The sequence below is a fragment of the Magnolia sinica genome, chromosome 4 (assembly GCF_029962835.1).
Source record: "Magnolia sinica isolate HGM2019 chromosome 4, MsV1, whole genome shotgun sequence".
Lineage (NCBI taxonomy): Eukaryota > Viridiplantae > Streptophyta > Magnoliopsida > Magnoliales > Magnoliaceae > Magnolia > Magnolia sinica.
In genome coordinates, this window is record NC_080576.1 from 57,292,258 (window position 1) to 57,436,436 (window position 144,179).

Genomic DNA, 144,179 nt, shown 5'->3' on the forward strand with positions numbered 1-144,179 from the left:
CCTCACACAGGGGCTATTAGCGTTCACTAACAAATAGGTTTTCCCAGGTTCACGCAAAACCTTTATTTGTGGGCTTACACAATTAAAAAACCCCACTTCTGAGTTTTCCTGGCTCTCCTCAGATAACCAATACAACAAGATTTTTCTGGCAAATCTTGAAAAAAAACCAAAACAGAAAGGAATTTACAATTAAATGTAAAATACCTGATTATCTTCTTCGTTGTAGCAGCCCGGTAGAACCAAATCAGAGTAGATGATTGAATGTCCAAGTTCAATGTCCAGTACTCAATTATAATGGTTCTAATTCTAATAGATTTTAAATTAAACCAAATAGGGCTTGCCTTAATTGATTTTGATTCCAAAGAAAGGGAATAACAATTCCTCTTATCAAATCAGATTGGAATAGTAGAAACAAAATCAATTAAATAAAGTTAAGGAAAGAGAATATTAAATAAGCACACTTAGCTTAGATGGTGCACAGAATTATCTCTCAGAAGTTCGACGAAGATTGGCTTGAATGGATTAATTAATTCGATAATTTCTTCTGAGATTCGTGCACTATTTATAGGTGAGAAGATCGCGTCTTCGACTAGTATAGAGAGCTCTTCGACTAGTCAAAGCAATAACAGATATTTGAAAAATTCGGCGGGATATGCTTTGACCGTTCTACGACTGGTCGTAGGTCACCTACGACTGGTCGTAGGTTTCCTTCGACTGGTCGAAGAACCTATAAACCATCGCTGGATTTCGAGTCGAAGATGCAGTCGACACTGTTCCTACGACTGGTCGAACAAATTCCTAGACTAGTCGAAGCCTAACAGATTTCATCCAAAATTTGTAACAAACTCATGACTGATCGAGGAATTTCTTAGACTGGTCGAAGCAACTCTAGGACTAGTCGAAGAAGGCCTAGGACTAGTCGAAGAACAGACCAAACTCATGTAAAATAAACATTCGGTTTTTGTATCCGAAATGACCTACTTCTAAGGTCAACCTATGGTCAGTTAAACCTCAACCATGAAGTAAAGGACATTGAAACATTCGGAACTAGTGACCTTGAAGAATGAGCCTTGAAGTCTTGATGTAGATCAATCTTGAAATCTTGATGTAGCTCAATCTTGAAAGGTCTTAAGTTCTTTACCAACTGCCTTGTACTCTTCAGCTTGAGTCTTGTCTTGTGAGCTTTACTTGTTGTGAGCTTAGCTTGTTCATGAATGTTGATCCTTGAGAGAGCTTCACTTATGCAAGTTATATATAACATAACAGTGATTTTGGCACCACAAATTTGACAACAGACAGGGATATAAACTATAGCACTTACAATCTCCCCCTTTGTCAAATTAGTGACAAAACACATAACCAAGATAAACAAAAGTAAAACAACTGGTTAATACCTGCAAATCAATATTCAATATTCAATATTCAACATTCAACCAGTTTCATTCAACAAGATCAAACATATACTCCCCCTGACTCCCCCTGAGTAACATAACCAATGCTACTCCTCTCACAATCACATTAAGAACAAACCATTCTCCCCCTTTTTGTCACAATATGATAAAGGAGAACTAAATAAAGGAATTCATGAGAGTAAACATGAGGAGGTAAGAGAGTATAGCAAAAGAGTGATAGAGATACTCAACATAGCATCACATAGAATAAATATTCAGCATAAAACATAAATAGAATCCAACTCAAAATCAGCCAAGTACTAAGTTATAAAGTTATTACAGACCAGAAGACACAAATAAACTACTCAGAACCAGAACCAGATGAAGGAGCAGGAATAGAGGGATCAAGTTAGTGCATACCTTTGTTCAATCGCCTAAGATATTTGCGCATGTACTTGAATTGTAAATCATGAGCAATAGACATGTTTTCCATCTTTACATTTATATTCTCAACTTTCTCCTCTAATGCACTCAGACGTGCATCAATATCAAATGGTACAAAATCTTAATCATTTGTTGAGACAGAATCTAGTTCCTCAAAAATGTCATCCATATTAATGTCAACACCAGCTTCTTCATGACCACCACCACCACCACCAGCTTCTTCAAAGACCGTCTATCATTTGAAGAAAAGAAGGTTCAATGTTCATACATCATGTCCGAGGTATGGAATGTCATGCCCCAAACTCGGAAACTGGGCTCACAAAATTCTCGATTGCCGAATCCGGCGCCGACAGCCTCTGTAGAACCCCATTCTCAGCTCCCGGTACCTATTTACAGGGTTCCGATCCTGGGATCCTATAAGGAAGATTTTGAATATCAATTTGATTCGTAATGAGCATAACCATAAGCATAACCCACGAACAATAACCACAAGAACACCATTATAAAAATCCACTATGATAAAAAATATTTAGTACAATGCGTAGAAAAGAAAATTACAAAATAATGAAAGTAACAAAAACTCCAAAAGCTCGGCTGCACGCTCCAACAGTGGCGAGGCTATAGCTGCGTCTTGGCGTCACTTGTACACATCAATCGTGTATAAGCTTATAGAAAGCTTAGAGGGTTGTGTAAGTGTGTGCACAATATGAGCGTGCTCAGAATATAAGGACCGAGTAATGCAGAATCATGCTAATGAGTACACGAAAGTAATCAGTCGTACCAAGGCTATACGGTGTAAGATATGAATGCTATCGGCCATAACACGGCCATGTGATGCGAGATACAACTCAAGCATGCCAATCCTCATCATATATCAGTACAGTTCTCATTTTGGATAATCACCGGGGTCTAGTACACTCTACGCCAGCTTGCCGCTCCTATCCTGACGCACAACTAGGAGAGTGGAAGAGACCTCACTATCCCCCTGCCAATATCGGGCTCGGCTCATCGATAGCGGACCGATTCCTCAAGCTGGTCAAACTCAACCTAAAAATTGCCCCCTTACTCAGGCGGGTAAGGTCACACCCATTTCCAACTGACCACGACACAGTGGGAGACACGGCTTACTGGTATACGGCCCTCGCACGCTCATGTATCCACTCGGTCTCGACGTTGGAGCCATCCTCTGGTACCATCGGGTTTAGGGATTTTCGCCCAGGGACATTTATGGCGCCCCGATGCTAAAAATAATATTTTCGGTATCCAATTCGGCCACCCACAATGTTTCTGTGGAGGCTATGGCCCTGATGTCCACAATCACACAAATGCAATTGCATGAATCACACTACCAGTCATGCAACAATCCTGCGTGTACCACGCGCTCATGTAGGGCAACTCTGCCTATCAGGGAGCCCATAAACAATCTGCCTGAGGGCTTATGCTATGATCAGTCACTCCTCATATCAAGCATACATATGATGCGTATGATCATGGATTATGGATCTATACTAAACATGTTATATAGTGATGGACTCCATTCATAACGAAGATGGGCCTAGACAACCTACACACTACAAGTATGGGCTTATCAATGGGCCTTAGGGAGAGTGACAATGCGGACATTTAACCAGCATCATCCACATAATGTGGACGTCAAACCATCATTGCTCCCAAGGTACTGCCCGTTGTAAACATCATTATATACACCACGGAGGAATCACACATTGCAATGGACCTAAATACATCCCATTGAGCCTTAAGTACATCAAATGGGCCGTATCACATGGGCCTTATGTTCATCAAGTGGGCTGAATCACATGGGCCTTATGTTCATCAAGTGGGCCGTATCAATGAGCCGCACCAATGGGCCTTATGTACATTGCAATGGGCCATAACCCATGGGCCTTGCATACATCACAATGGGCCTTATACAATTCAAGGTGGGCCTCAACAATAGGCCTTGTGTATATCAAATGGGCCACACCCAAATATAAGTGGTGATAAGGATTTTCACCATTAAAATTTCTCAGGGTTTAATGGTGGACGTTCAAAGCTACTATTTTCTATAATGTGGTCCACCTGATCGTAGATCTGTCTTATTTTTAGTCTTAAGCCTTAAAATGATCTTTTAAAAATGGTTGGACAACTTGGATGCAACCCATGCATCATGGTGGATCCCATAGGATGGAAAGAATGGACGTCATAGATGAGGTGCATACCCCATGGTGGGGCCCACACTAATGGAAGGTGTGGATTGCAATACATACATCAGTGGGTCCCACGTGGGGCCCACCATAATGTTTATTTTCCATCCAGCCCATTGACAAGGTCACAGAAAACATGGGGCCCACTGTAACGTTTATTCTCCACCCAACTTGTGGCCAGGTCATGCGGACATGGGGCCCACCATAATGTTTATTTTACACCCAGCCTACTGGTAAGGTCCCACGGACCATGGGCTACCGTAATGTTTATTTATCATCCAATCTGTTGATGAGGCCACATAGGCATGGGGCCCACCGAAATGTTTATTTTCCACCCAACCTGCTGGTAAGGTCACATAGACCTGGGCCCACTGTAATATTTATTTTCCACCCATCCTGTTAATAACGTCACACGGACCTGCATGCAGAGGAAAAATAAATTTCATAGTAATCCAAGACCCCAAAAAGGGTTCCAATGGTAGACGTTATTCCTCACTGTTCCCTGTGATGTGGGCCACCTAAGTACCACACAACTAATTTTTGGGGGGCCCACCATCCTAAAGGGGACCTAACAAATGCATGGTGTTGATGGTCGACACACATCATGGTGGGGCCCACGGCTGGGACCCTCGTTTGGGCCAGCACGTGCATCACGGTGGGGCCTGGCGCACAGTGCAGTAGCGCTTGCTGCACGCGTCAGCGACAGCAGGTGATTCTGCTTATATTTTTTTATTTTTTTGGGGAAAGGGTTTTTCCACGCTTTTTCCTATGTGGGGCCCACATCTGAAAAATCCAACTCGATCATTAGATTCTATGCCCCTGATTGACCAAATGAGACCAATATGCGACATGTTTTTGACGAATAGAAGAATCAAGGTGGGTTTTAACAGTAATACTACTATTTCCTATGGTATGGCCTGCTTGATTATCGGATTGGCCTCATTTTTTGGCTCAACGCCTAAAATGGGCTGAGAAATGAAATGGACGGCGTGGATTATATACATACATCAAGGTAGGGCCTACATGAGTAGCCTAACCCAAAAGCTCATTTTTTTTGTTAGCTTGCAAGTACACACCCATGTCAGCACACGCACCCCATGTTAGCCACAACCTACGTCCAGCGTCCAGGGACGCTGGATGGCATGGGTAGTCACAGACATCATGGTGGGTACCATATGGACGTGGACCACCTATTGATTAACATGATATTGGTGTTTTCCTTCATCTTGGTCGTCCAATGGACCCGCTGTAAGGTGGGCCTGACGATCGGACGGTCAAGATCATCTTGCACCGAAGTGGCCACAAGATATCTCACAAAAGAAAGAGAGAGAGAGAGAGAGAGAGAGAGAGAGAAAATGAGAGAGATGGTGATGGAGGGGCCCCGCCACTATGGGCCCCACATGATACAACTCATACTTCAAAATAGGTCCCACCAACAAGTGGGCCCTAAAAATAAGAATTTAACGGTGGATCACCCACCTCTAGGCCTTCTCCTTGATCCCTTAGCCTCCTTAGCTCCTATGCTTAACCTTTGACTGTGGATGATGGAATTTTGATGGTGGGGATGAGAGATGAGAGGGTGGGCCACACTTGTTGTTTTTAGAAAAACTTGGGAATGCTTGGACGTGTGGAAATTTTTGGGTTGCTTGGAAGTGGAGAGATGGAATGAGAGAGAGAGAGAGAGAGAGAGAGGAGTGATGGGTGAAAAGGATGGGTGAGGTGTGATGGGTGATAGGTGGAGTGATGGGGTTGTAAGAAAGTAATGGGTGGAGAGAGAGAGAGAGAGAGAGAGTTGACTTTAGGAATGGGAAGGGATGGGTTGTTGTACTTGGGGTATGGCTTGTACTTGACATTGATTGATTGATTGATGAGACATGTTGTAGAGATTCCCTCGAAGTTCGCAACACGCGGCGTTTTTCTCAAAATGAACGTGGGCCTACATCTTCTACCCTGGGTATCGGTTCGGTGCATGAGTCGCGGCGACGGCGTGGTCGCCAAGGTATAGGTTTCTATTCGAGTCGACTTTGGTATGTCAGACCCAGCTTAGGATCGCGCATAAACATCGGATATGGGTCGAGAGTTACCGGAATTCGACCTGGAAAACCGCGTAAGCCTACGGGACGGTACGGAATAGGACACGGGTCTTACAACTCTCCCCTCCAAATAAAATTTTCGTCCTCAAAATTTACAATCATTGCAAGTAATCATAACTCATAATAGAAGAGGAGACAAGGTATCGTCATATAACATTGGAGACAACATACAAGATACATCATATAATCAATAATCAAAGAGATAGAGATAGCGTTCTCGGATCTCGGCCTTGCGTTCCCAAGATGCCTCATCAACAGAATGGTGACCCCACTAAACCTCTAGCGATCAAGGATACGAACTGACTGCTCAATGTAAAAAGTGTCCTCACGAACCTCTAGCGGCTGCCAATCAATAAGTGGAACGATGTCTAACCCACACTTCCTCAGCATAGAGATATGTAAAACATTGTGGACGCTAAACAACTGAGATGGTAAGGCAAGCCGATAGGCCACAGCGCCAATGCGCTCAGTGATCTCGAAAGGTCCAATGAATCTCGGGGTAAGCTTGCCCTTCGCCCCAAATCAAACTACACCCTTCATGGGCGAGACCTTGAGATACACATGGTCCCCTACAGCAAACTCCAAGGGACAACGCCGGCGATCAGCAAAACTCTTCTGCAAACTCTGAGCTGTGCGCATCCTCTGCCTGATGATGTCGATAACCTCTGATGTTTGCTGCACAAGCTCGGGACCTAGGAGATGCCGCTCTCCAACTTCGGTCCAACAACTCGGAGATCTGCACGGTCTGCCATACAATACCTCAAAAGGAGTCATGCCAATGGTCGCCTGATAGCTATTATTGTATGCGAACTCAGCCAATCGTAGATGCTTATCCCAGCTACCCCTGAAATTAATCATGCAGGCCCGAAGCATGTCCTTAAGGATCTGATTGACCCTCTCGGTCTGGCCATCGGTCTGCAGGTGATACGCGGTGCTGAACTGCAAATCAGTGCCCATCGTTCTTTAAAAACTCCTCTAAAATTGAGACGTTAACCTCGGGTCTTGGTAAAAAATTATCAAGATTGGAACGCCGTGCAGTCTCACAATCTCCTCAATAAATAACCTCGCAAGCCAGTCCAAAGGCCAAGTAGCCCGAATCACAAGAAAATGTGCCACTTCGTCAGACGGTCCACGACAACCCAAATAGCGTTATGATCTCGCTGAGTCCTCAGAAAAACTCATGATAAAATCAGTAGATACGTGCTCCCACTTCCACATCGGGACACTCAACGGCTGTAATGGACCAGGGGGTCTCTGATGATTGGCCTTGACACGCTGGCATGTGTCACACTCGGCCACAAAACTGGCGACCTGGCACTTCATCCCCGCCCAAAAACACCGTCTCCTTATATCACGATACATCTTCGTCGAGCCAGGGTGGATAGAAAACCGCGATTGATGTGCCTCAGTTATAAGATCTCTGCGCAACTCAGGAATATCTGGGACATATAATCGGCCTCTGAAGCAAAGTCCACTATCAGATCCAATCTACCAATCTGTCTGACTCTCAGATGCTACCCTTGCTTGGTAATTCTATAACGACTCATCTGTCTGTTGAGCCTCGATCACCCTTGCGACAAAAGAGGATGGAATCGACAAGCTCGATAGATGAACGATAGAAGACTGCAGACCAAAATCAAAGTCGTACTCTGCTATATCCTCGATCATCCTCCACTCCTGAATCATCATGTGTGCCACAAAGCCTTGTGGCTGACGGCTGAGGGCATCCACCACCACATTCGCCTTGCCTGGGTGGTATTAAAGGTCAAAATCATAGTCCTTCAGAAGCTCCATCCAGCGTCTCTGCCTCATGTTCAACTCAGACTGAGAGAATAGATACTTCAAGCTCTTGTGGTCAGAGAAGAGCTTGAACCTGACCCCATAGAGATAGTGCCTCCACACCTTCAGTGCGAAGACGACTGCTGCCAGCTCCAAATCATGCATGGGGTAGTTCAGCTCATGAACCTTAAGCTGACGAGACGTGAAGGTTACAGGCCTGCCATGCTGCATTAGGATAACACCTAAACCAATACGTGAGGCATCAGTAAATACAACAAATCCATCACTCCCAGAGAGAAGAGTGAGGATAGGAGCGGACGTCAAACGGTCCTTCAGCTCCACGAATGCTCGCTTACATGCGTCAGACCAAACAAAATCTGCGCCCTTCCGAGTCAACTTGGTTAACGGGGCTGCAATACGGGAGAAGCCCTCAATGAAACGCCGATAGTATTCCGGTAAACCAAGAAAACTGCGGATCTTGAACGCAGTCGTGGGTTGACCCCACTGACGCACTGCATCAACCTTCGAGGGGTCCACTACGAGACCCTCCCTCGTCACCACGTGACCAAGGAACTTCACCTCCTCCTGCCAGAACTCGCACTTCTCCAGCTTCACATATAGCTGGTGGGCATTGAGGGTCTACAAAGCGATCTCCAAATGCTGCATATGATCCTCACGGGTTCTCGAATATATCAGAATGTCATCGATGAAGACCACAACAAACTGATCAAGATATGGACAAAAGACCTCGTTCATCAACTGCATGAAGACCATGGGTGCATTGGTCAGTCCAAAGGACATGACCTGAAACTCAAAATGACCATAACGTATCCTAAAAGTTGTCTTCAGGATGTCCTCCTCTCTGACCCGAATTTGATGATAACCGGAACAGGTCAATCTTCGAAAAGAACTGTGCACCCTGCAGCTGATCAAACAAATCATCTATCCTCAGGAGTGGGTACTTATTCTTGATCGTGACCTGATTGAGCTATGGTAATCTACGCAGAGCCTCAACGAGCCATCCTTCTTCCTGACGAAGAGTACTGGCGCTCCCACGGAGAACTGCTCAGACGAATGAATCCCAACTCACGCAACTCATCCAACTGTTGTTGTAGCTCATGCAACTCCCTCGATGCCATACGGTATGGGGCCTTCGAGATAGGCGCGGTACCAGGCACTAGATCAATTTGGAACTCAATATGACGGTGTAGCGGCAATCCCAGAATCTCCTGGAATACGTCGGGGAAGTCATAGACAATCGACAACTGATCAATACATGGGTAACGGGCTCCTCGACTGCACAAGACATCAAACATTATAATGGCTCTCCTCTAGGCTCTGTGTAATGACCCAGAAAATTTCATACCAAGACCCGAGTACTACCTCTATTTTTCCTTAGAAGTTATGTGTGGGTTAATTAGCGTTAAATTCAATTGCTCATGAAATTAGTGTCTATCACTTTAAATTTGATCTGCAGGACTCAAAACCTGTAGAATCGTTAGCGTTATGTTACCCTGAAACCTAGGATTCAACATTAAATCCAGTTGCTCTCGGGAGTACTGGGAAACTTTGTATCAGACCTAGACCACGCGTCGAAAGTCCGATAGCGTCGATCTTAGACAATTTTGGTCATCTTGTTGGGCTTGACCATCACCTCAAAAATCAAGACCAGATGATGTCCTGGGTCGATTTGCTTGAGTTCGGAGTAAAGAGTGTGAGAAAGCAAAGAAATTAAATATGATTTTATGAAATCTGAGTCGTGTTGCTTGCGCGATGATTTTAAGCACTCTGGCCATTGGATTTTAACCCAATTTCACCCTTGGATCAGGGAAGATGGCCCAGGCATGTCCTAGTGCTGGTGGACCTGATCGAGTTTCGATGACCGTTGAATTGAGAGTGGTCCGCCACGGCTGATCTGTAAATTCGATCGGTACGAAAACTGAGCCTGACCTAGATCCATGGTCAGTGAGCTTAAGTCCGATCGCACGTGGAGAAAGGACCACCAGAAGTGTTCCGTTGGATCGGAATAGGCCTAATTTGGTTATAACTTAAGTATACCTTGGCCCTGGGGCTATTTTCATCTATTCTAGGCCTATATAAAGACCTTAAAACCCTCACTCTCTTTTCCATACGAATTTCCTAACCCTAGCTAAGAAAGAGAGAGAAAAAGAGAGAGAAAGTGAGAGAGAAGTTGGTGAATCATCTTTAGATTCTTTCTTATTACTCTGTGTACCTAAACCATCACTTTTGAATCGTTATTCCGGCGATTCTAAGTTCTTTCTTGGGTAAGTTAACTAAACCCTAGTCTGTTTTAGAGCTTAGACTTGTCTAAGTGTTAATGTAGCTCATTTCTATTCTTGCCTTAGGTTTTCTAGTTGCCATTGACAAAGACTCATCGTCTGAATCAAATCTATTGTGCTTTTCTAGTTTAAGGTGCGGACTATATTCGTATAGGTTATGGTTTTCAAGGCTTTCAATGTTGAGTAATGGTTTATTATTGTTATGGATGCAATTTCACATGCCAACTGTGATGTTTATTTTGCGTTCCTGATATATATGTGTTATATTGAGATTTGTGTATTTTATGTATATGTATGAAGTATCGTATATGTATAAAATATGAACATGTATTTGCCATGATTAATTGTCGTGTACTTGTGCTAGTTGTATGTGTGTTAACTCCTTGGCAAAAGGAATTATCCAAATGTGTGTTATCGCCAACATACGTCACGTATGTAGGACCACATAATCTAAGTGTTTGAAGAAATGTCTGAATGGTTAAGTGTGTAATATATTAACCTATTATGGGCGTTGAGAAGAGATTCTCAACTATCCTATTGGTGTGTATGATTTTCTACATGTAATCTACATTCTTTGTTGTTTAACTTCAAGCACTACTTAGGTGTAATTCATGCTAAGTTGATATTCATCACATGCTTCCATACGGTATGATTAGAATTGTTGCTCCATTATTGTTCTAAATTGTTATTATGGATATCTGTTATAATTGAACATGTTTGGGACTATGAAATAGTCCAAGGAATCGATAACAAACCTTGAGTTCGTGGCCGAGGATGATTTCGCCACGTAGGACGTGTTTGATGAAACCGAGTCGTATTAGGGTTGTCGGCAATGGTTTGGCCACACGGAGTGTTTGCGCACTTTATGTCGTTCAACTCAACGTGCGCTCGTGTTGGTCGAGTTCGTTAAGTAACCCAATTGTCCCGATGTATGTTCACCATGTATGGACGCTATTGTTTGAATCTGGGGTACCAAACTTACCGATGTAATCCCGTTAACCATTGTACCTTGATCCACTAAGACTCATGAGCTGGGCATGGTGGTATGGGACACCGTGGTCGAGCTGTCGGCCTACGCTGGGGTGACGAGCCTCCCCGTAGTGACCAGTGAGCACACCAGACTCGTGAGCCGATTATGGTGGTATGGGACACTAGATTCGTGCTGTCGGCCTACATTGATTGGTGACGAGCCCTTTTTAGTGACCTCGACCATACCTTGCTACTTCATTGAGGCGACGAGCCTTAGGGTAGTAACTAAGGTATGATAAGGATGCATTGATTGGTGACGAGCCCTTTGCAGTGACCTAAAACTATATGATCGTATGAGATTGTGTAGGATTGACGACCCTAGAATGGATCACTGTTTGGAAATTGATATGAGGAAGGTACCTTAGCTTCCCAATCCTGCTGTATGAAAAGGACTAATAACAACTTGGTAATCATGTTCATGCACCGCATTGCATGTGCGTAGAAGTTGTTGGCACTGCAGGAGTTTGTCATGCGTACCATAAAATGAAGACGCTGAGGGAGTGCAGGCGAGGGCATGCATCATTTCTTCATACATCCTTGCATTAACAAGAATACTTAGGACGTGTTGATTGTATTGCCTTATCATTACTGCTTAATTGATTTGATATCATGTTAACTTTTACTGTATAGTTCCACTGAGTTGATCACTCACTCCCACATTCTGGGACGGTGTTTCAATACCCACCAGACCCTGTCTTAGATGCAGATGTTGACGCGACCCCTGAGGCAGAGCAGGATTACGAGGATGATGAGGACGCGTTTTCTTTTATGCAGCTCTCAGGCGGGTTCATGTGAGCCATGTCCTGATGTGCGGGGATTCTGGGTTTTTATTTGAATAGATAATGTCCTTTTGATACTTGTATTTTTGAAAGCAACACTTGTAGTTATGACCTGGCAGGTATACGTATTTCAGGGACTTGCACATGTACACATATGTTTCTTTAAGTCTTCCACTTGCGTCTTTCACTTATCCCTGAATTATGTTTGCAGTTTGGCTTAATCTATTCCATGTTTTATGCACTCATACAAATAACATACATCTATCATTAAATATGTTGCATAAGTGATGTTTTAAAACTCGGGAGCTGAGTTATGCTCGACCCCCGAATTTCAGGGCATTACAAGTTGGTATCAGAGCATGATTTGGATTAAACCGGACCTGGGTTATAGTCACACAACGCACGCTGTCGCCACCTTAGTGTAGGAGGGTGCAAGTTTATTGTAGAATTTGTGTATGTGTTTCCATTGCTTCTATCAGCTAAAGTTTACTAAAAACGATCGTCGAGATCGAGTCTGTGCGCACTCATGATCATACACAGCGACCCAAAATCTCTTCTAGACCGTCCATTGACGAGTTTAGATGGTTTATCTTCCCATCTCAGCCCTTAAAATGTCTGTAAATTCGAATCTGTATCAGATTCTACTCTTAGTAGCCTAGTATGCGTCGAACCGGACTAAGGGCCCAATCGGGGCAATTCTAGGGGGACCCAGGGGGGACCCGCATCATTTTGGACCTTAGGGGCCAGGAGGACCTCGCCCAAATGGTGAGTCATCGCCGGAGTGTCCAAAGACCGGCGATGACCTCGCCGGTTCAGCGAGCCCTTGCCATCCAGTGGGCCAGGCCGGGCGGGCTGACTCAGGCCAACGCTCATGGGGTCTTGTGTGGCCCACTTATTTAGGGTTGCTCATTTTTAACCCTCCCTAAACCTTCATTCCTTCACAAACTCACCCTCTAAGCTTCCCTTTTCTTGAAATCTCTCTCAAAACTCCACAAAAACCTCTTTCCAAACCTTTCCCTCTTCCATTTTCGTGCATCCCCCATCCTACCATCTCAAAACCTCATCTTCATTACTATTTTCACTCCCTTTCCTTTTCATTTGAGCACTCAAATCCTTTCTTTGAGTCTCAAGTATGTGGAAGCCTCACCATTCTTCCCATTTCTCTCTTTTCTCTCATTTTCCATGGCCCTATTTGAGTTTGTCAAGACCATATTTTCTATCTCCACCTTTCTCTCTTTGATGGGGAAGAAGAGAGCGCCCGTTGATGAAGCCGGGCCTAGCTGCCCAACCCGTGTACAGAGGCCGAAAGGTGCCACCATGAGCACGACCTTCACCCGTGAGTTTCAGACGAAGCGGGACCTTAATCCTCAAGCTCCTATTGGAAGAACTCTATTGGCGGAGCTATCTCATAGAGTCTATGAAGGCCGTAGGGTCCTTTTTGAGGCTCATGTAGATCCGCGACTATTTGGCGAATTTCTCTTGTTGGAGCGCCTGGAAGGGGCCGATTGGTGCCCCCTGTTCAAGGGCGAATATCGCACCAATGTGAGTACTGTTCGAGTTTTTTATGCCCACATTCGGGAACCTTTGCTGGAGCCTCTACAGTTCAAGGTCCCTTGTGGAAGAGATCGGGAAGTCACGATCAACGTTGCTTTGATATCCCGACTCCTGAACATGCCGCTTGGCGAGGTTCATGCGAGTGAGAAGAATTTAAGCAGTGCGCGCAAGAGGGATCGCCGCACGCGGTTCCTATGTGGTCGTCTGGTCGAATAGCAGCCGAATAGAAGCCTTTTAGCTACCAACATGACGGACAACTTCCGTTTGCTTCACCACATGTGCACATTCAATGTTTATCCAAGGTGGAGCAACCGCAGCAAGTGTACGCGCCTGATGATAGATTTTCTGTATCAGGTGGGGTAAGGAGAGAAGCTATGTGTGCCAACGTACATCTTGCGTCAGATTATCCTTATCGCTCATTCGAATAGGAGGACCGAATCACTCCCATTTGGCCGACTTATTTGTAAGCTTGCACATGAGTTTGGCTATAGGCTTAGGGCAGAAAAGCCGGTACTTGTTCGATACATTAATGAGACGACCCTAAATCAGATGGACATTAGGCCTCATCGACGACAAGCCTCACCTGAAGAAAGTGAGGATGAGATAGAGAGCGATGAGGAAGAGAGTTATGGCGAAGGTAGAGCAGAGATAGAAGAAGAAGAAGAGCAAGACAAGGAAGAGGTAGAGGCTCAGGACACAAGTGAGAGTTCTCCTCCTGTGGCACCAGAGCAAAACACAGATCAAGCTGATAGGGATGCCCGTATCGCTCAGCTTGAGGAGGGTTAGGCTGTTCTACGCCAGGATATTATGGATCTTCGAGGCCTCGTGAAGCATAAGTTCGGGAAGATGTCTCGAACTCTGAAGTCTATCCTGTGTTGTTTGCAGGATAAGGGTGCCCTCCTCCATCTCCTGATTCAGACAAGTAGTTGCTGATGTAGTCGTCCCTTGCTCTGTTTTTTGTTTGTTTTTGTGTGTAGCCGTTGTTGGCATAGTAGTTTGGGAGTTGTTTGTTGTTTGAAGCTTTAGATGTTTTGGTTCACATGCTTTCTCTGTCGCGATTCATGTAATGCTGCACTTCTTGTATTGCGACAATTTTGTTAAATGAAATGCATGTTGTTATCTTTGAGTTGTGATATAAATGCTGTGTGGGTGGATTATGTGAATGTTGGATCTCACAGGTTGCATCCTCTGTTGAATGTAGGGTATGCCTCCTAAGGGATCGAAGACTTCGGCCCGTTTCTCTTTGGTCAAGCCGTTTGTCGGGGTTTCTCCCCTAGGCGATAGCCAGATGGATCCACAGTCGGGCCCGTCTCATATTGGTGTTGGGCTGAACTCTCAGTCAGCTACTGGCCCCGCTGCTGGGCCGACTCCTGTGGTACCACCTATGGCTACACCAGTCACGCCTTCGGTTCCTGAGCCGAACCGTGCATCTGCATCGACGCCTTATGCATCTTCATCCGCTCCACTTCCTGATAGGTTTGAGCAGATGATGCTGTTGATGCAGCAGCAGCAGATTCAACAGCAGCAGCACCAGCAATAGCAGCAGCACCAGCAACAGTTTCTATCTTCCATGGCTGGCATCTTTGCTCAATCGATGGGGGCGACTCTCCCTGTTTCACCTATGCACCCATCTGGGAGCACTAGTGCGAGCGGCACATTTGAGCGATTCCAGTGCTTACGACCTCCCACATTTGCAGGTTCTCATAGACCCGAGGAGGCCAAGTACTGGATTGATCGCATCTTTAAGATGCTGAGGCCGCTGCACTGTTCTGAGGTTGAGCAGGTCGAGCTTGCCTCCTTCATGTTTGAGAAGGAGGCTAGTTTATGGTGGGATAGTGTTCTCCGCACAGTTATGGAAGGGTATGAGTGGACGTAGCAGGCATTTGAGGCATGCTTCCACAAGAAGTATTTTCCGATTACGTACTGACATGAGAAGGAAAGTGAGTTCCTTCGCCTCCGTCAGGGAGGAATGCCGATGACTGAGTATGAGAACCGGTTTACTGAGCTGGGTCATTATGCTCCATTGCTTCTAGGTGATCAGCCAATGCGGACGCGACGTTTTTCTGAGCGGTTGAGGCCTGAGATCGGAGCGAAGATGTGCTGTGCTAGCATATCTTCTTATGCTGAGTTGGTGAGCATGTCTCTGCGAGCTGAGCAGGACGGGGACAAGTCGTCCCGTATACGAGCACCTACGGTTCCTCGACCGTGACTTGACTTTTCGAGCGCACCTTTTCTTGGGAAGAGGCCGCGGGCAGACTCTCCTCTAAGGCGTGCAGCGCCGCCCGCTCAGCAGATGCGTTCTGATTTATACTGTTCGTATTGTGGGAAAATGGGGCATTCGGATCGTAATTGCTTTACTCGAATGTGGGACAGTGGTTTTACTCCGCCGCAGAGGATCAGCCGTCCAATGCCGCAGGTTATATCTCCTCCACCCATTCATTCAATGCCTGCTCATCCATCCTTCAGACCTCCTGTACCTCGCTTCAGGCCACCTCAGTGGCCCATGGTTCCTCCGCCGAATCGTCCACAGCAGGCTCTAGTTCACGCGCTTACAGCTGAAGCGCCTGTGGCTGACTTGGTACCGAGATCCTTTGAGGTTACAGCACACATTCATGGTATTCCCGTTTCTTTGTTGGTGGATACAGGGTCCACTACCTCTCTTATATCGTATGCGGCAGTTAAGCGCCTGAGTTTAGGCATTGTTACTATAAAGGGAGTGACGCTCACTACCGCTACATGGATCTCCTCTGATATGACTAGGCGTTGTATGGGTTGTTTGATTGATCTAGGGAGTAGATCGATTCTGGTTGACCTGTTTGTCGCACCTTTATACCATTATGACGTCATTTTGGGTATGGATTGGCTCACGAAGATGCGAGCAGAGATTGATTGTGAAGCTAGGCTGGTGACAATCCATAGACCTGAGGGTGAGACATTTACTTTCCCTGTTCAGGTCAGTAACCCTTTCCGTTTTAGTTATTATACTTCTCTGTTGGAGAGTATTGCTAGTTCGGCGCTTGAAAGCATGCCGGTAGTTCGAAATTTTGAAGATGTGTTTGAGTCGATTCCTGGATTACCCCCTCAGCGCGAGATTGATTTTACTATCGATCTCATGCTTAGTGCGACACCCATTTCTTTGCCTACTTATCGTATGTCTCCGAGTGAAATGGAGGAATTGAGGAAGCAGATAGATGGCTTGTTGAGTCTAGGTTTTATTCGGCCTAGTGTCTCCTTGGGGAGCACCTATCCTGTTTGTTAAGAAGAAGGATGGTTCCCTGCGATTATGTATAGATTATCGCAGGTTAAATCAGGTGACCGTGAAGAACAAGTATCCCTTGCCCAGGATCGATGATCTATTTGATCAGTTGAAAGGGGCACGGTACTTTTCGAAGGTTGATCTGCAGTCAGGGTATCATCAGTTGCGCGTCAAGAATGAGGACATGCAGAATACCGCATTCAGGACTAGTTTCGGCCATTATGAGTTCCTTGTGATGTCGTTCGGTCTTACGAACGCACCGGCCGTGTTCATAGATCTGATGAACAGGGTGTTTTGGCCATTTTTATTTCGATTCGTCATTATTTTTATCGATGACATTTTGATATACTCTACGAGTCGGGAAGAGCATGAGGAACACTTGAGAGTGGTCTTGGATATTCTCAGGAAGAATCAGCTTTTTGCTTAGTTTAAGAAATATAATTTCTGGAAAGAGGAAGTCAAGTTCCTAGGACATGTGGTGTCCAAGGAAGGGATAGTTGTCGATCTCGCTAAGGTAACTGCAGTTCAGGACTGGAAGCAACCTGGTTCAGTTACTGAGGTGAGAAGCTTTCTGGGTCTAGCAGGCTATTATCGACGCTTCATACGAGACTTCTCGAAGATAGCCAGACCGTTGTCTCAGTTGACACGGAAAGATTTGAAGTTTGCTTGGAATGAAAGGGCGGAGATAGCTTTTCAAGAGCTGAAGGACAAGTTGACGTCCGCCCCTGTGCTAGTATTGCCAGAGCAAGGGGTTAAGTATACGATATATATTGACACCTCTCGCATTGGTCTGGGTTGTGTCCTTATGCAGAAGGACAGGGTGATTGCATATGCTTCGAGACAGTTGAGGAAGCACAAAGAAAATTACCCTACACATGACTTGGAGTTGGCAGCTGTCATTTTCGCATTAAAGCTCTGGAGACATTACCTCTACGGAGGGGAGTTCGAGCTCTTTTATGACCACAAGAGCCTTAAATATATTTTTACACAGCGTGACTTGAATATGAGGCAATGTCGATGGATAGAAACATTGAAAGACTTTAAGTTCGATGTTTCTTACCATCCGGGCAAGGAAAATCTTGTGGCAGACGCGTTGAGTCGCAAGAAGGCTATTGAGTTTGCGGCTCCGCTAATGATAGGAGAATGAGACATGTTAGAGTTTGTGCGAGACTTTGAGCAAAAACTTACGGTGGAAGAGTCGTATGAGGTTATCGCACACATTCGAGTACAGCCCCTCATTGACAAGAGGATCATTGCAGCTTAGGCAGATGATGAGCTATTAGTGAAGATGAAAGAGCGGGTTGGTACAGATGAGGACTTCGAGTGGAGTGTTAGTTCAGATGGGGGCCTACGATATCGTGGCCAGCTATGTGTCCCAGACATCCCTAACTTGAGACGGGAGGTTCTCGAGTTAGCCCATAATTCTAAGCTTGCAATGCATCCAGGTAGCACGAAGATGTATCAAGATATGAGAAGATCCTATTGGTGGGACAACATGAAGGTTCACATTGTTGAGTTTGTATCTCGTTGTCTCACGTGCCAGCAGGTCAAGGCAGAGCATCGCCGACCTCCTGGACTTCTTCAGCCCATACCCATAACAGAATGGAAGTGGGACTTCATCTCTATGGATTTTATTTCAGGGTTGCCGAGAACGAGGTAGGGACATAACTCTATTTGGGTGATCGTCGACCGATTGACGAAGTCGGCTCATTTCTTACCGATCAGAGTCACAAACTCTGCAGACGAGTTGGCTAGATTGTACATCAAGGAGATTGTACATCTGCATGGAGTTCCCTTGGAGATTGTGTCTAACAGAGATACGCGATTCACATCTATCTTCTGGACTCGTATCCAAGAAGCAATGGGTGTGAAATTAAAGTTCAACACCGCGTTTCATCCGCAGACAGGCGGGCAGACGAAACGTGTGAATCAGATTCTGGAAGGCATGTTGCGATCTTGTGTTTTGGATTTCAAGGATAGTTGGGATGATTGTCTCCCTTATGCAGAGTTCGTGTATAACAATAGCTTCCAGGCGAGTATTGGCATGGCTCCCTATAAGGCATTGTATGGTCGCCCGTGTAGAGCACCGCATTGCTAGGCAGAAGTTGGTGAGCGTAGTTTGATTGGCCCAGAGTTGGTACAGGCGACTTTAGAGAAAGTTTACATTATTCGACGTCGACTTCTGACAGCGCAAAGCAAGCAAAAGAGTTACGTTGATACAAGGCGGCGACCGCTTGAGTTTGAAGTTGGAGACCATGTATTTCTTAAGGTTTTCCCTATGAAGGGAGTTCTACGGTTCGGTAAGAAGGGAAAGCTCACGCCGAGATTTATTGGTCCATTTCAAATACTGGATCGAGTGGGAGCGGTAGCATACCGCCTTGCTTTGCCCACACCACTTATGGGCGTGCATAACGTATTTCATGTTTCTATGCTGAAGAAGTACCCTCTTGATCCTTCGCATATTATCAGTTGGGAGTAGGTGCAGTTGAGCGAGGATGCCACATATGTACTGCGACCGACACGTATCCTAGACAAGAAGGAGCAGGTATTGCGTAGCAAGGTTATCCCTCTTATGAAAGTACTATGGACGCATCATAGTGAAGAAGAGACTACTTAGGAGACTGAAGCTGAGGTCAGAAAGAGCTACCCTCAGATCTATGAGGAGTATGAGAAGGTACAAATTTCGAGGATGAAATTTTTCTTTAAGGGGGGTAGATTGTAATGAACCGAAAAATTTCGTGCCAAGACCCGAGTACTACCTCTATTTTTCCTTAAAAGTTATGTGTGGGTTAATTAGCGTTAAATTCAATTGCTCATGAAATTAGTATCTATCACTTTAAATTTGATCTGCATGACTCAAAACCTGTAGAATCGTTAGCGCTATGTTACCCTGAAACCTAGGATTCAACGCTAAATCCAATAGCTCTCGGGAGTACTGGAAAACTTTGTATCGGACCTGGACCACGTGTCGAAAGTCCGATAGCGTCGATCTTAGACAATTTTGGTCATCTTGTTGGGCTTGACCAATACCTCAAAAATCAAGACCAGATGATGTCTTAGGTTGATTTGCTTGAGTTCGGAGTAAAGAGTGTGAGAAAGCAGAGAAATTAAATATGATTTTATGAAATCTGAGTCGTGTCGCTTGCGCGACGATTTTAAGCACTCTGACCATTGGATTTTGACCCAATTTCACCCTCGGATCAGGGAAGATGGCCAGGCATGTCCTAGTGCCGGTGGACCTAATCGAGTTTCGATGACCGTTGAATTGAAAGTGGTCCGCCACGACTGATCTATAAATCCGATCGGTACGAAAACTCAGCCTGACCTAGATCCATGGTCAGTGAGCTTAAGTCCGACCGCACGTGGAGAAAGGACCACCAGAAGTGTTCTGTTGGATCGGAATAGGCCTGAATTGGTTATAACTTAAGTATACCTTGGCCCTGGGGCTATTTTCATCTATTCTAAGCCTATATAAAGACCTTAAAACCCTCACTCTCTTTTCCATACGAATTTCCTAACCCTATCTAAGAAAGAGAGAGGAAAAGAGAGAGAAAGTGAGAGAGAAGTTGGTGAATCATCTTTAGATTCTTTCTTGTTACTCTGTGTACCTAAACCATCACTTTTGAATCGTTATTCCGGCGATTCTAAGTTCCTTCTTGGGTAAGTTAACCAAACCCTAGTCTGTTTTAGAGCTTAGACTTGTCTAAGTGTTGATGTAGCTCATTTCTATTCTTGCCTTAGGTTTTCTAGTCGCCATTGACGAAGACTCATCGTCTGAATCAAATCTATTGTGCTTTTCTGGTTTAAGGTACAGACTATATTCGTATAGGTTATGGTTTTCAAGGCTTTCAATGTTGAGTAATGGTTTATTATTGTTATGGATGCAATTTCACATGCCAACTGTGATGTTTATTTTGCATTCCTGATATATATGTGTTATATTGAGATTTGTGTATTCTATGTATATGTAGGAAGTATCGTATACGTATAAAATATGAACATGTATTTGCCATGATTAATTGTCGTGTACTTGTGCTAGTTGTATGTGTGTTAACTCCTTGGCAAAAGGAATTATCCAAATGTGTGTTATCGCCAACATACGTCATGTATGTAGCATCACGTAATCTAAGTGTTTGTAGAAATGTCTGAATGGTTAAATGTGTAATATATTAACCTATTATGGGCGTTGAGAAGGGATTCTCAACTATCCTATTGGTGTGTATGATTTCCTACATGTAATTTACATTCTTTGCTGTTTAACTTTAAGCACTACTTAGGTGTAATTCATGCTAAGTTGATATTCATCACATGCTTCCATATGGTACGATTAGAATTGTTGCTCCACTATTGTTCTAAATTGTTATTATGGATATCTATTATAATTGAACATGTTTGGGACTATGAAATAGTCCAGGGAATCGGTAACAAACCTTGAGTTCGTGGCCGAGGATGATTTCGCCACGTAGGACGTGTTTGACGAAATCGAGTCGTATTAGGGTTGTCGGCAGTGGTTTGGCCACACGGAGTGTTTGTGCACTTTATGTCATTCAACTCAACGTGCGCTCGTGTTAGTCAAGTTCGTTAAGTAACCCAATTGTCCCGATGTATGTTCACCATGTATGGACGCTATTGTTTGAATCTAGGGTACCAAACTTACCGATGTAATCCCGTTAACCATTGTACCTTGATCCACTAAGACTCATGAGCTGGGCATGGTGGTATGGGACACCGTGGTCGAGCTGTCGGCCTACGCTGGGGTGACGAGCCTCCCCGTAGTGACCAGTGAGCACACCAGACTCGTGAGCCGATTATGGTGGTATGGGACACTATATTCGTGCTGTCGGCCTACATTGATTGGTGACGAGCCCTTTTTAGTGACCTCGACCATACCTTGCTACTTCATTGAGGCGACGAGCCTTAGGGTAGTAACTAAGGTATGATAAGGATGCATTGATTGGTGACGAGCCCTTTGCAGCGACCTATAACCATATGATCGTATGAGATTGTCTAGGACTGACGACCTTAGAATGGATCACTGTTTGGAAATTGATATGAGGAAGGTACCTTAGCTTCCCAATCCTGCTGTATGAAAAGGACTAATAACAACTTGATAATCATGTTCATGCACCGCATTGCATGTGCGTAGAAGTTGTTGGCACTGCGGGAGTTTGTCATGCGTACCGTAAGATGAAGACGATGAGGAAGTGCAGGCGAGGGCATGCATCATTTCTTCATACATTCTTGCATTAACAAGAATACTTAGGACGTGTTGATTGTATTGCCTTATCATTACTGCTTGATTGATTTGATATCATGTTAACTTTTACCGTATAGTTCCACTGAGTTGATCACTCACTCCCACATTCTGGGACGGTGTTTCAACACCCACCAGACCCTGTCTTAGATGCAGATGTTGACGCGACCCCTGAGGCTGATCAGGATTACGAGGATGATGAGGACGCATTTTCTTTTATGCAGTTCTCAGGCGGGTTCATGTAAGCCATGTCCTGATGTGTGGGGATTCTGAATTTTCATTTGAATAGATAATGTCATTTTGATACTTGTATTTTTGAAAGCAACACTTGTAATTATGACCTGGCAGGTATACGTATTTCAGGGACTTGCACATGTACACATATGTTTCTTTAAGTCTTCCGCTTGCGTCTTTCACTTATCCCTGAATTATGTTTGCAGTTTGGCTTTATCTATTCCATGTTTTATGCACTCATACAGATAACATACATCCATCATTAAATATGTTGCATAAGTGATGTTTTGAAACTCGGGAGCTGAGTTATGCTCGACCCCCGAATTTCAGGGCGTTACACCCTGTGAGGAACTAAAACTGCGGCAAGCCTAGTATGCAGAACGTGACTATCCTCGTGGAACAGTCCAAAATGGCGTGGTACTCAGCAAGTCAATCCATGCCCAAGATAATGTCGAAATCTGACATCGGCAGCACAAATAAGTCAGCAGGCAAAAAGATATCACCGACCAAAACGGGGCAAAACAAACAGAAACAGGCCAATATTGTGATCTTCCCCAAGGTGTTGATACGATCAATCCCTCACTAGCAGACTCTGTCGGTAATGCAGTCTATCGGTAAAAATCCTCAGACATGAATGAGTGCGAAGCACCAGAATCAAATAGTACTCGGGCGATGCAGGAAGAGACTGGAAGTTTACCCTCAACGACTCCTCTTGAAGTCTGCGTGTCCTGCTGAGCTGCATAGAATCTAGCCTAAGCTAGTTGGGGAGGTGCCTGTCCCCTCTGAGGTCCCTGGTGCTGCTAATGCCTTTACGGTGCCCTGTACTGCTGTCTCTCCTGCTGCTGGGGCCTCGACGGCTGAGGTGGTTGTGGTCGCTGCTGATGGGATCATTGTTGCGCTAAAAGCTATTGTGGCACTCTTGGCTGCAGCAAATGAAGTCGGGGGCACTCATGTACGCGGTGCCCTATCCCATCACATCCAAAACAAGTCCCTATAAACGGTTGCTGGGGTGGCGATGAAGGTGCCGCTGGTGCTGCTAGTACTTTTGTAGATGGGTGGCTGTTATACCTCTGTGGTCATCGATGTTGCTGGGAGCTACTGGAGGGGGCTTGCCTCTTCTGACCCCTCCTCTTATCTCGATTGCTCTGCCCGCCGGCCCACTCAGTCTCATAAATCTGAGCCCTTCATACTACCACCTAAAAGGTCGAGAGCTTATGTCCAACAACACGGCTTCGAAGACCGTAACGTAAGCCGTTCTCAAAACAGTGGGTCTTCCGCCCCTCATCATCAACCAAATATGGCATGAACCTCGATAGCGCCACAAAACGGGCCGCATACTGCGCCACGGTCATGTCCCCCTGCACCAGAGTCTCAAACTCCAGTGCTCTCTGGCGTCGAATATGGTCAGGGAAGTACTGCTCCTCTAATCGGTCGATAAAGTCCTCCCATGTCCAGACATAATTAGGTCATGCGATGCGGGTAACGGAGGTCCGCTAGTGCTTTACCTCACCCTGGAGAAGGAATACAGTCAACCGGACTCGTTGCTGGGTCGTACATGCCATAGTATCCAAAATCTTTTCCACATCAGAGCACCACCTCTCAGCTGCAGTTGGATCTGGCTCGCCCTGGAAACGCGAAGGATCGAGCTGTCTGAACTCACGAAGAAGAGCACTCACGTGCTCTTGCTCTGCTTGGGTTGGTGAAACAACTAAGCGCCGGCCCTGTCCCTAAAGTGCGGTTGTAACAACCTGTAACATCTGCTGTAACTGAGGGGCACTCACAGGTACGGTCGGATCCACATTAGTCTTAGGTGGAGGAACGACATCCTCAGGCTGTGGAGCAGGGATCTCTGGGGGTGGAACGGGAGTCGTAGGTGATAAAGAGGGAGCCTCAGGAGGTGGAGCGAGAGTCAATCGGGTCACTCTCCTACGCGTCATGTCCTATAGGAAGAATAAGGAAGCCGATCAACCTTGAGAATCACACGTTAGGAAATTCAATCGGAAGGTTATGCACTCGGAACCTAAACTCATAGCAAACATGTGATGTTGTTCTCGGTTATTCCCAAGTTATGCTCTGATACCAACTTTTGTTATGCCCCAAACTCAGAAACCGGGCTCACAAAATTTCTGATTGCTGAATCCGGCACTGACAGCCTCCGTAGAACCCCATTCTCGGCTCCCGGCACCTATTTACTAGGTTCTGATCCTGAAATCTTACAAGGAGGATTTTTAATATCAATTTGATTCGTAATGAGCATAACCATAAGCATAACCCACGAACAATAACCACAAGAACACTATCGCAAAAATTCACTATGATCAAAAACTTTGAGTACAATGCGTAGAAAAGGAAAATACAAGATAATGAAAGTAAAAAAACTCCAGAAGCTCGACTGCACTCTCCAACGGCAGCGAGGTTATGGCTGCGCCCTGGCGTCATCTGTACGCATTAATCATGCATAAGCTTATAGAAAGCTTAGAGGGTGGTGTAAGTGTGCGCGCAATATGAGCGTGCTCAGAATGCATGACAGAGTAATGCGGAATCATGCTAATGAGTACATGAATGTAATCAGTCGTACCAAGGCTATGCGGTGCAAGATATGAATGTTATTGGCCATAACACGGCCATACAATGCGAGATGCAACTCAAGCATGCCAATCCTCATCATATATTAGTACAGTTCTCATTCTGGATAATCACCGGGGTCAAGTACACTCTACGCCAGCTTGCTATTCCTATTCGGACGCACAACTGGGAGAGTGAAAGAGACCTCATTATCTGCCTGCCAATATCTAGCTCGGCTCATCGATAGCGAACCGATTCCTCAAGCTGGTCAAACTCATCCAAAAATTTGCCCCCTCACTCAGGCGGGTAAGCTCACACCCCTTTCCAACTGACCACGATATAGCATGAGACGTGGCCTACTGGTATACGGCCCACGCGAGCTCATGTATCCACCCGATCTCGACGTTAGAGTCATCCTCTGGTACCATCGGGTTCAAGGATTTTCACCCAGGAACATCTATGGCGCCCCGATGCTAGAAACAGTGTTTCCGGTATCCAATCCGGCCACCCATGATATTTTTGTGGAGGCTATGGCCCTGATGTCACTAGGGCATACAGTAACCACAATCACACAAATGTAAGTGCATGAATCACACTACCAGTCATGCAACAGTCCTGCATGTACCATGCGCTCATGTAAGGCAACTCGGCCTATCAGGGAGCCCATAAACAATCTGCCTAAGGGCATATGCTATGATCAGTCACTCCTCATATCAAGCATACATATGATGCGTATGATCATGAATTATGGATCTATACTAAACATGTTATATAGTGATGGACTCCATTCATAACGAAGATGGGCCTAGACAGCCTACACACTACAAGTATGGGCTTATCAATGGGCCTTAGGGAGAGTGACAATGCGGACATTTAACCAACATCATCCACACAATGTGGACGTCAAACCATCATTGCTCCCAAGGCACTGCCCGTTGTAAACATCATTATATACACCACGGAGGAATCACACATTGCAATGGACCTAAATACATCCCATTGGGCCTTAAGTACATCAAATGGGTTGTATCACATGGGCCTTATGTTCATCAAGTGGGCCGTATCACATGAGCCTTATGTTCATCAAGTGGGCCGTATCAATGAGCCGCACCAATGGACCTTATGTACATTGCAATGGGCCATAACCCATGGGCCTTGCATACATCACAATGGGCCTTATACAATTCAAGGTGGGCCTCAACAATGAGCCTTGTGTATATCAAATGGGCCACACCCAAATATAAGTGGTGATAAGGATTTTCACCATTAAAATTTCTCAGGGTTCAATGGTGGACGTTCAAACCCACTATTTTCTATAATGTGGTCCACTTGATCCTAGATCTGTCTTATTTTTACTCTTAAGCCTTAAAATGATCTTTTAAAAATGGTTGGATGGCTTGGATGCAACCCATGCATCATGGTGGATCCCATAGGGATGGAAAGAATGGACGTCATAGATGAGGTGCATACCCCATGGTGGGGCCCACACTGATGGAAGGTGTGGATTGCAATACATACATCAGTGGGTCCCACATGGGGCCCACCATAATGTTTATTTTCCATCCAGCCCGTTGATAAGGTCACAAAAAACATGAGCCCCACTGTAACGTTTATTCTCCACCCAACCTGTGGCCAGGTCATGCGGACCTGGGGCCCACCATAAAGTTTATTTTACACCCAGCCTGTTGATAATGTTTATTTATCATCCAATCTGTTGACGAGGCTACATAGGCATGGGGCCCATCAAAATGTTTATTTTCCACCCAACCTGCTGGTAAGGTCACATAGACCTGGGCCCACTGTAATATTTATTTTCCACCCATCCTGTTAATAAGGTCTCACAGACCTGCATGCAAAGGAAAAATAAATTTCATAGTAATCCAAGACCCCAAAAAGGGTTCCAATGGTAGACGTTATTCCTCACTGTTCCCTGTGATGTGGGCCACCTAAGCACCACACAGCTGATTTAAGGGGGGCCCACCATCCTAAAGGGGACCTAACAAATGCAGTGTTGATGGTCGACACACATCATGGTGGGGCCCACGGCTGGGACCCTCGTTTGGGCCAGCACGTGCATCACGGTGAGGCCTGGCGCACAGCGCAGCAGCGCTTGCTGCACGCGGCAGCAGGTGATGCTGCTTATATATTTTTATTTTTTTTAGGGAAAGGGTTTCCACGCTTTTTCCTATGTGGGGCCGCATCTGAAAAATTCAACCGACCATTAGATTCTACTGCCCCTGATCGACCAAATGAGACCAATATGCGACATGTTTTTAATGAATAGAAGAATTAATGTGGGTTTTAACGGTAATACCACTATTTCCTATTGTATGGCCCGCTTGATTATCGGATTGGCCTCATTTTTCGGCTCAACGTCTAAAATGGGCTGAGAAATGGAATGAACGGCGTTAATTATATACATACATCAAGGTAGGGCCTACATGAGTAGCCTAACCCAAAAGCTCATTTTTTTTGTTAGCTTGCAAGTACACACCCATGTCAGTACACGCACCCCATGTTAGCCACAACCTACGTCCAGCGTCCAGGGACGCTGGATGGCGTGGGTAGTCACAAACATCATGGTGGGTCCCACATGGACGTGGCCTACCTATTGGATCAACATGATATTGGTGTTTTCCTTCATCTTGGCCGTCCAATGGACCTGCTGCAAGGTGGGCCTCACGATCGGACGGTCAAGATCATCTTGCACCGAAGTGGCCACAAATATCTCACAAAAGAGAGAGAGAGAGAGAGAGAGAGAGAGAATGAGAGAGACAGTGATGGAGGGGTCCCGCCACTATGGGCCCCACATGATACAACTCATACATCAAAATGGGTCCCACCAATAAGTGGGCCCTAAAAATAAGAATTTAACGGTGGATCACCCACCTCTAGGCCTTCTCCTTGGTCCCTTAGCCTCCTTAGTTCCTATGCTTAACCTTTGACGGTGGATGATGGAATTTTGATGGTGGGGATGAGGGATGAGAGGGTGGGCCACACTTATTGTTTTTGGAAAAACTTGAGAATGCTTGGACGTGTGGAAATTTTTGGGTTGCTTGGAAGTAGAGAGATGGAATGAGAGAGAGAGAGAGGAGTGATGGGTGAAAAGGATGGGTGAGGTGTGATGGGTGATGGGTGGAGTGATGGGGTTGTAAGAAAGTGATGGATGGAGAGAGAGAGAGAGTTGACTTTGGGAATGGGAAGGGATGGGTTATTGTACTTGAGGTATGGCTTGTACTTGACATTGATTGATTGATGGGATATGTTGTAGAGATTCCTCGAAGTTCGCAACGCGCGGCCTTTTCCTCGAAATGAACGTGGGCCTACATCTTCTCCCCTAGGTATGTGGGACCCGACTTAGGATCGCGCGCAAACGTCGGATATGGGTCGAGAGTTGCCGGAATTCAACTTGGAGAACCGCGGAAGCATACATAACGGTACGAACTAGGACGCGGGTCTTACATGGAAGACCTTAGATTGACCTTAGGATAGGTCATTTTGAATACATAATTCAAATTGAATTACTTTATAAGTGTTTGGTCTGTTCTTCGACTAGTCCTGGACTCTTTTCGACTAGTCCTAGCATTGGCTCGACCAGTCCAAGAAATTCCACGACCAGTCCTAAGTTGTTGTAAAATTTTAAAATTTTTTTGTTAAGCTACGACCAGTCCTGGAGACTACTCGACCGGTCGTGTGAACAGTGCATGACTCGTTTATGACCAGTCCTGCAGCCACGACTTAAAGTCCAACAACTGATTCAGCCTTCTCACGACCTGTTCGTGGATAGGTCACGACTAGTCATGGAGGTCCCTCGACCGGTCTTGAAGGTCCTACGACCAGTTGTGGAACTGCTTTATCTGATCACGCTTAAAATTTCAAAAATTAGTTGGTCATACGACCAGTCGTAGTGTCCATAGGACTAGTCAAAGGTGCGACTTTTGCACTTATAAATAAAGTACGAATTTCAGAGTTTGATAACTCAATTCAAGTAAAATCAAGTCATCACTCTAAGAGATAAATTAGTATTCTTTTTAAGCTATATTGTGCTCATTTAATATTCTCTTTTATTAGCTTTTTATATTTGATTTTATATTCTGCATTCCAATTTGATTTGAAAGAGGGAATGAAGAATTCCCATTTCTTGGAATCAAAATCAAATAGAGCTAGCCTAACTTGATTTAATTTAAAATCAATTTAGAATTTAGAACCATTTCTTAAGTGAGTGTGGACATTGAACTTCTATATTCGAACTTCGACTCCGACTTGGTTCTTCCGGGCTATAACAAAAGGAGAATATCCAGGTATTTTTCATTTGTGTAAATCTTCTGTTTTTTGTTTCTTTGAGATTAAGCCAGAACAATCTCTCAGTTTTGGTTATTTGAGGTGATCCAGAAAACTCAGTGTGAGGTTTTTTGAATTGTGTAAGCCCACTTGAAAGACACAATTGTGAGGGTTTTAGGTGAACCTAGAAAATCCTATTTTCATAGTGAACGCTAATATCCACTGTGTGAGGATATTAGGAGTGGAGTAGCTATGTGGCTGTTGTTTAACAGTTGATGTACACACAGGCGAACCACTATAATTCTTTGTGTTTTGTGGATGTGTGATTTATTTTCTATATCTTTTATCATTCAAGATTGTGGGATGTATTTGTAGATGTGAATGTTGTAATATTTATATTTCAGCATTGTGGGGAATGTTGTAATAGCTTAGATTTCCTTTCTTACTATTTCCTTTTTATTCCTCTTCAGTTTGAGTTTTTGATACACAATTCGTTCTAGAAAGGTTGTCTTACCATAAATCCTTGGTTTTTATGGTGTAAGGTTGTCCTTAGAACAACATTTGTATCAACCTCTTAATACTCGAATTTTGAGGTTGCTTTACATTTCCGTATTGTGGATTGTTTATAGTATTATCTTTCCTTTAATTGTTTAAATTCCGTTGTTATCATTTTAATTTGGCATAGTTCTATTCACCCCTCCCCCTCCCCCTTCCCTCTCGGGCATATAGCTCGGCCTTTTCAGTGTTCTATTGCGTAGGCGTGCAACAAGCTGGCCTCTCACGAATACCTCCTGCTCTCATTTCCCTCTTCTCACTCTTGACACTTCTTTAAAACTTCTGATGATCTAAATGAGAGGGGAAGGGGGGTATTTATAAGCTTCCACACGCATAAGGTTTATTTATGCACAACAGGTCTTCTATGAAGTTTATTTCCATGCAACAGAGGAATCTAACGCAACAACACTCTAGGACTGAGAGTCTGTTTCTGCGCAACGGGGGAGTTTGATGCAACAACACTCTGGGATCAGGAGTTTGTTTCCACGCAACAAAGATTGAGAGGCCTGAAAATGCTGCAACAGGAACTAGGAGGTCCGGAGATGCATAATTTTTTGTGCACCAATACTAGGCTAATCAAACAAATTAAATCTATTTATCAATTATCTTTTATGTTCCTTAGTATAAACTGTGCGTTATGTTCCTTACATAACTAGTAGCCTAATCTTACATTAGGGAGTAGCTATAATTTCAGTCTAGCTCATACGCTCGACGATTTCTACCGAAATACAAGTAGTTCTCTAAGAAATGTGCTTTGTAGTTACTCCATATGGTTGACCGTAAGTAATTCATTTTTATGGTTTAGCTTTTATATCTAAAAGTCTTTATGTACGGAGGCAATGTGCGATCCATCCTTGGAGGATGAACCCCTACCTTATGATAAGTGCTGATCATCTTAAACAATATCTTGTGAGTGATTGAATATGATACCGGTATTCTCGTCTCAGTCTTATATTATCAATATTAATTTATCTACTCATGCTTAGGGTCAAAGCTGCGTAGTCGTCGTGGCACGCCCGCAAATATAATACGTGACTGAATCCGAAACTGAGAGGCAACACAACCAACCTTTTACTTGGTAACATGGACTTTTTATCCATAGTGCTTTCCACAGCTTAGTCGGTTTAGTTTGAGTTAATATCTGCTAGGTGTACAATTTATGAGTCCTAGCGTATCAGGCGTCATACGCTACTAGAGTACCAAATAACTTCCCATGAATACCTCTGACCCGTCTGGGCCACCGATATCTCTCCTTCCATTTTCCGTTTCAACTTCGATCACTCTCTCGACCGATGGCATTTTCTGTAAATATCCTCTCCCAAAACCAGACCCTAATTCCTCTCGATTTCCCCCCTCTCAAGCTCCGAAACCCTAGAATCCTCTTCAAATCTCTATCTCCTATGCGAAATGTCTGCTCTCAAAAGAGAATTTCCATCTCCGCATCTGCTACGAAGGTTGCTACTGACGTCGATGCTCAGGGAAAAATCTCGGAATCTCTTTCCAGTAATTCCCATTCTTCAAACCTGATTTGTCAGTTTCTGTGAAATTTTTGTTTTTTTATTGGTTCCGGTGCAACTTCTCTTCGAAAGTCGACTGACTTATCTTGAATGATGTGATTGATACGAGAGCTTTCAAAGAACACGTGAATATCTCAAATTCTTAGAGAAGTACAGTAGCTGTAGATACTGAAAAGCTTCTGTTTGTTTCAAATGATTTTGAAATTAATTTATCCTGATGATATTGAGATTTGAGGACTGAAGGATGAAAGTTTTGAATTATCAGAAATGAATTTTCTGCATTGAGAAATTCCATAAGGTTTCCAATGTTGAATCATTAGAAACTGCTGATACCCCCCAGCCAATGAAAACTTCAGTTACCGGATTAGGGAAAAAAAAGAGAATTTGGAGCATTTTTTAGTATTTTTTGATATCAGGTGTATTATTATAACTCTTTCTTACTCACCACCACCACCACCACCATCTAAGCCTTATCCCAACTAATTGGGGTTAGCTATGCAAAGCCTGTTCTGCCATTCCACTCTATCAAGGACCATATCCTCAATTAAACCATAGTTCATCAGGTCTTTTCTTAGTACCTCCACCCACTTCCTTTTAGCCTTCCTATTGCCCTTTCTCAACATGCTCATTTTAGCTACACTCATCCTATGACATGTTGTTCCTTGACTGCCCAACATTCTGTCCTGTTCAACATGGCTGTTCTTATAGCCATCCTAAAAAATTTCCCTTCATCTTCATTAGTACATGGAAATCACTCATCAGTATGTGGCAATCACATAACTCTAGAGGCACATCTCCACTTCTTCCACTGAACTCTAATCTATGAGCAACATCCTTCTCAATTTCTCTACTCTCCCGAATTATCAACCTAAGATGTCAGAAATGGCCATTTTGGGGTACTTCATTGTCAATGATCTTAACTAAGACCTCATTTCCACTCCTGTTGCTACTAAAATTGCATTCCATATACTTTGCTTTAGTCCGACTAATTTAAAAACCTTTACATCCTAAACCATTCCTCCATAGTTATAGTTTTGTGTTTATCCCTCCCTTGTCTCGTCAATCAAAACTAAGTCAATTGCAAACAACATAGGCCACGGGACCTCATTAGGAAATGTGGGGTTTATTTTCATCAAGAAATGAAGAGAAATATATTCTTGCTGTTTATTTGATTCTCACCAACTCAATTTATTGGTAGCAATTTTGAAATTTTAATCATTGCCTAAAAACCTATAATTGGTGGAGACCTTGTATTCTCGTTTTCAGTTCCAAATACTCGATTTACTATCTATGCGATGTTGATATCTCAAACATAGGTGCTAAACTATGTGACCTAAAGGAACAGTACATGGCACATCCAAACAGTTATAATGTGCGCGTGCATGCGCGCGCACACACACACACACTCAAAATATGTATTTATATCTCATGATTGCCTTATAAAAAATAGACCTTGTGGTGATACATCTTGTTAGACAATGGTGCATCAATAAATTGAAGGAATGTCTGGATGTTTTCGCTTTTTGAGGCAGATGATGGAATGCTTATGCAAGCAAATGACCTTTGGATGGTCATGATTAGCCCACAATCTCAAATGTCAAAACTCATAGAATAGAATTATAGTTTGATAATAGAGAACAACTAATTCATGGATAATATCTTAACTGGTGATACCATCGGACAATTTAAGCTTGATTAGCATCATAATAATTGAAGCATCACAGCTGGCATACTCATGCCATCACACTGTTTTGTGCAAACCCCAAGTGCAGGGCTGTGATGTGGTAATAACTTAGTGAAACCGAGGTCGTACCCACAAGGACTTATGATTGTGCAATTTTTGGAACACTTTAGAATTAGAACTAGAGCTAAAAATAACTTATGGAATTAGATTTAAGAAGTGGTGATGTAATTGAGAAGGAAATTAATAGAGATAAAGTACTAGAGCGCCAAGGATCCACGTTTAGCCACCCTTGTTAAAATTACTTGATTCAATCATATAACTCAACTGGAATCGAAATCATATCCTATCCAACAGGATAATGGACCGGTTAAATCATTCTTCATATATCAAAACAGATTTGAACTTCAATTGAATTGGTACCCGCATAGGGCATCAAAGTATTAATCGTAGAGAATGCAATGCATCTATCGTGCCCTTAGTCAACGATAGATCGGATTTTACAGATTAATCCCTTGCAAAATAGATAAGAAATTACTCTTAGTTTTTCTAAGCATCCATGTGCCCGGAGTTGATAATATATTAAAATAAACTAAAAATAAATCTTCATTCAAACCAAATATCAATGAATTTGTTCAACAATTAAACCAATTACTTAAATCAAAGTAAACAAAGCATTAAAAGTAACTACAAGCTTTACCTCTTAGCCCTAGCTAAGATATTAGTCAATCAAAGACATGATTGAACTAAAAGGAAAAATATAAAAGCAGAAGAAGAACCGAAGGATTGGAGAAGGAGGACTCTGAAGAAGCTCCATATCTCCTTGCTTTATCCCTTTTAACCTAATTCATTTCTAAGAAAGCCTAAAGCATCCATTTAAATAGGAATTCAAATTTACACACTTTTGTTACGCTTCGATCGCACCAATAGTGACCTTTGGTTGCAGCCGAACATACCTTTAGTCGCACCGACCTCCCTTCGGTGGTACCGAACATGGCTTCGGTCGGATCGAATGTCGAGCCAAATTAACTCCGAAAAGCACAGTTTGTTGGTGGACTGTTTTGTGCACATTTGGTTGGACCGATCAATCTGTTATTTCTGTTAACGGACTTTGTGATTTTTCTTTTCTTTCCTCTCTCCTTTGCACTTGGTTTTCTTGGATCTTTGGTACTTGAAATTTTATTAATCACCTCTAAATTTCTAATCTTCACTTGGTTATCCTTTGAACATTAAATCTTCTTTTCACCTTAGCTCTCCAAATCACCTCGCATAGGAAAAAATATATAATTAGATCAATTAAGCACATCTATGCTTATAAAATCAATGCATAATAAGGGTAAAATATATAATATTTCACACTCAACACACCCTCAACCAGCATTTTGCTAGTCCCTAGCAAAACATGCGAAAAACGAATCTTCAACACCCAAATCTCAAACCTTTCTCAGAAAAAAAAAAAAAAAACATTTTGTACGATCGTATAAATATGTAAGTAAAATTGAAAGATTATGTTAGTCTAGAACCTAATATCACTAGTAAACCATTAAACTAAGTTCCCTTCCATCAATTAATTAATAGACTACATTCAAACATCATGTTCCTAGTGTTCAGTGAATTCCAACTTATTATCTAAAAAAGTTAAATTTTTTCTCTTCGTAATGTTAACTACGATAATCACCTTAAAGTAGGCAGATCAACGCAAGCCACTAATTTCGAACCCATCTCCTTTTTCACTTATTTTTCTAGCTTTTTGATTTTTTATCAACGACTTTCACACTATCATCTCTTCTTTCTTTTTCTTTATTGTTGTCTCATTTAAGCGCATACAATAGGTAGTCATTTTCGATTGCAACTGTTGTTGTTGTTTTTTTTTTTATTATTATTTTTTTAAATTTATTTATTTTTAACTTGTACTTTTTCTTCTTTTCATTCCATGGTAGCTAAGGATCTCCATACTTGGCTCCTAACACTTTTTTAAGTAATCATCAATTTAAAACACTAAGAGTTCAAGTTAACTTCACAAAATATGAGTTAGATTTGAATTGTGAAGTAAGCTTAATTGATATTTAAATCTTTCTATTAATTAATTCATTAAAAGAACTTATTCAAAAATCTACTAATAAACTAGAGTCTAGATTTTCAAAGATTACTTTGTATCTTATCATCCCACTCTCAAATTTATTCAGATATACAGAATATCATCTTCAAAGACAATTTTAAAATATGAAAATTGAAAATTTTTAAAAATATGTTTGCTAAAAAACTAAGAAAATATTGATTAGTTTCATCTAATCTCACCCCCAACCTAAAATGTACATTGTCCTCAATATAAAAGATATGCAATGGATCATAACTTGAGACAATGAAAATAAAAGAGGAATGAGTAAGATAGAAAGTACGGAAGAAGAATAATGGCATGAATTCTTCACCATGTAAAGGGATTAGTATTAAACAAAAACGAAACTAAAACAAACCTAAACTACTCCTAACTAATCCTAAGAAAGCAGTAAATGGATAGAAAGACCTCCATCAAACTAGAAGATCAGTCCTGATAGACAGGATCATTTAGATGGATGGACATATCCTTTGAATCGATTTTCCCAACAAATGTTTAAGGCGATGACTGTTCACTTTGAAAATGTTACCATTAATTGGATTTTCTATATCGACAACCCCATGAGAATAAACCGTTTTGACTTTAAAGGGGCCAATCTAACGAGATCTTAGTTTACTGGGAAAAAGATGATTTTTCGAGTTATACAAGAGGACTTTCTGATTTGGTTCAAAAGTTTTCTGAAAAATGTTTATGTCGTGGAACACTTTCACCATGTCCTTGTATATCCGAGAGTTCTCGTAAGCATCATTTCGAATTTCTTCAAGTTCATTAAGTAGTAACTTGCCCGACGAGCTGACTTTGTCAAGAATAAAATTGAAATTCTGTATAGCCCATTACACTTTATGTTCCAACTCTACAAGCAACTGGCAAGCCTTCGCATGGACAAGTCTATAGGGTGATATACCAATAGGGGTTTTGTATGCTGTATGGTAAGCCCACAGTGCATCGGTCAGTCGAAGTGACCAATCCTTGCGATCCAGGTTAACCGTTTCTTAAGAATTTATTTAATTTCCCTATTTGATATTTCAACTTGGCCGCTCGTCTGAGGATGATAGGGGGTGCTCACTTTATGCGAAATACCATATTTTTTTCATTAATGTTTCGAATGGTCTATTGCAAAAGTGAGATCCTCTATCACTTATGATGGCTTGAGGTGTTCCAAACTTGGATAAAATATTTTCTTTTAAGAACGTAATGACCATAAGATGGTCATTATTCTGGCATGGAATTTCCTCAACCCATTTAGAGGTGATCAACAGCGAGTAAGATATGGACATTTCCAAAGGATTGGAGGAATGACCCCATGAAATCGATGCCCTAGCAATTGAGTGCTTCTATGATTAGAACGAGGTTCAGCAACATCATATTTCAACGAGATTATCCTCTCAATTTTTTACATCCTTACACACTTTGCAAAGTTCATTCGTATCTTTGAACATAGTGGGCCAATAAAAGCCACAATGCAGAATTTTCGTTGTCGTTTTTTTAAAGCAAAAAGTGGCCACCACATGCATAAGAATGATAAAATGAGATGACACTGTATTGTTTATGATCAGGCACACATCTCCTAATGATTTGATCTGAGTAATACTTAAAAAGATATGGATTACCGAGAAAGAACTTACGTGCCTCAGTAAAGAATTTCTTCTTAAGAATTTTTTCTTATCTTGCGCAGTCCAATGAATAGGAATTGTACTTGTGGTAAGATAATTGGCATTATCGGCATACCAAGGTAATTTGGAGACTTTGAAAAGTTGTTCATCAGGGAACATATCATTGATAAATATTGTCTCCATGGAATCAGATAAAACAAGCCGAGAGAGATGGTTTGCCACTACATTTTCTACTCCTTTCTTATATCGGATTTCAGGGTAAAAACTCTTGGAGTAGAAGGATACATCTTAGTAAATGAGGCTTAACATCCTTCTTAGAAAGAAGGTACTTCAGCTCCGCATGGTTAGTAAAGATGATGATCTTGGATCCTATCAAGTAGGACCTAAACTTGTCCAAAGCGAACTCTACGGCTAGGAGTTCCTTTTTCATAGTGGAGTAGTTCACTTGGGCCATATTTAGAGTTCTATTCACATAATAGATGACGCATGGCTTCTTCTCTTTTCATTGGCCTAGTACCATCCCAATTGTATAGTCGCTCGCATCGCACATGATTTCAAATGGTAAACTTCAATCAGGTGGTTATATGATGGGAGTGCTAGTCAACATGCCTTTGAGCTTGGCGAAAGCTTTTTGGCATTCTTCGCTCCATTCAAAGGGAGTTTCCTCCTGAAGAATGATGCATAAAGGACGGTAGATGAGAGTCATGAAACTGAAATCCTTTATGAACCTTTGGTAGAATCCGGCATGTCCGAGGAAGGATCTCACATCGCGTATGCTCTTGGGTGATGGTAGTTTAAAAATTAAGTCAATTTTAGCTTTATCCACCTCGATTCCATTGGACGATATAATATGTCCAACGTGTCACTTCCCAAATCCACGAACGAACGGCTTTCACAGTGCCCCAAATTCGGCACTCGGCTCCCAAACACCAAGTCCCGAGTTTGGCGCACCACAAGGAAGATTTTTGACTGAATATATATTTATTTTTTTTGGAGTGAATTTTTTTTTATTTAATTAATTTAATTTTATTTTATAATACCTAAGCATGATGATCCATGATCTCAATACCAAGCAACAGTCTCCATTATAAATCCAGACGGCTACAAGTACAATGCTTTCCAAAAGGTACATAATGTAAATATTGCAAAATCACAAATTAGATACAATGCGTTGAGAAAGCTAAGTCCTCCGAGCTACTCCTGCCCTGAAAAAAATGGGAAAAGGAAGGTTTAGGGTAGAAGCCCAGTGAGTACACTCGTGTGTGCATAGTGTACAAGCATGCAATAACAATCGAAATATTAGAGTACATAAACTGAAGCATGTTGACCAGGTAATGCTATATAAAGCCAAGAGGGCAGGATGCAATGCAAGAGATGATATGCAAAAGTATGTCGGGTGTATGCAGGCATGCAAGTCATCCTCTAAAAGTCCACATCACAATATAGTTATCATCATTGGGAATCACAGGGGCCTGGTATCCAGAGCAAGTCTGAAACTTGTTGAATAGAGGCCTCGCATACTCGCCTTGTCAGTGGGGGCCTGTAGCCATACCAATACCCACTCGGCACGCCGATAGCGGACCCATTTTAGGGGCTAGTCGAACCCAACCACATTTGCTACAACCCTTTAGCTAGGCGTGACCGAATCTCTTCTCACCCGACCGCTTTGGCGAGAGTCAGGCCTACCATGGTCTTCAGCACCAAATGACCCATGGTATCCGCCCGGTCTTGACGACGAGGCTCAAGGGTACCACTCGAGGTTTAGAGAATTTCACCCACGGGTCTGGGACCCAGTATAAAGAAAGCCAAATTTCTGGTGTCCACAAATCCAACCACGATGCCGCTATGGTGGTCTCATCAGTATAACCACGATGTTGCTATGTTGTTCAATCCATCATACAAGGATGCTATGCAAAATGCATTGATAATCCACAAGCAAGCCATGCAGTATAATGCACTCAAGCAATGCTATGCATGTAAGCCATATATGCATACAAGGCAGCCCTAATACCATTCGGGCTCCTCTGCCAACCACATTTAACCTCAATCCACACTCATCATGGAAAGAATATGTGTAAGATCTGCAATAGGATTGTAATGCAGTATCAAGTGAGCTTTAGGGACTTCAACCCAGGGACCAAGCCCAATATATTCACTTTAGGGACTTCAACCCAAGGACCAAGCCCGATATATTCACTTTAGGGACTTCAACCCAGGGACCAAGCTCGTGGTCTCTCGGACCAGATAACATCCGCACATATTCCATCATGTGTACCATGCACCAACATCCTCTACCACATGCATATGAACTCCGCATGATCACACCATGCACACCATGCACTCCTCATCTATGATGCATGTACATGTATACGTGCATGCAAATGCAATATGCACAAACATCTCGAGACTTAGCCGAATGATCATGATGTCAACTAGGCAAAACAATGGTCTGATGTGCACTCTCCCTCATGATCGTGGCGCTATGCAGGTGTCCACACCTTCCACATCACTAGTGTGCACCAACCACACAATAGCACAACTAGGATCAATCCATCACTTGGCACCAACCGCATGGCCAAAATCTCATACAGTGTCACCACAACAAACTGTATATCAAACATGTGCAAGGGATACGCACATACCATAATCTGTATCAAAGCCACACGTAAAGATCCAAGCATGTGAACATAAGCTAGCATTGTCACATACAATCATTGCATTAAACTACATGTATCACATCACACAATCACCGCACATGTGCATCACCACATGCATAGTTCGATTTCAATCCAACACCTTAACATGTCTACCTATCATCTCAAGTGGATTAAGATCCAATTCATGGCCACACTTGAATGGGCCGGTTAGTGGGTCGATACGTCCTAACCTTGTAGCTTGTTGGGTGATCCATTTGATCTCCACTATCAGTCCATTCAAGACTTCAATCATAATTCATTCATGAGGTCCAAATGCAACTTTGCATGCACATATCACAAGGAGTCTCATGCACTTACCAAGAGGCCCAAACATAGGTCCGATACGATTGGCACCAATGGACCCATAAGGGCATTTGCTTAAGATGACCCTTAAGGCTGGCGAGCCAACCATTCTACTGCTATAACGAACACATCATTAGGCACCACAAAGCAATCTCATATCATTAATAAGTTAGGTCTAGCGTCCAAATTTCAAGACATTTAAGCATAGTCGAACAATCATAGTCCGACACACCGATACAAGACTACACTACATTACACTAAGTCTTAGGCGATAACCGCCCCACACTCCATACAGCTAATAACCCAGTTCAGCATCACATGATGAAGGGGCCAAGGGCCACATTTAATCGCATCACATATAGTTTAGTGGCCCTTACTTCTGCTTTACTAATGAGCTCAATGTAAGGATTGTATTTGCATCACGTGATACTGAATTGAGCGCTATGGTATTTTCAAGATTGCATAATCTAGTCATATATTACAATTCACATGACTAAGAATATCTCCACGTACAACCTGGTTATTCATAGTTTAGGTGACCCTGCCTATGCCCATGAGCACATAGTGCCGGCATTGGATGGCCATCAATGCCACTTGATTTCATACCGTTAGGTAGCCTTTTGCATATTTCACAATCGTACGGTTGGATGGCCACGTATACACCACCTTTGTTCATGATTTGGTGGCCATACTTACCTTACATGACCTCATGATCAAGGGGTCAGGCCCAACTCACTACATCGCATTGTTCATACCCATCCACTCCATCACAGCCTCACACAAGCATTGTTCACACACAAATTATAATTGAAAATGTTCCAAAAGCTAAACACAAATCTATGACTTAGGGCCACACGCCAATCAGGATTCCACATGGTCAAGGGCCAATCATACATCATAAAACCTCATGATAACAACTCACACAATCAACACAATTTCCCTTATTTTGGGGTTATTCCCGTACCACATGGTCACTTGATGGGCGGGCCACACATTCTACATAATTTTATAAGGTCAAGAGTAAATGGTATGACATACAATTTACTTAAGCAAGGGCCGCAACTCAATCATGCACGATTAATGGCCGATTACACATAACGCGATTCCGTAGTGTAGATTGCACATACCACTCGATTTCACAGGGATTATGAACCACACATGCAGCACAATTTCACATAATTTAGTGGTTGTTGAGGCATCACATGATCATGTGGTTTGGGCTACACATACACTACAATCGCACATGTCTAAGTGGACACGCATAGATCGCAATTATAGATGATCAAGTAGCCGCAATTATAGATGATCAAGTAGCCATATGCACACTAGAATTTGGCATGATTGAGTGGCTACATCCACATAAATGATCACATGAGTTTAATGGTCACAAAACTCTCAAATTCACGTAAGTGGCAGAAATCACAAGTTCATAAAGTTTAAGTGGCCCTACAACCTCACAATTCTCCATAGGCAAGTGGGCCACTCAAAATTACAAGATCACATGGCTTGGTGGTCATTAGTACATCACACGGTCATATGACTTAGGGCGGCACCTACAATGAAAATTTTATACTATTTAGAATTATCCACCTGTCACATGATCGCATGATGGTGGCCACAAGCATAACAACAACACACATGAATAGGTAGGATCCACTATCCAATGCACAATAGGGATTAGACACATATAACTCAGTGGGCCTCATACTGGGCTTAGGAAATCAACCAACAACCAGGACAAAAGTGGGCCTTGGAATGGGCCAGATTTATGGACAACGATTTTTTTTTAATTAAAAAAATGGGTTATATATGGCCCAGAAAATGGCCCAGTCTGGGCTTGACGAGGCCCATAACCGGGCTAACCATCTTGACCATGCCCGCATCAAGGCTACGATCTAACCCTAACAATCAATTAGAATAAGCCAACCAATGGGCCAGAGATTTGGCCAGCTAACCCGGATTAACGATCCATCAGGTAGGAAGGAAAATAAACATCATAGTGGCCCCACATTGAGTTGAGTGGCAATAACCATTAATTACATAATACCCTAGGGTGCTCCCAGCGGTTGGGATCCCTGCCCCTGGCTAAGGAGATAAACGGTGTAAATATAAAACATTCACTATCGTGGGTCCTTGCCTCACCTAAAAAAAAAAAAAAAACAGAGCCGGAGGCCTTTCTAAATGAAATATGATGGTAGGTCTTGGGGACTTCAAAAGTTAGAATTCAATAATCCCAAGTATTCACTGGTGTGGCCCACCTGAGATTTAGAATGGCTTGGTTTTTCCTTTTGTGAACATTCATCATGACGGTCTGCACTTGATGAAAGGATTGGATGGTTTATGCTCCATATGGATGACCTACTGTCCCAAATGGTAGGTCCCACGTCAGTGGGTGAGGCCAACACAAGTTTAGATGGTAAATGACACCACAACATGCCTCAGGATGGTCTCAATGGTGGGCGTTCATACCCACCGTTTCCATCAATGTAGTGCAGCTGAGATTTGAATATGCATCGTGTTGGGTTCTACCCAGCGTGTGGGGCCCACTGCCATGGTAAGGCCCACACCTAGGGCTATAAAAAGGGATCAACAGTGTAGGCATACCTCATATCCATCAGGTTGGCCCTAGGAAGCTTTTAAAGGTGGACATTCAATCACAACTGCTCCTTGTAGTGTGGTCCATCTGAAATTTAGATCTGATTCATGCCCCCTTTCTTGTTTATATACATTCATATTCACACCCTTAGACTGCTACATGATGGGTTCAACTTCAATGGTGTGGCCCACATAAGACTTGGATCTGCCCTATTCCTTGGCTCATGTCTTAAAATGATCTAGAGAATGTGATGGACAGCATGGATAAAACAAATACACCACATGGTCCCACAAGAAGTTTTAAGTACAGCTCGTCTAAATTTGCATGGCCTGACTTTTGGAAGCCAGCCATAAAATGGGCTGCTAAAATGGATGGACGGTGTGGATTTATCAAGTACATCAAGGGGTATCACGGTAGGCCCCATAGTCCTTTGTTTTTCTCTCTCTATTTTCTTTTTCTTACAAATGAGACAGGGACGGGACTCCCTCTCTTTTTATTTTTACTTTAAAATACAATATGGGTGAGTATTTACACATGAATGTTGTCTACATGGGTTTAGCCAGACCAGCCAGGTCCAACATTTTGATGGTTTGGATTGCATGTAACATCACCCATGGTGGGGCCGACAACCCTGTTCAAGCTGGTATTTGTATGGTCCTTCCATCTACGTCTTCATGACCGTATGAACAAGTTGGATGGCTGATAAACATCATGGTAGGGCTCACCGTAAGTGGGTCCCACTCAAGCTTTAGATCAAATTGATTTTTGTGTTTTCCTCCCATCTAACCCATTGGACGGCATGAACGATCCAAATATCATGTAATCCTCAGAGTGGGGGCCCTCATCAGTGGGTTTCATAGCTACACTACAAGAATGAGAACAAGGAAACAAGGAGGAGGAAGGCTGAGGGGGTGTACTCACCTTGATGATCAAAATAGATGGTTGAGATGGATTGATGGAGTTGATGGTGGAAGGGATGGGGTTGATGGCCCACCAAGATCACCTTTCCTTTCTCTCTCTCTCTCTCTCTCTCTCTCTCTCTCTCTCTCTCTTATTGTAGAAAAATGGTGAAAATGTAAGGAATGGAGGGGTATTTGTAGAGAAATGGATAAAAATGTGGTTAGGTTAGATTAATGTGGTTATGATTAGCACAAGCATGATTAGGAGTTAATGGTGCATTGAAGGGACATGGGATGTCATGGTATGATGAGGTCATGCATGGGGAATGGTATGGAGAAGAGTTGACTTCGGGGTACACATGAGAGGGGTGGTATGGGAGGGTGACATGACACACATGGGTAGAGATTCTCTCACCCATGTGTGGAAGCATGTGTTGCACATATGTGTAGAAGCATGGGTTGCACATGTGTGGAATGGAACGTATTGCGCCATGCGCACATGATACCCCAACGAATCTTCGCGGCGTATCTCACTAACAGAGCGTCACACGGATGCACGGGTTGTACCTCCGCAACCGCGGTGACAGGGTGGTTGATATGGCGAGGGTTTCGAGGTCTTGGGGCTCCGGTCAGTTGGGTGTGCACTATGCACGACCAATCCAGGTCTGGCCAAGTGCGTCGATCATTGTGCGCATAGTCATAGAAAAGGTACAGAATGGACGGGGTCTTACAAACTATCCCTTTTTGAATGATGAAATGTCATTTTTCCCAATTCAGGACAAGGTTCTTTTCTTTACATCTCTTCAGTACCAATTTTAAGTGTTCAAGGCACTCACTAAAGGATGAACCGAAGACAGAGAAATTGTCCATGAAGACCTCTAAAAATTGCCCCACAATGTCAGAAAAAATACTTAACATGTATCGCTGGAATGTGACAGAAGCATTACACAGTTTAAATGGCATCCTTCAGTATGCGAAAGTGTTAAAAGGACATGTGAATGTGGTCTTTTCTTGGTCTTTAAGGGCTATCTCTATTTGTTTGTAGCCCGAATACCCTTCAAGGAAGCGGTAATAAGAATGATTTGCTAACCTTTCTAAGATCTGATCAACAAAAGGTAAATGAAAGTGGTCCTTCCTCGTGACGGTATTTAATTTTCAGTAGTCAATGCACATTCTCCAACTAGTAGTGACTCTAGTTGGCATGAGTTCATTATCCGCATTGGCTACGATGGTGATTTCAAACTTCTTGGGTACCACCTGAGTTGGACTCACCCATTGGCTATTGAATATAGGGTATATAATGCCCGCATCCAATAACTCCTCTTCCAAAACCACATCCTTAATATTCAGATTTAGACGGCGTTGTGGTTGTCTAGACATTTTCGCATTATTTTCGAGGTGAATGCGGTGAGTACAAATCAAAGGATCGATTCCCTTGAGGTCTACAATTGTCCATCTAATGGCTCCTTTATGTTCTTGGAGAGTAGAAATTAGCATATTCTCTTGATCCTCATCCAAGTGGGAAGGAATCACCACTGGAAATGTCTTGTCGTGACCTAAATAGGCATATTTAAGATAAGCCAGCAACGGTTTTAGATCAAGCATTGATGCCTTGACACTAGACGGTAGAGGTTTTAAGGCGGTTTGAGGTAATTTTTTAAATTCAAGCCTCTACCTGTTAGTTTCAAGTACCGGCGTAGCATTAAGCAAGGCATTCATCTCCCTAATCATGTCATCATCTAAATTAGTGGAGTGGGCCAAGCACATCTCTAAAGTGTCGGAGTAAAAAGTCAAAAGTGACTTATCTTCCACAAATGAATCTATCAAGTTAATCTTGTGGGCATCATCACTATCCTCCTATTGTTTGCACATGTTGAACACGTTTAGCTCAAGTGGACTCATATTCTTAAATGATAGTTTCATAATCTCATTCCTACAATTGATTATGGCGTTTGATGTGGTTAGGAATGGTCGGGCAAGGATGACAGGAATTTGAGTACTAGCATCAATGACGGGTTAAGTAATCCAAAACAATAAAATCTACTGGATGGTAGAATTTATCGACTTGGACAAGCACGTCCTCTATCATCTGTCTCGGTATACGAATCGAACAATCAACAAGTTGGAGTGTGGTCTTGGTGGGTTTTAATTCACTTAGGCCCAGCTGTTTGTAGACCGAATATGGGATCAAATTCACAATAGCCCCCAAATCAAGCAGTGCATGTTCAATCCGGTGGTCCCCAATTACACGAGATGGTTGGGCTACCAGGATCCTCGTATTTTTGGGGCACATCTTGTTTGATGATGGCGCTCACTTTCGCTGTCAAAAATATTTTTTTCTGGATGTTGTGCCGTCTCTTGGCCATATAAAGATCTTTCAAGAATTTGACATATGATGGAATTTGTTTTATGGCATCCAATAGAGGGATGCTAATTTTTACCTGTTTTAGAACCTCTATGATATCCTCAGTATTGGGTAGAGGTTTTGGTGAGATCAACATTTGTGGAAACGGAGAAACTGGCTTGTATTCCTTTTCTGTTTCTTTCCCATGTGTAGCATTGATAGGCCCATCATCTCTTTTAGATTCTTCCGAGTCCTTGTGCTTCTCAGCCCCTGTCAGGATGTTTTTGTCAATTGTTTTTTCACTTTTAAGAGTGGCGATGGACTTTGCTTGCTCTACATGCTGATTCGAAGAGCTCGGGTCACTTATCTTGCATTATGGTTTCGGGTTAGGTAGAGGTTGGGCTGGAATAGTCCCTTTCTACCTAACAATTATATGTGACTTCAATCTTTAAATGGATGTGTTAAGGTCCTAGAATGCTTACAATGTGTTTTGATTGAACAACTCTTTATTATGGATGAATTTTTTAAACGGATCCTCTTGGGTTCTTTTTTGGTTTAATAATGGACCGAAGATCGAAGGAAGAAACCCTTGAAGATTTTTGTCTGCATTAACTGTTTGCCCATTCCTCCAACTGAAGTTTGGATGGTTCCACCAGATAGAGTTGTATGTGTTCGAGATGGGAGCACTGAATAGTGGCCTTTGATAATTGTTTAAGGTATTGGATTGATAATTGTTTACGTTATTGGATTGCTCATGTAATAACTCTTAGAATGCATGAATTATAAGACACTCTTGCATCAAGTGTATATTACTAGCGCAAATACCACAAACAATTTCAACGGTCTCATCGAGTTTGACCATTTCTACTCTTTTTAGTTTCATGGCTTCGACCTTTCTTGAAAGTTTAGCCTCCCTGGCATTAATGTCGTCTTCCTCCCTTAAGACTTAGATTCCTATCTTTTCTTTGGACTGAGTTGATTAGGGGTTAGTGGGACTCACGCGTCATCGAGATCTTTGTTCATGATTTCCTTATTGCATATCATCTCTACAAATTGGTGCATGAGCAAAGTCAGTTCATCATAGAAAAAGCTTATGACCCGTCAAATTTCGTAGCCATGATATGAGCAAGCATTTAGAATTTCCTTGAATTGTTCCCAGCATTGCAAGAAGCTTTCTTCCTCTTTTTGTGAAAAAATCATGATCGCCCTTCTAAGGGTGTTGATCTTATGAACTAGGAAGAACTTTTTAAGGAACTCCCGAGTCATCTCAACCCTTGTCCCAATCGATCTCAGTCTCAAGGAGTGAAGCTATGACTTGGCATTCTCCTTCAAAAAAGAAAGGGAATAATTTAGTCTTATGGTGTCATCAGACACATTGTGAAAGTGCAAGGTCGCTACAATCTCATTAAACTCGTTAAGATGTAGGTATGGACTCTCAGAATCTAGTCCATGGAATTATGGGAGTAGTTGGATCACTCCCGGCTTGAAATCCACGTTTCCTGCATTATGTGGAAAAGCCATGCAAGAAGAAGGTGTGCTCATCCTAGCTGGTTGTAGATAATCACGTAGAGTTCTAGGTGGACCATTGTGCATGTCATTCTCATCTTGCTGTTCCTCAGCACGATGATAAGGTTGATTCTCAGCCATGTTCTCGGCCAATTCAAAGGACCTTACGTGTTGTCTAATCCAACAATGGATAGGCAAACCTTCGACTAATCCTCCTACACTTAAAAGACGTAGAGTGTTATCACGAACCCACTTGGGCATGAAACACTCTTAACCATATTTCTAAACTAAACCTACTTCTACGAAAATAAAAATTGCAGAAAAAATAAAAAATTTGGAATACTAAAGCAAAGGGTTGGAAGGATAGTACCCGATTAACGACTCTAGGTTAGTTTCTACAAAATAGAAAAAAGAATGTTAGTGTCTAAAATAAAATTCAAAAAAAATCCTAATCTAGAAACACAGTGAAAAAATAATCATAATCCTACCTAATTCTAATTCTAATGTATTTCAGAAAGACACAACCGAAGTCCTTGGCAATGGCGTCAAAAACTTGTTGTGAGCAAACCCCAAGTGCAGGGCTGCAATGCAGTAATAACTCGGTGAGACCGAGGTCGTACCCACACGGACTTATGATTGTGAGATTTCTGGAACACTTTAGAATTAATTAGAACTAGAATTAAAACTAACTCATGGAATTAGGTTTAAGAAGTAGTGATGTAATTGAGAATGAAATTAATAGAGATAAAGTACTAGAGCGCCAAGGATCCACTTATAGCCATCCTTAATGTTAAAATTACTTGATTCAATCATATAACTCAACTGAAATCGAAGTCCTATCCTATTCAGCAGGATAATAGAGCGGTTAAATCATTTTTCATATATCTAAATATATTTGAACTTCAATTGAATTGGTTCCCGCATAGAGCATCAAAGTATTAATCACAGGGAATTCAATGCATCGATCGTGCCCTTAGTCAATGATAGACAGTCTTTCCATTGTCGACGAAAAATCGATAATATCGCCGATATTATCGTTGTCGCTGGACCGGCGATACCGAAACACCAAAAATTCGTTTCTCTTCCTAATGTCGACAAAATATCAGCGATATTTTCGATTTTATCGGGAAAAAAAAAATTATCAGCGACAACTCTCCCTATTATTTTTTTTAAAAAAAACAAAATAGATATAGAAAAAATAAATCTCTTACCATTTTTTTCTCAAAATCTGCCCGCGGGAGTGGCTTTCGGATGGATTTGGTGGGCCAATCACGGTCGATAGCGTCGGATTTTCAGAGGTAAGAAATCTCTTCTTCTTTTTTTTCTTTTTTTTTTTTTCTGTGAAAAGAATAGGTTTGAAAGAAACCCAATTTTGGCGAGGTTGAAGGGGATTTGGGTTGGGATTTGAAAAAGAGAAATTTGGGGAAAGATATTCGGGATTTTTTTATTTTTTTATTTTATTATTATTATTATTATTATTATGCGGAAAAAACGATTGAAGGTTTTTCGGAGAAGATGAGACGAAAGGGAAGCGGACTGGTGTATACACCAGCGTGGGTACATGTCATGCGATGACGAGCGCTGAAGCTCCTCGAGCTCCGAGTTGTACGAACGGTTCAAAGGAGATCAAAGTTAAATGGGCCCCAAAATGATGTATTTATTACATCCATACTGTTCATCCATTTTTCAAAATCATTTTAGAGCATGAGTCAAAAAATAAATCATAGCCAAAGCTCAAATGGACCACACCAGAAATAGCAGTGGGTAATATTTTCACCATTAAAACATTCGTAGGGCTCACCATAAAGTTTTTTTTCAATCCAATTTGTTCGTAAGGTCAAAAATACCTAGATTAAGAGGAAAAACACATATAATATTGATCCAAAACTTACGTGACCCCCAAAAGGGTTTCAATGGTATACGTTCAATCCCCCACTGCTTTTTGCGGTCTGGTCCACTTGATCTTTATATCTGTCTTATTTTTCAGCTCAAGCCATAATATGAGCTCATAAAATGAATAGACGGTTTGGATATAACACACACCTCATGATGAGACCCACAGAACTTGCTAACGTCAATACACCTAGCTACTTGGTACACCAGCCAAGACGAAAGCTCCCTTTTTAGAGAGTGAACTCGGTGCAATTACGGCTTTACAAACAATGGTGCATCTCTCACGGCGGGACCCACATTGATGTATTTATTTTTTATCCACGCTGCCCATAGGTTTTTCCAGATCATTATAAGACACCAGCCCAAAATGAAGCAGATTGAAATCTAAGCTAGGCCATATTTTAAGAAAGAGTGGTGGTTGAACCTCCACCATTAAAAACTTCTTTGAGCCTACATTAATGTTTTTTATGTTTTTGTAATGTTTATTTATCATCCAACCCTTTGATAAGGTCACGTAAACCTTTATATGGAAAAGAACAAATATCAGGTTGGTCCAAAACTTTTGTAACCCACGACAAGGTTTTAATGGTCAATCACCACTGTTTCTTATGTAAAGGTCCACCAAAGATTTGAATCTGCTTCATTTTTTAGATTATACCCTAAATTGATTTTTAAAAATAGATGAACAGGATGAATATACAATAAATATATCAAGGTGGGCCCCACCATAAGTGTTGTACTGTCTTACTGAAGGCTAAGGTTGCACATAATCCACTTTATTCCCCTGCACCACTAAGTGGGTGGGAGTTAGGCCGGGGCTATTTTTTATTTATTTATTTATTTTTTATTTTTATTATTATTATTATTATTATTATTATTATTATTATTTTCAATTCATCCCAGCAGGAATGGGACCATGAACTGTTTAAATGTATATAAACATCATGGTGGACCAGGGAGGTTTATTTGTCATCCAAGTTGAAACCTTCCTAGGAGTTATGGCTCATAGTGGTATTTATTTGTCATCCAAGTTGTTCATAAGATCACACAGAGAGGGATGAAGTTAAAATACAAAAATGACATGGATCCAAAACTTTTGTGGCCCCTAATGATTTTTCAACGGTAGGCATGTTCAAATCACATTGTTTCCTGTGGTGTGGTCCATTTGAGCATTAGATATGCTTCATCTTTGGGATCAAGCCTTAAAATTATCTTGTAAAATGGATGGATGGGGTGGATAAAATACATAAATCACAATGGGCCCCACATAGTTGACTCAGTACGATAAGCATATTGATTTATACGGTGCTCATGTGTCACTTGTTTGTATCTTTGGATTGATGGGTCGATGCTCCGTGGGGCCATCATAATGTTAAATATTTTATCAATGTTGTCCATTTATTTTGATAGATAATTTTAAGGCATGAGTCCAAAATGAGACAGATTTGCATCTCAGGTAGACCACACTAAGGGAAACAGTGGTGATTGAATGCCCACCATTAAAAACAGTGGTATGGCCCACCACCAGATTTTTGGATCTGCCTAACTTTTAGAACATTGTCCTATTGTGGCCTTTCAAAACAGATGGTAGGAGTGGATTTGTGACGTACATCTCTATCATGCAAAAACCACACTGATTGGATAATCCAATCCATCCTTGATTTGGCATCTTTGAGTTCATTCACTTTTATATGTCTTAATTACTGTATGTTAGCTGCATTGGTAATATATAAACTCATTTTGGTTGTTATTAAAGTGATTTTTTATGGCATCGCATGCTTTTTTTGTCCCATTAAATGAAAACTTATTATGTAATGTATTTGTTTTTTTGCAATTTTTTTTTATTCCTGAATATATAAATATGTGTATTCATGTATGTCTTGAAGTTTCACTGAAAAATTCCACCATTTTCTCTATGTTTCTCCCTTTTTTCCTACATTTCCGGTTATCAACGATAACGATATTATATCTTTATCTCCGGCTAGTGAAACTTATAGCGATACCGACAACTCAAACACTGACTATAGATCAATGGATTTTACAGATCAATCCCTTGCAAAATAGATTAGAAATTACTCTTAGTTTTTTTAAGCATCGATGTGCCCGGAGTCGATAATGGATCAAAATAAACTAAAAATAAATCTTCATTCAAACCAAATATCAATTAATTTGTTCAACAATTAAACCAATTACTTGAATAAAAGTAAACTAAGCATTAAGAGTAACTACAAGCTTCACCTCTTAGCCCTAGCTAAGAGATTAGCCAATCAAAGACATGATTGAATTAAAACTCAAAGGAAAAATATAAAAGCAGAAGAAGAACCGAAGGATTTGAAAAGGAGGACTTTGAAGAAGCTCCACAACTCTCTCTATTCCTTCTACCCTAATTCGTCTTTAGGAAAGCCTAAAGCATCCTTTTAAATAGGAAAGATCTGCATTGACTTAAAACCAACTTCAATTTACGCACTTTTATTACACTTTGGTCACATTGATAGTGAACTTCAGTCCCAACCGAATATACCTTCGGTCGCACCGAATTTCCCCTTGGTTGCAACTGAATTTCTTCAATTTCCATCTGAAGTCTCTGTCTTCCTTAGGTCGCACCGAACCTCCCTTCGGTGGCACCCGAACATAGCTTCAGTCGAACTGAATATCGAGCCGAATTAACTCTGAAATCACAATTTGTTGTTGGATTGTTCTGTGCACATTCGGTCGGACCGAACCAACCGTAAGTGGGATCAAACAGTCTGTTATTTCTATTAATAGACTTTATGATTTTTCCTGTCTTCTCTCCCCTTTGCACTTAGTTTTCTTGAATCTTTAGTACTTGAAATCTTCATTGATCACTTCCAAATCTCCAAATCTTCACTTGGTTATTCTTTGAGCATTAAATCTTCTTTTTAATCGTTCTTTTCACCTTAGCTCTCCAAATCATCTCGCATAGGAAAATATATGTAATTAGATCAATTAAGTGCATCTATGCTTATAAAACCAATGCATAATAAGGGTGAAGTATATAATATTTTACACTCAACACACCATGTTTATTGAGCATCTCATCCAATAGGTAATGAGTAACTCGAGGAAAAAAATCACCATGTACTATCCTTTTGTTTATGGTGCAAGACCCTTCAGTGGGTCTCTTGGGATTGGGAATGACCTCATCCACGAGTTCAAATTGGCTGCCTACCTATAATGAACCCTCCTTTATGTGGGCTAGGGACTGGCTGGTACATCTCCAAGATCACCAAAATCTCAAGCTTATGGATCCTTCTTCTATGTTCCTCTTCGTCTTTCTTCCTATATCCTTTTGCAAGCTTCCATCTTCTTCTTTCTCTAACGTGCTACTGGAAAGTTGGGCTCCTCAGCAATTTTCTTCTTGGTGGCTGTTAGTTAAGAGTTGAAGTTATCTTCAACACACTTTCAATATGTGGTTTCTAAGAGAACTAACTACCCACACTAGTCTGACAGCAAACAACTGCCAACCCATTTCACCATGGACATCCAATCCAATGGCGATGTGGGGATTTTTCCTGATTGGAATGTTGATATTTTTGGACATGTAGTATCCCTGCTGCATATAATTTAATATGGTTCTCACATCTTCTTCTTTGCTTTTCATTTCAGGGTGGGAAGAATTTACTAGAAATGTATCTGGTGAGTGGGATGGGTTTGGGGCAGATTTTACTAGTGAAGGAAAGCCCATTGAACTTCCAGAGTCCATTGTTCCTGAAGAATTTAGGGAATGGGAGGTTAAGGTGTTTGATTGGCAGATTCAATGCTCCACACTCGCTGAAACTGATGAACCTGTACTTGTGTACAAACTGATAAAGCTACTACCCACTGTTGGATGTGAAGCCGATGCTGCAACACGGTATAGCATCAACGAGAGGAGCATAGGTGGCATAAACAATAAAGTTTCTGCCTTTGCATATCACCCAAGCGGATGCTATGTAGCTGTCTGGCCTGTAGAGGACCGGGAAGCATACAGATTGCTTGAGTTGGAGCATTGCTTGGTTGATCCTCAAAATCGAGAGTCTCGTGTGAGGATAATTCAAGTTTTTCGATTGGAGAATACAATGATGAAATTGCAAAACATCAAGGTCTTCTGTGAGCAGTGGTATGGGCCCTTCAGAAATGGGGAACAACTCGGTGGATGTTCTATTCGTGATTCTGGATTTGCATCTACAGAGGTTGTGAAACTATCAGAAGTTATAGGTGTGTGGCAGGGCACGAGCACTGTTGCCAGCTTTCACGGTCCCCGGAGAGTGAGTTTCATAATTCCTTTATGTTTTCTAAAATAGAATCATTCTCTTGTGTTTGTACTTTACTGTTATATTGTATTCATCAAGTTGAGGTGCTTGAGGAAACTTCTTCCAGTATATGCAAGTTTTGATGTGTGCGTGTGTGCATGCATGTGTATATTAAGGTGTCCCGTATCGATATCAGTTGGCGTAACGGTGCCCTCCGAAACCGATATGAATACGGGGGCGTAACGGATCATAACGGTGCAAATTTTTTTTTTTTTACCAAAAAAATATGATAAAATATGGATTAAATCCGGAATATTCTAAGCATTCCAAATATGCATTCATTTATAAATTGGAATATTCTAAGCATTCCAAATATGGTGGTATAACGGTCCACTCTTTGATGTGAAGTTGTATCAGACTGTCTGATGAATTTATGAACCAGATAACTTAAATTTGACTACGAAATTCATATATTTAATTTTCTAAATATCTAATTTATATACTTAACAACTTGATATCATTTCTCCCAATAGTTATTTAAAAAAATGAAATTAAATTCAGGTAGATGGCGTTGCCAATTTGGGCTGACTTGGAGGACCAATATATGCACCAAATTAGCCTCAAATTCATGCAATTTATTGTCATTATCCCACTTATGAATTGGTGGACATTTATTGGATAGTGAATCATGAAAAAAATCAAAAGGCCCTATTTTAAAAAATAGAACTCCACAAATTAACAATTAAAACTATTCAAACAATTTGATTTTGGCATTGTGAGTTAGCAATTACAGTCCATAATTTAATTGCTAAATTTTAAGTTAATATGTCTCGTGTACAAATTTTTAAGGCTCAAATTAGGCGGGACTCAGATTGTGAAGTGTAGCACATGTGTCAAAATTTTTTAGGCCCCACCCGTGATGAATGTGTTATATGCACACCGTCCATTCATTTTGCCAAATAATTTTAGCCAAAAATGAGGCACATCCAAAGCTCAGGTGGATAGCACCATAAGAAACAACAATAATTAAACGTTCACCATTAAAAATTTATGGGGGGCTACAAAAGTTTTAGATCAAGCTGACATGTGTGTTTTCTCTTCATCCACGTCAGTGTGACCTAATTAATAGGTTAGATTGAAAATAAACATTACAGTGGACCTTAAGAAATTTTTAATGGGGACCATTCTATAACCACTGCTTCCTATGGTGTGGTCCACCTTAGATTTGGATATTATTAATTTTTTAGATCCTGACTTAAAATGACGTGGCAAAATGGATGGACGACATGGATAAAATATATACATCATGGTGGGGTCCACTTGGGTCTGATCAGATTAGATTGGATGGAAAATAAACGTTACCGTGGGCCCTATGAATTGTTTAACGGTGAAAATATTATCTCCGCTGCTATTTTTGGTGTGGTCCAGATGATCTTGAGATATAATTCATTTTTTGGATAGTGCTCTAAAATGATCTCTGAAAATAGATGAACGGTGTAGATGTAATAAATACATCACTGTGGAGCCCATATAACTTTGATCTCCTTTGAACTGTTCGTACAACTCGGAGCTCGAGGAGTGTCAGCGCTCGTCTTAGCGTGACACGTACCTACAGCCAGTGTTCGAAATATCGGTATCGCACAATGTATCGCACCCTTGGGATACAGATACGTATCGGTTATCGCATGGGATATATTGTTTGTATCGCATAATTTATCGCACTTTTGGGAAACATGGGGAAACATTAAGATAATTGTTGATTTTTTCAATGAAACTTCAGGGATTATTTAAAAAGACCCTAATACACACTTTTAAATCATAAAATCTCAAAAAAGAAATGGACATAATAGGTTTCCTTTGTATATTGTACTAAGATATGCGCTGTGCAATTGAACTATGACAACTATATTCAGTATCCACCCCATCCATCCGTTTTTTCATATCATTTTAGGACATTATTAAAAAAAAATGAAGCAGATCCAATAATCAAGTGGACCATACCATAGGAAACAATGATGATTGACCATTAGTGGGCCACAAAAGGTTAGATCAAGTTGATAATTGTTTTTTCTCTTCATTCAAACTTATGTGAAGTTATCAATAAATTAAGTGCCTAATAAAATATAGGGAAAATCAAGGTGCACCCTAAAAAGTTTTTAATGGTACTGTGTTCAACCACCATTTTTTCCTTGAGTATAGTCCACTTGAGACGAAAAATAAGACAGATCTAACGATCAAGTGGACCACACTGAAAAAAGTAATGGGGGGATTAAACGTCTGCCATTGAAACCCTTTAGGGGTTCACGGAAGTTTTGGATCAATATAAAATTTGTTTTTCCTCTTAATTCATGTCTTTGTGACTTTATGAACAGATTGGATGGAAAATAAACGTTATGGTGGGCCCTACAAAATGACTCTTGCATTTAATCCCACTGACATTTAATGCTTAGTGCATTTTAATGCAACCATGCTTATTATTTCGTGTGGTCCACTTGAGCGTTGGATATGCCTCATTTTCGTACTCATACCTTAAAATAATATGAGAAAAGGGATTGACGGTTTGGATGTACAGATACATCACGGTGGGCCCGACCACAGACCTGCCCGTTCGGAGCTAGGGACGGGCGGGGGTAGTACGCAATCCGCGTCCTTATGTGGTACACCAGCCAATCCGCTTCCTTTTGGACCAGATTTAATGTTATATGGCCCCACAATAATATATTTATTATATCCACACCGTTCAACCATTTGGAGAGATTATTTTAGATCATGAGCCAAAAAATAATTAATATCCAAAGCTCAAGTGGACCACACCACAAATAGCAGTGGGACAATGATTCTCACTGTTAAAACATTCGTAGGGCCCACCGTGACTTTTATTTTCCATCCAATCTGTTCACGAGGTCACACAGAGCTGGATGAAGAGGAAAAATAAATATCATATTTATCCAAAACTTCTCTGACCTCGAAAGGGTTTCAATGGTAGACGTTCATTCTCCCACTATTGTTTGTTGTTTGCAGTGTGGTCCACTTGTTCTCTAGATCTGTCTTATTTTTCGGCTCAAGCCTTACAACGAGCTCGCCAAATGGAAGAACGGTTTGGATATAACGCATGCCTTATGATGGGACCCACAACACTTGATGACGTCAACACTCGGTGGTGTGCGGTACACCACCCAACCCAAAATCACTTAAAGAGGGCTCGGACGCTCTTGTTTTTCGACGCAGCGAGGGTTCCGGCCTTCCGGAACCCTAAAATCTCGCCCAAATCTAGGAAATTTCAGATTCACGATGATTTCTCGACATTTCGGAGAGGATTTCTCTGGATTTCGCTTGGATTTTTTCGGACATCGATAGATTTCTCTCCTGTGACCCGGAATTGTCGACCATGGCCTGATTCCTCGCCAGAATCTCCAAGAAAGGGGGAAGTTGAAGAAAAATTGCAGAAAATCCTACTTACCTGTCGAGTGGCCCACCTCCAGCTAGGTATGCTCCGATTTCTTTTCTTTTTTTTTTTCTAATTCAATTTTTTTTATTCTCCACAAGCCGGATCCGATTTTCTGTCCGTGCATTTGTCTCCGATGATAATGGAGAAGAAATCTCGCCATATCGTCGATATATCATGCGATATCGATGATATATCGGCTGATATTGGGATTTTGAATTTTTTGGTTTCTTCCGGTGGTTATCGGGGGTGTATCGTCTCGCAGTGGTGCGATACCGATAATATCGGCCGATAGTATCGATATTTCGAACATTGCCTACGACTACCTGCTAGCTGGTGCGTGGTACGCCTGAAAAAAAAAAAAAAGAGAGAGAGAGAGAGGGGGGGAAACCGAAAAGAAAAAAAGAGGGAAAGAAGAGAAGAAAAGAGAGAGAGAGAGAGAGAGAGAGAGAGAGAGAGAGAGAGGAAGAAGAAGAAGAAGAAAAGGAGGAAGAAGGCCGCAGCCACAGCTGCCTGAGAAGAAGAAGAAGAGGAAGAAGAAGAAGAAGAAAGAGAAGAAGAGGTACGGTTTTTTTTTTTTTCAAGGCCCGTAACAGCCGTTACGGGTCAGTAACGGCCGTTACGCCCGTAACGGGCCCTTATCGGCCGATACGGGTACAAAAACTGGGAACGGCCGATACAGCCCCGTATCGCGTAACGGGTACCACCGTTACCGATACGTATCGGCCGTTATGGCCAATACGTATCCGATTTGGGATACCTTGGTTGTATATGATGCACGCGCACATGTGTGCGTACATATGTATGTGATAGACAAAAGATTCTGATATTATCTATATGAATAATTCAAATATGCATTTGATTTAAGGTGTTGAAATCACAGAAAGCTATGAGAGGATTTTGGGAGGTCATGCCATGTAATTTAAGTCATATATTAATTTATATTGTCAATGTGAGTGTCGATTCATTTCTACATTTTTATGATCAATGAGATAGAAATGGAAAGCATCAGGTTAGATTGTTCATCTCATCTTGAAACTGCAATCAAGATGGAGTGAAGTGCCACATCCTTCTATGTGACATGTTTCCATCTTGCAAATCTTTTTCTCATGATTGTCATGGCACACAAGTATGTAACTTCCATCTCTCTGTATGTGATTGTGTTTCGATATGTCAACCGCACTTCTTTATGTATGCTTGTTCGCTCTCAATGATTTATATTCTCTCACACAATATTCCTTAGCTTCAAATCCTTCTATGGTATCAGAACAGGTTTTCTTTACTTCTATTATTATTATTATTATTTTATTTTGCATATTTTGCTCGGTTAAATTACATCCATGAATTGTGGATCCATTTTTCGTTTGTTCTCCATGCATTATATTAGAAATTTTATCACCACTTCAATTTTGTTGCAACTCTCTTAGCATTAACAAATTGTGGTCAGAGATTCTCTTGAAAGCTAGATGCATCGGCCCCAACGTCTTCCAGTTCCTATTGCAGTTTACCATAGTTCCGTCTCGTTCACTTTTGGTTTTACCTATACCTGTTACTAAATTGAATCAACTTTTTATCAAGACGAACTAGAACTACTGAATTTGTGTTCATGCTAAATATGTGAATGGTTCCTTTCTGCAAGTGCTTCCTAGGCATTTCCGAAACTCGAAACTTTTAGAAGCTGCCTCTTCTACACTCTTCCCTCTTGCCATATTAAGAGATGAATGGCATCGGTGCGACCTTTGATGTACTAATCTATGCCGAGAAATTTCACTAAGAGATCTCTTTTGTGAAAAGCTTGAAACAAGTTAATCTTTCAAAAAAAAAAAAAAAAAAAAAACACCTTGAAACGAGTTATGCTGAACATGCATACTGTATCTAATGCCAGCCAATCTTGAACAGCACGTTGTCATGGACGGATCATTTTCGTGCCCAGTGACGTGGACATAGTCATTTTGGCCCTCTCTGTACGTAGAGGTTTCTTCATGTAGAATATTCTAGAGAAGATTAGAGAGTTGTTGAGATCTTTGAAACATTCTAGAGTTCTCTAATCCTTTGTAGCTTTAGTTGTATAGAGAATTCTAGAAACCTTTTAGATTCTTTTTAGCTGTTGGATTGTTGCCATATGGCGCCATCCTAATTGTACATGTGTATATTCTAGTCGCTTCCTACCACTATATAAGTAGATAGCTCCAATGTTGTCAAATTGTTATCGTATCGCAAATCATAACAGGGGTTGAATCATATCGAATCATAAATAGCAAGTTTTTTTTTTTTCTGATGTACAAAAAATATCTATAAAAAGATATGAGTAAATTAGAAAAGTTTAAAAACTCAGCAATCATCCATTTACCATCAACATGTACCAAAAAAGTAATACATATCATGATATTATCAATTGAGAAAATGTACATGGTATACATAATTGTTTTCTTTTATTGTCTTTTGAAAATTTTACCTTAAAAAGCATACTAGTCTTTTTAAAATTTGGTTCTTTTGTACCTTTCTTGAGTGTAGAATCATGTTAGAAAAAATGTCATTCAATTTTTTTATTTTTTATTTTTTTGTGAATATAAAAGATATCTTGATTTCTTTGTTTTGGTTTTTTTTTTTTTTTTTTTTTTTTTTTTTGGAGGTATTTTTGTTTTGGGTTTTTGAATATCAAAATCTTCAAATCTCCTCTCCCTCCCTCTCTCAAAACAAAAAATGGTACAAAGAAAAAGAAAAAATGAATTAAAAAATTTTAAAAATGTGAATTTCAAGTATTTTTTGGGCTCGTTTACAGTTTATGATTATCATATGATTCGATAGAATTTGTATGATAATTGTACGATTATTTAGGATTTATGATTTGGGTGTACAATTCAAATTATTCACCCATATGATATGATATGAATCGTACAATTCATACCGGCTCTTCAAGTAGCTAGACTAGCAGCACTTGGGTGGTTGGCTTACTCGTTTGCGTCAGGACTGTGAGACAGGTGCCTCACGGTCTATGCTTGGGGAAGCACTTGTGCCATGAGGCCCATGAAAACGTGGTCCATGGCTACTCCAAAGAACCTTGACTTCCTTGACACATTGCACACTGGCACCATAAAGTTGTTATTAGCTTTCCTAAGAGAAGCAGTTAAACTTTCTTCAATTTTGCTACCAATCTTCTTGCTTGAAGGGAATAGTCCTGCCTAAGCATTCAAACCCTTTTCCTTTCTTGGGGGTGTGGTATCGGTTGATAATCTTATAACGTGAATGTTAACTGTAGATTGTAACCTGTTGTAATGAAACCTATCTAATTCTGATCTAATCTCTGATTGTACCAGATAATTTTCCAAGAACTGGTGGATGAAAACCCACGAAGCTTGATGAGAGATCAACATGGCCTCACATTGCTCCCAAAGCAGCTCTGGTGTTCACTAGAAGAAAGAGAGGATGGCGAATCTTGGGCGGAAGTGGGATGGTTGTTAGATAGCGGGCGTGCTCTGACATCAAGATGCATTTTCTTAAAAGATGGGAAGTTGGAGGCAAGTTAATATCTGATAGTTTATCTATGATGCTTACAAACAGAAAGCCTGTTATTTGTAAAGATCACCATGGTGCCATCCATGTTCTCTAATCCCAAACTTCATAAAATGTAAATAAAGGGATTCATATCACTGCCCAAGCAAGATTAATTTAGTCATGACATGTCTTTCTAAGGAGCATTAACTCTATTATATCATGATCAAATTACCCTTGTGAGGTTAGAAATAGGCATACCCTTGTTAAGTGAAAACTGCTGATATAAATTATGCAAAAGGTTGGACAAAGTCAGGTCAAGTGTATGCACTGTGCTATTGCTTGTACAAGTGAAATGCTATCATCTTAGGGTCTGTTTGGTTGCAACTTGAAAATAGGTTCATCCCATTTTATTTATTACCAGTTGCTATTAGTTAGAGTTCATAGTTTATATGAACTGTTGGCTATATTTTTAATACCTACCAAGAAAAGATCTTTAATACATAATTATGATTAAAATAAAATGAGATGAGATGATCTCATTTTTAAGTGGCAACTGAACAGGCATAGCCTTTCTCCAAGCAATTTGGGATTTGCTGGAACAAAAACGCTACAAAATGACAAGATTTCCTAAAGACATAATAAACGGTGCTAGTTTTTTTCACAGTTGCAAGGGCATCAGATCGCTTGAAGAAGATAGATCTCGGGGTGTTTTATACAAATGTGAAAAGTGGGTGTCTTTGTAATTCTTTCACTTGTTGAGGATACCTCCGTTATTTCAGGGAGGAGAGTGATCAGGTCCTTGCATATAAGAATAGGACTTTTGGATTTTGACATGCCTGTATTTTCTTTCTTATTTGGGTGCAGGAGATTGCAATTGGCCATGAAACTTCAACTTCAGAGGGGGTTTAGCTGCTCTGTTCCTGAACTTGTAATTTTGTAGACATATCATGTATTGTTACTCTTTTAAAGCATAAATAGAGAATTCATCACTCCTTGCATATATTGTATGATGTTGCCTTTCTTTCCTCTACCATAGATTTAAATGCTTCATTCATCACACTGGTTTGAAGATGATGGCGACTTCTGTGCAGGTGATCTGTATGTAACTGAGTGTTTTAAGGGGGTTTGTTCCATGATGTGTAGGGTAACTAGGTGATTAAGAGGGCCCAGTAGAGGACATCCCAGCGATTGAGTTTGGTAAAACTGTAATGATACAAGAACAAGGGAGTTCTTCAACCTTAAGGGCCCGTTTGGTTACCATCTTTAGCAAATCTGTTCAGCTAAGGCTTGTTTGAATAGACTATTCCATTGTATCGACTGTTGTTTGTCAAACACCCCATAAGAAGTTCTGCTTTCTTTTTCATTGCTAGTAGACATACTTGAGTTTTCTTCCCAAACTATACTTTAAAGTCTTAACATAACCGCCAGGGCTGATGCTCTTATGAGCCACATATACATACTACCAATCTGTATTTTGAAAGCGATCACAAGGATTCCACCATAGCTGTGGTGGAACTGGGCAAAAGTGAGGCTGCCATGGTCCATGTGCGCCGTCCGACTAGGCCTGACAATAGCCTGGGCTTAAAATTCAAGCCCGCTTTTCAATCAGGCCAAGTTTGGAACATGTACAACAGCCCATCAGCTCAGCCCGAATTTGGCTCCGCTTGCCCCTGTAATTAAAAAAAAAAAAGGACCCAACCCATCTCTCTCTCTCTCTCTCTCTCTCTCTCTCGGCCCAACACACGGGCCTGTGCCAGGTTTTGGCCTTCTTTGAGCAATGTAGGCTGGACTTTGACAATGCTTGGCCCAGCCCATTGATACCCTACATTCAACCCGCCAATGCCAATTCAACTATTGCATGGTCCCACCATAGAGAACACCCAGATTGGTGCTGGGTTGCCCTGAACCGGTGCGTCAGATTGCGCCATCTGATAGGAAGTCCCAAAAATCAGGCGAGAATGCCTACCATAGAAAACACCCAGATTGGCACCAGGGCCCAAACCAGCGGCATCAGGTGTGCCCTGTGATAGGAAGTGCCAAAAAGAGGCCGATCCAACCATCACTTGAATTTGTTGGTTTTGTTGGGGGTATTTTAATTAAGTTTAATTAGCCAAACAATGGCCGTAAGGGACCAGAATAACAGCCTGTTATACTTATAAACCATAGGAGCCGTTGTATTGGAGGCTGCTAGTACAATTACTTAATGTAAGAGGATGCCCTGATTGCCCTTATAGAAAGCACGTTCCAGGCAGCTCCTTAAGCATTTCTATTTTCCAACCAATACACATGCCCATCCGTTTGAACCCACATGACTGGGCATTATCCGCAACCATTTAATCAAAAGCTTTCTTGTAGTGTGAATAGAAAGGGATTAAAGAAAAAAAAAAAAAAAAAAAATCACAGTTCCATTTCATCAAATGCTTGGATAAGACATTTGGGAAAAGCTATGCACTTAAGAACCACAAAAAGGGCCATTGATAGGACCATCAAAACCATCACTAGGTAACCAATATTGGGTGTTCATACAACAGTCCGGTTTTGATTTATACTAATTATGCCTGCCACAATGGTTTTCAGGTCACCACAGGATACAAATCAGTCCATGGCGGGTCCTTGGGAGAATCGTTTTGAAAGGTGCATTTAAGATGTCAATGGGTAGTAGGTTTGGACCTGAGATCAAAGGCAGGATTACTAAGTGGGCCAGGGCCAACCTGACTGTTGGCCCAATTATTCATGCCAACTTTTGGACGTCTGGTCCAATCGATGAAGAGTTGCTGACCGAGGCGAGGCTGCCCCACCTCATTCGTAACTTGGGCTACCTCCCAAATTGCATAGTACAAATTGATTTCTCTTCACAAACTAACTGAATTGCAGTTTGGCTTTGGTTATGCATACAAATAACACCTTGAAGGTTCATCTGCTCGATCAGTAAGCCCAGCTCAAGCTGTTTTCAGAGGCACCACACGCTATCTCATCCTGATGATGTAACATTCAGATGTCCTACAAAAAATGGTATAGAAACCTATAATTCTTTCTTTGCAGTGGAAGTTGTATGTGGTGGTGTTTGGATACACCTAGGGCTGTACACGAGCCGAACCTTGTCCTTGAGCTGACTGGCCAGCTCAGCTCGGCTTGGCTCAGGCTGGCTCAAGTCGAGTTCGAGTTCAAGCTTTCGAGTTGAGCGTTTTCTTTTTAGTTTTTACACGAACATATGTTTTTTTATATTATATATAATATATAATATAATATATTAATTAAGTTATATATAATAATAATAATAATAATAAAATTATAACTTGAGTCAAGTTCAGGCCGAGCTTCGAGGTCGGGCCAGCTCGAGCTACGCTCAAAATTCTTTCAAGCTAAAAAAAATAAGCTCAGCTTGGCCCGAACCGGCTTTCAAGTCAAGCCGAATCAAGCTTATCCGAGCCGAGCTGAGCAAGTTAACCAAGCTAGCTCGGTTCGTGTCCATCTTTTGATGCACCCCACATCCGCCAACAGAGCTGCTGAATTTGGTTTTACCACTGTTTTCAGACTGAACTGAATTGAATAATGCATCATACCAGAACTGCCACGCAGGGAACGTCCAAAGTGCCCTAAACATCATTCCCCACTGTCATGGTTAGCATTCTGGATATTCAAAGTGCAGTCTCCATGAAAAAGCAAAACTTGAAGACTTTTCTAACCCTCCCACCAAACAAAACAAAACAAAACAAAACAAAACAAAAAAAAAAAAAAAAAAGCAGAAGAGATTGATGCAACTGTGTAATTTATAGCATTTTTAGAAATTATTTGCCCCTTACAGACGTGAGTAGCTAAAATAAGCCTACTCAAATAATCTGAACTGCTCAAACACACAAAGCCTCATCGCCAGATAACATTTCCAAGACTTCCCGGAGCTGGGTAAAACCCGAAAGAGATCTCAAAGCTAGCCATCACTGCCACTCTCCTCTTCGGCCTTGCTGTACAACCCACCGGAGTCTTAATAGGGGGAAAAAAAAAAGCCCAACAACAACAAAAAAAGGTTATGTGAAAAATATAGAAGAAACATCGAAGAGCAGAGGAAGTACATATGAGGGAGAAATTGGTAGAGTAATTGCTAGTGACTGTTTAATTGCACTTGTAGAGGTTTGCTCCCCTCGTGTTGCAATGTGATACCTCTGGACTTTTTTTTTTTTTAATTTCAATGACTGAAACCATTTATGTGATGGGTCTCCCCTTGGATGTGGGATGACTAAAAAATTTATTGGATTGAATGTTTCAACCCTATGATTACATAAAGGTTATGGTGACTGCCATTTTCAAAGCAAAAGGTGGCCATCACACACAAAAAAGGAAAGGGAGGGGAGGGAGGGCAGAGGTCCACTCATCGGGTGGGTATGTGTACAGCGAATGTTGACTGTTGGCAAGCTCTTTCTAAACTGTTCAATCTTTTTGTATGCACAGCCCACCTGATGAGTGGATCAATGCAATTGTTGGGGAGGGGTCATCTTCAAAGTAGGGGCTATCTTATGTTCTCAGATGTTCCACACACTTGCTAGGTTGGCACAGATGCAGCATGCTGAGGTGCGTGCGGGGCTAGCAAGCCACTCACTATATGATGGTACCTTGACTTCATTGACATCCACTACAATAACTGTTTCTAGACATTACTGAAGCTAGCAAGGTTTAGGCTTCTTCTTTCTTTTTTCCCCTCCCATCTCATGTCCTCAAGTCTTCGATTAAGGGAGCTGATCCAATGCCTGTAAGAGGCACAGGAGTTATTGCGACTCCACATTGGTCAACCACTAATAAAAAAATTCCCTTGATATGCAATCCTAACCTGATCAATTGAACCTTTTCTCATGGAAGCGAGTGATTTCCTTAGTATCTATATGACTATATCTACACCACCAAACAAACATTTAGGATTATCTGGTGAATATGATTTTCTTCTTCTTCTTCTTCTTCTTCCTTTTTTTTTGGCCAATTTATTATTGAAAGTGTTGAATGCATGGTCCAGATGTGATCAACATATATGATGCTGCGTGCACGGTCAACAATGTGGAGGAAAATAGTAACTCCCATGCCTTGCGATAACATCTAAATATTACATATTTATTCTCTTAATTGCTCTAGTTTCCATACATTCAAAGTGCTTAACTGATTAACTAAACATCTAATTTGTACATGTGAGTTAATCCGTAAAACAAATACAAAATCATGGTGATTAAAGCTCAAAAGATTAATCAAGAGAAGAGTTGGAGATTTGGAAGACATTAGTGAAAAATTCGCATGCCAAAGATCAAGAAAACCAAGTACTTTTGATGAAAGAATGATTGAAAAATCACGTAATTCAATAACAGAAATAACAAACTGTTCGGTCCCACATGAGGTTGGATCCGTCCGACCGAATGTGTACAAAACAGTCCAACAACAAACAGTGATTTTCGTGGATAATTCGGCTCGACACTTGGGTCTAACTGAAGCCGGGTTCAGTGCCGCCAACGGATAGTTCGATGCGACTTAAGGAAGACAGAGACTTCAGAAGAAATTTGAGGAAATTTGGCTGTAACCAAAAAACTAATTCGATGTAACCGAAGGCTATAGTCGGTGCAACTGAAGCGTAACAAAAGTGTGAAAATTGAAGTCGGTTCTAACTCGGTGCGAATTTTTCCTATTTAAAGGGGTGTTCTAAACCTTTATAAGTACGAATTAGGGTACAGGAGAGAGACTTAGGAGTTGCAGAGCTTCTTTGAATTCATCATTCCCTCTCAATCCTTCGATTCTAATTTGTTTTTCTAGATTTTCTTTATGTTTTGTTTAAGATGTTAGTCATGTTTGGCTATTCTCTTAGCTAAGGCCAAGGGATGAACCTTTTAATGGATATTTAATGTTTAATTCGTTTCTTTAATGAAAGTTAATGTTTTTATGTTGAATTATGATTGGACGTGGTTGAATTTCTAGATTGGGGAAGAAATCAATCTGTACAGTAGTTTGATCTATTGTTGCCTTTAGGTACATTAGATGCTTTCAATTCCCGGCGATGTGATTACCTATATCTTCATAAGAGAACAAGTCTGTCATGATTCTAATCCATATTGGATGTTTTTTTTATTGATACTATTAAGTTATCTTCCGATTAGAATGGATTGGAATCCAGTTCTAGTTGAGTTGTCAACTTGAAAAGATGAATTGAATTCAAAGTCTATTGATTGGGGATTATTGGATCCTTAGTCCTTTTTATAATTGTTTTTATAGCTCTTATATTCTGCTGGATTAAAAACCTAGACCAATCGTTTTTTCTTAGATTAAATTCTTAGTATATTCTCACCGAATTCCATGTGGATCAACCCCGATCTTACCGAGTTATGACTACATCGCATCCCTATACTTTGGGTTGTCAACCCTTGGGTTCGATTAAGTTTTTGGCACCGTTGCCAGGGAACTTTGCGCCGAGAATACTTAGGTTTAGGTTAGGCTTTAATTTCTAGTTCTAACCTAGTTTTGCTTTTAGGTTTAATTCTAGGAAGATTGATTCTAGTTAGGGGTTGTTAGAGATTAAAAAAATAAAAATAAATAAATAAAAACTAATATCGCTTGTTTAGTTTTTGTTTTTGTAGCCTAGTTTTTCTAAACCGGTAATTTTGTTCCTTCATCTTATTACTTTTTAGTTGTTGTAGGATTTTTAATTTTCGTTGTAAGATTTTTATTTTCTAGGTTTAGGTTTAGAACTTAGTTTCCTGTGTTTAGTTCATGCCCAAGTGGGTAAGGGACCAAACAAAGCGACTTCTAAGTAATGGAGGTCTAATCGACAAGCTTTCTATCCAACGTCAAGTTACAAAATATCTGAGTACACCTGAATCATCTCAAACCATGGTTGTGAACACTCCAAACATGCCTGAGCAGAAGCCATACCTTGGGATTATAACCGGCAAGAACAACCGCACCATCTTGTATGATTTTTCCAGTCAATGTAGGCAACCTGGATTTCAAACTAGGAGTAATTCAACTTTTTCCTAAATTTCACGGGCCTAACTCAGAAAGCCCAATATCTACATCTCAAGGAATTCAATGAGATTGTAGCGACTTTGCATTACAACGTCTCTGAAAATGCCATTAGACTTTAAGTTATTTCCCTTCTCTCTAAAGGAGAGGGCCAAGTCATGGCTCCATTCACTGAGATCACACTCAATAGACATGTGCGCTAAGATAGCCTGGGAGTTCCTTAAAAAATTCTTCCCGGTTCATAAAACCAATACCTTAAGGCGCACCATCATGAATTTCTCCCAAAAGGAAGACGGGACATTCTTCCAATGTTGAGAGAGATTCAAGGATTTGTTACTCGCATGCTCACATCATGGTTAGAAATTTGGCAAGTAATTAGCTTTTTATATGGACTGAATTCAAATATGCGTCAATTTGTTGAAATGATGTGCAATGGTGAGTTTATGACAAAAGACTCATAGGAGGCATGGGATTACCTTGATAGATTAGCTGAAAACGCACAATCATGGGACACCACCAACAAATATGATGCAGGACAATTAACCACTTGCTCTAAAAGCTCGAACTGTTAGAGCATAGCGAATTAACCCCGTTATCTCATATAGCCAAAGCCCCACATCTCATGGGTTAGGACCTCGGTCGAAACCCCCTCGTGGGCTCCAAATCACATGGGTACTGCCTCACACGAGCCGCTCACCCCGAGTGTGTCCCTGCATCCCACAGGCTACCCCACTAGAGCTCAGTGTGAAATGCGCATTAATCACCCCCGGTGAGGGGTCTCAAACACAAAACCTCCCTTGCGGGCCCCGCCCACCCTGAGTGTGCCTCTGCATCCCACAGGCGACCCTAGAGGTGGGCATGTTGGACCCAATCTGATGGATCCGACCCGACTCGGTGCCGTTACGAACAGAACCAGCGGCTTAGATCGGCCTAATCGAGTCTGTCCACCCAGATCCGATCGTCTTTCAGGTCGGGTCCGGATAGAGGTCTATTGAGACCGATCCGACCTGGATACCCGAACCGAAAAGGATCCGGCCCGAACCGACTAGACCCGACCCGGAGCGGGTAGTATAAATATTGTTTTTAATTTTTTACCCTAGCTCGTTTACACCCCTCCCCTCTTTTCTTACCCTATCGAATGAACGAGCCTCTTCTTCTTCTTCTTCTTCTTCCTCTCCAGTCTCCAGTTTTTAGCCTCCCCTTCCCGATCTTCTTCCTCTCCAGTCTCCAGCCTCCCCTTCAGCGCCCGACGCCCATACTATCCGGTAGCCACGCGTCTCACTCACTCCGTGGCGTTTGTTGGTTATTAAAAGTCAAGTGGCGTCCACACGCGCCCTCGTGCAAAAGCCCTCATCTCCTCGCCCTCGTGCAAAGGCTTCTAGCAACATTTCAAGGTTTGCTCTCTCTCCTCTCTCTCTCTCTCTCTCTCTCTCTCTCTCTCTCTCAACCCTAGATTTCTCTCTCACGGTTTTCTATAGACGTTTGAATTCTGTTTTCGATGCGTTTGGGCGTTCCTGATTCAGAATTGTTAGGGTTTGTGTGTGGATTTTATCCTTGGATCCGGTGTGGCTTTTGATTTCTTTTTTCTTTGGATTTTGAGTTCAATTATGATTTTTATGTTGCACACGTGTCAAATTGACACCCGTTTGAAATATCGAGGCCGTTCAGAGGAAGGCTTTCCTGTGTATGTGCCCTAGTTCGAATTCAGGTCGGTCTGTTGTGCAATAGACGTGGGTACTAAAAAAACGAACGGCTAGAAAGTACCAGCTGATGTTTTAGGTCTAATGTGCGCGTATGGCCCTTGTGATGAGCAAAGCGACTTGAATTTTTGACCGGAGCACATACTTGGTGTGGCCTACCTGTAGAACGGTTTTGATCTGGCATGCTTGAGCTTTGTGGTATGTGTGGGGTGAGTCCTGATGTGCGAACATCATTTGGATGTCCTTTTTTTCTGAAGTATGAGAATCTGGTTGGGTTTCTACTTGCATTTGGTGTTCTTGATTTGGGATTATTGCTCTTAGAAGGATTTTTAGGGATCATATTGGCAATGTTAAATTCATGGTTGATGTAAAGGGGGAAAAGGGGGGAATATATTGGATTCTGAAAGTATTCGGCCATGATCGGCACAAGTTTATTGAAATTATCACTTGCTATTGATAAAGTTCTTGCTTGATTTCAAAGCAGATTTTATTTATTTATTTATTTATTATTTTGTCAAGTGGTGCCCACTAGTGGGGGATCAAACGGGGTTTGCATCTAACTGCACGACATGAAAATGAGTTTGACTGCATCTAAGGCACGAAACGCCCTTTGGAAAGTGCATCCAAACAGACTACTGTTTTGATTGTGGATAGAAAATGGGTTTGGCTCAAAATAGCATTTAGGCATGAAACGCCCTTACGACGGTGCATCCAAACAGACCACTGTTCTGATTGTGGACACGAGATGCTACACCACTCACATGTTTCACAAGTTCTTGTGCCACATGAGAAGGTGACTGTGCACTGGTAATTTCACAAGCTAATGGCCACTTGTTATAATTTGTTAATCTTACTACAGCTCATATATGATAGGGCCCACCTTATGGATGGCCTGGATCTCAAACAAAGAGATGGCATCTTCTATCCCTAGAAAAAGAAACAAGCTTTCGTGTTTTGTTACTCATAGAAAATGACTTCTCTTATTCTTTACTGTTCCCTGTCTGATTGGTTTAACAATCCTAAATTCTGATTTTTGGAAGTTTCAATGATGGCTATTTCAACCCATCATTGTTATATTCTTGTCCAAGCTCTCCATAAATCATTCCAAAGAAAAAATCTACTTCGTAAATTAAGATAACCATCTGAACTGCATTCTTGGTGTTGATTTACTATGCTGAGATTGTGTAAGTGGTGGCTCCCCAATTTCCACTTGCCATTGATGGGTATTGGATTTGTAATTTTTAGTTTCTCACTATCCATGTTCGAGTACTTGCGTTGGTTGCATTTATCAATCTCTTCAATTGCAAAACCCACTCCATTAATACCAAGGGACTAGCTCCCAAATTACAATTCAGATCATTTCAGTTTCAACTTGAAACGCATGGAATTGGAACTAAGATTTTGTTTGTTGTAATGAATTAAAGTGAAGCCCTTCCCATGTTGGTCATTTCTTCTATATTGAATTCGTTAAGCAGTACGTTGGAATACATCTGAATGTATTGCAATAAGATATGTTGGGACTCAAACCACTGGAATTGGTTTTTTTTTTTTTTTTTTTTTTTTTTTTTTTAAGATATGTTGGGACTCAAACCACCGGAATTGGTTTTTTTTTTTTTTTCAATGAAAGGGTCCTCAGCCTTTGAACCTGTATCATCTTCAAATGATCTAAATTGTTTATATGATGCTTCTCACTTTTGTATGGTGGATAAACAACAAATAAAAGCTCTCAATTGGATATTTCAACCCTTTGAGAATTTGGCTATTTAGCGTTGAATATAGGCACCCACCACCGGCTCTATTATTTTTCAAAAAATAAAATAAAAAAATAACCGATCCGAACTTTGCCCAATCCGATCCGACCCGGTTTTCATGACCAAGACGGACTCAGATCGGCTAAGGACAGCAGGGGTTCGGGTCGGTCCAAGTTAGATGACCCGGTCTCGGTCCTAGATCGGTCCGAGTTCGAGTTGGGCCGTGTAGAATCCGGACCAAGTCGAGTTGGACCCAATCCGATCTGACTCAGTCCGATGCCTAGCTCTAGGCGACCCCACTCGAACCCGGTGTGAAAATGCCCTTGCATTAATCACCCCCGGTGAGGAGTCTCGAACACGAGACCTCCCGCTCTGACACCAATTTGATGCAGGACAATTAACCACTTGCTCTAAAAGCTTAAACTGTTAGAATATGGCGAATTAATCCCTTTATCTCATAGCCCAGGCCCCACATCTTGTGGGTTAGGACCTTGGCCGAACCCCCCTCGTGGGCCCCAAATCACATGGGTACCGTCTCACATGAGCTGCCCACCCCGAGTGTGTCCCCGCATCCCACATGCTACCCCACTCGAGCCCCGCCCACCCCGAGTGTGTTAGTGCACTTATTTGCACCCATGTTTGTCAATTACGTGACTAGTTGTGTCTTTTAGTGGGATGAGTTCTTGACAAATGAAGACCGGCGACGCAACTAGATCAGAAGCATCGAAGCCACATTGAAGACAAAGGATTGCTTCTACGATCTTAAACCTTGCAAATAGATGATCCCAACCAAAATAGGAAAACCCACCTAGGACATCTATTCTAAGCCAATCCCAAGTCCATATCTTATATCCTATAGTCTTGGCTTAAGCAAGTCCCAAGTTGGTGAAAGATTTATTAGACAAAACAAGAAAAACAGGAAAATCTGTCCACTGTCGGTAGGATGAAGGTGCCACCAAAAAGCACATTCGGTACCACCGAAGATACCTTCGATATTAACAAAGGGGCTCAAAATAGTCCAGTAAGCTTACAACGATAATTCGGTGTCACTGATTGGATATTTCGATGACACCGACTGCCACCGACAAACAAAGTTCGGTGCCACTGAAAGAGACTGTTTTCAATTAACAACTTGAGAATTTAATTCAGTACTACCGATAGATAATTTGGTACTACCAAAGCAAGTTCGATGGTACTGAAGGTCACTTCGGTAGCACTATAAACTAGCCATTTTATATCCGTTTTCTATCTGTTGAAAGCTTTTATCTATAAAAATAGCTTGTAGGAACTTGCAAAAAGCATGGATTAAGGCTATTAAGAGTCTCTAGTGTAACCCAAGCTTATCCTAGTTTACCTAGACTCCATCCATATGAGATTCATGCTCTCTTCATTGTGATTCATCATCTTAAGAGCATTCAAAGCTCGAACTTATGAAGAACATGATCTTAAGCCTTTACTAGAGTATTGAGACCAAACCTATAGGTATATCCTTGATCTCAATCATACTCTAGTATATCCATTAGTTGAATCTCTTAGGAAACTCACTCATTACCTTCATTAGAGATTCAACCAACTCCCATAACCTTGGTCACCTTTATAAGTATATCATATGCAAGGTTTTTTATCGTGAAGCTGAGCCAACAGGTAAATCCAAGCAACACGATCGGGGGAGCACTAGGAAGCTAATTCAAGCTCGAGAGCGCGAAGATCTAGTAACCCAAGACAAGCTACAAGAGAGAACTCAATCCGACAAGTGTCATTTTAAGAGTTCAAAAGTTTAGTCTCTTTCCTTGTGTAGGATTGAGGCTAAGAGTTTGCAATCAACAAACTCGTTTAGGTTCTTTGTGTGGGACCTTAGCTGGTGGGCCTAAACGTGTCCTTAGTGTAGGACTATAAAGGTTGTTGGTGAACCTGATTTAAAACCATCAAAAGTGAAATCCGGTGCACTCTGGGATTGAGTGTGGTTGCCGGGAGTGGAGTAGGCACATAGCCGAACCACTCTATATGCTTTGTGTTTGGGATTGTCATTTGCGCGTCTAATTAATCATGCTCATATATGCTTGAATGTTTAAATTCTTATGCATGATTGAATGAATGCTATGTGATTAATAGGAAGCATTTCCCACACACAAGCTTACTATGATATAGGCTAGTTGCTCCATTGGTATATCATAAGCTACCTACGTGATTGGACCCTCTAACTGGCTTGGAAGCCAATAGAGTTACATTGCCTTTCTAAGTTTATTTGTAAATCATTTAAGTTAAGCAATAGAAGTTTTTATTTGGTACAGTCCTTTGGAAAGTCCTATTCACCCCCCTCTAGGACTACAAGCACAGTTTCATACTACTACTAGTGCGGTGTAAACCGCAATTTTAGAGTGTGACCCTGCATTCCACAGGCGACCTCACTCGAGCCCGGTGTGAAAATGCCCCTGCATTAAAATCAAGTAATTCTAAGCCCAACCCTAAGGAAAAAGGGGGAATATATGTCCTCGAGGAGGAGGACGATGTGAATGCAAAGATCGTGGGCCTCACTTGAAAAGTTGAGGCCATGGAACTAAGTTGGAAGAGATGCGACCCACCAATGCATCTGTGGAAAGTGCATCTGGCATATGCGAGAGTGATGTACACCTTACAAAGGATTGTCCTACAATCCCGGCTTTTCAGGATGTGTTGCAAGCTCAAGTGAATGCCATGAATGCTTACCAATGTATGTTCAATGCACCGAACTCTAACACGTATAGTCTTAACTGGCGGAATCATCCCAACTTCGGTTAGAGAAATGGGCCAACTGCTAATGCAAGCACTCCTCCTCAAAGACCTCCTGCACCTTAAAGTGCAACACAAGTGCAACCACAAAAGAGGACCCCTGAGGATACACTACAAGCATTCATGCAAGGGCAGATGCAATTCAATCAAACCACTATGCAGGCTATAAATGATCTTGAAAGGTCGGTTTTCGAGGATTGAATCACACTTTATGGTTGGGGAGAAATGAACATTTCCAGCCCAACCTCAGCCTAACCCAAAAGGACAATACGAAGTGAGTGATTCGAATCCTCCTAACCCACATGTGGAACAAGCCAAATCCATCACTGCTCTTAGAAGTGGTAAGGAAATATACAAGACGATACCAATAAAGGCTAACACACCTAAGGATTTGGATAAATCTGATAGTGATGATGGACCAAGCCCTACCCCACATGACAAAGAGCCGGTGCATGGGCACAAGCTCATGGCTCCATTTCCCCAATGACTAGTCTCATCAAAACGCCCATCAGAGAATCAGGACATCTTGGAGATTTTCCAACAAGTCAAAATCAACATTCCCTTGTTGGATGTGATTAAGCAAATTCCCTCCTATGCTAAGTTTATTAAGGACCTTTGCACGTTTAAACGCAAAATAAATGTCCAAAAGAAGGCCTTTTTGACAGAAAAAGTGAGTGAAGTTATCAAGCAAAACGCTCCCCCAAAATACAAAGACCCGAGTAGCCCTACGATTTCATGTATCATAGGGAAATTCTAGATAAACAAGCCTTGCTAGACTTGGGCAAGCGTTAACCTTGTACTTAGTGTACGAACAATTGGGGTTTGGTGAATTAAAACCCACCAAGTCCGCCCTACAACTTGCTGACCTATCTATTTGTATACCAAGAGGGGTAGTTGAGGATGTGTTAGTCTAGGTTGATAAGTTCTACCAACCAGTAGACTTTATCGTCTTAGACACAACCAGTTATAAATGCTAACACTCAGATTCCGGACATCTTAGGATGCCCATTCCTGACCACTTCAAATGCAATCATCAATTGTCGAAAAGGAGTGATAAAATTTTCCTTTAGGAATATGACATTAGAAGTGAACGCGTTTAATCTATGCAAATAACCTGGGGATGTAGATGAGATCCACGAGGTAAACATGACTGACACACGCGTGGAGAAGCTCATATTGACTAAAATCTTCAATCCTTTAGAAACCTGTATTGCTCACTTTATGGATTCTAACGATCACATAATATTAGATACAATGAGAACTTTGTTAAATTCTAAGCTAGTACTTGAAACTAACCAGTGGAGGCCGAGCTTTGAAAAATCGCCCCTTATAAACTCAAAGCCTCTACCATCTAGCATCAAGTCACCGAAGCTTGACCTAAAACCATTGCCATCTGAATTGAAATATGTTTATTTAGGTCAAGGAGACACATTCAGTGGTGATTTCTTTTCACTTAGATAATGAGCAAGTGAGTAAGCTAATTGGTACTCTTAAAAACCACAAGAGTGCCATAGGATGGACTATTGCGGATCTCAAGGGAATTTACCCCCTGATTTGCACTCACCGAATACACCTAGAGGAGAATGCCAAAACATCCAGGCAGCCACAATGCCGATTAAATCTTAACATGAGGGATGTGGTTAAGATGGAGGTGTTAAATTTGTTAGATGTGGGTATCATCTACCTTACATCTGATAGTCAGTAGGTGAGCCCAACTCAAGTGGTGCATAAGAAGTTCGGAATTACCACCGTAGCCAATGCCAACAATAAACTCGTGCCAACTAGGGTTACCGCTGGTTGGAGAATATGCATTGATTACAGGAAGCTGAACACTATCACGAGAAAAGACCACTTTCCCTTACCTTTTGTTGATCATATTTTGCAAAGATTGGCCGGTCATTCCTACTATTGCTTCTTAGACGGGTACTCAGGCTGCAATCTGATTGAGATAGCCTCTGAAGATCAGGAGAAGACCACCTTTACATGCCCCTTTGGCACCTTTGCTTATCGAAAGATGTCATTCGGGCTATGTAATGCTCCTGCGACATTCCAAATATGCATGCTTAGTATATTTTCAGACATGGTTGGGCATTTTCTATAAGTGTTTATGGACAACTCTGTTTTTGGAAGTGTTTTTGGAAGAACGTTTGACGAGTGCTTCGAGCACTTGAATTTAGTCTTGACAAGGTGTGAAGAGAAGAACCTTGTCTTGAATTGAGAAAAGTGTCATTTCATGGTTCATAAGGGAATTGTCCTTGGACATGTGATCTCATCCAATAGAATTGAAGTGGACAAGGCCAAAATAGATTTGATTGCTAATTTGTCAGCTCCCAAAAGCATACGTAACATTTGCTCTTTTCTAGGTCATGCGGGATTTTATAAGAGGTTTATTGAGGACTTTACCAAATCTCGAGACTATTGAGTAACCTCCTTCAAAAGGATATCCCATTTGAGTAGACTGATTCATACCAAGAGGCTTTTACAAAACTAAAGGGTATGTTGACAACCGCACCAATCATGCAACTACCCAATTGGAGCATTCCTTTTAAAATTATGTGTGATGCTAGTGACTATGCTATGGAGGTTGTGTTAGGCAAAAGGAAAGACAAAAAACCGTTTGTTATCTACTACGCAAGTAGAATGCTGAAAGGTGCCAGATAAATTACTCCACGGAAAAGGAACTCATTGTCGTAGTCTTTACTCTAGACAAATTCAGATCTATCTTAATTGTATAAAAAATTATAATTTTCACTTATCACGGGGCACTCAAGTATTTTCTCTCAAAGAATAATGCTAAGTCCTGTTTTTTGAAATGGATGCTCCTACTCCAAGAATTCAACTTAGAGATACGTGACAAGAAAGGAATAGAGAACATAGTAGCAAACCCCTTGTCTTGACTGGTTCTTTCAGATCCCATTGAGAGTTCACCAATCAAAGACACTTTCCCATGTGAACAACTATTTGTTGTCTCCCAATTACCTTGGTACACCGACATAGCAAATTATCTTGTGACAAGTAAATTGTCGATTCATTGGACATCACAAGATAAGAAAATATTTTAGCCGAAGTACATAGCTTTTCTGTGATGATCCTTATTTGTTTAAATATTGCCCAGACCAAATCATTAGGAGATGTGTTCCGAATAATGAACACTCTAGTATCATTTCCTTTTATCACTTACAAAAGCTTGTGGAGGTCATTTTTTGGCAAAAGAAAACCACTGCTAAGATTCTTCAATGTGATTTCTATTGGCCGACAACGTTTAAAGATACCCATGAGTTTTGCAAAGCATATGAGCAGTGTCAAAAACTGGGAAGAATGTCACACATAAATATGACGCCTAAAAATATGAACTTAATTTTTGAAATTTTTTATTGTTGAGATATCGATTCCATGGAACCTTTTCCCCGTCTTGTGGACATCTTTACGTCCTCCTATCTATGAATTATGTTTTCAAATGGGTGGAGGCAATTCCTTGTAGAACTAATGACCACAAAGTAGTTCTATGATTTTTAAAAGAAAATGTATTGTCGAGATTTGAAACTTCGAGATCTATAATCAGTGATGGTGGCTCACACTTTTGTAATAGACCATTTGATAACTTAATGAGGAAATATGACATTACACACAAAGTGGCCACACCCTATCATCCACAAGTAGTCAAGCTGAAGTTTCCAATAGGGAGATTAAATGAATATTAGAGAAAACTAACTATGTATCCGGAATGTAAGGATTGGTCTTTAAGGCTAACTAACGCGTTGTGGGCTTGTAGGACTTGTTTTAAAACTCCTATTGGAATGTCTCCCTATAAACTTGTCTTTGGGAAAGCTTGTCACTTACCAATGGTATTGGAACACAAGGCATACTAGTGCAGGACATGAAAGTAAATATGACATGCAAGATTTCAAGCTTTAGATCATACCAATTTTAAACAATCACAAAATTCCATGTCCCACATACGATCAAACATTCAACAAGGGAAATCTACGGGGGTCCAAGCCTACACACGTTTAGGGATGGATGAAATAAAATTATATACCAAACAATGCCCAAAGGAGTGTAAGATTCATCAACTCTTGCAAAGGATTGTTCCCCAATTCAAGAGATTCACCATGTTTCAATTCGGGGAAAGTCTAGGGTTTGCAAAAGTTGGAAAAACTTGGAATTTGTGATTATCGAGGGTTAGGGTTACGGATTTAAGGCGAGAGATGAGTGAAATAGGGGAGAGAATAACCTGAGACAATCCACACGTGTGGACAACAGCCTAACCCAGCCCAGACGCACGTGTGTGGGTTCCTGTCCCCACATGTGTGGGGCCCACGAAACTGAAAGCGGCCAGCTAGGGGTTGGTCGGCCAGGGGAGGTCCACCCTCATGCCAAGTTTCACATTGATCCACGGTCCGATGTGTGCGTGGTGCTCCATCGAAGTTTCGGCCCCCTGGTGGGCCAGAATCTGAAAATCTGTTGTAGAGGAGAATTTGGGTGCAAAGAAAAGATAAATTGAAGATGGTAAGGCTGTGGGAGATTATATATGTGGGGTGTACGAGGTGGGGACGATTTTGGATGGTTGTGGCTTCGCACCACGTTAGTTAGCCCTTCGAGGAAGGGAGGGTTTCGCACCCAATTAACTTCTTCAACTTCGATGAATAGAGGAAAAAACGCAGAATTTTATTCATAAACTTCAATTAAAAAAAAAAAAAAAAAACCTACATGGGGTTGCCTATTTATACGAAAACCCTAAACCCCAAAAGTCGCGTCATGTGCGCACACTATTACTTTGAGACAAAGTAACAAAAATAAGAACTAATCAACACAATCAAAACCGTTAATGATGTTTCTAATAACGATAATAACCAAAACTCAAAATCCTAGATCATCTAGGGTAGTGGGCCATGATCATGAGATCCAATAGTGGAATCCCTATGATGATCGAGTCCACTCCAATGCTCCATAGCATGGCCCCCCTAACTAAGAGGTCCTCCATAGATGTCGTCGTCGATCCAGATCGATAGTGGGGCCTTCCTCCTCATTGAGTAGATGCGTAAGGTGGGGGGCGTGCGCGTGCACATGATGTCCCCATCACATACTGAGCCATAAAGAAGTTCAATTTCGACATTAACAAAGCTAGCACATTGCGTAGTTGGATGAAATTAGGAAAGACACACATAACAATGCAAGAATTTATTAGGAGATGATGAAAGTGTTCCATGAATAAAACATTTTCATGAAAACATTTTAGCTAAATCACCAAGTCCTTTATAATTCTCGCCTCCACATCTTTTCTGGAAAATTGTGATCCAGATGGATCAGCCCATTCAAAGTAAAGTCTTTTTATCCTTATGGGGCAGTGAAAGTTGTGAATCCTAAAAACGATAATGTGTTCTAGGTAAATAATTAGATACTAAAACCGTTTGTGGAAAAATTATTTCCAAAAGAAGTGTCCATATCTCTGGAAGATCCTGTATACCAGGATTGATCTTTTAGTTTGATGGAGATCATTTCCTTTGCTTTCTTAGGATTTATTTTCTTTTCGTAGAATAGGAGGTTTTGTTTTGGAATTTTTAGTTGTTGAAGCACCAATATTTGAAGTTAGCTGTCGTATGTCATCCATCATGTACTTATTCCACATACTCATCTTTATTTTGTTGCTCTCATGTTACATTTATTACATATATTTTATACATTGAGGAAAATGTAGAATTTGGGTTTCCATAGGAAAATTTTTTAATTTTAAAATTTTGATTTGAGTTGAAATTTCTGAATTTAAAAATTTTTATAAGCCGATTTCTGTAATTTTAGATTGTTTCAGGAGATAAATTCGAGAGTCAGTATTGAATACTTTTGAAGCCTAGATTCTAGTTACTTAATTGATTTTAAGATTAAGTTCAGTTTAATGATATTTAGTTGAGTTATGAAAATTTTAGTTGGATATCAAATTGATGAAGTGATGATTATTAAGAATGCAAAGAACCAAGCTTGGGGAATTTGTCCATCATGTTCATTGAGAAAAATGAAAAAGAAAGCATTACCCAACTAAAAAAATAGTTGTCGTAAAAAAGGGCTACCTATTGAAATTCATGACAAAAAAAAAAGAGAGAGAAAGAGAGAGAGAGAGACATTTTGAAAAAAAAAAAACAAAACAAAAAGAGTAATAGTGTGAAAGCTGTCGATGGAAAAATCAAAAGTTAGAAGAGTGAATTGTTGAGCTGTAAGACAAGTTCTGGTTTAGGTTTTGGTTGATTTGTTCATTTATTTGATTATTGTTATAGACATACAAGTGGAGAAACTGGATCTGTGGTATTGTTAAGTCAGGACTATATAATACATTCATAAAACTCAATGTTAGGAATTATTCAATTATATGATTACTACTTTGAGTTTAATCGGGATATTTATTAAAGTATTGGAATTTATGTGAATAATGTGCTTGATTTGGTTCTCTGAGGATTGGTTTAGTTTGAAACTATTTGAGATTACAGAATTGGTTCCTTTTCGCAATTGTTTTGAATTCAGAATTTCTTGCATGTTTTGCTCGAAACTAGCAAAATGCTAGTTGGGAGTGTGATAACATCTAAATATTGCATATTTATCCTCTCGATTACACTAGTTTCCATCAATTTAAAGTGCTTAATTGATTAACTAAACATCTAATTTGTACATGCGAGGTAATCCATGAAACAAAGACGAAAGCATGCCGATTAAAGTTCAAAACATTAATCAAGAGAAGACTTGGAAATTTGGAAGACATTAATGAAAAATTCACATGCCAAAAATCAAAGAAAACCAAGTACAAAAGATGAAAAAATGACTGAAAAATCACACAATTCAATAATAGAAATAACTACTGTTCGGTCCCACCTGAGGTTGCTCGGTCCAATCGAGTGTGCACAGAACAGTCCAGCAACAAATTGTGATTTTCATAGATAATTCGGCTCAACACTTGGGTTCGACCGAAGCCGGGTTCGATGCCACCGATGGATAGTTCGGTGCGACCTAAGGGAGACGGAAACTTCAGAAAAAAATTGAGAAAATTCAACTGCAACCGAGAAACTAATTCGGTGTGATCGAAGGCTACAGTCGATGCAACTGAAGCATAACAAAAGTGCGAAAATTGGAGTCGGTTTCAAGTCAATGCGAATTTTTCCTATTTAAAGGAGTGTTCTAAGCCTTTTTAAGCATAAATTAGGATAGACGAGTGAGACCTAGGAGTTACGGAGCTTCTTTGAAATCATCATTCCCTCTTAATCCTTCGGTTCTAGTTTATTTTTCTAGTTTTTCTTTATGTTTTGTTTAAGATATTAGTTATGTTTGGCTAATCTCTAAGTCAAGTCTAAGGGATGAACCTTTTAATAGATATTTAATGTTGAATTCATTTCTTCAATGAAAGTTAAGGTTTTTATATTGAATTATGATTGGATGTGGTTGAATTTCTAGATTGGGGAAGGAATCAATTTATAAAGTTGTTTGATCTATTGTTGCCTCCGGGTACATTAGATGCTTTCAATTCCCTATGATGTGATTACCTAGATCTTCATGAGAGATCAAGTCTATCATGATTCTAATATATGTTGGATCTTCTTTTTTATTAATATTACTGAGTTATCTTCCGATTATAACGAATTGGAATCCAATTGTACTTGAGTTATCAACTCGAGAAGACGAACTGAATTCAAAATCTATTGATTGGGGATTCTTGAATCCTTAGTCATTTTTATAATTATTTCTACAACTCTTCTATTTCGCTGGATTAAAAACTCAAACCAACCGTTTTTTCTTAGATTAAATTCTTAGTATATTCTCACCAAACTCCCTATGGATTGACCCCGGTATTACCAAGTTATTACTACATCACAACCCTATACTTGGGTTCGATCGCCTTGGAAGCACTAGATCAGCTCCAACATTTTAGCATTTTGTGAAAATCTTCAAAGTTATTTTTTTCCTTCCCATATTCATCTTCACTACTAGCATGCAGAATTAAGAACCCTAGATAGCACGGGAAAAAAAAAAAGGGGAAAGAAAGAAGCAGACTTTGAAGAATAGAACCTGTACACAACATGCGTGGTCAAAACTCATAGGGCTCCCGGTGCATCTCTCATACTCATATTCAGATTCCGCATGGTTCGTCTTCCAATTCCAGCATTGCCCTTTTGCATCATTGCAACAAACTCCCCGTAATCAATCCGACCATCCTAAAACACAAAAATCATGGGTGAAACAGAGTTTTAGGCGCAAAAGGGTACATGGAAATAGACAATCCTTTTTTTCTTTTTCTTTTTTTTACACACACCCAGCCACGCCACAAGGGCACTCGATCCCTAGTCTCGGTGTTGAAACACAGCCTGTGGACAAGTCTGACAACTACTAGGGATGCAAAAGGTCTGGGCCCACAATTTTGAACAGATCAAGTGGGACCTATCAAAACTTTGATTCTGTTCAACCCAGGCCCAATCAATTTGCTGCCCAATAAATAACAACACACGATGATACTTGAGAGTACGACTGGTTATTTTTTATAGCAAGGAAAAAACTACTGTCATCGATTTCATGTTTTGGGAAATAGAAGGAATTTGATAGGGGAAAGTTGTGTGAGCACTGTCTGCGGCAAGGCTTGGTGTTCACATATCTCCACCATCCAACAATGATGGGAGGGAAACTTGACATGCATTTAAAGATGGGCTTTTGAAAAACCAAATATCAAAATGCTACTAATCTCAGCTTCCTACCTACGAACGGTGAGTAGGGATAATGTGGTTGTTGAAATCACACCCTAATAGTAAGTTGCTAAGAATAGCAGATGGAAATCTACAAACTCGAGAAGACCTAAAATCTCAGAACTTTTGTTACTTACATTGTCTTGATCAACCTCTTTAATGATGTCCTCAATAAGGACATCGGTCATGTTGTGCTCTTTACAAGCTTGCTGGAGCTCATCAACCGTGATATAACCACTACAATCCCTATCAAAATATGAAAATGCTGCAACCAGATGTTCCTCACGTTCAAGTTTGTTTAGATGAACCGTTGCAGCAATAAATTCTAAATAGTCGATGGTTCCACTGTTGTCCACATCGGCCTAAAAAAGGTTGGATCCAGTCAGTCAAATGGAAAAAATAAATAAATAAACAGCTGCACCTATCAATGAATGACGGTTATTTATCACAAAAGTGGGACCATTTACTATCAATATAAAAAAAAAAATGCGCCGGATGTATTTTCCAGCCACCACCCAAAAAAGAGGCTATTGATAGTGAACATGGTGGAATAATTCACTATTTTCTGATGCAAATGATTTGAGGCATGGATTCGAAATAAATAAACCCCAAAACCTATTCAATCTCTATTTCAAAGGTACAATAAATCCTTGAAGCAAATAGATTCCACAGCTAACCTGTTAAAGATTATGCGTTAAGTTCCAGGTGAATGACAATGCTCTGGAATTGACAATATAAAAAATGCAGTGCTCATCTTTTTTATGCAAATATGCATTAATGTCAGTCAGTGAGAAGGGATAGGCAACAAAAGGAGGGACACGAAATGCTTGCACCCCTGCCTAAAGGAAGTTCCTATAGGCGGAAGGTATGTGGGGCCCACTATAATGTCCGAGTGTGACATCAACTCCATCCATCAGGCTTCACTTGCTCATGTTAGGACATGAGTCCAGAAATGAGGCAAATCCAAAAACTCAAGTGAGGCATGCCACAGGAAAGCGTGGGGATTGAATGCCCACCATTGAAACCTTCATGGAGACAAGTTTTGGATCGGGCTAATATTTGTGTTTTCAAGTGTATCCCGATATGGTAATAACCTTATGAATGGTTGAATGGCACATAAACATCATGATGGGCCCTAGGAAGGTTTCAACAATGGGCATTTTCATCCTCATTGTTTCATGCTAGGCGGCCCACCAGAGTTCCGAGCCCTTCTCCTTGCTACTTTACCCCAACAAACTTACCTTATTATTAGAGAAAGGGGAAAGGGGCCACTTTTATAGAGAGAGAGAGAGAGAGAGAGAGAGAGAGAGAGAGGGGGCGTATGTTCATGTCAAAGTGGATTTGATAGAGACCGGAAAGAGAAAGACATGGTGGTTCTGCATCTTTTCTTTTCTTTCTTTCTTTTTTTTTTCTTTTCTTTTCTTTTTTTTTTTTTTTTTTTTGGCTTATTTCCTAATGTTAGCTAGCAAAATTGATGGATGAGTGGATTTCTTGCAGACCAGGGTGGGCTGCACAAAGCTTCCGTCTACAAGATTCCCTATATGTAGGGGCCACGACAAAGTTCTTTCTTTTGGAATACCTTGCCTTTCTCTCATTCTTTTGCCCATACATTATTGAGATACTTCTTGTGGCATACAAATGTGCATTTTCTTTCATTCTTTTGCCCATTTTGTTAAGGGCTTCTTTTTTCTTTTTCTTTTTTTTTTTCTCTAATTGCACATGTAAATATGAGCATTGTTCGGAGTCTCCCCAATATATCAATAATGTCCCTGATATATCCAATGTTTTAAATATCTTTATCGCGTAATGTGTCGCACCCTTGGGATAATGATACATATTGGTTATCGCATGGGATATATCGGTTGTATCGCGTAATGTATCGTTGTTGTTAGGAAACATGGGAACATTTGGAAATTGGATGAATTTTTCAAGGAAACTTCAAGGATTGTTAAAAAAGACATCAATACACACTTAGAAATCAAAACATTACAAAAAAAAAAAAAAAAGGTGCACATAATAGGGGTTTCCTTTGTATGGGGTCCTAATACATGCATTGTCCAACTGAACTCATGCAAGTATATTTAAAGTCTATTAATATAATTTATAAACGTAAGAAGACATATATGGAAACACAAGCAATTCATTCAAAAGCAAAAGAAGAATCACAAAATCAGGTTACATGTTTGATTTTGTGTTCAAATACAACGATTCGAACTGATTTGAAAGAAATTGAGAAATTTCGATTTTTTCCAATTTTTCGCAACTTTCCCTATCTCTCCCATATTTTGAAATCAAAGCTCCAAAAACATGACTTTTCACGGAAAACATGAAGAATCCTAGATTTGTAACCATTTGGCATTGATTTAACGTGATTTACATTAAAAAAATGGATCAAAAATCAAATATGCTCACCGGATTGAATAGGTGGGATATATCAGCATTACCTATGCATTTCGTATCGCACAGGTGGGATACAAGATATATCATGGGATATGTCGGCCGATATCGTTGATATTTAAAACACTGGATATATCTGCATCTCCAGCTCGATGATACCAATAACACTGGTGGTATAAAAAATTCCAAGTATCGACAATATATCACTAAGTATCGCCAATGTATCACCAATATTTTTTACTATGTAAATTCCAAGTGCTGCATGTATCACCAATGTATCGTCAATATTTCGATAATATCGCTAATGCATGGATATTACCAAAAATATATTTACTAAAATAAATTCCATTTCAAAAATTTTTCTTGGGCAGATGGTTGTATGATGAAATGCATGATTGTATGTGTGTATATGTATGCATGCATGCATGGATGGACGGATGGTACCTGCATTTGTATTATATAGATCATAGATAGATCATGGATGGATGCATGTTTGAGTTCATTTACTTTTACATGTCCTAGTTATTATATGATACCTGCAGTTGTATTATATAAACTCATTTTTTTTGTTACTATTGGACTGATTTCTTACAACAACACATACTTTTAGGCTCCCATTAAATCGAAAATTATTATGCATGCATTCTTTTTGCAATTTTTTATTCCTAAATATGTAAAAATGTGCATCTCCTGAAGTTTTGCAGAAAAATTCCATCATTTTCCCAATGTTTCCCCACATTTCCGGTTATTAGCGATATTATTGATGACGATGATATTGTTTATGTATCCCTAGACAACGAAACTTGTAGCGATACTGATAACTTGAACAATGAATATGAGAGATAAATTTCAGATAGACCTAAGATTGGGGTAACCTGCATAGATCAGAATATTGGTATCGTATCGGTCGAGACGGCCGTATCGTATCCGTATAAGCTGAATATGATACATGATAGGGGTTTGTATCAGCCTGTTATGAAAAAATAGTACCATATCAGGCTGTATCGGCACCAATATTTTATAGCCTCACTGGTTTCAACTAAACCGATATGGCTAAAAAAGATTTATTTTTATTTTTTTCAATTTCTTTGATTTATTTTCATTTTTCTCCTTCTCTTAATTTTGTTGCAAAGGAATTGTTTTAAAGACATTCTGACCAGATATAAATCAGATTCGAAGATCGAAACTTGCTTTTTTTACATCAAATTGAATAATCGAAACTCCCGGGTCTGGTTTTACAAAAAAAATTTAAAAAAAGGTAAAAAAAAAATTTCGGACTGGAATCCCATTGAAACAACAATATAAACTATTTCGATTACATCTTGGTTGATTTGATCTGGATTTAGGGTGTTTCCTCTTATTTTCTTTTATTTATGCAGATATTTTTTGAAGATTTGGGGGATTTTCTTTCCTTTTTTAATTTTTTAATTTACGTCGGTATTTTTAAAAATTTTCAAAAAAATAAAAAAATTTATTTTTTTTTATTCTTGTTGAGATGCGTGAGGGGTATTAGAGGAGTATAGATCCACTGATTTATTGAAGATTTGGGGCTTTATTTTTATACAAGTATTTTCTAAAAATTAAAAAAATAATAATTAGTTTTTTTTTTTCTAATTCTTGTTATGATTCTTGAGGAGTATTAGAATATGAATCTACTTATCTGTTGAAGATTTGAGTTTTTCTTTTTAATTTCTTTTTTATTTACACATGTAGTTTCTAAAACAAATTCATTAAAAAAAAAGTTTCTAAATCGTTTTTATTATTATTATTATTATTCTTATGATGCTTAAGGAGTATTAGAAGACTATAGATGATTTCACACTCTCTTCTTTTTTTTTCTTCTTATGATGCTTGAGGAGTATTAGAAGATTATAGATGATTTCACACATGCATTGATTAAAATACATTTTTTCTATTTTTGAGTTAATTTTTGTGTATTTTCTATTTTTTAAATAATTTTAGAAAAATTATATTAGTTGATAGATAATCATATTAGCAATATATGATATCAACTTTTGACATATATGAACAATTTATACAAAAATAAATAAATAAATAAATAAATAAAATCAACACCATACCTTACTTGGTCAACCCGTCAGGACAATATTCTTACCAATAAATGGTCCAATACACCATTGAATACACAGTAAATAATTTTTATTTTTATTTTTTTAAAAGATTCTTGAATCTCATTTTTTCTCATTTTTCTAATATATTTCTGCATTTTTTTACTTAAAAAAATTTCTAACTGATACAACCTTGATACTGATATGCGATGTCGTATCGTAACATTTTTCCACCAAACCGATATGGCAATCAATACTGTCATTCAGAACTATGGTAGCATGCCTTTAAAAATGGATTGGGGTAAGACGTTTTCCTCAAAATAGAGGAAACTTCTTCTCTTTTGATTTTATATTGAAACTGAATCATTAGTTTTGTGATGGCTGATCATTTCCATGGAAGTTGTCATGCTGACATGATTTAACTGGAACTAGCTCATCTAGTGCCGGATTTCCATACAAGCCAGTGTATCAATGATCGTCGTCATCTCATTATAGAAAGGTACAGAGAATCAACCTTATGATACCAGGCGCCTGCCTGGTCCATCAAAAAATTCTTATCTCTTACTTTTCATGGAGTTTGCTTTTTATTAGTTGTTACTGAGATGCACAAGAAAATTTCAAGGAATCATTATCATGTAGTGGCTGCACAAGAAAATTTCAAGGAATCATTATCATGTAGTGGCTGCACAAGAAAATTTCAAGGAATCATTATCATGTAGTGGCTGAAATATCTGTAAGTTATGGAGTCTCCAGTTCCGCATTTTACATGACATAAAGTAAGATTAACACATAAAGTTGCTTTTGCATTTGTTAAAAAAAATTCAGCCCACTTAATGTGAAACGGAAGCATGTTATGTTGGAAACCACGAAAACAACTAGAGACGAATCAAGCAAAGTACTTGCAATCACACAACCAAATCCAAACAAGAACAATCCGAATTTTACGTGGAAAAACGCTTTCGAGAAAAAACCACATCACAAAGCGACGAGTAATGCACTATGAAAGCAGATATGACAAGAGATAAGAGTCTTACTGATTCAAACAAGCCTCGAATCTACTTCACAAGCCCTAGCTATGCCCTTGAACCCTTAGGAACGATTTAGAAAGCCCCAGAACACCTCTCTCTCTCCCAAATCCTGATTGCACTTGATATATATAGTGTTACAACTGACATAAGAAACAGCTTACGCACTTGTGCAATTCTGTGCACATCTTCGATGAGACCTTCGATGGCATCGACCACCCATCGAGGATCTGTCGATGACATCAAACTCCTTCAATGTCATCGAGTAGCAACACCAAAACGCTCCAGCGACCAACATGGATTTTCCCGGATTTTCTCGATGGGATCGAGCACCTGTCGATGGCATCGTGCAATCTGTCGATGGCAACAACAGACCTTGTTGGCTGTTGCTCACAGATTTAAGACATCAACAGCAATCTTCACCATGTCTTCGATCTTCATTCATCATAGCTCCTTATTAATCATCATCTTTCATTCCGCCTTCCATCATAGTTCCACCATTGCTTCTCATGCACACTTCGTCTTTCATTTACACCTTCGCCAAGCCCAGAGAAGTAGCACAGAACTTCAACTTCTCTATGGGAACCACCTTAGTAAGCATGTCAGTCGGATTCATGCTTGTATGGATCTTTTCTAGAGACACGCCTCCTTCCTCAAGCACCTGTTGGATAAAATGATGATGCACACCAATATGTTTAGTACGTGAGTGAAAAATAGAATTTTTCGCCAAATTGATCGTGCTTTCGCTGTCACAATTAACTGGCACGGCCTCTTGCTGAAGCCTCAACTGATTTATCATTCCTCTCAACTAAACACCTTCCTTGAACGCTTCTGTCACCGCCATCTACTCAGTTTCGGTTGTAGAAAGAGTCACCACAGATTGAAGCTTCGATATCCAACTGATCACTCCACCCGCCAACACAAACGAGTAACTGGAAGTCGACCTTCTACTATCCACATTACCCGCGTAATCAGAATCCACATAGCCTACTAACTTCTCCCCTAATTTTTCAAATGATAAGACGTAGTCCCGCGTACCTCGAATATGTCGAAGTAGCCATTTCACTGCTTCCCAATGTTTCTTGCCTGGGTTAGACATATACCTGCTAACAACACCCACTGCATGTGAAATATTCGGTCTTGTACAGACCATGGCATACATCAAGCTGTCAACTGCACTTGAATAAGGCACACGAGACATATCATGCCTTTCTTCATCTATTTTATGACATTGTTCAGAAGATAGCTTAAAATGAGCCACGTGGGGAACGCTGACCAGTTTTGCCTTGTCCATCCCATACTTCATCAATACACTCTCAAGGTATTCTATCTGAAATAACCATAGCCTGCTTATCTTCATGTCTTTGTGTATGTCAATGCCGAGAACCCTCTTTGCAGCCCCTGGATCTTTTATCTCGAATGTCCTTGATAACTGAGTCTTCAATATGTCGATCTCAGACATGCTATGACTGGCAATAAGCATGTCATCCACATACAATACTAGGATAATGAAGTTTCCATCACTCAGCGTCTTGTAATAGACACAATGATCATACTTACTCCTGGTAAACCTTTGAGTCATCATGAAAGAATCAAATTTCTTGTACCACTGCCTAAGCGACTATTTCAGGCCATACAATGACCACTTCAACCTGCAAACCTTGTTCTGTCCCTTGTATTTTGAAACATTTCGGTTGCTTCATGTAAATCTATACTTCTAATACCCCATGCAAGAAGACAATCTTCACATCCAACTGTTCCAGCTCGAGATTGTATTGGGCAACTAGCGCTAACATGAATTTGATAGATACTTATTTCACCGTAGGTGTGAATATATCAATGAAGGCGACACCTTTTCTCTGAGCATATCCCTTTATTACCAACCTTGCACCTATCATCCTGTTTCTTCTTGAAGATCCACTTACACATGATCACTTTTCGGCCGACGGGAAGCTCCACCAGCTTCCACATCTCATTCTTGTACAAGGAGTTAATCTCATCATTCATCGTTACTTTCTACTTTTCGGCATCTGGCTCATCAAGAGCATCCTGAAAAGTATATGGATCTCTCTCATCCGTAATGAGGGCAAATGCGACATTTAAGTCATCCATGTATCTCGGCGGTAACCTACGATCCCGCAGTGGATTCCTCCTCACGGGTAGCTGCTCCACTTGCTCATGTACCTGTGTCTGCATCTCAGTATCAGCTTGTCTCATCTGTCTATCTAAACATCCACAACCAACTTTTCTGTTTGCTTGTGTTCATCCTTATGAAACAAGGATCCCTCATCAAATTTGACGTCACGGCTAAAGATGATTTTCCGTGTGACCCGATCATATAGCTTATACCCCTTTACACCACCATTAAAGCCAACAAAGATGTACTTTTTAGACATTTGGTCCAGCTTATCTCTTTGAACTGTGGTACGTGAGAGTACGCATTGCTACAAAAAATACACGCAATCCTGAGTAGTCTACCTGCTGACCACTCCACACCACATCTAGAATTTTACATTCAATAGTCATAGAAGGGGATTAATTCACCAAGTAACAAGCAGTGTTAACAGCCTCAGTCCATAATTCCTTGCCCAACCCAGCATTGCTCATCATGCATCAGGCCCTCTTTAAGAGAGTTTGATTCATCCGCTCAGCCACACTATTCTGCTCTAGTGTGTGGCACTCTATGTTGTGCCTCACAATCCCTTCATCTTTACAATACTGATTGAATTCCCCAGAAATGAATTCCTCACCGTTATCTGTCTTCAACACTTTCACCTTTCGCCCTGATTGTTTTTCCATTATCGCCTTCCACTATTTGAAATTATTAAAAATATCGAATTTATTTTTCATAAAATAAACTCACTCTTCCTGGAATAGTCGTCAATGAACATGACAAACCATGACAACCCTCCTCTAGAAACCACGGGCACCGACCCCCATACATCAGAATGCACATAATCTAGAACCCCCTTACAAATATGTTTCCAAGACTTAAAAAACAACCTTGACAGTTAACCATATATACAATGCTCGCATATAATAAAATTAATGCTTTTTATGCTTTTTAAAACTGAAATCAAACAACGGTCAAAAAGTACTTTCATGCCCCACTCGCTCATGTGGCCCAAGCGTGCATGCCACATATGTGCAAACGTGGAATCCGCTACAGACGTTGCAGCTCCACCCGATGAAGTACTCCTGATCAACCTATAAAGGTTTCCATTCCTCTGTGCCTTCCTGATTATGTGTGCCCTCTTTGAAACTTCAAGGACACGATCGAACCTAGTAAACTTGCACCCTAGTGCACCCAGAGATATCAAACTCTTCCTCAAATTAGGAACGGGTCTCACTTCAGTCAAAATACACTCCATGCCATCAAACCGCTTGATGTGCACCAACCCAACACCTACCACTTTACAGGCATTATGATTGCCCGTAAATAGTGTTCAAAATATCGGTATCGCGTTACGTATCGCACCCTTGGGATATGGATACGTATCGGTTATCGCATGGGATATATTGGTTGTGTCGTGTAATGTATTGCTGTTGTTGGAAACATGGGGAAACATTGGAAATTGGTCGATTTTTTCAATGAAATTTCAGTGATTGTTAAAAAAGACATCAATAGATACTTACAAATTAAAACAATACAAAAAACAAGTGCGCATAATAGGTTTTCTTTATATGGGGTCCTAATCTATGCGTTGTCCAACTGAATTAATACAAGTATATTCAAAGTTTATTCATATAATTTATAAATGTAAGAAGATGGGGACACACAAGCAATACATTCAAAAGAAAAAGAATAATCACTAAATTAGGTTACATACATATTTGATTTTATGTTTGGACACAAAGATTGCAACCGATTTGCAAGAAATTGGGAAATTTTTATTTTTATTTTTATTTTTCCACAACTTGGTCATTCACCTCCAAATCTCAAAATTGAAGCTCCCAATCCATGATTTTTCATGCAAAACATTAAAAAACATGGATTTGAAACAATTTGACACTGATTTAACATGATTTACAGAAAAAATGATCGATTTTTTTTTTTAAATGCTCACTAAATTGAATATGTGGGATATATCCCACTATTTGTGTGTTTCATATCGCACAGGTGGGATACAAGAAATATCGTGGGATATATCGGCCGATATCGTCGATATTTCAAACACTGCCCGTAAATACCTTGCCACTATCGCACTTATTGTAACTGGTGAACTAACTCCAATAAGGGGTCATGTGGTACGAAGCCCCCGTATCCAAAATCCATTCTTCATCAAAGTACCCGGATTTTAATACGGTCAGCATGTCACTACCACTCGTTTCCTCACTAGATTCCACAGTGTTGGCTTCCCTAGAAGAACCATCTGAATTCTCCTTTCTCTACTTAGGATTCTGACAATGTTTCTTCATGTGCCCTGACATGCCACAATTCCAGCACTTCAACTTGCCTTTGCCCCTGCCCTTTGATTTAGACCTCGATCGTAAAGATCCACCATCCCACTCAGAATTTCACCCCTCATAACCAGTGCATTTATAGAAGCACCCACATCACCGTTTTTCTTTCTCATTGCCTTCGGCTGAAGGGCTGACATAACAGTCTCAACGTTAATGGTTATTCTGTTGGTGCACAAAGAATCCTTGAATGACTCATACGATGACGGGAGCGAATTCAACAGTATACATATTTGATCCTCATCTTTCATTGTCTTTTTCACATCCAACAATTTGCAAATCAACCTGTTGAAGTTACTACTGTGGGCCTCAATGTCAACCCCCTCCGCCATCTTCAGATTGAACAACTGTAACTTCGAGTGCAAATGATTCTCAAGAAATTTCTTCGCATAGATATTCTCGAATTTCACCCATGTACTTGCTGCAATTTTCTCACTCATAACATTATAGAGGACTTCATCCATTAGACACAATTGGATAGAGGTTCTAGCTTTCTTATCCATCTTGTTCCATTCATCTTCTGTCATAGATTCCGGTCGCTTTTCAAGGAAAACTAATCCTTGCTAAATTATGATAACATTCATCTAAACTTTCCATAGTTCAAAATTGTTTTTACCAGAATATTTTTCTACATCGAACTTCGGGTTAGATGCCATTGATACCTTTTAAATTCGATCTGCTTCCCAACATTAACTCTGATACCGCTTGTTGGAAACCGTGGAAATAACTAGAGACGAATCAAGCAAAGTATTTGCAATCGTACAACCAAGTCCAAACAAGAACAATTCGAATTTTACGTCGAAAGACGCTTTTGGGAAAAAACCACGACACAAAGCAACAAGTAATGCACTATGAAAGCAGAAATTATAAAAGATAAGAGTCTTACCGATTCGAACAAGCCTCAAATCTACTTCACAAAGCCTAGTTGTGCCCTTAAACCCTTAGGAACGATTTAGAAAGCCCTAGAACACCTCTCTCTCCCAAATCCCGATTACACTAGATATAAATAGTGTTACAACCAAAATAGGAAGCAACATATGCACTTGCACAATTCTGCGCACATCTTCGATGGGACCTTCGATGGCATTGACCACCCATCGAGGATCTGTCGATGGCATCGAACTCCTTCTATGTTATCGAGTAACAACACTAAAACGTTCCAGCTACCAACATGGATTTTACCGAATTTTCTTAATGGGATCGAGCACCTGTCGATGGCATCGACCTCTGCTCGAAGGCATCAACAAACCCCGTTGCTTACAAATTTAAGACATCAATAATGTGTTATATAGGCCTGCCCTTCTTCCCTCCATCCCACTCTTTCCAAGATGACTAAATGCTTGCTACCACAGAACTCTGAAATTTTCCATTACCCAAGACAAGCATCAGCAGGATTTTAGAACACAGGCATTCTGTAGAAGAGATTGTAGCTTTCCCTCTCTCATAGCTCTTGATAGTTCAATAGGAAAAAAAAAAAATGCAGGGATTTGACCAATATTAATATAGGCATAGAGGTCATTATGGCTAGATGGTGATAAGGAAAGAAACCTTGAATCATCACTGTTTTCCACATGCCTTAATATTGAAGTACCAGACAATATGATACATCAATGCCACCCACATTGAAGCATCTAGGTGAAAGAGGTCTCTAAAATGCTACCCACATTGGCGATAAGGAAGGAAACTCACATTGATAAGTAAACCCTAAATCACCACTGTTTAACACATTCCTTAATATTGAAGTACCAGACAATATGATGCATCAATGCCACCCACATTGAAGCATCTAGGTGAAAGAGGTCTCTAAACTGCAAGTTAATAAGGGAGGAGAAAGAAAATGATAGTGGATTATTTTGCAGGTTGGAAGTAATCCAGCTCTATGAGAAAACTGGAAATCTTTCATGGATTTCACTGCAATTTGGTGAAAATCCTGATACAAGGAAACAGTTTGGACTACGACTACAAGTTTGAGCCTTATCAAATTGGTCTCAAAATATGCTAATGAGTTTTCATTTCACTTTGCTCAAAGGTAATTTGATGCGGGACATGAAAATTAAATATGATATGCGAGATTTCAGGCCCGTCTCCCCAAAGTGACACCTGAGCCTTGGTCGGCCAAGGAAGACCTCCAATCCCTTCAAGTTTGATGACCATCCGACGTAAGGTCGAGGCGTAGTGCTCCACCGAAGTTTCAGCCCTCCTACAGGTCCAGATTCTGGAAACTGGCTGTAGAGGAATGAATAGCTGCAAAAGCTGAAAAATTCAAAGCAATAATGATGATAGAAATGAGATATATGGATGGGAGAGGGTAGGGATGAATGGGGATAAATGTGGCTTCACACCACGTAGTTAGCCCTTCGAAAAGGGAGGGCTTCGCACCCACTTTTGAATTCTTCCACAACTCAATAAGAGAGCAGAAAAATAAAACAGGAATTTTTATTAATCTTCAATGAATGAAAAAAAGCTACAAGGGGTGTCTATTTATAAGAAAACCCTATACCCCAAAACTCGCACCATATGCGCAACCTATTACTTGGCGATGAAATAAACTAAAATAAAAACCAATCAAAGAAATCTAAAGCGTTCATGATTAAATAACATAAATAAGTAAAACCTAAAATATGAAATTAATCCGACTAGTGGGCCACGATCATGAGATCCCACGATGGGCTTTTCTTGGCTATCAGGTCCACTCTCTTGAACCAAAACTTCATCTTCTAATTAGGAGGCTCTCCCTGGACGTCGTCATCAATTCAAACTGTGGGGCCCTCCTGGCGTACGTGCGTAGGGGGCCCGACATGCACAGGAAGTCCCCATCATAATTACATTAGCTTGCCCTCCATCTTCTCTACTGGTTTATGTCAAATATTTAGTTATCTCCTAATTGCTATGAATGCTCAACTTGTGCCCAATCTTGAGAGCACATGGAAATTTGTTTCCCTTTTTTTATGCTAATAAAATTTTGAGTTATACCCATCTAAAAAGACAATATATGGAAAATACAGAAGCAAGCCTCCTGTCTTCCTGCCAAAATCTAACGTAAAGAGATAAACATGGGTGTCTCTACAAAGTACACTTACCTTTTTGACAAGCAGATCTACCGAAGATTATCTTAAGGGCCACAAAGTACTGACCCACTTCTTGCAAAATACAAAATCCCAAGTTTACCCGTGTCCTTTTTTACTAAGGTCATGTTCAGCCACAATAAGTATATTGTGGCACTTTCAAAGGCCAGTTAATAATAGGGTTGAATTTAATGGCTTTCTCAGCAGAATATGTGGATATTTTACTTCTAAGGTCAGTTAAATATCACAACATTTTAATGTGGCAGAATTCAAAAGGCTGCACAAACCGCTCCTAACACATCTACTCAGTTTGTCACAGGTCATAGGTCTTGTAAGTTTCTTACACTGAGTAGCATTGGCTTCTGTATAGATTAATTTATAGACATTACATAGTTAAGAATGCAGCTGCTTTCCCATGTAGATTTTCATGTGGATGAAAAGATCTTAAGGGGCCTAAATAGTAGGATCCAATGTGTTGAATGATGGTGTTGCCAAAACTCAATAGTCTGAAATAACTCATTAATAACGCTAAGGTATTTATAATCAATATAATAAACTTTGAAGAAAAAATGAATCAATAAAGCATTCCAAACTATAAGACTAAAAGCAGAAATGCATGTTAGACAGCCCACAGAAAAATGCACCAAAATGTATCACAGTGGCCATTTCTTGTATAAAAGAATTATTGAAAGGCCAGCTCCATTGATCATCAGTTACAAAAGCAACAAAAGCATTGTTTTTAGAAAATGATCTTACTGCATCCATAAGAGCACGGATCTCTGACTCCTTCAAAGTTGAACCATATCTCCTCAGGCCAGCTTTCAATTCATCAAATGTGATGGCGCCACTGCTGTCTGTATCCATTGCTGTAAACATCTCTCTTAAACCAGCTATCTCCTCCTCTGAAAGGCTTTCAGCTATTACCTGTAGCATCCAAAAAAATCTCAGATAATCCAACCACAACCAGCTCTTTTCCAAATAAATGCTATTCCAGAACATTGCCTGGATAATTGGCTGGAATACTTTCAAAAAAAAGAAACCGATGCATCAGTGAAGTCTAATAAGGCTTCTAGATGCCTGAAGCACATTCCCCTGGATAGTAAAAAAGAAAACTTATTGCTTGAAAGAACCTATCGTCCATTACCTATTGCCCTCTAAAAATGGTCAGTTGGTCAGTGGTCACAACTAAGTACTTAGGGCAGCCAAACAACTGACCTGAGCATGCTAGAAGCCTGAATCCCAGACTCCAGATAAAGAAAACTTATTGCTTGAAAAGGAACCAATCAACCGGTGACTACAGCCTTCTAAAAATATATGCTGGTTAGTGGTCACAACTTGGTATTAGGGCAACCATTAAACTAATACTCTCTGCTAGTGTTAAGATCATCTGCAGCCACTGGCAATCCCAATTCAATCCAAAAGATAGATAATCCACAATGCACATTATGTGGCTTACTTCTCTTAGAATAGAAAAGAAAATCGCTTATTATGGTGGTTATAAAATGAGTGAAGGGAAGAACGAAGGAGAGGATATTCAAGAAAATTTGAAACGCTGCACTTTTATGCGTTGGAATTTACAAGCGATCCCTCACTCTTCATGCACATGCTATCATACAAAGGAGACCAAGCTTTTTCCTGGAACAAGCAGATCACACTTGGTATTTAGGGCAACCATTAAACTAATACTCTCTGCTAGTGTTAATATCATCTGCAGCCATTGGCAACCCCAATTCAATCCAAAAGATAGATAATCCACAATGCACATTATGTGGCTTACTTCTCTTAGAATAGAAAAGAAAATCATTTATTATAATGGTTATAAAATGAGCGAAGGGAAGAATGAAGGAGAGGATATTCAAGAATGAAGGAGAGGATATTCAAGAAAATCCACAATGCACACTTTTATGAAAATATTGTGATAATCTCCTGACCATACATGTTGGGAGCATAGTGACAAATATCTCCACTATTTTGAAAATATTGTGAGTCTCCTGATATTTTCAAAAATCGATATTTACCCATTTAATATCCTGGTACTTTTAAAAATCTCCATGCCCACAATAATATATGATATTTGGCTGATAATATAACACTAACATCCATATATCCAAAACTTATGATCTCCCACTATTTACTTTTTATCCATTTACTTCTTCTCTCTCTCTCTCTCTGTCTGTTTTTTTAAAAAAAAAAAAAAAAAAATCTCAGAGAGTGCCTCAAATATATCCTGATAAAAGAAACAAATTTGAAAACATTGCAAGAAGTTGACGAGATGAGATTTGTCACTTCGGTCAAGAGACTCAACAGCCCCACACACCAGCCTGCACCTCTGCAGGGATGAGAAAGCATGACCAAGAAAAATCAAATAAAATTAAAAAAATAAAATAAAATTAAAAAATAAAATAAAATTTGTTTGACCTACTGAGTTCTAAAAAGATATTGACATGGATGTTGACGCTGATGTTGATGTTGATGTAAGTATTAAGTTGGAGAAGCATTGTGATCACAGTTTTCAAGATAATTACAATCAGTCAAGGCTGCATTTTGAGGGCCCCCTGCATTATAAGGGGGTGTTTGGCGCATGGTATTGGGAAGGATTAGGTGGGATGGGATTAAAAAAACGTAATTATTACATATGGCAGGGATTGTCCCCGGTTACCATGGGATAAGCTTAATTCCATGCTATGTTTGTAATACGGTGGTACATTGAATGGATATACCCACCATCATTTGAATCTATTGAGAATAACACGTGTTATATCCAAAACCGTTCATCTGTTTTGTAACCTCATTTTATGGCATGGGCCTAAAAATGAGGAAGATCCAAAACTTATGTGGCCCAAAAGAAGTTTTCAATGGTAGGTATTCAATCCCCGCTGCTTTCTATGGTGGGGTCCACTTGAGCTTTAGATCTACCTGATTTTTTGGCCCATGCTGTAAAATGATCTCGAAAAATGGGTGGACGGTGGATATAGCCCACACATCATGGTGGGACCTACAAAACTTGATAACATTGAGTGGAATTGGCACGGGGACCCAATGTAATTCCATCTAATCTAATTCCAAGCTTTTCCATTCTTCCCAAACATTGTGTGGAATTGGCACGGGACCAAATGCAATTCCATCCCACCTAATCCCATCTAATACCATGCGCCAAACGCCCCCTAAGGCACCTTGGAAAATGCATGGGAAGCATATTCTGCAGTAAGCTGACTATCCCTTCTCCATCAAAACCACCTATACTCGTTATTCCTCCAATTTAATGCAGTCAATGACCTTCAGTTTTGGGCAGAATTGATTTCTGCCCAACCTTGATTTCAAGACACACAAAATAGCCTAATTTTTTTTAAAAAAAATAGATAAACAAGTTTATCTACCTCAATTTGTATCTCTGTCCCAGTTGAATATATATACTCACCCGCAAAGCCATCTTCTTCAGTTTATTCATTGCGGAGAACTGTTTAAGGCGAGATAGTACAGCTGGATCCAATGCTCTGTCGGGAGCAACTCCATTTTCACATATCCAAGGATGACCTAAAACACCAAAGCAAAAGGTATATCAATGTCAACATGTTGAAAGTGACCATTTTGACAATGAATGGATCCTCATTCAGGCAGGTCAATAGCTTATCAAGCTCTGCTTGAGCTTCGACTAGAAACAAGAGTGCTCGTTCAGGATAAATTATTATAGAGATTATGAAGTCCAGGGATCCTTGGAACCAACAGCTCCAAGCTTGCAGAGGGGCAAAGCCCACAACCAGAACCTGGAGATCAGTTCAGCTTACACTGTTCCACAACCAGAGCCTGGAGACCAGTTCAGCTCCAAGGCTTTGCTGACCAAATCAAATAAATCAATATGACAAGATCCACCCAGTATTATACAGTGGAAAGCCACTATGACAACTATTCTACCTTTTCTTAACAAGATTTCAGCTTAACCACATCAGATTTTAATATTTCATAATTCATAGGGTTACGGAACTACACAGTTATGTAAGGAAACCCACTTGCTGAAACTAAAGGAAAAAAGTATCATAGCTTCAACATTTCATAACAAATTGATGTTAAAAAAAAAAAAAAAAAAAAACTTTGAAATTTCGTTTCCCGCCAAAAACGAATTTTAAACAAACAAAGGAAAAATATTTTTTGTTTAGTCCCACATCAGATAGTGGGAGAAAACCTTTTGTTTATAAGTCTTTGACAGTTACGCACTGGAATGCACACATGCACGCGCTCACGCTCGGGCACGGGCGATCGCGTGGGCAATGTGGTTGTAGTGGCGCTAGATGGCGCACTTTGCACTTCGCCCGTGCGCATCGTGGTCACTCACTTGCGAGCTTTCGCAAGATGGTGCGATCGCGGTGCAAAATGGTCTGGGCTTTATAGGCTGTTGGAAACAGTCAGATCAACGAATATAAAATTGTCGACTATTTTTTAGAACGGCTAGTTGCCTTAATAGCCAAAATAGTCCAAAAACGAATGGCCCTTGATGATCCAATGATCATCGTTGATCTAACAATCTAAAATGTTCAGAAATTAGTGCTAACGGTCAGAAATGTTTCACAAACGTTTTGAACCATTGATGACCACCTGGCAACAGTCACCCCAGATGCGATATAAACTGGACCCTCCGAGTCCAAAATCATCCAAGTCCAACTAATTCAATCTGATCTGATCTCTCTAAGTTTTTTCCTTTTAAGATTATTTAAGAAGAGCTCGTTGAGTGACTCGTACCTTGTTTCAGTCATAGAGTTCGATCACTCGACAAATCTGCTAGAGTTTCGAACTGCGTTAATTGAGTCCCTGAGTGCCTTCGTGATTATTGCACGCAGGACATTAAGAAAAAAGGCTTGTCTTATCCTGGAAGCAATTCGCCTGTAACCCATCAGCAGTCTCAATTTCTTACTCGAGAAGGGGGCGAATTAAGCTTTAAGGACAACGTATTACATACGTGATTTAGTCTGGTGTTAATTTTATTTTTATCTTTCAGTTTCCAATATTATTTGTAAACTATTTTCCAACATTCTTAAAGCTTAATTCATGGATACCGAAAGTTTTGCATCAGTCAAATTAATGAACCGGGATCTAATCAGACTGGACTGATTCGATGGTACAAACTTCACTAGCTGGCAAGACAAGTTGAAGTTTCTTCTCACTGTCTTGAATATATTTTACATTCTAGACCCCAATCTACAACCTCTACCAAAAGCAACCGACAACGACACTCCAAAACAGATTGCTGCCAGAATCGAACAACAAGAAGGCGAACTGTTGTGTCATGGTCACATTCTCAACGCGTTGTCTAATCAGTTTTACAACCTGTACCCAGGAATAACTTCAGCGAAAGAAATTTGGAATGCATTAGAATACAAGTACAAGGCCGAAGAAGAAGGAACATAGAAATTTCTAATCGTCAGGTACTTCGATTTCACGATGGTAGACAATAAGCCTCTACTGGCCCAAATTCATGAATTACAGTTGATCATAAACAAAATAAAGGCACTAAAAATCGATTTACTTGAATCTTTCCAAGTCGGGGCTATTATAGCCAAACTGCCTCTAAGCTGGAAAGACTACAGGAAGAAGCTCTTACATATATCAGAAAAGTTCACCCTGGAGCAAATCCAAAAACATCTTCGCATTGATGAAGAATCTCGCAACCGATATAAGAGGGATGACGCCAATGGGGCATCCTCATCCAAGGTGAATGCAGTAGAAAAACCATCTCAAAATAATAACTCTAAGAAGAACGAATCCCTAAAACCCAAAAGAAGAAAAACGATAAACCTAATATAGTCCTTGCTATGTCCATGGCAAGACCGGACATTTTTGCCCGAGCCTATAGAGACCGCAAAAGGCCTAAGAAAGAGGCTAATGTAGTAGACAATGATATTGTAGAAACGGTCACGGAAGTGAACATAGTTCAAGAGAGTCCCCGATTGGTGGTATGATACAGGTGCCATAGTCCATGTATGCAACGACATATCTGCTTTCAAAATCTACGAATACGTAACCAACAATCAAGAGGTTCAAATGGGAAATGAAGGTCGATCGAAGGTCGTCAGTAAAGGAATTATGGAAATAATATTTACCTCTAGAAAGAAGGTAATTCTGCCCAACATGTTGCACGTCCCAGACATAAGGAGGAACTTAGTCTTAGGGGATTTTTTGAGTTGTGTATGAATCAGGCAAATTGGTCTTGTCCAAAAATGAGAAAACTCTGTGGGAAAGAGATATGCTTATAATGGAATGATTAAGTTTTCATTTAATGAAAAGAATTCTTCTGCTTATATAGTTGAGTCTATAACCTTATGGCATGATAGGTTAGCACATATAGGCTATAGTACTAGAAGACTCATGGCTAAGAATGGCTTAATCTGATACAATGATTGTGAGAATGATAAATGTGAAGTATACATATAGTTTAAAATGACAAAGAAACCATTTCTCAGTGTTGAGAGATCGTCTCAGATGTTAAACCTGGTGTATACTAACATATGTGAGCTAAATGGTATTCTTACCTGAGGAGGCAAGAGGTACATCATAACGTTCATATATGATTGTTCAAGATGTGTATGTGTATGTGTTAAAATCTAAATATGAGGCATTTAATGCATTCAAAGCTTATAAATTCGAAGTAGAAAATCAATTGGTTAAAAAGATAATATAAAAAAAAATAAAAAATCCTCCGTAGTGATAGAGTAGGAAAATACTTTTCTAACGAATTTTCTAGCTATTATGAAGAGCACAGCATGGTACACCAGTGCACAACACCCTACACACCACAGCAAAATAGTGTGGCCGAGAGAAAAGATAGGAATTTAGTTAAAATGGTCAACTTAATGCTAATACAAGCAAAGTTGCCATTAAGCCTATGGGGAAAAGCACTATTAGCAGCGTGCCACGTCCTGAATAGAATTCCATCTAAGAAAACCAAGACCTCTCCAAATAAAATATGAAAATGAAGAAAACCATACTTAAGATATCTTAGAGTGTGGGAATGTCTCGCATATTGTAGTACTCCTAACCCTAGATGAACCAAGTTGAGACCGAGAGCTATAAAGTGTCTTTGCAGGGTATGCACAAAACAATAAAACCTATTTACTCTTAGACTTAAAATCCAATGTGACCTAGAATCTAGAGATATAAAGTTCTTTGAGAATTCGCTATCCATGGAGAAAAATAATACTACGATTCTATCTCCTAATAAGTCTACAAAGGGAACTCAACAAGAAGTTGAAACTCCTGGCAAATCTCATGATAGCCAAAGAACAAGAGTAAAGAAGAGTCTTGATCATGATCAAATAGACTCTCAGCATCTGTCTTTACATACTGGAAAGTTATAAGTAGAGTTATAGGTTATCTAAAAGAAACCAAAGAACCAGGGCTATTTTACTCGAAGTTTTCGGCTGTATTGGAAGGATATACCAATGCGAGTTAGATATCAAATGAAGGAAACAATGTTGGGGAAAAATAGGACGAGTCAAGAGACTCGGCTATGGAATGGACCAACTCTACTGACAACGCCTGGGAATCTGAGACAACGGGCCCGACTGAGGAAAGCATGCCAAATGCCTAAAGGAGAGACTTAGCTCAGGTTATAAGGAATAAATCCTGACCGAGACTTACAAAGTCTAGAGCCTTAAGGCAAAGTATACTAGATGCATAAAGTTGACTCGATAAACGAGGCAGCAACAACCAAAGAGGCCAATTAAGGCCCAAAGCTCAGAAGCCACACGATCGACCATAAAACCAACCCATCTTTAGGTCAGTTACAGAGTCGGCTATCGAATTAAGAGAGTACACTAAGTACGAATCAGTCTCATCTCATCCGACAGAAGGCAAGTAGCTCTACACTTTATGACCGGCCGAGACTCACTCATCAGTAGAGTCGGCCCAGCCCGATCCGAGTAAGGTAAAAATAGTGTAAAATAAAATACCTTCTCAAGATAACTTCCTGAAAATCTAGTAAAAGGATCCCCCAATCCCGAAGATCTCGGGATCGGCTGGAGTCCTAAAACAGATTAACGCCGAATCTCCAAGATATCAGGAAGAGAATCCTGGCACGATGGGATCCTCCCTTCCTATAAACACAGGAGATCTCCAAGGTGAAAGGTACGCAAAAACTCTCCCCAGAAACCCACCTAAACGATCCTAGTCCTGACTTAGGCATCGGAGGGTCCCCGGATCTAGTCAGGGTCTCCTTTGTCCCCTTCTTGTGCAGGTGATAGGTCGGTAGGGGGAGCGCATCAGATTTTTGCATCAACAAACAACAAGTCCACAACAAGGTGGATATTCACCTTAGGAGGTGTAGCTATCTCTTGGGAATTCAAGAAACAAACCTACATAACGCACTCGACAATGGAGTCTGAGTTCATAGCCTTGGCTGTAACTGGCAAAGAGATTGAATGGCTAAGGAATCTTCTATTAGAAATGTACAAAGCCTATACCAGCTGTTTCACTTCATTGTGATAGTGGAGCTACTCTAGCGAGAGCCTATAGCGGTACATATAATGGAAAGTCCAAACATATAATCTGAGACATCATTATGTAAGGCAAATGATTTAAGATGGAATTATTGTGATTTCATTTGTGAAATCAAGTAATAACTTGGTTAATCGTTTTTACTAAACATCTAACAAGAGAGGTAGTTACTAAACCTCTAAGAAGAGAGGTAGTAAGGACAACATCTAGAGGGATGGGATTGAAATTCTTCAACCAAAGTACCGCCAGTGATGGAAACCCAACCCAAAATTAAAAAATCTCTAAAGTTCGAGTTCAATGGGTAAAATAAATCACTGATAAGTGGAAAGCTTCAACACTAAAATAGTAAATAACCTCATCCAAGATGTAGAGCGCTGGCCGTTACAACTAGAGGGTTGAGTCTTAGAGCTCTCAATGAAATCCAGTTTATAAGACAACTGTTTTAAATAGTAACGGAAACACTAAAAGGATTTTACCTATATGAACGTAAAAATGGTGTCACTTCTCATGAGAGTTAAGAGTTTCTATCAGGATTGTTCATTAAACAGGATAAGCATGTGGCCATTAAAAGTGCTAAGTGAGTAATATAAGGGAACTCATATAACTCAAATGTTATTATGTGTATGGTATCTTCAGCTGTGTTATTACGGAATAACTGGTTCAAAGCGCGGTTGCTAGGGATTTCGACGAAACTTTAAAATATTTACACTAATGAAATATTCAAATCGTAAAGATATCTTTCTCTATGCATAAGAGTTGTCTTTTATCTATGGTAGAATTTTCTAATATTTATTTTAAAACCTAAGTCGGGGATTGTTGAGATTTTGGTTTTTTCTTTTAACTTTGAAATGTCGTTTCTCGCCAAAAACGAATTTGAAACAAACAAAGGAAAAGTGTTTTTTATTTAGTTACACATCGGATAGAGTAGGAGAAAACTTTTTGTTTATAAGTCTTTGAGTGTGGATTATTCTTACGCACTGGAACATCGATGCAGGACACATGATTTAATGCTAGCATGCAATGCGGAGATTATGAAAGAGTCCATAAAGTAATTCAATTAACAAAAGATGTTAACTTGCCAATTAATTAAGAGTAAACAATAGGAAATAAAATCTTATTTAACCTAAATCACATACCCGCATGCCACAAAATCACATAAATCAATTAAAACTAGGATCGATGGAAGGATAGAACTTCCAATTTAGCATAGGCACATTCCACAGTAAAGGGGATGACTAGTAGGTTTTATGATTAGGGTTAAGAAGGGGAAAATCTGAAATTTAAAAAATTAGGGTTCATGGGAATTGGGGATTTTGGAATTAGGATTTTTAGAAATTGGGGAAAATAGGAAATTGAAGATCTAGGGTTTAGAAGGTTGCAATGGGAAGAAAAAGAGGAAGATAAGAGAAGAAGAAGAATAAGAAGAATACCTTTCGAAGAAGAGAGGGGAAGGATGTAACTAAGAAGAAGACTATCTTTCGAAGAAGAGGAAGAGGAAGGATGTACCTTGGGAAATCCACCACCAAACAAGTTTCTACCCTTCCACAATTTAATTGGAAGGGAGAGTTTTTTTTTTTTTTTTTTTTTTTTTTTAAAGAAAACAATGAGGAAAATTCCTTCACACAAAAGAGCTTCTCTTTTCTTTTTCTTTTCTTTCTTTTCAAATCTCCACTAGGGTTAGAACTTCACCCTCCCTGTGCTTTTATAATTAAAAATTCGGAATTAAAATCCAGCATAATTACAACTATGCCACTCACTTAAGTAAAGTGGCTCATCATCCAAAATAAGAAAACTAAAACATATATTATCAATCTCAACCATTAAATAACTCCCAAAAATAACCAAAAACATTAAGAAAGCAAGATCAAATTCCAAGGGGGCCAAATTTAAAAGATCTAGTGGCCCGATGGCTTGATCGACAAGATCCAACGGTTGGATCAACACGAAATAGAAATCCTATGACTAAAATAGTCTCTTAAGCAGCTCACATGCATCATCCCAAGGTAGGGTCTTCCTGATGCACATCCAATGCATGTGGGGTTTTCAAATGGCCTAGCGGGCCCCATCTGGAACTCATCACCCATCCACAAAGAAAGTTGCGATGATGTGAGTGATCGTCTCCGTCTCTGGTACATTCGAGTCCTCTAATGTCCCCATCAATTCCCCTCGGCTGAGGAGATTTTGACTCTGGCGAAATAAAGCTGTTGTGATGCTTGAGGAGATCCGAGTCTCGTCGCTGAAGCTCTGCCTCTATGATCCACGTACTGTCTGATTTTGGTCTGCCCTTCCACTTAACAAGGTACTCCTAGTAATCGCCATGTCGTGTGGAAACCACTTCTTCATCTAAGATATCCTTCAACTCCTCTCTTCTCATAGGTATGGGTGGTACAGATGGTAAAGGTTGAGAAGAGGAGTCACGTAATGGCCATAGATTTTGGACAGGTCAAGGGCATCATTATCAAAGTTCATGTGAGGGTTAGGGGAATGTCCATGAAATGGTACAAGATCTTCCACATTAAATGTGGAACTGATACCCATGTTAGGTGGAAAATCTATCAAGTAAGCATTCGAACCCAGTCTTTTCAAGATTTTATATGGTCCAGCGTTACGGGCTTGTAATTTTTTTATGGTTCTCTGTGGAAACCTTTTTTGACATATTTCAATCATGACTTCATCACCCATAACAAACTATTTAAACCTATGGTGTGAGTCAGCAACCATTTTGTATGTTTCATTACTTATATTGATTCTTTTTCTAATCTCCACATGCAAGTCATGCGTATGTTGTATAGATGCATATGCAAACTCTGAAGGTCTATGGAACACATACATGGGTATGCAATCTATAGGGGTCCTAAGCTCATCTAGTTGTCTTTCCAAATCCACTTTCTCTCCAGGATTCATTTAATCATGATGAAGGTTTGGTAGAGTCAATACGTGAATGTCCCGCACGGGTGTAAACTCATCTGATATGCCCTCTGGAATAACAACACTGGACTCCTCCAATATCGGACTCACCTCAGATGGTAACTCTACTGATGGGGACATCAGAGGACCTACTTAGGTGTACCAGAGACGGAGACGACCACCCACATCAGCACAACTTTCTTTAAGGATGAGAGACGAGTTTCATATGGGGCCCGCCGGGCTATTTTGAAGACCTCACATGCAATGGACGTACATCAGGAAGACCCCACCTTGGGATGATGCATGTAGGTTGTTTAGGAGACTATTTTAGTTATAGGATTTCTATTTCGTGTTGATCTGACCGTTGGATCTTGTCAATCAGGCCATCGGGCCACCAGATGTTTTAGATCTGGGGCCCTTGGACTTTGATCTTGCTTTCTTCATGGTTTTTAGTATTTTTATGAGTTATTTGATGGTTGAGATTAATAATATATGTTTTAGTTTTCTTATTTTGGACAATGGGCCACTAAAGCAAGTGGCATAGTTGTAATTATGCTAGATTTTAATTCTGAATTTTTTATTATAAAAGCACAAGGGGGTGGAGTTCCAACCCTAGTGGTGTCATTGAGAAGAAAAAAAAGAAAAAAAAGTGGAGCTCTCTTGTGTGAAGGAATTTTCCTCCTTATTTTCTAGAGTTTTTTTTATTAAAGCCTCCAATTAAATTGTGGAAGGGTAGAAGCTTGTTTGGTGGATTCCAAGGTACATCCTTCCTCTTCCTCTTCTTCAAAAGGTATTCTTCATCTTACATCCTTCCTCTCTCCTCTTCGAAAGGTATTCTCTTCTTCTCTTATCATCCTCTTTTCCCTTCCATTACAACCTTCTAAACCCTAGATCTTCAATTTCCTATTTTCCCTGATTTCTAAAAACCCTAATTCCAAAATTCCTAATTCCAATGAATCCTAATTTTCCTAATTTCAGATTTTCCCCTTTCCCAACCCTAATCATAAAACCTACAAATTTGTCCATTGGGTGTGGAACTTGCCTATGCTAAATTGAAAATTCTATCCTTCCATCGGTCCTAGTTTTAATTGATTTATGTGATTTCTTAGCGTGCGAGCATGTGATTAAAGTTAAATCAGATTTTATTTATTATTATTTACTCTTAATTAATTGGTAGGTTAGCATCTTTTGTTAGTTCAATTACTTTATGGACTCTTTCATAATCTCTACGTTGCATGCTAGCATTAAATCATGTGTCCTACATCTTCTACAAGACCCTCAGGTGTAACCTCAGGTGGCATCTCCATAACAACTTTAGGTGTGACCTCACTTGCCACATGGGCATATAACGTCAAATCAATTTTAGTCTCTCTTTCAGACTCTTTGGCATTAACTATAGGAAGAGACTTAAGCTAGAGTTTCGCCACATCTTCAGGACCACGTCTTGACGTCCTCCTTTTTAGGGATGCTTTTGGGCGGGAGAGACTTCAAGACAATCCTTTTGCCTCCATACAGAAACAAACACGTATTCAAGTGACCGAATAGTGTTGCGTCCATGTCATACAACCAAGGCTTGCCCAAAATGATGTGGCCTATATCCATAGGCAAAACATCACACCAGAACGTGTCCGTATAGGAACAAAACTGGATAGGAATAGGACAACGCTGAGAAACCAGAATTGAAGATGCATCTACCCATGAGACTCGATAGGGCTGAGGGTGAGGAACGACTAGCATACCTAAGCAATTCACGGTGCGAGCAGATACCACATTGTTGCAATTGCCACTATCAATGATTACCTTGTAGTTTTTGCCACCACGCTTGGCATAAGTGTGGAAAATTGAATTCCTGCGCCAATCATCACTTTCTACAATTTGGCTTAAGGCGCGACTGATTATTGCAAGTGGCACAGCCTCAACTTGATCCCTGACTTGTAATTGGACATCTTCCCGAGTGTCGAGGTTTGCCTGAAGGGAGGCTACAAGTCGATTGACACGCGCATTGATCACGATCAATTGAGTTGTGGTGATCCCATTGTGCGCTTCAATAGCCGTCGGATGGTAGTTGATAGCGTTAAGGGCCTCGTCAATCTGCTTTAGATTCATAGTGGGATGTAAGCCAAAATCACGTCCTAAACAAATGGGCATACACAAGGACACTCTAAAGGAAACCCTAAGTCCTAGGACAATGTGATGACAATGATAGTACTAACCTAGAGATCATGCTAGACACACTAATCAGAAAATTCAGCAAGTTGCTATCCTCAAATCTTATGTTGAAAAAATTCAGCAGGATAGTAATCCGACAGTGCTAAACTGAAAATTCAGCCAAATTGTAATCTGAAAATTACAAACTGAAAATTCAACAATGTGACAACTTGAGATTACTATGTTGAAATTTCAGCAACGGTATAAGGGGAAACGCTAGCTGAAAATTCAGCAATAGGATACTCCAACAAAAATTCAGCAATATGATCCTCTATGCAATGAATGCTCTACTAACCCTAGATGTGACCCTAACCTAGATGCAACACAAAAAACTTATGCTAAACCTATGGTCTCTGATACCAAATTTGATGCAGTACACACGATTTAATATTAGCACGCGGAAAGAGTACATAAAGTAATTCAATTAACAAAAGATACTAACCTACCAATTAATTAAGAGTAAACAATAGGAAATAAATGCTGATTTAATCTAAATCACATGCCCGCATGCCAAGAAATCACATAAATCAATTAAAACTAGGATCGATTGAAGGATAAAACTTCCAATTTAACATAGGCACGTTTTACACTAAAGGGGATGACTAGTAGGTTTTATTATTAGGGTTAAGAAGGGAAAAATATGAAATTTGAAAAATTAGGGTTCATGAGAATTAGGGATTTTAGAATTAGGGTTTTTACGAATTTGAAAAAATAGGAAATTGAAGATCTAGAGTTTAGAAGGTTGTAATGGGAAGAAAAAGAGGAAGATAAGAGAAGAAGAAGAAATACCTTTCGAAGAAGAGAGGGGAAGGATGTAAGAAGAAGACTACCTTTTGAAGAAGAGGAGGAGGAAGGATGTACCTTGGGGAATCCACCACCTAACAAGTTTCTACCCTTCCACAATTTAATTGGAATGGATGGGTTTTTTTTTTTTTTTTCTTATCAAAACTGCACTACGGTTGGAACTCTACCCTCCCTGTGCTTTTATAATTAAAAATGCGGAATTAAAATCCAGAATAATTACAACTATGTCACTCATTTAAGTAAAGTGACCCATCATCCAAAATAAGAAAACTAAAACATATATTATCAATCTCAACCATCAAATAACTCCTAAAAATAACAAAAAATATATTTTTTTTTTTTTTAAAAAAAAAAGCAAGATCAGAGTCCAAGGGGCCCAAATCTAAAAGATCTGGTGACCCATTGGCCTGAACGACAAGATCCAACGGTCGGATCGACACGAAATAGAAATTCTATGACTAAAATAGTCTCTAAAGCAGCTCACATGCATCATCCCAATGTGGGGTCTTCCTGATGCACGTCCAATGCATGTGGGGTCTTCAAAATGGTCTGGCGGGCCCCATATGGAACCGGTCACCCATCCACAAAGAAAGTTGCACTAATGTGAGTGATCATCTCCGTCTCTGGTACATTTGAGTAGGTCCTCTGATGTCCCCATCACACGCGCACATGCACGCTCGGGCTTGGGCACGGGTGTGGGCGTGGGTGTGGGCAATCTGGCTGTAGTGATGTTAGATGGCGCACTTTGAACCATTGATGACTATATGGCAACGGTCCACACCCCAAATGCTATATAAACTGGACCCTCCAAGTCTAGAATCATCCAAGTCCAACAAATTCAATCCAATCTAATCTCTCTAAGTTTTTTTCTTTTAAAATTGCTCAAGAAAAACTCGCTAAGTGACTCGAACCTTGTTTCAGTCTCTGAGTTCGATCACTCAACAAATTTGCCAGAGTTTCGAACTACATTAACCAAGTCCCTGAGTAAGTACCTTTGTGATTTTTGCATGCAGGACCTTAAGAAAAAAGACTTGTCTTATCCTAGAAGCAAATCGCCTGTAACCCATCAACAGTCTCAATTTCTTACTCAAGAAGGGAGTGAATTAAGCTTTAAGGACATCATATTACATACCTGATTCGGCCTGGTGTTAATTTTATTTTTATATTTCGGTTTCCAATATTATTTGTGAAATATTTTCCAACAATTGACTGAAACCACACTGAAGCTCATGAAAAGACAATAACACCACGCAATGACCAAAATTCTCAATTCATCTTTCAAAAGGGTGCATTAAAACAAACATGTCAAGCATACTATGGTTATTTCAAACAGGGGTGTTTGGGTAAATTCAGAAATTTGTGGTGATTTTTTATTTTTTTTTGGTTAAAAAATATGGTCTTGGAAATATTCCCAATAGTAACAAAAGAAGCCACACCACGAAAAATTATAAGAGATGCCAACTTACATAACACTTCATGGGCAGTTAGGCGATCTGAAGGACGGGAACAAAGCATCTTTGTGATAAGATCCTTCGCACTATCAGAGATCAAGGGCCATGGGTCTGACTCAAAATCAATAGCTCCCTTCAAGACCGCATCAAATATCCCTTGCTGTGTTTCTAACACAAAATAGAGAAAATTTTGAGTATACAAGATGGATGGAGCAGATGACTAGCAAAAAGAAAAGAAGAAGAATAGTATATCAATCTATACCAGCCCAAAAAGGTGGTACACCACTTAGCAATATGTATAGTATAACCCCTGCAGTCCAAACATCTGCTTCAGGCCCATAATGTTTGCATAGTACCTCAGGGGCAACATAATATGGGCTGCCAACGACATCCGTGAATACCTGACCTGAAGTAGCAAGTCGTTCATAGAATTAAACAACCACATTAACACAAAACAGAACCATCTAAAGTGGTAGAGTGCAAGTGATTACAGAAATGAATACATTTAGACTAGAAAAGCATAACATAACTATAGATTGCCCTTCTTTGGAAGGAGAAATATAACCTAATAAACGGATGTTAGAGTGGGAAAGAAAGAGCAAAAATGTTTCAAAATAGAAAGCATGGAAAGTGATCATGAATTTCACACAAGAAATACAACAAGGGCATAGTACTCCAATTATGTTTCATATAGTAAGGGTGAGACTACTCTTTTTTTTTTCTTTTTTTGAAAGGTATGGTGAGACAACTCTTACTAACTAAGAAAAATATGACTGCGATAGACATGGCAGCATAAGATTGAGAAATGGTCATAGATGCAGTCTCTCATGATTGCATTTCAGAGAAACCCTTCCTTTCTGTTTTGATTTTTCTTTTCAATAAGTTACAGCTTATCATGACCGAAAGAAGATAACAACATTTTATTTTATTTTTGAGAAATCATTTCTTACAACGGCAAACAAATGCACATTTGTAATCCCAACAGCCAACACCAACCTCAAAAATATCATCCTACTATTCAAAATATTTCTATTTGTAACATTCTCTACAATACGTGTATCTTGGCAACACGTCTCTATCACTTCAAGAAGAGAAACATGGTTCCAATGCCAGATGTTTTTACCTGGTTTGAAGAAAACCGAGAGCCCAAAATCGATGGCTTTGAGTGAAGAGTCATCATCTTTATTAACCAATAAGAAATTCTCAGGCTTCAAATCCCTATGCATGACCCCGAGGGAATGACAAGCTTCAACTACCCCCACAATAATCCTAGTCAGCTCAGCTGCCTTCCTCTCACTGTAATGCCCTCTCTGAATGATCCTGTCAAACAATTCACCCCCTGCACACAACTCCATCACAATGTGAACATACAACGGATCTTCGTAAGCACCCTTTATGGTCACCACATTCTTATGACCTGAAAGATGGTGCATTATCTGAATTTCCCTCCTGACATCCTCTACATCTTCCTTTGCAATCAACTTCCTCTTTGAGATTGACTTACATGCGTACTCAATCCCCGTTGAGATCTCCGTACACAAATATGTTGTTCCAAACTGCCCCTGCCCCAGCTTACGGCCCAAGGTATAAAGATCGCGAATATTTGCTGTCTTGTGACCGAGCACATAATAAGCCTGGCTATCACCCCCTCGCCTCATGCTGTTCGCTTTCGGATTAATGAGAGATGGGAGATTCTTGCCCTCGTCCTTCACAGATTCCTTATTGCTATTTACGGGAATCAACTGAGAACCCACACTGTGAGCGGAGTTATCGGAATTTGAGTAATTGGAACCAGTCCGCCTAGAATGCGCTGATCGGTCGATTGGCTCGGTGTAGCCTTCAAAATATTTTCCTGTCAAAGATCCGCGGCATGTATTGCCCATGAAACGAAGCACGAACCCCTGACCTCTACAAACTCTGCCTCATTCAAGGAAAATCACACCAATCGTGGAGAGAAAGAAACAAAGCAGCCCAGACCTTGGAAATCACAGATAAATTCCACGAAGAGCTTCTAATCCAATCGACGACTTTTCTCAGTCTCCACACATCAAAAGCACAAGAATATCTAGATAATCAAATACAAAATCCCTAATCTCACAAAAAATATAAAAATAAAAAAATCCAAGAAATCTAGGACTCCGGATCGGAAAAATCCAGATGGAATCAGGAACGGAGAGATCTCGAATCGAAACCGGCGAAATCTTCGAAACAATCGATCGAGTTCAGCTGGAAATCGAGGATTTCAGGAGAATTCTAGGAATCTGGGGTTTTAAACAGAAGAGATGGAAATCGCAGAGAGAGAGAAGATGAGAATTCTAAAAGCGGAAATGAAGGAATGGATCGGGAAATGGGAATTTATAGGGGGAGAAGAAATTTCATGGCTCTTTCGCGATCACGTTGGGAGAAAACCCAATTTTTTTTTTGTAGAAATCCATTCTTCTTTGAATTTTCTTTTTCGTTCTTTCTTTCTTTCTTTTTTTTCTTTTTCTTTTGGTCGGGGGATTGGTTGCAGAGAGGTGCTGACCAGCTTTCGTTTCTTATATATGACGCGGTTTTAGGAATTTTCTACACTTCTTTGACGAAAACGACAAAGCTGTCTTGGGATTACAAAGCTGCCTGACCATTAATTCATGTGGCACTCCGTGAGATTTCGCCCTGTCGGCACGGGTGTTCAGGGTCGCTCGGATTACTGGTCGGTGCTGCTGGCCCACCATGATGTATGTGTTTTATCCACGCCGTTCATCCATTTTTTCAGCTAATTTCGTAGCACGAGCAAAAAAATCCAAATCTCAGGTGGACCCACCATAGGAAACATTGGCAACTTAACAGTCCGTTAAAAACGGGCTCCCTGAAATGTTTGTTTGCCATGCAACATGATGATTAGGTGAAATAGACATAGATGAGGAGAAAACACGGATGTCAACTTGATCCGGTCAATCAGAATGAGTTACATATTATTTAAATGGATTTGCGGTATTTAGACATCTAAGGAATATATGAAGAAGGTATTACGGAGTATATCAAGCAACCCTTCCATGTCTATTAAGCAATAGATTAAACAATCATATAGAAGCTGTCATGTTATGGAAGCTGTTGTAGCAACATTAGAATGTGGGAAGAAACTTGATGACAGGTTTAAAGCAACATATAGTCGAGGAATTCAAATGGAAATTTTTGTGTCGTACTAACCAAATCAAACTCAAAGGTATATTTTAATCGTCCTTTTAACTATGGTCATTTACATTTCTGAGTGTAATTATTTAACCATTTTTGCAAGTTTTTTGCCTACTGTTTATGGTCCATCGTGTAATCCATAGTATTAATAAAGTAGCTGATAATATCAGCTGTAATTTGGGTCTCTGCTCATACGTTGGATTCAGTTCTCAATCCGGGAAGGGGTTTTGCAGTTGCTCTTCACAACTAACAGTAAGGATTCCTTTCTTGTCTTTCTTTTTATCTATATTGAAAATTCATTTCATACGGAAGGAAAAGATGTAACCCATAATCCAATGACAAAACCTAACCTCTGAATATCACCTAATACTATTTACATACTGAGCTAGTGGCTAAATAGGTGACCAATCTCATTCGATCTCTGTCATATACCGTGTATCTACCTATCTCAACACTTGGGGTCATATAGTTGTTCAATTTGAATTGAGTCACAAATCCAATTCTGGCATGCCCACACTTACCACGTGACAAAACCGATAAAAACAATGAGCAACAACTTTTGGCACGCCCAGTGAGACCCTATCTTTAACTTACCAGCGTAACATTTCCAATTGAAATTATGAATAGGAGTAATCTAATCACAGGGGTCAAACCCTCCACACTAACAGCATCACCTCCGATCGAGGACTTGTAAGTTTAAGCGGCCCCCGAAGCATTAAATCTCAATAGTAGCTCGACACTCAGTACCAAGAATCAGGAAGAGGCATCGACCTCTCAGACCGTCTCTCCTGATAAGATAACAGTCGCACTCCAAGAGGTACAGCTAAGCATCCAACATGTTCAGGAATATAGAAGAGCCCAGGTCGAGCAATTCTGTATTCAAACCGAGAACACCAAGAGATACATGCCCTGCCAGACCAAATTCATGCATCGATTTATGGCTCTGATGGCCGAAAGAAAGCTTATAACAATGTAGTATAATGAAGAGGGAAGTTCTACTGACGACACGTTTCAGCCGCCACTTATGCCTTCACCGCAGAGGAACCCACCACCAATTCCAGTTTAGGAAATACGAAATGCTCCGTCGCCCACTGAATTCAGATGATTAAAGCGGGAGGCTGGGAATTTTGTTCTTGAAGTTTGGAATTAGGGCTTATCCGAAGGATATAATCCCCAATAATTCCTTAGGAATTCGTTGTTCAAAAAGGACCAAACCAATTAGGTCCCAAACTACCGCCGATAGTTAAATCTCAGTGAGTGGATCATGACCAAATCATGCAGATGTTCAAGGAAGTTGCAGGCTAAGTACTAGGTTGCAGTACTATTCCGATTTACCATAAGACTTATCCTAAGTGGATTAATTGGCAACATCCGTTGCCACAGAATTATCGACCAGACTTTGCCCTATTTTCAGGTGATCCCTACCAATCAACCATCAAGCACGTTAGCCGATTCACCATGCAATGTGGGGAACTAGCCAACGACGACTATTTTAAGTTGTAATTATTTGACCATTCATTAATGGTAGTGACTTTCACGTGGTATTCCAACTTATTGTCAAATTTGATTCATACTTGGCAACAAATGGAAGAAAAAATTAATGTTCAGTTTTTCTCTAAGAATAGGGAAATAATCATGACTGATCTTGCTAGTTTCTATCAGTTACCAAGAGAAACCTGTGAGAGCTATATCACCCAGTTTAAAAAGGTGAAAAGTTGATGCAAGGTTGTTATGATCGAAGCCGAATTTGTGCAACTTGCACGAGATAGGCTCGAATCCAAACTTTATAAGAAATTCATTAGGATAGAGTTCATGAACCTGTATGACCTGACTAGGAAGGTCTCCAAGTATGAAAACTTCTACAAGAGAGTGTTAGGCAAAAGAATTCATCAATTGGGACATATTACCATGACCCAAATTATAAGGTCGTAATTGCAGAAGTAGTAGCTAAAAAGCCACTCATATGCTCGGCGTAGGTCAAAGCAGAATCGACCATGTGGACTGCACAAAAGGCCCAACAAGTACACTTTTGATATCACATGGGTTGATCAAATATTCAATATTCTGTTGACTGGAAAGTTTATTAAAATTCTAATAAATCATAAGATACCTTCGGTCGACGAATTGTATAAAATTGAATATTATAAATGGCATAGGACTTGTTCCCATTCAACTAACAAATGTGTGGCATTTAGGAACATGGTCCAAGATAATATCGATAGCGGGCTACTAAAGTTTCCCGAGAAGAATGAAGAGTTGATGTTAATTAATAAGGATCATTCCTACCTAATCTTGAGGTCAATATGGTTATGAAAAATCTAACAAAGACTAATCGAATGCGACTAAGGGTTAATATTTCTCCAACTAACCGCATAAGTACACCACAGTGGTCGGGGCATGGGCGACGTCGACCTCCCCACTCGATTGCCATCCAACCAAACATGATTTGGTAAGATGGTCAAGGCTCACAATTATGCGACCAATGTGTCAGAAGGACCATTCCGGGATGGGGAGACCCTCCTTAACCAAGGTCGCAAGGCCGCTACATGGCTTCTAGAAGGCCTGAAGGAAGCCGTCAGAATCAGTCGCAGAGGATGCCTTCACCCCTTGATCGTTACTCTCAGGGTAGGTTGTCAAATCAAAGGAGGGTTAAACCTCCATCATTATAGAAGGAAGTCTATAAATAGGTCATGCATCCTAAATTCCCAGTTGTTCTAGAAGCAATGACTCGAACTCAGAAACGCCATTGGTAGAAGCATATAGTGGCCATGAGGAGAGAGTCGGCAAGGGTCGAGGATATATCCCGACCAAAAGTAGTGCAACTATAGCCATTCTTGAGAATCCCTTTATCCGAAGAACAGTTGGGCGTTATATGGTTGAAACAATTCTACCGTCCGTGTTGTGTGACCAGGATGCTAACATTCTCATCCAAACATGTGAATCAGCTGGTCCGAAGGACAAAGAAAATTGTGATAATATATTGGATTATCTCAATGATGAATGTTTCTTAGGGGATGAGTGGTTGGTGAACAAATTAGTAGCAACTGCTGAAGCGTTGCAAGTGGTCTCACCTATGACCACATCAGTCTGCGATGCAGCCGACGAGAACATAAGCATATTAAAAAAAAGTCACAATATGCAAGATAGCTCAGAAACACTAGGGGGTAATGTCCAAGTTCGAAGATTGTGTTTGGGACATTGCCACTGTCATGTTCCATTACAATATAGTATTTACTTTGCCTTCCAATTTTCAAGCTAAATTGGCTCAGCCGAGTAAGATAGCATGCGATGTAGAGGAATTCAACCCTTATAGTGATACAACACACTTCTTTCCCATCAAAGGAAACAATCAAAGGGAGACCAAGAGTGGATGGAACGCCACATGTGAACACCATTATGGTGGAATTAGGAACTACATCAGAAAGAGTAGTCATAAAAAAACCCACTCACAGCATGATGCAACATCTCAAGCCATTGTATATATCTACTCACCTTAAAGGTTGCCTCGTGACCATGATTCTAGTTGATAATGGGGCTGCTGTTAATCTTCTACCACTAAGAATGATGTTAAAATTAGTGGCCGACTTGATCCTGTAAGAGGTCATTTTCAGTAATTTTGTTGATCATGTTATAAATACTCATGTGCTTCTGCCAATCGACCCGACTGTCAGGACTAAAATAGTATTAGCTCCATTTTTCGTGGTCGATACCTCATCCAGCTATAGTGCTCTACTTGGTAGGGAATGGATCCATTCATTTGCATTTATCCCATTATCTTTACACCAGTACATAATTTTTTGGAACCATGATAAAGTTGAATTTGGTTTGGCCGATTGTGAGGCCTGTATCCTAGCCCGTACGATTCCGTAGGCTTCTGCGGTCCTCCCGGTTGAATTCCAGTGACCCGCGATCTGTAACTGGTGTTTGCATATGATCCTAAGTGATATCTCGTATTCCAGAGTTAGCTCGACCCGAGACTTGTATCCTTGCAACCGCACCATCGCCGCGGTTCTGACGCCACGTCTCTCGCGCTGAGGCGATACCCGAGGCAGGAGATGTGGGCTAACGTTCAATTTGAGAAAAACGCCGTGAGTTGCAAAATCCAAGAGAGGATGTCCCATCAATTCCATCAATCAAGTGCATGTCCCATCCCTAAAAGTAACCCCATAAAGTCAACTCTCTCTCTCTCTCCACCCATACATGTCAAGTACACCATCACCTTTCACCCATCCCTCACCCATCTCTCTCTCTCTCTCAACCTCTCTCTCTCATCTCTCTCTCTCATTCTCCCAAGTAACCCACCATCGAAGCTAGCTCCATGGGAGAGAAGTTAGGTGTGGCCCACTCCCTACCATCTAATCCCACCATCCAAACTTCGTCAACCTCCATCAAAGTCGAAGCCAAGGAGCTTAGATTGCCATTAATCCAAGAAGAAGAGATCTAAGGTGGGTGATTTGTTTTGATTTGATGATTTGAGGGCCCACATATGGTGGGACCCATCTTGATGTATGCATTGCATAGAGAGGGGCCCATAGTGGCGGGGTCCCTCCCCTTCTCACGTTTTTTCTCTCCCTTTCTCTCTCTCTCTCTCTCTCTCTCTCTCTCTCTCTTTCCCATGTGATGTGGGCCCAACTGTGATGTGTGCACCTCCCCTTGTCTAGCAAGTGCACCCATGGTTTGGACGGCCAGTGCCATCCAGCTGGCCAAAAGGTTTGGACGGGCCAGCTGCTGGTACCATCCAGCATCCCTGGACAAAGGGAAAATCAAATATCAGCTTGATCCCGGGCGTGTGGCCCACTGGATGGGGACCACCATGATTTATGGGACGATGGGACCCACATGGAATCGTTATTCAGACCGTCCGTTAAATGGACGTCCAGATCTGGACGTTTGATTAAATATATATATAGAGAGAGAGAAGTGGTGAGGCCCACCTAGTAGGACCCACTTTGATGTATTTATTCTACATCCACTCCGTCCATCCGTCCTGGATGGGTGAAACCTACCATGATTTATGTATTTTATCAGCTCCATCCATCTGCGGGGGGTCCTACCCTGCACGTGTGTCCAGCACCGTTTGATGGATTAGGACGGTGGGACCCACCTTAGATGTATGTATTTCAGCACCGTCAAGTAGCTGTTAGACGGTGGGGCCCACATTGATAAGTGTTTTATCCATGTTGTCTAAACACGTGGACCCCACCTTAATATATATATATTGTATATTTCACCGTCCATTTCTGGACGGTACCATGAAGGCCAACCTTTGATGTATATGCTGGAAATCCAGCTATCCACCTATTTTACCAATGAGACCCACCCCTGATGTATTTATTTTATATCCATGCTGTCTATCAAGTGGACCAAGTAGTGAGGGATTGAACGTCTACCATTGAAACCCCTTTTGGGAGTGCGGAAGTTTTGGATCAGTATGAAATTTGATCTTCCTCTTGATTCAGGTCTTTGTGACCATATGAGCAGATTTGGATGGAAAATAAATGTTGTGGTGGGCCTTGGTTTTTTAACAGTGATAAATCATTATCACCACTGTTATTTATGGTATGGTCCAGATGATCTCCGATTTTGATCCATTTGGTTAGCACTCTAAAATGATCTCTAAATAAAGATGTATGGTGTAGATAGCTCACTTAGAATGGTGGGCTCGATTTGATGTATTTGAGGCCCACCTGTTGTATATATTTGAGGCCCATGTGTAGGGCCCACCTATTGTGTATTTGAATTTGAAGCCCATGTGTTGTGGCCCATTGTGATGTATTCAAGGTCCATGGGCGAGGCCCATTGTGATGTATTCGAGGCCCATGGGAAAGGCCCGATGTGATGTATAAGGCCCATTTGGTGAGGCCCATTGTGATGTATTTTCAGCCCATGTAATGTGGCCCATAGTGATGTGTACTAGGCTCATGTGATGTGGCCCATAGTGATGTGTACTAGGCCCATGTGAGTGGCCCATAGTGTTGTGTATAGGCCCATATGATGCGACCCATAGTGATGTGTAGTAGGCCCATGTGAGTGGCCCATAGTGATGTGCATTAGGCCCATGTGAGCAGCCCATAGTGTTGTATATTAGGCCCACGTCATGCAACCTATAGTGATGTGTACTAGGCTCGTGTGAGCGGCCCATAGTGATGTATATTGTGGCCAATTGTGATGTATTCGAGGCCCATGGGTCATGGCCCATGGTGATGTATATGAGGCCCATATGTGCAGCCCAATGTGATATACATATGGCCCATGTTCGAGGCCCAATATGATGTATACTTGGCCCATGTGTTGGGGCCCATTGTGATGTATCTGAGGCCTGTGTATTGCGGCCCATTTGATATATGTGAGGCTCATATGATGTATATGTGGTCCATGAGTGAGCCATGAGTGAGCCTATCGTGGTGAACATTAAACCCTTTATGTGAGGCCTCTTATGTTGTGTATGAGGCCCTTGTATGTGGCCATAGGCCCCCTATACGTTTGGCTCTATGTGGGCCACTCCTTGGGAGTAATGTTGGTTAAATGTCCACATTGATGGGCAATTATGGTTAAATGTCCACATTGTAACCTTCCCTTAGGCCCTTTGTTAGGCCAATTTCGATTGTCGAGGCCGATTCCGATTTTCGAAGTCGATTGTCAAGGCCAATTTTAATTATCAAGGCCGATTCCGATTGTTGAGGCCTATTCCGATTGTCTAGGCCGATTGTCGAGGCCGATTCTGATTGTCGAGGCCGATTGTAATTATCGAGGTCAATTCCAATTATCGAGGCCGATTCTGATTGTTGAGGCCGATTCCAATTGTCGAGGCCGATTCTAATTATTGAGGCCGATTCCAATTGTCAAGGCCGATTTCGATTGTTGAGGCTGATTTCGATTATCAAGGCCAATTTTGATTATCGAGGTCGATTCAGATTATCGAGGATGATCTCGATTATCGAGGCCGATTCCAATTATCGAGGCTAGATATTGAGGCCGATCGTTGAAGTCGATTATCGAGGATGGATATTAAGGTCGATTATCGAGGTCGATCGTCGAAGCCGATTATCGAGGATAGATATCGAGGCCGATTATCGAGACTGATTGTTGAGGCCTATTATTGATATCGATTAAGAGTATGTGGTATCTTAACATTATGATACATACCCATACGCATCATCTGCATGTTTGTTATGAGATGTGATTCACCATTGCATATGCCATAGTGCAAGTGGTTTATGAGACTCCCTGATAGGTGGAGTTATCCCACATGAGCGCACGTATGCGCAGGATTGATGCATGATTAGACTACGTGACTCCTGTATCTTGCATTGTGTGATTGTGATTACTGTATGCCCTAGCGACATCAGGGCTATGACTTCCACAGGCATGTCATGGATGGCCAGATGAGACACCGAAAATGTTTAGTTCGAGCATCTGAGCACTTTAGATGTCCGTGGGTGAAAGTCCCTAAACCTCCGTGGCCATGAGATGCCCCAATGTCGAGATCGAGTAGATATATGAGCGCCCGAGTGCCAAATACCAATAGGCCACATCTCTCACTATGCCATGGTTGGTTGGAAGGGGTGTGGCCTTAACCGCCCGAGTGAGGAGACTGTAAGCTATGCTGAGTTTGACCAGTTCCCAAATGGGTCCGCTATCGACGAGCCGAGTAGGCATTGGTATACTGCTAGCAGGTGGGTAGTGGAGTCTTTTCCACTCGCCGGGCTGCGCGATCAGCCGGGGCGGTAGCCAGCTTGGAGTATAGTAGATCCTGGTGATAATCCCAGAGATGTACAGTACTGATTTGTGGAGCAAGAGTTGCATACTCAATATTTTAATCATTTATTCATTCATTCACTGTCTACTCGGGCTTGTGGTGTGCAACTAATCGTTGTGTACGTTCCTAATGGAAAGGATTTTGGTTGGGGTGCGTAACTAACCTGAGATCAGGAGTCTACCACATTGAGTCTAGCTATCCAAATTTAGGTGTGGGACTGGTTTGGATAGAAGTCTCTTGTGATGGACCCCGTAGCCTGCGATACTATGTACTATCATCCTGACTTCACTCTAGCTTGGTCATTTCATTCGCATTTCACATTGCATTACATCCGTAGTATATGATATTTGACTCATTATTATCTGCATTGCATACTCTAATATTATATGGCTCGTAGACTTACCAGTATGTTTTCGCTTACTCTGATATCGTATGATTCATGATCTTTTCCGTATTTCTAACATTGTATGATTATGGTGTTGTATTTGTGTGCTTGACACTTATCTTGTGCACACACTTTCACCATCCTCTAAGCTTTCTACAAGCTTATGCATGATAAATGTGTGCAGGTGGCGTTAGGTTGCAGTAACGTTGAGCTTGGAATGTGCAGCCATCTTCTGGAGCTTTGATTTTTGATATATGTATTTCCCTTTCAGCATTGTATTCAACTATTTATATTAGTGGATATGTGATGATGACGTTGCCTTTGTGATTTGGGTAAACTTACAGTTATGCTAGTTATGAAACAAATGTACGTTGAAAATCCTCCTTGTAGGATTCCAGGATCGAAATCTGGCATATAGGTGTTGGGAGCCGAGAATGAGGTACTACGGAGGCTGTCGGCACCGGATTCGGCGATTGAAAATTCTGTGAGCCCGATTTCCGAGTTTGAGGAGTGACAGAAGTTGGTATCAGAGCATAACTTGGGAATAGCTAAAGATAACATCACATATCTACTGATAACTACTCTATACTCTATGATTGTTGAGAACTTAGAATGATTAGATCCCTAAGTTCGAATAACTTAGAGATTTTCTGATATAGCTCCCCTCGTTAATATTGTGAGGCTTGATAGTATTCCAGTTTCAATCGTTACTGATCCAGGATTCAAGGTTCAGTTGGATCATCGTAGTGTTGATGATGCGTTTTAAGAGGGCGAGGTTGAGATTAGAGAGTGCTATCTTCATCTTTTTATAGATTAATTGTGCCTTGACATATATACTTGATGATATTTCCTCTTCCCTTGTTTATTCTTTAAATTTCGAGGATGAAATATTTATTAGGAGGGGAGAACTGTGAGGCCCATATCCTAGCTCGTACCGTTTCGTAGGCTTTTGCGGTCCTCCTGGTCAAATTTCGGTAACCCGCGATTTGTAACCGATATTTGCACGTGATCCTGAGTCGTATCCCGTATTCCAGAGTCTACTCGACCCGAAACTTGTATCCTTACGACCGCGCCGTCGCTGCGATTCCGACGCCGCGTCTCGGGCGTTGAGGCCATAATGGGGCCAGGAGATATGGGCCCGCGTTCAGTTCAAGAAAAACGTCACGTGTTGCAAAACCCAAGAGAGCATGTCCTATCAATCCCATCAATTAAGTACATGTCTAATCCCCAAAAACAACCCCTTAAGTCAACTCTCTCTCTCTCCACCTATACATGTCAAGTACACCCATCACCTTTCACCCATTCCTCACCCATCTCTCTCTCTCTTATAATCTCTCTCTCTCTCTCATTCTCCTAAGAAACCCACCATCCAAGCTAGCTCCATGGGAGAGAAGCTAGGTGCAACGTATAAGTCTCGTATCCTAGACCGTACCGTTCTATAGGCTTTCATGGTCCTCCTAGTCAAATTCTGGCGACCCTCGACCTGTATCAGATGTTTGCGCATGATTCTAAGCCGAATCCTGCATATCAGAGTCGGCTCGACTCGAAACTTGTATCATTGCAACCGCACCATCGCCGCGATTCCAACACCGTGTCTCACGCGTTGAGGCGATACCTAGGCCAGGAGATGTGGACCCGCATTCAGTTCGAGAAAAAAATGCCCCGCGTTGCAAATCCCTAGAGAATGTCCCATCAATCAATTCCATCAATCACCTCACATGTCAAATACAACATCCCATACCCTACCCATCCCTCTCTCACATAAAGTCAACAACACCCTTACTCATCCCATTCCTTTCTCACCAACAAGTCAATCAGCACCATACCCTTCTTTACTACATCACTCCTCTCTCTCTCTCTCTCTCTCTCTCTCTCTCTCTCATTTCTCATTTCCTCCCAAGAGCATCTCAACGTCCAAGCAAGAGAGCTCCATGAGAGGAGCTTTGTGTGGCCCACTCCCTACTACCCAATCTTCCATCTTAGCCATCCAATCCTCATCTTCCTCCATTAAAGTTGAAAATAATGAGCTAAGGAGTCCATGAAGCCTAGAAGAAGGATAAGTGGTTGAATCTTTATTGTTTGTGGGTGATTTTTTTTATGGATTTTGATGATTAAAGGGCCCACTTGTGGTGGAACCCAGCTTGATGTATGCATTGTATAGGGAGGGCCCATAGTGGCGGGGTCCCTCCCTCTACCTCACCGATCTCTCTCTCTCTCTCTCTCTCTCTCTCTATCCTTCTATTCCATAGTTGTAGCCCACCATGATGGATGTATTTTATCCACGGTCCAGGTGATGGGGCGTGGGACCCACCTGGATGGATGTGTACTCACCATCCATTGCTTGGACGGTGGGAACACCACCCATACGTGGAGCCTACCCTGATGAGAAGGGGATTGGCTGGTGTACATCACACCAACTATAACTGACACAGCGACGTCAGCAAATTCCATGGGACCCATCAGATATGTGAGTTTCACCCACACCGTGCATCTACTTTCGGCAGCAGCAGCAACAGCTGCTGCTGACGTCAGTGGTTGGTGGGGACCACCATGATATATGTATTTCATATCCAGGTTATCTGTGCTTGGACGGTTCTGTGGGTCCCACTGCTGTACACGTCAGCAGCCCTGAGGGTCTGATATATGTGTTATAACCCAGACCGTCCACTCTTGTGGACCAACGCTATGTGTGCATTCATGATCCATCCCGTTCATGCACAGCTACGTGGGGCCCACCTTGTGGCTGCCACGTGTGGCCTGCCATGATGCATATCCAGTCGTCCATCTGCTTTACCATGTGGGGCGCACCTGATGTATTTGTTTCAACCCTACCGTCCTCCATTGTTGGACGTGTGGGTGGGATCCCACATGTGCATCTGCTGCACGTGCAGCAGCTATGTGAGCAGTGGGGTATGTGTTGTATCCACAACCGTCCATCTTAAGGGGCCCCACGTGAAGTACATATTTTGTATCCAGACCGTCCAGCGTCCCTGCTGCTGGACGGTGGCTGGATGATATAATATATTAATATTATATTAATATCATAATACATGATATGAGGTGGGCCACACATGTGGACCCACCATGTAAATATGTATGAAATCTCCACCGTCCAGAACATCCAGGGTCTGGACAGTGGCTACTTGTAATTTATATATATTATATTATATTATAATATGATATATTATATTATATTATATCATAATATATATATATGTGTGTGTAAGGTGGGCCATGTGCGTGGGACCCACCACTGATGTGTGTTTATATCCACGCCGTCCATTCATCAGTAGGACGGGTGGAGCCCACCATGATGTATGTTTATATCCACGCCGTCCATTCATCTGGTGAGCTCGTCTTTGGCTCAAGATGAAAATGAAGCATATTTAATCCCCTGGTGGGCCATGTATGTGGACCCCACCCTTGATGTTTGTATTACATCCAAACAATCCATTTATGCTGGACGCATGATGTACGTGCTCCATTCACCACCATCCACAGGGACGGTGAGGCCCTGACTTGATGTATGTATTATACTTACTCCGTTCATCTGTGCTGGGCAGTTTGGATGGTGTCGTGTTGCCCCACCAGGATGCATTTGTTTATCTACACCGTTCAGACGATCTGAACGGTGTTGGATGTGTTTGTATGGTGATGAGGACTCCACCATGATGTTTGTATTTAATGTCCACGCCGTCCTTCTGCTGGTCCCATCATGATGGATGTGATTCATCCACACTGCCTGGCCATGTGATAGGTCCCACCTGTGATGTATATTTGTGGCTCATATGTGAGGCACGATGTGGTGTATATCAGGCCCAAGTGATGAGGCCCGTTATTATATATAAGGCCCATGTGTAGGGCCCACCCTGTTGCGTATTTATGGCCCACTGGTGCAGCTCATTGATATAGCCCACTTGATAAATAGGAGGCCCTTTGGCACGACCCATTGATGAGGCCCACTTGATGTACACCCAGCTCATGGGCGAGGCCTAATGTGATGTATTTGAGGCCCATGAACGAGGCCCAATGTGATGTATATAAGGCCCATGCGATGCATATATGGCCCTTATGTGAGGCCATGAGCTCATTATATATTTTGGTTCTATATGTAGGTCACTCCTTGGGAGCAATGTTGGTTAGATGTCACATTTATGGGCAATGATGGTTGAATGACCACATTGTGACCTTCCATTGAGCCTGGTTAGGCCCATTCTCGTCATTCTCTAGTGGGTTATCCTAAACGATTGGGCCCCATTAATATTGCTTGGTCCATTATCAACTGTCCATCCAGGGATCCCACGTTGCGTAGAGGCCGATTGCTGATTAGCGATCGAGGCCGATTGCAGATTCCGATTAATGTGACCGATTTTTCGATTCTGATTATTGATCGATTCTAATTGTCGCGACTGATTACCGATTCCGATTGATGTGACCGATTTGTCGATTTTGATTATCGATCGATTCTGATTGTCGTGACCGATTGATGTGACCGATTTATCGATTCTGATTATCAATCGATTCCGATTGTTGCGACTAATTGTCGATTCCAATTGACGTGACCGATTTGTCGATTTTGATTATCGATCGATTTTGCTTGTCGCGACCGATTGTTGATTCCGATTGATGTGACCGATTTGTCGATTCTAATTATCGATCGATTCCAATTGTCATGACCGATTGTCGATTTTGATTGATGTGATTGATTTGTTGATTTTGATTATCAATCGATTCCGATTATTGTGACCGATTGTTGATTCCGATTGACATGACCGATTTTTCGATTCTGTTTATTGATCGATTCCGATTGTCGTCACCGATTGCCGAGTCTGATTGAGGTGACCGATTTGCCGATTCCGATTATCGATTGATTCCGATTGTCGAGGCCGAGTATCGAGGCCGATTCCAATTTGTCGAGGCCGATTGTGTAGGCCGATTTCGATTGTTGAGGCCGAGTATCGAGGCTGATTCCGATTATCGAGGCCGATTCCGATTATTGAGGCCGAGTATCGAGGCCGATTCCGATTGTCGAGGTCGATTGTATAGGCCGATTCCAATTGTCGAGGTCGATTGTCGAGACCTATATGATGTATATGCGACCCGTAGTTGAGGCTCATTGTGATGTGTATTCGATCTATGTGATGTATATATGGCCCATGTTTGAGGCCTAATGTGATGTATATGCGGCCCATATTTGAGACTCGTTGTGATGTATATTCAGCCCGTATTTAAGACCCAATGTAATGAGGCCTATGTGATGAGGCCCATTGTGATGCATTTTGAGAGCCAGGCGATGTAGCCCATTGTGATGTATGTTAGGCCCATATGAAAGGCCCATCGTGATGTGTTAAGCTCTTGAGTGGGGCCCATGGTGTGGTATATTTGGCCATTGTGTGAGGCCATGGGTCCACTATATGTTAGGCTCTATGTGGGCCATTCCTTAATGGCAATGTTGGTTAAATATCCACATTGTCGAGGTCGATTGTCGATGCTAGTTATTGATATCGATTATAAGTATGTGACAGCATAGCATCATGATACATGCCTATACGCATCATCTGCATGCTTGTTATGAGATGTGGTTGATTATTGCATATGTCATTAAGCATGTTATTATGAGACTCCCTGATAGGTGGAGGTTATCTTACATGAGCGCACGGTATGCGTAGGATTGATGCATGGCTAGTTCGTATGACTCATGCATCTTGCATTATGATTACTATACGCCCTAGCGACATCAGGGCCGTAGCCTCCACAGGCATATCGTGGTTGGCTAGACGGGACACCAAAAATTTGTTCTAGCATCGGGTTGCCATAGATGGCTCTAGGTGAAAATTCCTAAACCCTCTTGGTACCAGAGGACGCTCCAACGTCGAGACCGAGTGGATATATGAGCGCCCGAGTGCCGAATACCAGGAGGCCGCGTCTCCCACTATGTCGTAGTCAGTTGGGAGGGGGTGTGGCCTTACCCGCCCGAGCGTAGGGGGCATTACTAGGCAGAGTTTGACTAGCTCGTGAATGAGTCCGCTATCGACGTGTCGAATAGGTATTGACAGACTATTGACCAGATGGATAGTGAGGTTTCTTACGCTCACTTGGACTGTGCGGCTGGGAGAGCGGCAGTGCCATTTGGAGTGTACTAAACCCCGGTGATGATCCCAAAGATGAACAATACTGATATGTAAACTTATTGAGCAGGAGTTGCATACTCATTCATTTATTCATTCACTATCCACTCGGGCTGGTGGTGCGCAACTATTTGTTACGTATACCTTTGCAATGGCCAGGATTTCTGTTGGGGCGTGCGACTAACCTGAGATCACGAGTTTACCACATTGAGTCTGACTATCCAAATTTAGTTATGGGACTGGTTTGGATAGAAGTCCCTTATGATGGACCCCATAGCCTGCGATACTACGTATTATCATCCCGACTTCACACTCCAGCATGGTCATTCCAGTCATACCGCATATTACATTACATTTGCGGCATATGACATTTTGGGTTACTGTGTTTCTGTATTTATATGGTCTAGATATGACTGATGGGTTTTCGTGGACTCATCAGGATTTACATATTGTATTGCATCGTCGACATTTGATGTTTAACTTATTGTCTCCGCATTGCATAGCTGATCTACATTGCTTCATTACTATATGATATTGTTTTTACTATATTTCTGCATCGCATAGTCTGAATAAAGCTGATGGTATTTATGGGCCTATCAATATGTTTTCGCATTATTCTGACATTGTATGATTATAGCATTGCATTGAATACTTGACACTTACCTTATGCACACACTTACACCACCCTCTAAGTTTTCTATAAGCTTATGCACGATAGATGCGTGCAGGTGATGTTAGGTTGCAGCAGCATGGAGCTTGGAGCATGTAGCTGACTTCTGGAGCTTTGATTTTGACATATGTATTTCCCTTTCAGCACTATACTCAAATGATTATATTAGTGGATATGTGATGATAATGTTACCTTTGTGATTTGGGTAAACTTGTTATTATCTTCTTATGAGATAAATACACCTTGAAATATCCTCCTTGTAGGATCCCAGGATCAGAATCTGGCATATGAGTGATGGGAGCCGAGAATAGGGTACTACGGAGGTTGTCGGCACTGGATTCGGCGATCAGGATTCCTATGAGTCCGATCTCCGGGTTTGGAGCATGACATAACGCCCTAAAAATCGGCACTCGAGTATAGAGACCCCGATCCCGAGTTTCCGGGTGTTAACTAAATAAAAATGCATGTGTGGCCTCGGTCAGATTTTCACTCATTTTACACACGAGCAATCAAAGTAGCGCAATTCAAATTAGGGGATCTAAAGCGAGGTAGAGATAAGAAAAATAAATAATTATGGGGCCGACAGTAAAGATACGATTAATATCTGGTGTTCGCCCAAATGAGAATTATACAAATCACAATAATTGTAATAGGAATAAAGGAACAACTACCAAGCGGGAAGAAACTAGAGATCTACTAGGTGCCCTGAGCGCACCACCAAATGGTCTTATTGTTGAGTTATTTGCATATATCGAATAGAAGGCGTCAAATGCCAACATAGTGAAGAAATATCCCCAAGATTATTACTTGGGACATTTTAGGGATTAACAGGTTCACAACAAATACATATTCATACATGTAATATACTTAAACATGTTGTATTTAATGTACAGATACTAAGCAGTTACACGTGTTATCAACCCAGTCAACGTAAGTAATGATAAAACAAGAAATCAAACATTTCCAAAATACTCTTATTAAATGTGCATATAAGATATGACATAATGCATGCTCTCACCATTCGACACTCCCTCAACATGCGACTCCGACTACCTGGTTTGCAAATGATAACACTTCCTCAACACACGACTTCAATGCCCGTTTCACCATATTCAAAACTAATGTGATGCGGTGAATGATCATGTTAGCCAAGTAATTATTAAGTTTAATTCATCCAGCATATTGGCGAAGTTAGGATATCGACGTTATATCACGAGTCATTATCCGGATCACATGGTTTGTTGCCGCACGTAGTGACTCCTTACCAGTGTTCCTTGATCCAACTTTATGTTGCACCCGTTTATCTCATAAATCAACAATTTTAAGGGTACGGTATGATACCTAAATGTATGAGGATCAATCCCAGTGTGAGTCATCACCCAATACCGGGTATGATCACTCATTTTCGAGGTGTGGGCTTGTCATATAAAACCAAAACACATAAAGGAGAGGGCTCGTCATCCAATTCCATTCACGCTCGAGTTGTTCGAACAGTACTCTAGCACCTAACCATCGGCTGGGTAATTGGACGGGGGCTGTTCGAACAATGGTCTATCACCTCCATCAGTGCTTACTGGTCACTATAGGGAGGCTTGTCACCCCAGCATAGGCCGACAGCTCGGACACGGTATCCCATACCACCATACTTAACTCATGAGTCTTAGTTGCTCATTAGTCACTACAGGGAGGCTCGTCACCCTAGCATAGGTCGACATCTCGGACACGGTGTCCCATACCACCATGCCCGGCTCATGAGTCTTAGTGGGATCGTAACAGTAATGGTTATGAGTAGGCTAAATCAATGGTAACGGTGGTATCCCAGATTCTATTGAATGTTATATAATCACCAAGTACAAGAATGATCGAGCTTGCATTAGATTGATGCCAACGATTATGGAGGACCTCGGACAAACCGACATTAGGTGCAAAGCATCCCATGTAGCTCCAACTATTATCGATCGTCCGTGTTCAACTCCGGTTGGCCGTATAAGCTTGGGATAGCTTCCCTAAAGCTAGCTATCCATGTATTTGGATAATTTACAGAGCTTGGTCCACCACCACAATACAATTCAATAATCCTAGTATTTCTAAGCATTCAACATCTAAGAATTTTATAATATTAAGAGCTTCATGTTATTCAAGCATTTCGTTGAGCATGTTATCAATCAATTAGTAAATAAATGCATTTGATTATTCTAAAATACCGAGTAGAAGCTTGGGGTAGATCTTCACCTTTGAGTCAAAATCCTAGACTCGGATGTAGCCCTAGCGTCGGGAATATTGGGGAAAATGCTCCAAACCTAAATTAAAGTATAAGACTATCGTTAATGACACAAATTTAGTCCTAATTAATATTAAACAATGAATTATGGCTTAACTAAATCAATTTGGTTGATCCATCAACTAGGTTTACCAAATCGAGACTCGTAATCGGCGTACAATTAAAACCATAATGGAATAGGGCCCGATTACGGCTCCCTCAAGAGTATGGACTGCTTTAATTAGTAATTATGACTTAAAGCCCTAACATACTCAATCCTAATATTAGGGTTTGCGAGAATCAATGGAAACAAAATGGGGTTTTTAATCCTAGTGGCTCAAAATGAAAGAAATGAAAGAAAGATATGGAAAGACATGTAGGAAAATCTCTTCCCTAGCATGTGAGTGGAGAATCCAACCTAAAATCTTCGGATTTCATCCGTGGAAGACATGAGATTAGGAATAGAGATGAAGTCTTGCACGAATCCGGCGAGCACGAGGATTGGATGGCGTGATCCGGCACTGAGCCCCCCCATCTTTCTCATTCCTCTCCTTTTCTCCTCCATTTTTTCCTTGGATTTGTAAATTCGTATGGGAGCAAATGAAGCCCCCAAATGACCTATTTATAGCACCAGATTTGGTGCAAATGGCCTTAAGAGTTGGGTTTTTACTATACTAGCCCTAGGGGATTATGTTTTTACTCTTCGAGGTCCATTACGGGGGCGTAGGGTCAACACCCACCATAGGATAGTTGGCCTTAGTGATGATCTATGCATAAACACAATCGGCCCGCCATTTGGATGCGTCGATCGACGGATATGATTAGAAGTTTGTTCAACGGTCACCAATGGTCGATCAGGGCCGCAGTTATATGGATATATTTGGGAAAATATCATTATCCGGTATCCCAACTTTGGCCATGAATCGACGGTCCAAAAGCTATAACTTCATAAAAGAACAAAATGGCTAATTTCACTTAAGTTACAGATTTTCATATAAGGTATTCGCACAACCCAAGCACTCACCATGTGAGTCCAAGTTGAGAAATTCGAGGCATGATCTCGGTTTGATGTCCCGCGATGGACGTTAAGCCCACTAAGACGAATGTCTTTTCATAATCTCAGATTTAGTGGCCCATTAACAAGTGGTCTAGAGCTTATTTGTATAATCAAGGCCTTTCCAGAATGAATTGGGTATCGATATTTCTTATGAGAAATGATTAGGATTTGGATTAGCTAATTTCATAGTATTGACTATTTACAACTAGTGAGAATGATGATTCGGTCGTAATCACCCTAATCAAGAACCCTAATTCAACTATATTGAAAACTACCTGATTTAGTAAAATATACTAAAATAGAAAATTTAAATTTAATCATATAGGATGATTCCTAGTATGATTAGAAGAAATTTCTAAGAAGACGCTAAGTATAAAAATTCTAAGATGAAAAAGATACGCGCAACCCATTGACAACATGTAGTTGTAGAAAATTTTCAGTTTCAATAACTCTATTTCATATAATACTTTTGACACTTTTAGTTAGTATATTATTTTAATTATTTTTTTATTAGTTCATCATCAAGTCTACTTTATCTCTACCAAATTTCATTAAATTTTGTATTCTAAAAAAGTTCTAAAAATTCTGGAAGTACCAGCTGTCTGAAACTAATAATTTTTAGATAGTTGTCACATCATCCTAGATTTAAATATATTAAAATTATTTTATTTTTTATTTATTTTTATATGAAACTAGACTTATCAAGTTTCAATTTGGCTTTTGAATCACCGAAATCGGAGTTATATTAAGGTAGATATGACTTTTTGAAGTCGGCCTAAAAACGCAGATAATTTCGACGGTGGTCTAATGAAATCTGGTGCACTGGTGGTGCGCTGCCGTAATGGCAGTTCCGCTGAGCTCCTCTGGAGCCGGCGGCGGTGCGCCGCCGATTTGGTGGTGGTGTCGCCATCCCCTGTGGTGTTTGGTGGTGGCTCTGCCACTTGATAATTGAAACTGGTGTATCTTGCAAACCAAAATGAGTTATTCGACGCGAAATATATGATTTTGGGGTAGGAGAAGCTACTATATCCAAATAAACTATTTATTTCTCAATATTCCATCAAGTTAATGGTTTAAAGTCCATTTTATTTGTAATTTTACTATTTATAGTAAATTTTAGTTTAAGTATAGTTCTTCATCCTTTAAGCTTTAGGATTTGTGTCTAATATGAAAGTACTTAGAAATATTTGAAGAATAAGGTGGTGGAAGGTGAGGTTTTTGAAGGAGATGGGTTGAAAGGGAGATTTGAGACTTAGGGATTGAGTTTTGAGAGCTTGGGAAGATAATGGGGTGATGACTTGAGAGTGAAAAGGGTATAATGGACTAGAAATGGGGTATAAATGAAGTAGAAATGGCCCTAAGTGAAGCCCATGGGGCTTCTATGTGATTCATGAGAGCAAAGAGGAGCCCCTTCTATAGCCGAACCCTAGGTTAAGACTTCAGTGTTTAGATTAGCCGGATGGCTTGGTCCTAGTGTCTTCTAACATCACTAAGTTCGATCGCTCCTTCCTAAGTCGATAAGGTGTTATGATAGACCCATTGCCTAAGGATGTCCAACTCCAAGTTGGTAAAAAAATCCGAGACGTTACACTAGGTGTGGCCCACTCCCTACCATCCAATCCCACCATCCAAACTTCATTAACCTCCATCAAAGTCGAAGCTGATGAGCTTAGCTTGTCATTAATCTAAGAAGAAGAGATCTAAGGTGGGTGATTTGTTTGGATTTGATGATTTGAGGGCCCACATATGGTGGGACCCATTTTGATGTATGCATTTTATAGAGAGGGGCCCATAGTGGCAGGGTCCCTCCCCTTCTTACGTTTTTTCTCTCCCTCTCTCTCTCTCTCTCTTTCCCATGTGATGTGGGCCCCACTGTGATGTGTGCACCCCCCTGTCCAGCAAGTGGACCCATGGTTTGGACGACCAGCCCCATCCAGCTAGCCAGAAGGTCTGGACGGGCCAGCTGCTGGTACCATCCAGCACCCCTGGACAAAGGGAAAATCAAATATCAGCTTGATCCTGGGCATGTGGCCCACTAGACGTGGGACCACTGTGATTTATGGGTTTGATCTGCACCGTCCGTGCAATGGGACCCCACCATGTTGAATGTATTTTGCATCCACACCGTCCATCCAAACAATGGGTCTCAGCCGCCACAGTTGCTGATTGATGTCAACAGTTCTGTGGGCCACCATGATTTATCTGCCAACCCAAGTCGTCCATCTACTAGACCACCAGCTATAGTTGCATAGCTGTATTGATGTCAGTAGGATGGTGGGACCCACATGGAATCGTTATCCAGACCGTCCGTTAAATGGACGTCCAAATCTGGACGTATGATTATATATATATATATATATATATATATATATATATAGAGAGAGAGAGAGAGAGAGAGAGAGAGAGAGAGAGAGAGAGAGAGAGAGAGAGAAGTGGTGAGGCCCACCTATGTAGGACCCACTTTGATATATTTATTCTATATCCACTCCATCCATCTGTCCTGGACGGGTGGAACCTATCATGATTTATGTATTTTATCAGCTCCATCCATCTGCAAGGGGTCCCATCCTGCATGTGTATCCAGCACTGTCCGATGGATTGAGATGGTGGGACCCACCTTGGATGTATGTGTTTCAGCACTGTCCAGCAGTTGCTGAATAGTGGGGCCCACATTAATGTGTTTCAGCACTGTCCGAACACGTGGACCCCATCTTAATATATGTATTATATATTGCACCGTCCATTTTTGGACGGTACCATGTAGGCCAACCTTTGATGTATATGCTGGAAATCCAGCCGTCCACCTGTTTTACCAATGGGACCCACCCCTGATGTATTTATTCTATATCCATGCTGTCTATCAGGTGGACCACACTGTAACCAGTGAAGGATTGAACGTCTACCATTGAAACCCCTTTTGGGAGTGCAAAAATTTTAGATCAGTATGAAATTTGTTCTTCCTCTTGATTCAGGTCTTTGTGACCATATGAGCAAATTTGGATGGAAAATAAATGTTGTGGTAGGCCCTGGTAATTTTAACGGTGAAAAATCATTATCACCACTGTTATTTATGGTATGGTCCAGATGATCTCCCATTATGATCCATTTGGGTAGCAGTCTAAAATGATCTCTAAATAAACATGTATGGTGTAAATAGCTCACTTAGAGCGGTGGGCTCGATTTGATGTATTTGAGGCCCACTTATTATATATATTTGAGGCCCATGTGTAGGGCCCACCTATTGTGTATTTGAAGCCCATGTGTTGTGGCCCATTGTGATGTATTCGAGGCCCATAGGCAAGGCCCAATGTGATGTATAAGGCCCATTTGGTGAGGCCCATTGTGATGTATTTTTAGCTCATGTGATGTGGCCCATAGTGATGTGTACTAGGCCCATGTGAGCGGCCCATAGTGTTGTGTACTAGGCCCATGTGATGCGGCCCATAGTGATGTGTAGTAGGCCCATATGAGCGGCCCATAGTGATGTGTATTAGGCCCATGTGAGCGGCCCATAGTGTTGTGTATTAGGCTCACGTGATGCGGCCCATAATGATGTGTACTAGGCTCATGTGAGCGGTCCATAGTGATGTATATTGTGACCCATTCTGATGAATTCAGGCCCATGGGTCATGGCCCATGGTGATGTATATGAGGTCCATATGTGCGGCCCAATGTGATGTATATATGGCCTATGCTCGAGGCCCAATATGTTGTATACCCGGCCCATGTGTTGGGGCCCATTGTGATGTATCTGAGGCCCATGTATTGTGGCCCATTTGATGTATGCGAGGCTCATATGATGAGGCCCAATGAGATGTATATGTGGTCCATGAGTGAGGCCCATCGTGGTGAACATTAGACCCTTTATTTGAGGCCCATTATGTTGTGTATGAGGCCCTTGTATGTGGCTATGGGCCCACTATACATTTGGCTCTATGTGTGCCACTCCTTGGGATCAATGTTGGTTTAATGTCCACATTGATGGGCAATGATGGTTAAATGTCCACATTGTGACCTTCCCTTAGGCCTTGTGTTAGGCCGATTTTGATTGTTGAGGCTAATTGTCGAGGCCGATTCTGATTGTCGAGGCCGATTCTAATTATCGAGGCCGATTCCGATTGTCGAGGCCGATTCTACTTGTTGAGGCCGATTCTGATTGTTAAAGCCGATTCCGATTGTCGAGGTCGATTCTAATTGTTGAGGCCGATTCGGATTGTTAAGGCTGATTCCGATTGTTGAGGCCGATTCTAATTATCGAGGTCGATTTTGATTATCGAGGCCGATTCCGATTATTGAGGCCTATTGTCAAGACCGATTCCGATTATCAAGGCTGATCTCAATTATTGAGGCCGATTTCGATTATCAAGGTTGGATATCGAGGCCGATTATCAAGGATGATTGTTGAGGCCAATCGTCGAGGCTGATTATCGAGGACGGATATCGAGGCCTATTATCGAGACTGATTGTTGAGGCCTGTTGTTGATACCGATTATGAGTATGTGACAGCTTAGTATCATAATACATACCTATACGCATCATCTGCATGTTTGTTATGAGATGTGATTGACCATTGCATATGCCATAGTGCAGGTGGTTTATGGGACTCCCTAATAGGTGGAGTTATCCCACATGAGCACACGATATGTGCAGGATTGATGCATGATTAGACTGCATGATTCCTGCATCTTACATTGTGTGATTGTGATTACTGTACGCTTTAGCGACATTAGGGCTATGGCCTCCACAGGCATGTCATGGATGGCCAGATGAGACACCAGAAATGTTTTGTTCGAGCATCTTGGCACTTTGGATGTCCATGGGTGAAAGTCCCTAAACCTTCGTGGCCATGAGACGCCCCAACATCTAGACCGAGTGGATACATGAGCGCCCGAGTGCCAAATACCAGTAAGCCACGTTTCTCACTGTGTAGTGGTCGGTTGGGAGGGGGTGTGACTTTATCCGCCCAAGTGAGGGGGCTGTAAGTTATGATGAGTTTGACCAGTTCCCAAATGGGTCCACTATCCGGGTAGGCATTGGTATACTGCTAGCAGGCGAGTAGTGAGGTCTTTTCCACTCGTTAGGCTACATGACCGGCCGGGGCGGTAGCCAACTTGAAGTGTACTAGACCCCGGTGATGATCCCAGAGATGCATAGTACTGATTTATGGAGTAGGAGTTGCATACTCAACATTTTACTCATTCATTCATTCATTCACTGTCCACTCGGGCTGGTGGTGTGCAATTAATCGTTGTGTACGTTCGCAATAGAAAGGATTTCGGTTGGAGTGCACAACTAACCTGAGATCAGGAGTCTAGCATATTAAGTCTGGCTATCTAAATTTAGGTATGGGATTGGTTTGGATAGAAGTCCCTTGTGATGGACCCCGTAGCCTGCGATACTACGTACTATCATCCTAACTTCACTTCAGCTTGGTCATTTCATTCGCATTGCACATTGCATTGCATCTGCAGTATATGATATTTGGCTCATTATAATCTGCATTGCGTACTCTAATATTATATAACTCGTAGACTTACCAGCATGTTTTCGCTTACTCTGATATCGTATGATTCATGATCTTGCCAGTATTTTCGACATTGTATGATTACGGCGTTGTATTTGTGTGCTTGACACATATCTTACGCACACACTTTCACCACCCTCTAAGCTTTCTATAAGCTTATATGTATGATAGATGCGTGCAGGTGGCATTAGGTTGCAGCAGCGTTAAGCTTGGAGCATGTAGCCGTCTTTTGGAGCTTTGATTTTTGATATATGTATTTCCCTTTCTGCACTGTATTCAACTATTTATATTAGTGGATATGTGATGATGACATTACCTTTGTGATTTGGATAAACTTGTATATGCTAGTTATGAAACAAATGTACCTTAAAAATCCTCCTTGTAGGATCTTAGGATTGAAATATGGTATATAGGCGTCGGGAGTCGAGAATGGGGTATTACGGAGGCTGTTGGCACCGGATTCGGCGATCGAAAATTCTGTGAGCCCAATTTTTGAGTTTGGGGCGTGATAGAAGTTGGCATCAGAGCAAAACTTGGGAATACTTGAAGATAATGTCACATATTTACTGATAGCTACCCTACACTCTATGATTGTTGAGAACTTAGAATGGTTAGATCTCCGAGTTCGAATAACTTAGAGATATTCTGATATAGCTCTCTACCGTTGATATTGTGAGGCTGCATAGTATTCCAGTTTTGATCATTTCTGATCCAGGATTTGAGGTTCAGTTGGATCATCGTAGTGTTGATGATGCGTCTTGGGAAGGCGAGGTTGAGATTAGAGAGCGCTATCTTCATCCTTTTGTAGCTTAATTATGCCTTGACATATATACTTGATGATGTTTCCTCTTCCCTTGTCTGTTTTGTAAATTTTGAGGATGAAATTTTTATTAGGAGGGGAGAGCTGTGAGGCCCGTATCCTAGCCCTTACCATTCTGTATGCTTCTGTGGTCCTCCTGGTCGAATTTCGGTGACCTGTGATCTGTAACCGGCGTTTGCATACGATCATGAGTCATATCCCGTATTCCAGAGTCTGCTCGACCCAAGACTTGTATCCTTGCGACCGTGCCGTCGCCGCGGTTCCGATGCCACGTCTCGGGTGGTGAGGCGATACCCGGGCCAGAGATGTGGGCCCGCATTCAGTTCGAGAAAAGCGCCGTGCATTGCAAAACCTAAGAGAGTATGTCCCATCAATCCCGTTAATCAAGTACATGTCCCATCCCCAAAAGCAACCCCTAAAGTCAACTCTCTCTTTCTCTCTCTCTCTCCACCCATACATGTTAAGTACACCCATCACCTTTCACCCATCCCTCACCCATCAGTCACCCATTTCTCTCTCTTACAACCTCTATCTCTCTCATCTCTCTCTCTCATTCTCCCAAGCAACCCACCGTCCAAGCTAGCTCCATGGGAGAGAAGCTAGGTGTGGCCCACTCCCTACTATCCAATCCCACTCTCCAAACTTCATCAACCTCCATCAAAGTCGAAGTTGAGGAGCTTAGCTTGCCATTGATCCAAGAAGAAGAGATCTAAGGTGGGTGATTTGTTTGGATTTGATGATTTGAGGGCCCACATATGGTGGGACCCATCTTGATGAATGCATTGTATAGATAGGGGCCCATAGTGGCGGGGTCCCTCCCCTTCTCAGGTTTTTTCTTTCCCTCTCCCTCTCTCTCTCTCTCTCTCTCTCTTTTTCTCGTGTGATGTGGGCCCCACTGTGATGTGTGCACCCCCTTGTCTAGCAAGTGGACCCATGGTTTGAACAACCAGCCCCATCCGTTGGCCAGAAGGTCTGGACGGGCCAGCTGCTGGTACCGTCCACCACCCCTGGACGAAGGGAAAATCAAATATCAGCTTGATCCCGGGCATGTGGCCCACTGGATGTCAGACCACCGTGATTTATGGGTTTTATCTGCACCGTCCGTGCAGTGGGACCCCACCATGTTGAATGTATTTTGCATCCACACTGTCCATCCAAATGATGGGTCCCAGTAGCCACAACTGCTGATTGATGTCAGTAGTTCTGTGGGCCACCGTGATGTATCTTCCAACCCAAGCTGTCCATTTACGGACCACCAGTTGTAACTGCATAGCTGTACTGACGTCAGTAGGACGGTGGGACCCACATGGAATCATTATCCAAACCATCTGTTAAATGGACGTCTAGATCTGGATGTCTGATTATATATATATATATTTAGAGAGAGAGAGAGAAGTGGTGAGGCCCACCTACGTAGGACCCACTTTGATGTATTTATTCTACATCCACTCCGTCCATCTGTCTTGGACGGGTGGAACCTATTATGATTTATGTATTTTATTAGCTCCATCCATCTGCAGGGGGTCCCACCCTGCACGTGTGCCCAACATCGTCCCTGGATTGGGACGGTGGGACCCATCTTGGATGTATGTGTTTCTGCACCATTTAACAGCTGCTGGACGGTGGGGTCCACATTGATATGTGTTTTATCCATGCTGTCCAAACACGTGGACCCCACCTTAATATATGTATTGTATATTGCACCGTCCATTTCTGGACGGTACCATGTAGGCTAACCTTTGATGTGTATGCTGGAAATCCAGCCGTCCACTTGTTTTACCAATGGGATCCACCTCTGATGTATTTATTCTATATCCATGCTGTCTATCAGGTGGACCACACTGCAACTAGTGAGGGATTGAACGTCTACCGTTGAAACCCCTTTTGGGAATGTAGAAATTTTGAATCAGTATGAAATTTGTTCTTCCTCTTGATTCAGGTCTTTGTGATCGTATGAGCAGATTTGGATGGAAAATAAATGTTGTGGTGGGCCCTGGTATTTTTAACGATGATAAATCATTATCACCACTGTTATTTATGGTATGGTCCAGATGATCTCCCATTATGATCCATTTGGGTAGCACTCTAAAATGATCTCTAAATAAACATGTATAGTGTAGATAGCTCACCTAGAACAGTGGGCCCGATTTGTTGTATTTGAAGCCCACCTATTGTATATATTTGAGGCCCATATGTAGGGCCCACCTAGTATTTGAAGGCCATGGGTTGTGGCCCATTGTGATGCATTCAAGGCCCATGGGCGAGGTCCATTGTGATGTATTCAAGGCCCATGGGCAAAGCCCGATGTGATGTATAAGGCCCATTTTGTGAGGCCCATTGTGATGTATTTTCGGCCCATGTGATGTCGCCCATAGTGATGTGTACTAGGCCCATGTGATGCAGTCCATAGTGATGTGTACTAGGAACATGTGAGCGGCCCATAGTGTTGTGTATTAGGCCCATGTGATGCAACCCATAGAGATGTGTAGTAGGCCCATGTGAGCGGCCCATAGTGATGTGTATTAGGCCCATGTGAGCGGCCCATAGTGTTGTATATTAGTCCCACGTGATGAGGCCCATAGTGATGTTTACTAGGCCCGTGTGAGCGGCCCATAGTGATGTATATTGTGGCCCATTATGATGTATTCATGGCCCATGGGTCGTGGCCCATGGTGATGTATATGAGGCCCATATGTGTGGCCCAATGTGATGTATATATGACCCATGTTCGAGGCCCAATATGATGTATACCCAACCCATGTGTTGGGGTCCATTGTGATTTATCTGAGGCTCGTCTATTGCGGCCTATTTGATGTGTGTAAGGCCCATATGATGAGGCCCAATGAGATGTATATGTGGTCCATGAGTGAGGCCCATCGTGGTGAACATTAAACCCTTTATGTGAGGCCCATTATGTGGCATATGAGGCCCTTATATGTGGCCATGGGCCCACTATACGTTTGGCTCTATATGGGCCACTCCTTGGGAGCAATGTTGGTTAAATGTCGACATTAATGGGCAATGATAGTTGAATGTCCACATTGTGACCTTCCCCTAGGCCATTTGTTAGGCCGATTCTGATCATCGAGGCCGATTGTCGAGGTCGATTTCGATTGTTGAGGCCGATTCCGATTATCAAGGCCGATTCCGATTATCGAGGCCGATTCCGATTGTTGAGGCTGATTCTGATTGTCAAGATCAATTCTGATTATCAAGGTCAATTTCGATTATCGAGGCCGATTGTCTAGGCCGATTCAGATTATTGAGGTCGATCCTGATTATTAAGGCCGATTCTGATTATCGAGGCTGATCATTAAGGCCAATTGTCAAGGCCAATCGTCAAGGCCGATTCTCAAGGACGGATATCGAGGCTGATCGTCAAGGCCGATTATCGAGGACAGATATCGAGGCTGATTATCGAGACTGGTTGTTGAGGCCTGTTATTGATACCGATTATGAGTATGTGGCAGCTTAGCATCATGATACATACCCATACGATCATATGCATGTTTGTTATGAGATGTGATTGACCATTACATATGCCATAGTGCAGGTGGTTTATGGGACTCCCTGATAGGTGGAGTTATCCTACATGAGTGCACAGTATGTGAAGGATTGATGCATGATTAGACTGCGTGACTCCTGCATCTTGCATTGTGTGATTGTGATTACAGTACGCCCTAACGACATCAGGGCTATGGCCTCCACAAGCATGTCGTAGATGGCCAGATGGAACACCAAAAATGTTTGGTTCGAGCATCTGGGCACTTTGGATGTCCGTGGACGAAAGTCCCTAAACCTTCGTGGTCAGGAGACACTCCAACGTCTAGACCGAGTGGATACATGAGCGCTCGAGTGCCAAATACCAGTAGGCCGTGTCTCTCACTATATTAAGGTCGGTTGGGAGGGGGTGTGGCCTTATCTGCCCGAGTGAGGGGACTGTAAGCTAGGCCGAGTTTTACTAGCTCCCAAATGGGTCCACTATTGACGAGCTGGGTAGGCATTAGTATACTTTTAACAGGCGGGTAGTGAGGTCTTTTCCACTCGCTGGGCTACGCGGTCGGCGGGGGCGGTAGCTAGGGCTGTTCACGAGTCAAGCTAGCTCGAAAAGCTCACTTAACTCGGCTCAAATGGCTGATTCGAGCTGAGTCAAGCTAATTATTTGAAGCTCGAGTTGAGTTCAAGCCAAGTTCGACCAGGGGTCATTTCAACTCAACTCGACTCGAACTTGACTCAACTCGAAGCTCAAACTCGAGCTCGACTCAGCTTGATTAATAAATATATTAAATATTATATATTATATATTAATATAAGTTTTAAGTTTAAACTTAAAAATAAAAAGTAAAAAACAAACCCTAGAGTATCTACCTGACCGTACACACCCCTTCCCTTTCTGTTTCTTCTCTTTCTCTACCCATTGCCAGCCGTACGCCCGCCCCAAACACTACCACCAGTTTTCATTTCAGCTCCACAATAGTATGATTTCAATTTCTTGAGATCTACTTCTTAGGCGAGAAACCCAAGAAATTCGAGATGGGTTCTTCTCAGATTTGTTAAAGCTTCAAGGAAATCCAATGATCTGATTAGCTAGAGCTCTTTACTTGGATTTTTGCTCTGTGTTTTGCTTTATTTCTTTTCTAGTACTTGGATTTCTGCTGGTGGAAGAAGATCAAGAACAAATCGGTTCTTATAGGTTTCCTCATTCGATTTGAAGCTTTGTTTAGTTTTTTCATTAGGTTTTACTTTGGTTCTCTTAAGATTTTTAAATTTTTCATCAATGGAGGAGGATCAAGAACAGAATTCATTACTCTCTCACCCAACAAGCTCGAGCTCGACTCGAGGTAAACTCCACTCGACTCGACTCGAACCATTAGCTCGACTCGAACTCGACTCGACAGCTTTGGTAAACAAGCCAAGCTTCAATGTTGAGCTTGAGGCTAAGCTCGAGCTCGAGCTTGAACTTGAGTACATCATGGACTAGCCAAGCCAAGCTTGGCCCACCTCGACTCGACTCGGCTCGATGCCCACCTCTAGCGGTAGCCAGCTTGGAGTGTACTAGACCCCAGTAAGGATCCCAGAGATGTACAATACTGATTTGTGGAGCAGTAGTTGCATACTCAGCATTTTACTCTTTCTTTCATTCATTCATTGTCCACTCGGGCTGGTGTGCAACTAGTCGTTGTGTACCTTCGCAATGGCAGGGATTTTGGTTGGGGTGCGCAACTAACCTGAGATTAGGAGTCTACCTCATTGAGTTTGGCTATCCAAATTTAGGTATGGGACTGGTTTGGTTAGAAGTCCCTTGTGATGGACCCCGTAGCCTGCGATACTACGTACTATCATCCCGAGTTCACTCTAGCTTGGTCATTTCATTCGCACTATACATTGCATTGCATTCGCGGTATATGATATTTGGCTCATTATGATATGCATTGAATACTTTGATATTATATGACTCGTAGACTTACCAGTATGTTTCCGCTTACTCTGATATCGTATGATTCATGATCTTGCTAGTATTTTCGACATTGTATG

General features: G+C 41.1%; 2 protein-coding genes and 1 non-coding gene across 11 annotated transcripts; 2 read left to right on the forward strand and 1 right to left on the reverse strand.

The window, feature by feature from the left end:
- The first annotated feature begins 30,921 nt into the window (after positions 1 to 30,921).
- Positions 30,922 to 61,438, forward strand: LOC131243137 (uncharacterized). Its single transcript, XM_058242265.1, has 4 exons — positions 30,922 to 31,221; positions 52,510 to 53,150; positions 59,898 to 60,098; positions 60,940 to 61,438. The coding sequence occupies exons 1-4, from the start codon at positions 31,011 to 31,013 to the stop codon at positions 60,982 to 60,984; spliced, it is 1,098 nt and encodes a 365-aa protein (XP_058098248.1). The 5' UTR covers positions 30,922 to 31,010; the 3' UTR covers positions 60,985 to 61,438.
- LOC131244837 (small nucleolar RNA R71) lies at positions 46,595 to 46,701 on the forward strand. Its single transcript, XR_009170608.1, has one exon. It is a non-coding gene; the product is annotated as a small nucleolar RNA R71 (small nucleolar RNA).
- A 2,400-nt stretch (positions 61,439 to 63,838) lies between the features above and the next one.
- On the reverse strand, positions 63,839 to 113,361 carry LOC131243135 (calcium-dependent protein kinase 26-like). Of its 9 annotated transcripts, none has more exons than XR_009169891.1 (9): positions 111,991 to 113,361; positions 111,130 to 111,273; positions 110,883 to 111,035; positions 98,432 to 98,547; positions 95,770 to 95,937; positions 82,134 to 82,358; positions 81,329 to 81,474; positions 80,141 to 80,275; positions 63,839 to 64,037 (listed from the first exon to the last, which is right to left on the reverse strand). XR_009169891.1 is itself a non-coding variant. In XM_058242259.1 (8 exons), the coding sequence occupies exons 1-7, from the start codon at positions 112,748 to 112,750 to the stop codon at positions 81,355 to 81,357; spliced, it is 1,686 nt and encodes a 561-aa protein (XP_058098242.1). In that variant the 5' UTR covers positions 112,751 to 113,361; the 3' UTR covers positions 63,839 to 64,037; positions 81,329 to 81,354. The 9 variants fall into 9 exon arrangements, 6 of the variants coding, with proteins under 6 accessions (XP_058098242.1, XP_058098241.1, XP_058098244.1 ...); XR_009169889.1 differs by having other exon boundaries at positions 63,839 to 64,056; XR_009169890.1 differs by having other exon boundaries at positions 63,839 to 64,056; positions 80,141 to 80,291; positions 81,314 to 81,474.
- Between the last annotated feature and the right edge of the window lie 30,818 nt (positions 113,362 to 144,179).

Coding starts and splice junctions, on each gene's coding strand:
- LOC131243137 (XM_058242265.1), top strand. CDS start 31,011: ATGGCATTTTCTGTAAATATCCTCTCCCAAAACCAGACCCTAATTCCT. Junction 31,222..52,509: donor AATCTCGGAATCTCTTTCCA/GTAATTCCCATT, acceptor TTTTCATTTCAG/GGTGGGAAGAATTTACTAGA. Junction 53,151..59,897: donor GCTTTCACGGTCCCCGGAGA/GTGAGTTTCATA, acceptor TGATTGTACCAG/ATAATTTTCCAAGAACTGGT.
- LOC131243135 (XM_058242259.1), bottom strand. CDS start 112,750: ATGGGCAATACATGCCGCGGATCTTTGACAGGAAAATATTTTGAAGGC. Junction 111,036..111,129: donor TGTACCACCTTTTTGGGCTG/GTATAGATTGAT, acceptor ATTTTGTGTTAG/AAACACAGCAAGGGATATTT. Junction 82,359..95,769: donor TCCGTGCTCTTATGGATGCA/GTAAGATCATTT, acceptor AACCTTTTTTAG/GCCGATGTGGACAACAGTGG.